General features: G+C 40.1%; 1 protein-coding gene across 1 annotated transcript; it reads right to left on the bottom strand.

Moving 5' to 3' along the window:
* Positions 1-22,644: 22,644 nt before the first annotated feature.
* On the bottom strand, positions 22,645-85,219 carry cspg4 (chondroitin sulfate proteoglycan 4). The gene is made up of 11 exons (XM_072386283.1): positions 85,081-85,219; positions 48,888-49,051; positions 44,465-47,998; positions 42,949-43,137; positions 42,513-42,788; positions 38,347-38,523; positions 32,288-32,486; positions 31,724-31,855; positions 30,495-30,655; positions 27,485-27,668; positions 22,645-26,737 (listed from the first exon to the last, which is right to left on the bottom strand). Exons 1-11 carry the CDS (start codon positions 85,154-85,156, stop codon positions 24,948-24,950), a joined length of 6,882 nt encoding a protein of 2,293 aa, XP_072242384.1. The 5' UTR covers positions 85,157-85,219; the 3' UTR covers positions 22,645-24,947.
* Between the last annotated feature and the right edge of the window lie 36,181 nt (positions 85,220-121,400).

The raw sequence follows: 121,400 nt of genomic DNA, 5'->3' as shown, positions 1-121,400 counted from the left end.
TTGTTAAGCTAATGAGGTGATGGCGCTAACCATAATGACATTGAGCTTCCTCTTCTGTCTAAACCCTGACAGCAGGTGTTATAACGATAGCAGTTTTCAATCTTTAAGGAAACGCCTCCTTTTTGTGATGACACTCTGTACAAAAATGCTAAAGGACTGTAGATTATCAGTGTCAGTGTGAACCTATGTTACAGACAACCAAAGAAAATCCAGATGTTTTTGTGTGAACCCAAGGTCTGATGATAATGTTTAAGGCAGCCCTTTCAGATTTTGGTATGCAACTGGAGCAACAGAGTGATGTCACCTTCTATATATGTGCCAGCAGAAGACGTCATGAAGTTTACTTAGATGCCCGACACTGACAGAGGACTGAAAATCTGCATTCGAAGCATAAATCACTCCACTAATTAGAGTGGTGAAAGCAGCATTAGAAGGAAATTTCAGACCAACTCAGTTTGTTCTCAACACACTTCTCTGATGCTCACCACATAGCGTTAGGGAAGCAGAATGGCAGTAAAATGACACCTTGGAAAAAGTTCCAAAACCTTGAAGTGATGCCAAAGTAGTGCTAACGGTGCACTTCTTTGCAGCAACCAAATTCGTGTGAGCGAGGAGTCAAACTTCTTTGAAGCTTTTTCCATCAGACAAAGCTGGCCCCTGGATGAGCTAACCACCTCTCTTTCAGGAGAGGGGAACAGTTGCTGAAACAGATCCAGCAATGGCGTAAAAAAGAAAGACAGAAAAAAAAAACAACTTCCGATGTCTGGAAGCAGAGCAGTCTTTTGGACATTACAGGGTAACATACGTGTAGTCATCGGTCTGGTTGTGCTTGGGTGTTATGTTTCCTAACTGTTATGCTCTTCAGCTTCTAAAGCAGGTCGATTAGCTCCTCTAAAGGGAGAAACTTGGAGGCCCACTGTGCGCCTGTAGGGGCACATGGTAAAAGCGTTATGGCCCAAACTGCCAGCAGATGTCTATAAAAAAATAGATGCTGAGTGAAGGAAGGTTTCAGCCTTCCGAGTCTGCATGGGGAAAGAAAAGAGCTCCTCTGGTCCCTTCAACAGCATACCTCAGAGGACACGATATGTTCAGTTTGCCCTAATGAAAAATCAGCCTGAGCTCCATAGCAGCACATGTTTTTAAGTCCCAGCAGCACCACAACTGTCTGCATCAACTGTCAGATGTGTATTACGCATATTACATTTCCAGTCATTTCTGTGTCAGCTTTCCTGCTGTGTGTGGTCTCTATGTATGTTGTCATTTTTGTTGGTGACCACAGTTGGACTGTCTGGCTTCTGAACTAACTACTGTGACGCGGACTTGACCTCCAGTTTGGTGGATTGTTGCTTTCTTCCACCTCGACCATCTGAAGCAACCAAAGGCAGATAGATGGTCAAATCAACACACACGGTGAGTCTGGTAATCCCTCCTCCTGCTCCCCCTTGGAGCCAGCGTCAAAATCCAACACTTAAGCATTTTTGTGCCTCCATATATTTAACTTGGACAAGTAATCATAGATCGAAGATATCCTTCCGAGGGAAGTCGTGTTTTTCCACATTCAGTTCTAAGATGAAACCCACAGGATCATTTCTATACATTAGTAGCGAGTCGACTGTAGGGGTGTGTGTGACCATGCATTGTTACTTGTCTAGGTTGTCTCAGTGTTAGCTCTTTGATTAACTGGCGATCTGCCCAGGATGTACCCTGCCTGTAAGCCAATGGCAGCTCCAACTGTGGACTTCACAGTTGGAAGCCTGAAACCTTTCAATAGACGTATTTCATACACGTCTATAAACACACACGTATGTCAACAAATAACGTGCCATGCGTTGTCCCAACTCGAGCGTGTCCATTTTTCTTCCTGACTCAAAGGCCTCAGAGAGTAAACTGTATACAGATGGAGTCAGTGAAGCTTGTGTTGTCTAAATGCAGCATATGTTTGACATATCAGTGAATAGTTTGATTTATGCATGACAGCCAGATATATGAAGGCAGAGGGGATCTGAAGTTGATGAAAACATGGCCAGTGTGAGAGTGTTTTCAAAATGTAGGGAAATTGTTTTTCAATCTGTCTGCTGCCTTGGTGGAAATTCTTGAATGAGTCATTTACTATCATATTAAAGTCTAAAAAGGTTATTTTGAGGGAAAAAAAAAGAATTTAAGGGTTACATATTATTTAGTATCAGAGTTCTGTAAACCTTAAGAAACACAGCTCTCTGGTGACTTTGGGTGTGAGCCGCCAAGCTGGGACAAGTTTAACGATAAGAAGTATCACTTTACACACATGTTTCGACACTGAGGAGATAGAAGAGTTTATAAGAACTGTTGTCCAACAAAGAATAATCAATTTGTAGTGAAAGGAGAACTAATGACAACTAAAAATCCCAGGCGCTAGCTAACCATTGCTAACACTGTTATCACAGTAAAGTTTGCCATGACATTTCAGAGAGTAGTAAATATAAAAGAGGTCACTTTCCATAGGAGTATTAAACAGAACACAAACAGGATCTATTGTCCAAGCATCAACTGGAAGGCTATAAGCGACATCACAGACTTAGCAAAGCAAAGCTATGTTTTATGGTACCTGCCACAGATATTGGAGTGGGAGAATGAGGGTTAATAAAGAGATAAACTAAAGATAATGTATTAAAAAACAAGACTTACAGAGAGCAGTTCACATCTCTGTTGGGCTGTATTTCACTGCTCTATCCAGTTTGTAGTGTCCCGGCAGCCCGATGCCGATGGACACACGCATTAGAGGTGAACCGCTATCAGTTTCTTTTTATATTGCGTTCTTCATCCTATCTGGAACATTTAGGCCCTTACAGTGGAATGTCCCTTTAAATCCAAAATCTAAAAATCTTATACATCAAGATCATTATAGCTTATTCATCATACAATTCTGTTGATGCTACAATTATATTTTACTGGTGTTTTTTGCTACTTTCAAAGGTCCCAGTGGGTAGTTAACGGTTGCAAGGACTTATGGAGTGGACTTAGTCTTGTTATTCTTAGGGATTAAACATTGTTTACTCCAATTGTGATGGACAGTTATACTTTCTAGTAGGTCTGTTTTACTCTCTATCTTTATCTCCTTGTATTTTATCTGTTTGTCTTCTACTTGTCTTTGTGTCTTATTATGGTTCTTCTCTCTACTCCTTCATCTATCTGTCTCTTTGATACCCACTGAACACTCTGATAAGAGGAAGGAGTGAGCCAGACTTCAATCTGGCTTATTCCAGATGCATTGGACTCATCAGAAAATGTTTATTCATATTGAACTGGGACTCTCTTTCTCCCAACAGCCACTGCAGAGTGGACCTGTAGTTATACAGCACATATAACATTTGTGCTGCTTGCTCTAGAATAAGGGAAAGTATTGTGGGTCATGGTAAAACCACTAGGTTTGGCTCCAATGTGCTGCATAGAACTCTTAAGAAAAGCAGCTTTGATTGGCTTTGTGTACTGAAAACTCCAGTTCACACACACTCCAACAATGTAGATTAAAATTGCCTGCAGGTCACATATTCATTAGCTCCCCTGCCACAAATGTTAAGACAAACATTTTCATCATAGGTTCAACACTTCTTGGTAAAACAGCCAATTTTCTGATCCAAAATCAGACTGGTCTCTAACTCACTTTGCCTGGCTAGGAGGAAGGACATTCCAGTGGGCTGGACCCAAAACACTTCCACATTTTTTCTGAAAAGTCCCAAATAAATGTTTTTTTGGCATGTGAGTGTGTGTTTCCCTTTCTGTTCTTCTGTCCTCTCTCAATCCTGAAAGGATAGGTTGTATTAGAAAAATCCACCTCACAATAGCGACGATCATTTTAAAATCTAACTCATCAGCTTGGTCTTCTGTGAACTGAGTGGCTTCTGACATGAACAACTCAAAAAAGAAAGAGAGACTCCAGAAGAACAAGTCTGAAGCAACTTCACAGACTAGAAACTGACTTTATTAACCATCTACCGAACACACAAGCTTGCGGCATAATTCAACTGCAATAATGGTCTGTTAATGTGCGTAACTATGACATCTGGAAACAGGGTGTGACACACTCCCCTGACTGGTTTATGTAATTAAAAAATGTGCATGTGGTAAGAATGCTTTCACAACTGTAAATGTTTGCCATCATCGATTTGCTGTGAACTGTCTGTTTTCCGCTTTAAATGAGCAATGAGCCTCAGGCCTGAATAGGTAATACATGCTTTATGGTGCATCTGGATATTTTCCCTGTTGTCACAAAGACTTGTTGTTCAAGGAGAGGAGAGATTGTGAAACCCAAAGATGTTTAGATAACGTATGAGTCAGACACGAGGTAGCTGTGGAAATTGCAAAGGTTGCTGGTAAAAGCAAGTCGCGGCTCCAGCTGAGATCAGACAAATAAAAGCACTGTAAACAAATCTTCCTGGACCACAAAGAGCTGCTGTTACATTTAGACCACGGTCTCTAATTCAAACAAAATATAGAGACTGGACTGCTGTGTCATCACATGGAAACTGCAGTGGTTGTTGTTCTAATCTGAGCACTTCTGTATCTTTATAAACCTGTCATCAGCACTCTACTTGGCTGTTTTAAATCCTGCTCTGAATGCTGATTGAACTTCCTGTTGAGGAATGTTTGAAATGATTTTAAGCTATGGCTATTAACAAGACTGGAGAGCTAAAATTGGTAAAAAAAACATTATTTAAAATAACAATATCAAATATCAGTATATGGTCTTTTGCAATCTATCAAATCTCATTTGATAGATTTCGAGGTTCCAAAATGCTTATTTTACATGTGAAAGTTATGTATCAAATATCCACTTTTACCTTTTATTCCTAATGTAGTTGTGTTTCTGTATTAGAGTTGCTTCTCCAAGTTTAATGAACAATGTAGCCAAAGGTTCAGATGCTTCATGGTTATTTCAAAATCTTTGAAATCCAAAGCACTACGCTGAATGCCTGGTGTTGCATCACATCTGACTATTAACATAACAACATTATCTTGAAGTCTACACATTATTATTATTTTTTTTTTAATTTAGTCTGGTGGTTGAGTTTTGAACATTCTATTTAAATAGCTATGACCTGGACTTGGACTGATACGTTTAACTTATTTCCACAGGAAAATGCAGGAAAAGAAAATATTTCAGATGTAGATCCTGGAACCTAAATGCTTTTGAACAACTGAGCATGTTTACATTCCACACACACAAAAAGAAAAAGAAATGCAAAAAATGGAAACAAATTATTATGTTGCTCATACCAGAACTCAACTTTAGAATGCATGTAAATGTGTTAGTCCAACCATGATTTTACAAAACTGAAGCTGTCAAAGCCAGACACCCAGATAATGCAGTTGGAGGTTGAACCATTCATGCATTTTTAGGATAATTTAGGCTCAAGTGGGCCTCGGGCTCGAACCAACAGCTATAGTCTCTGTGTGTTGGGCCTTCATAAACAGACACATCTACATTATATAGGGTTTTGTGCCTCTTGGGTGTGGTATCAGAAATAACAGGAGCAATCTAAGCTGTGAGCTGCTCTTGGTGGAGTTGGTGTTGGCTCTTTAGTCAGTCAGTCAGAAGTTGGCAAAGATCTGCTTTGTGCTGTTACCTTTTCATCTGTTTCTTTTGTCAGATGACTAAACATGTCAGAAATTGTGACTGAGAAATCAGCACATTAAGACTATCGGTCAACTTGTGGTTGCTTAAAGCATTCTCAGATCGCCACTCTGCTCTAATAAAATCCTGATTTTATAAGCGCAACATCATCTGGCAACATTATCACTCAAGCAACTTAAAGACAATGGCCGCATTTCCCAGATTCGCTAAGCGAGATTGAAAAGTTAATTCAAGATTGCAAGATTGAAAAGTTCATTCTTTTAATTTCTGTTGTTTTGTATCAATAATCATGTTTTTTTTATGCCCCTAAACAGCCACGATCAAAATGATTAGACAGTGATGGGTAATAAATAATCAAACTTGATTCTCTTGCATGATGAGCCATGTTTATCTCTATGTAGCCAAGCGTGGCCATGTTAAAATTTCCAAATACAGGTGTAGGTTTATGATTTTGTGGCACAGAAAGTGCAGTAATTTTTGACCATTTGATGTAACACTCTTATATTCTCCTTTGTGGATCATCATAGCTATTACATATTCTGGTGAGAGACTGCAGTTTTTACAGCTATCAACCAGTATTTTAAAATGATATTTTGAATGATTTTAAATCAAATCTGTTAACCAAAAAAGAGGCTGGAAATTGCCAGAAAATGCCAGAGTGGCCTGGCAGTTCAATAAGGATAATTATAATGGATAATGAGGGAATGATAGAGACAAAAAGCACTGTAAGACTGCTTTCTGTTAAAAGAGCAACAGACTAGAAATGCCTTGTCAAGATGTAAAATCTTAAGTGCAAAGGGTCGCTTACAAGTAAAATTCAGTGGTGGCAAACAAGCTAAATATAAACCACCCAAACATTAAATCTGGAACACATTAAACCATGGCAACTGCCATCAATAAAAAGCACAAAGCTTGAAAAGTTTGGAATTTTGTGCTGTGTCCGTATTCCTCAATACACAGAGAGAATGTTACTGAGCGAGTTAAGATCAGTGCTACTTATTAACATTAATAGTCTAACCACTCTGAGTTCTTTGTACTCCACAGTAATGATATCTTGGATGAGATGGGTTAACAACCCACGCTCTCATTTATCCACCGATCTCGTCAACTCAGCGGGAGGTGAAGGACTGGTGGAATGAGAGTAATGTTTTTCTTTCGCAGTGGATGATAAACTCAGCCCACATTTCTCGATGATGAAGTTTGAAACAGATATAACTTCATTGACTAATTATTAAAAATGGTCTTCACCTCCAAACAGACGAACGCTTCTAATTGGATGATGATTTATCTTTGCTTCCAGTTCTCTAATTGGAAAATCGTGTTGCTGAGAATGAATGAATGTTTGAACATGTTACTCTGTCGACTTTTCCCCTCTGGCTTTGCAGCCAGGCTGTTGAAGCTCCCACTGGAGACAACAACCATTTCCTTAGAACCCAGCCTACATTCCTGAGACGCTGTCCATATTCCTGTAAACAACATTCCTGCTTTGAGAGACAAAAGCCAAAAAAAAAGAGAGAAAAAAACCCAACAACATTATGTCACTGTTTCAAAGACCTCTTCTATGTATATATCTGTTTTTTTTTTTTACATGAGTGACACGAATTCTCATAATTCTCTCTATGGCGTTCACATGTATTGTTGAAATATGTTTGGTGAGTTTTATAACAAACACCAAGTCAGTCTGCTCACGACCTTTAGCACATGTTTGCATCCTTGAAACGTTTTGATTCAGCAAGACTAAAATCATAATTCTTTCAGTGGTCCTTGACCTCAAACAGACAACAAAATGACAACTTTCACTTTCTGCAATTAGTTTTGACTGTTGGTGGTATGATTGTTAGAAGAGGGTTCCTGGTTCAAATCCCGGCTGGGGCCAGGCATGTTCTTCCTGTGTATGCGTGGGTTCTCTCCAGCCACTCTGGCTTCCTCCCACCATCCAAAAACATGCATGTTGGGTTAATTGCCAACTCTAAATTGACACTTTAGGAGTCAACAGCTGGGATAAGCTCCAGCCCCCCGCAACACTAATATGGATTAAGCGGATATAGAAAATGAATGTCAATATCTATTTGTTATTTATGGTAACATTTGTTCCATTGCACTTGCTTTTATTAGCTGGTAATTTTTTTTATTGGCAAGTTGTAACCGCTTAACATAAGCAAGATCAGTGATATTAGCAGTGCAGTGTGAAATTGCTGGGACATAACAGCTTAATTGTAGAAAAACTATCACATTGTTGCAGCTTATGATTAGGTCTAAATCAATACGGTTATTGTTTTATAATAAAAACAATCTCTAGTCAGCTGATAAATAAGGAACAATGTATATATTCCAACAACCAGTGCCGTCAACCATAAGCTTTTGTGTGACATGAGATGGAGATGGATTTTTTGTCACTTAATTGACAACACTTTACTAAAACACTCTTGTCACCTCCTGGTGGAGTTTAAAGAAAAATATTACCTGGTTAGAATTTTAGAATCACGGTTTGGGCTAAGATATATTCTTTACATTATGCCCGTTACTTTATAGTGTATTAGTGTAGTGTGTTTTCCTGTATGAACATCTGCTCATTGGGAACTTTTTGGGGAGGACAGTCTCATACATCCATACTCTAGTTTTCACATATCGGTGGAAGCTTATCTGCACAAAAAAAGGTCCTCATTAACATGTCGCTGTGTATCTTTGGTAATTCACACATGTCAGACAAGAGGAGCTCAGCCCTGCATCAATGTGTGCTTACTCACATCAACCTTCAACAGTGTCATTGGTTAGAGTGGCATGTTCTGCAATGCCATCTTATTCTTGCACACACAGTGTTATGTAGCTTTATTACAACCTTTCTCCCTTTGCTGATGTATCAGTGTATCAGCAGCAGATACATAAAGATATGTTAAAGTTACACTACAGAATGTGAAAATGTTTTTGTCATTTGACACTTCGTACAGTTGTGGGATGTAACACCACTGTCATAAAAACAAATCTCTGTGTGAGACATCATATACAGTCATATACATGAGTTTGTTGTCATGTTGAAGAAGTCTCAAAGCTATTAAAAGCCCGCAACAAAGTCAAGTGACCTTAAATAGAACTGTTTCAAGCCTAGGAATTTACACAACAAAAGTAATTGTTCTTCAAAGTCAGAAGTTTTAGGGTTAACAAACGTTTCCAGTCGATCCAGTCAAACCTCAACTATTGGAACCTCCACTGAAGGAATACAGATGTTGCTTTTCTATCTAATCATAGAAAAACAGAATTTTGGAATTTCCAGTAGGAAATATGAACTGGAACAATCAATGGAGTTGTATTTTTTCATTTGGGAAAGTCCAACAGGGCTTGCCCACACAGAAAAAGCAATGGTAGCTTAATAAAGAGGTATTTAGCACTTTTATCAGCTTCTGTCTTATGAAATCTGTTGCTCATATGGTGCTGTTTGATCTCAAATGTGGACTATATTGCCTGTGGTGTTTGTGTGCACAAACTAAAGTGTCAACCGTACTGTTTATAAAGCTAGCCTGGTTGGTGAGTAAATCCTACTGACTTCCCAATCCATCTGATTATCTTCGTTGCAGATACTTGAGAAAGAACTCTCTCGGAAAAAACCTGCTCTGAAGTATTTCGCAATACAAGCGTCTGCTTGTGTGGGAGTTGATGACTGAAACTGTGTGTGTCCCTGCATTTCATTTTTTCATTTGTAAAAATTGCAAACGACCATCAACACGTGTTTGGTGCTAGTTATCGAGCATGCATGTGAGCCAGATGGAAAACGAGCCTTAACCTCAGGGAAAAAAGCCTTAACCTCAAAATGAGCCTTAACCTCAGGAAAAAAAGCAGTTGACAAATGTGAGTGGATGTGAACCACTCCACCCAGTGAATTCACACACAGGGGGAAAGGAAGAGGGGTCTGGAAGGAAATGAAGAACAAACACTGGAGAGTGGAAATTAGTCTAAGTTGATAGATAGCTCAAACAGTTCAGCTGTCACGTTCACAACAAAGTTTCTACTCTTCTGTACGAACATACTTCAAACTTACACAAGTGAATTTTCGACTTATCAATATCAAATTAATTTGAATAACAGAGGTCACTTTTGAAAAAGAATGTGTCTGTTAGAGCTTTAAGATTCACACTGGAAATCCAGTGTATTGATTGTTGCTCCTATGGTATGCACAGTATTTTCACAGCTCTTGCTTCAGGCAAAAACAACATTTAGAGAGCGGTTAGAGTGCTTAAAAAAGTTTGGGTGACTTAACAATTAACCAATGGAGTCCCACACCAGAATGTGTAATAGCTACAGTGGTCAGTGGTCTACAACAAAAATGTAGCAATTTAGCAGCACAGGCTCAAATATTGAAAAATGACTGCACTTTCTGGATGAACAAATCAATATAGGGCTAGATTTAACTTTCAAAGCTATAGACCTATTACATTTTGCTTGATGTAAAACAATCTCTTGTGGTTAGTTAAGGTGAGACTTAAAAAAAAAAGTTGGTAAGGTTTAAATATTAATTGAAATATGGTTCAGGCTACAAATAAAAATTAAAAAAATGTATATACATGGACTGGCGACCTGTCCAGGGTGTACCCCGCCTTTCGCCCGATGACTGCTGGGATAGGCTCCAGCCCACCCGCTACCCGACCGACGGATTGACGGTATAGAAAATGGATGGATGGATATATACATGGTTAAGCTCAAATATTCACAAATGAATGCTTACAGGTTTGCTTCACATCACCATACACAAAAAAACTGGCAGTGAAAAACATTACCGTTTGGAGCTCATTACTGTGAGCAATGCTCTTTCTCATTGTCTCTTTATTTTCGCAAAACTTTTGCGAGATCCTGCAAACAAAGTGTTCTGGACCAGACCGGTGTTTTGTTGACGAAAGAAGAAGAGCAATGGAGGACGACTTGGAAAGCTTCTTGAATTCAAGAGAGGTCCCAAAAGAGGACATAAGTCGAATGAAGAGAGACATTAATTTATCAATGCTGCAACGCAGACCCCGAGTCAGTGACAGGGTATAAGCTAGGGCTAATGTTTAAGCTAATGCTTGCGCTCATTACTTCCCTGCTATAACCAGTATGTATATATATTGCATGTACAGTCTATGATAGACTGTATATAAAAAGGCTTAATGTTCTAATCCTGAATACGACCTTGCAACATCTCATATGATCTTACAAGATCTCACAAAAGTCTGTCCTTTTTTTTTTTTCACCCATAATTTTTCCCCCCCGTGTCACCGAGGGGGCTCCATACAATAGATAAATTATATTGGGTTGTGCAAAAAGAATAGCTCCATGTGTGATAAAAAACAGAGACAAAAATCCAATTTAAACTAGTAACTTAAAATACTAAGAACACAAACAAGAAAACAGAATGAAACAAAACACAGAAAGACCAAGACCAGAAAAACAGATCCAGTCAAGAAATTCACAAATCCTGACAATAGTACTGATCATCTAGTTACAGTCCACTGTTCTGATGGGAAACTTTGGATCTTGGCCTTTATGTGGATGTTATGTTGACAAGTATCAGCAACAAGAGTATCATTGGAGATAAGGTAACCAGCGTCTCGGTAGTCAGGAATGGTCAGATCTTATTCTGATTCCGCTTAACGAGCGTGATTTATAATGGCGCTACTCTAAAAGCAAGCCCCAACTGATCTACTGTCGATGAACAGGTGTCAATCAAAATAGGACGTCACAGGATATCCTGGTCATGACCTAATATATGTATTTGGAGGGTGTATTTTATGTTTTCGCTGATGAGAGGTGCAGACCCATATCTTTGATAATTTTCATTTGTTATCGTAATATACGTCATGAATCTAGATGGATTTATTTTTGCGTTCAGAGTAGGAGCAAGGCAAAAGGAAATTGTGAATTTCAAAACAACACAACAAAATTCAGGACATCGTGCACGAAAAGAATAGCTGCGACAAGGTCGGCCATCCAAAACGCAGAGTTTGGAAAAACTGGCTCACATCAAGCTGCCCGCAAGAATAATCTGTCAAAGAAATGGACAAAGCTAATGTAAACACTGACTGTAAAAGTACACAGCCAAGCGTGACTAAAAGGTTTCATTTTCACCAGGCAGTGACTCACTGCTCCCTTGCAATACATATTGCTTGTTTCCAGCAACGTTTCCAGAGCATTTCAGTGTGATTGCCCATGCTGTTTTGATAAGATTATGGCTCAGACATCTAATGCTGGAATACAGTTCTTGAATTCCCCTTCAGTGAAAGCAACGATCGTCAAACAAAAAGTATGAAAAAACAAAGAAAGAAACAAATTAACTGAAAAAAAAAAACAAAAAAAACATGCTTGTTTGTCCATCACAGAGACAAATGAGACAAAATGCCCACGCTTGCTCACACTCACACCTAGAGTTAGTTTAGAATCACCAGTTAACCGAACATGCAGGCTTTTGGACTGTGGGAGAAAACCCAAAGATGAACAGGGAGCACATTATAACTCCACACAGGAGGGCCCCAGCTGACATTCAAACTTGGTTGCTTTGATAAATTTCTTTTCAGATTACAATAAAGAATCTCCATGCAGACCTCATTCAAACCCACTCATTCAAACTATAAACTGTTCAGCTGGTGAGCTCAGGCAATCAATACATGCAAAACTTGCATTCGTATAGATAGTTAAGTGAGTTAAAGTTGATTTGATGGGCCATTGCAAAGCCTGCAGCTTGCACCACTTTTGGTCGTCCATTGTTTGATACTGAAGACATCCGTTTTTCATCTTCAGTTTTTTTTCCTTTTCTTTTTCTTTGCTTACTATAGACGTGATATTTAAAAAAAAGAAAGAGAGAAAGTGTTGGTTTTCAATTGAATAAAGCTTCTAATCTTACTCCTTCTTAAATGTCCCCTGAGGCAGAATCTAGAGCATGATCAATCCACCCTCATGCTTAATGGTTGGAATGGTGCGCTTTTTTCCATCTCCAAACATGCCTTTGCTAAATGTAGTGAAAAGCTTTTATTATGTCTCATTGCTCCTTAGGACTTGCTTATAAAATGCCTGAGGCTAGTTTAAATATTAATCTGCAAACTTCTGACACTAGATTTTGCAGTGAGGATGTGAGAAAGATTTTCTTCTTCTTCTCTTTTTTTACCAAGCTTATGATGTTTGTTGACAAGCTTTTGCATGGCATATGCATTGGGCAATTATATTTTTTCTCTCTAAAGATGCAAAAAAAGAATAATCACACACTAATCTTGCTTAAAATGTCACAAGCTAAACTAAACTTTTACATGACACTCAGCTCATGGCTTTTTCAGCTCAGCGGAGTAGACAGGGTTTAATGAGGTGTCCTACTGCACTTCAAAGACTAAATTTAAAGTAGTTAAACAAAAAAATGATCAGATAGCATAATCAAAACAGTGAACAAACAAGATTGTGACATGAAATACAAGAGTGGACAGGCTGGCAATAGTTATCTGCCCAAATTACACCCTGTGCAAATTACAGAGCTTAAAAACACAGCAAAGACAGAAAGATAAGAAAAGGTTCCGCCCTCGTCTTTCAGCTTGCCAAAATATTTCCCCTCCAGTTTGCAGCCTGGGATTTCTTCATGTCCCCACACTCCCTCCTCTGACTACGGGCTCAAACATTCCCGCATGGTTGGAGACTAAACTGTGAACAGATATTACTAGCAACTAGACAGATCCCAGGGAATCCTCCATGCAAGCAATGAAAACATCCCCCCCACTTTGTCAACAAGTCACATTCCTGGTGTTTGTCACATCCAGAGAGCTATAAGTATTAATGTGCAGTCATTTCTCATGAAAGGGAAGTGGAGTTTGTTTGACCGCTCCTCAATGATGCAATTTTCCCAATTTCCTTTTTGCTGGAAAATATTTTCAGTATTCGTGCACACACTTGGGTTGCACATTTGTGGAGTTAGCACCGTTGTCTCACAGCAAGAAGCTTCCTTGTTTAAATCTCAGATGTGGCCTCTCTGTGTGAGATTGCTTGTTCTCTCCTGGCACACAAGCTTCCTAGACCAAAAACAGGAATGTTAGGTTAACTGGGGATTCTAAAATGACCATAAGAGTGGATTTGAGTGTGCATGGTTGTTTGGCCCGTTTTCCTCCGTGTTGGTCCTGTGATGGACTGGCGATCTGTCAAAAGTGTATATTAGCTCTTGCTCAATGAGGGCAAGAGTAAGCTTCGCCCCCCCCCCGAGACCCTAAAGAGGATACTGTGGGTAAGGAAAATTAATTATGTTGCACTTCCTCCCTTCAGTATTTTTTAGAGATAGTCAAATCAGTGCTTTAATTTGCCATTCTATGTCTCTCCATTTCCTTCTTCTGCTTTCTTTTTTTCTTAGTCAGTTCAAGGTGGATTTTTAGGATCCTGTGTTGAAAGGTCCATTTTCAGGTCACACTATCATATTATTACTATATTTACAGATGAATCAATAACAGCAAGCTGCCAGGATCCTGAAAAAGTGGAGTAATCTCAAACCATAACATTGCCGCAATTGTGCTTCAAGTCTGGTATGGAGGTCTTCACCTGAGAAAACGCAGTTATTTGGCCACTGTCACGGTGGCCAAATAACCATGTGCTTGACTTGTCTGTCTAGAACCCACCACTCCATCAGGCCTAGTTTTTGCCTATATATTCACTGACAAACTAAGGTTTTCTTTTCTTTTTGAAAAGCAAATCCTTTTTTTCCTGGCACACTTCCAATGTAGAATGATTTTTTCCCCTCACACTCTGTGAGACTGTGGGGACAAAATTAAGAAATTGGAGAATAACGCTTTTGCATGCAGTGACTAAAAAAAACGTTTTTATGTTTGGTACATTATATCATTGCAGGAGATAACTATATCAAGGCTCAAGGATAAAAGGGTGAAAAACTAAGTAAACTTAAACTCTACTGAGGTTGCAAAGAAAAAACTGTGAAGATCAAATGAGGTGATATGAAAAACTGTCTTCTGACAAACAGAAATCTAAAATTCTATTTGGAGGTCATAGACACAGAGCCTGGTTTGTGAACTCCTCAGGATATTCAGCGATGTGCAGGATTTCAATCTGCATGGAGTTCAGTTCAGCTCAATTCCAAAGGAACTATGAACTCTGTTGGCAAAGTACTGATCAATAGTTAGCTCACGTGTCTGTAAGCTGAAAAGCAAGATTTCTGTTACTGACTCTCTCTTTAGTCAGTAACTCTCTTAGTTTAGTTTCAAACTAAAAATAATAAAAAGAAGCTTGCTAAAGTATGAATGATATGTTTTGTCATAGTAATTCAAGTCATCGCTATTGATGTGATTCAAGAGATTAAGTTGCCTTAAAACAGCTAAGTTAATAACTCTGTAAATCACATTCTTTATTGTTTTTTCGAGAACCAAGGTATTGCTGATCTTTAAACTAGTTATTCTCTCCCAGAATTGCTGCCAACCAGCCAGCTAGCAAACCTAAGAAAATTCAAGCAAACTCAATTGATATGTTAGTAGAAAAATATTATTGGCGTCATTGTCAAGACAACTTTTTTCCAGGAGTGGATTTGCTTGAGCTGTTCAAAAACCGACAACATCTGTCACCAGAGGCCACATCCTTGGCAAGGGCCAAGGCCTTCATTGAACACAATGTCACTCTGTTCTTTGATAAGCTGGCATCAGTGATGGACAGGTATTTGATGCTTGATGTGAGAAATACATTTTTGTAGTCTAATTAGAAATGAGTTTGTCCTCTAAAATGTAACGTCTGTGCACTGTCTCACTGGGGGGGGAGTAGGGATTAGGCTCAACTTACCCCACTCCTATGCTCAATTTACCCCATACATGTGGTAGGTTGTGCCACGAGAAACCTTTTTTTGGACATGCTATATTATTGAAACAGTTTACACTCATTCTGTTTGTTTTAAGGGATGCACAACATCCTGAAATATTTGCAGATATATTAGTCAGCGACAAAACTATGATTGCCTTGATGTAGTGATCCTTAATATGAGAAATGGCTCATCTCACCATACATAAACATCTACTGTTTATGTGTACTTTGGAAGGAAATGTAGCTTGTGAAAAACAAAAAAAACAAGCAAACAATAAACCTATGCCTGTTATCTCACAATTGACAAATAGATCTTACAGCTGTGAGAATATACTTTAGGCACATTTTAAACACCCCATTACAAATCTATTCTGGGGGGGTATAGAGGCTAAATGTGAAACAAAGTGTATGTTTCACCGTGTTCCTGGGGTGGACTGCTGAACAACATTGGTAATGAAAAGCACTGGAGGCAGACAGCGCTGAGTGAATTTCCAGAAGGGCTCTCCCTTAAAATAACTTCCTCGTCAGGTCCTGCATACCACATCTGTGTGTGTGTGTGTCGGACTCCAGCCCATGTGGATCTGGCCACCGCCTCACCCTCCTTCATTCAGGGCCACCTCAGGACCACACGTCTTCTGGTCATGTTACAATTTGGTGCACTCATTCTCCAACATAAACGAAGAGAACTTGCTCAGCCTTAATCTCAAACCCACCTGAGAATAACAAGGCCTTAATGTTTGGCAAATTGTTCAAATGAAAGCAAGCCAGCTTGAAAAAGATCCTTACTGTGTGGAAAATGTTTGCTTTTTTTCAACGAGTCAAAAAAAACAACTTTTTACAACTTTTTCGTGCATGTGTGCATTAAAATGTTGCCTCTTGTTGCGTGTAGCAGCATTAAACTGTGCAGGGAGAGTTCCACCCTATTACACAACCCAGATCTGGAGGCTTGACCCCCTCCAGATTTTTAGGGAGGGGTGATGAGTCCACCCCAGTGATTTCCTGCCTGATCCAGGGTCTTGGGCTCTCTTCTTTGAGGACACAGAGATGGAAGAGGGGATAACGATGAAAGGTGAGGGGTGCTGAAGGAGGGTAAGAAGATGAGGTTAGGTTGGAGAGAGGGTGAAAAGAGGGTGGGAGGCAATATCAGAGCTTTGCTACGGTTGTTCTTGGCTTGTTCTTGCAGTCTATCCCACCCCACTGCAGGGTAATTCAGAAATATGCACACACACTCACGCGCACAAAACAAAACAGAGATTTCCATGACAATAGTGTTCCAGCCTGTGGGAGTAACAAAGCAAAGTGACCACAGTGCATTTCTTTCACATGGGGCAGGGTGGTAGTGTTGCTCAGTGCTGGATGTGAGGAATCCTCTGTTCCCCCCCAGGGCCACAAAACCAAATAAGCCTGGCAACGACCTCAGAGTCAAGTCAAGGCAATATGGAGGGGTTTCTCTACAAGTGGGGGTTCATCGGTAGTCTGGGGATGACTTAAACGAGATCAATAAAATTTTGTAAAATAGATAGCTGTAGCGGACTTGCTCTTGAATCTCTTGAGTATCATCTTGTTGCCAGATTATTTAGAAATTCTTCCTTTAACCCCCCTGAACTCCACTTTTTCTTGTTTGCTTTGTTGTTCCTGTCAGTAATGGCAACATTAAAATGAACTAACTCTGTCTGGTTAATGTGTATTTAACACTGAACTGGGAACCAAAGAATTCATGAGAACATGCTGTAGATAGACTCTCCTTTGAAGACTTCAAGCAAACTTCAAACTAATAGCCGCAAAACATGCTCCCTGATGCTAAGGCTGGATTATAAGAGCCTCCCTACAAAAAGTTAAATCTAATTACACAGTATAAGCTGCAGCCCACTGTGACTGGAATGTAGCGCTCATGGTACAGAAAGGGGCTTACAGTTTTTTTTAGATTTCACAGAAAATATTACAATGAGTCATAACAGTTTCATAAGTTTATCATGAGCGGTTTTCCATCCTTTCTGTCCATCCATCATCTTCTTCATTTTATGTTATTCAGTAGTCAACTAACATGAGATTTCCACTGACAGAAAAGATCTGACAGGTTGTGAAATCAGCTGAATGAAAGTTAAGACATGCAGTTGCTGCCATGCTGATATGAGCTTTAGATAATCATGAGGATGATTATAGATGGACGGATAGTTTACCTTTTTTGTTAGGACAGTCAAAAACAACACAGCAGCTTCAAAGACTGATATACGTCCAGCCACACTTCACTGACAACACTTCCTGGTTCCTGGTTAGATTTAAGCCTCAACACCACCTGGTTAGAGTTAGAAAATGATCATAGTAAGGACTAAAATAGATCCTTTTCTTAACAATGCCACATTCACCTTAATGGAATCCATTTCACTCGTTGCCTTGGTGACGTTTCAATGTAACAACACGTTTTGACCACACTTTCTCTCTTCCTCGCTGGGTTTAGGCAATAATATCCCTCGCATTAGGGTTAGAAATCAGACCTACTAAGTTCAAAATAGTAGTTTCCTAACCCTAACCAAAAATGTTGTTGCCTAATCTCAACCAGGAAATAAAAAAATGTTTGAGTAAAGTGTTCTGTTCTGAGTTCTGACATTGACTGAATGATCTCAGGAGGAAAATAGTCACTTGTCATATGAAAGTGTATCGTAGTGCTCGTAGCTGAGTCCACCTGCCTTCCTGCTTCCTATGAGGACTGTGTGGCTTATTAATGAAAACACGTAAGAATGACATCTGTTCTGATGTGGAAACATCATGTGAGTCTTTTTTTCCTCCTACAGCTCATAAGGGCAGTACTTTACAGGAAACCATCCTGTGTCATATTTAAGGATACAGCCAAATGACCTACATAACTGTTTTGATTGGGGGACTTGTTACCCTGGTTCTACGCCACGGTCATTGCTGGCCTCATCAGCATCAGAGGTTGTGTTATTTATTGAACCGGCGGTATAGTGCTACCCAAAGAAGTGGGTATACTCTTTGATTTCTGTCCCAGTTTTTCTTTGTATTTTTTAGTGGTGCATTAAGCAAGGGATAAACACCTAAAGATTACTAAAAAATCCTCAAAATGGGCCGGCAATGTGTGGACATCAGAAAGTAAAAATCTGTATAAAATGAGTGGTGCTACCAGCCAGAGAGGCGGAGATAAGGCACATTTGTGACACATTTCTGAATCTGATGCATATCAGAAGAAATTTAGAAGTTGGTGTTTTCCACTGGGACTCTGTAGACCCACTTATAACGTGCACTCCACCACTGCCTTGAACTCGATTTTAAATCATTTTCGCCTGCATAAACAAAAACGCATGGGGTTGATTTTGGGAAGAAGACAGTCTTCATAAGAATTCCTGTACAGCAATTAAGCATTAAACTTAAAGTGAAACTCCACCTTAAATCTGCTGCTATCCATGCACAGTTGTTCAACCTTCAAAAAGAGAGTATTGTATTATGGCACAGACAAAAAGCATAACACGGTAACATAAATGATGTAGGAAGTTTTGCTATCTAGTATAAACACAGTTTAGTGTCACACCACACACTGTACAGAGGGCAGCAGGCTGTTCACAGAGGAACAAAAAGCTTCCAGCTGCCTCTGTGTGTCCTCCAGACTGAAGGCCCTTTCTTCTCTCATGACCAACTGCTTCAACAGGGCTGTTTGACTCGCACCCCGGCCCCAGCCCCTGCACATTGCACTGCTCTCCTGACCCCAACATATGGCCCCGGGGACCCACCTCCAACCCTCTCAGATGGCTGCGTGTGAATGCGGACTGTCTGCTCATGTTTTCAGTGTGAATCTTTAAGGTTATGTTTCCTTAAAGTGCCCATGAAGAGCATAACACTTTTCCTGTGTCATTTAAAGGAACTTTAATTTGTTGGATGCTGAGTTACTTTCACAGGTCCAAAAAGACCTTTTCATCTTAAACTCTGGAATACTGACGAAAGCCAGGAAGAGACGGTGCATCACTTCCTTTCTTTGATATTTGGATGAGCTTCTGTTTGGATTCAGAATGAAATTTGAGGCCCTGCTCATCTCTCAACAGTCCCAAAAGAATATTTGTTAATTTTTTGTTGAGTACAACCTAGGAGGATTTCAAGATCTGCAGGGACTGATCCGCTCTCAGTACCCAGAGTTAAAACCATACATGGTAAAATAACTCATAGCCATTGAGATGCCCACTGATGGAATCCGCCCAGCTTAAATCTTAGATATGCTCCATCTGTGGTCCTTTTTCTTTTTATTTATATAACACTCATAACTGAAAAAGCTGAAAGATTCTACCTCACTGTTTGATTGACAAGAGATCCCCGACAAACGAAGTACAGCAACTCCAAAGCTTGATACCAACAACCTGCTACCAAAATGAGAGCAGACAGGACAGCCACATCAACCAGAGGGGAGTCGAAACAGTCAAGGGTTCAATCTGACAGCACTGATGCACCGCTCTGGCGTGCAGGTTTTATTTTCAGCTCGTGACTTTCTGCGCTGAAGTGAGAGATGTCAGGGGAAGGTGGGAACAGCATACAGGTTAGGAGGTTTGTCTCGGGTACCACTTGCTGTTTGCCGAAGGGTGTACGAGTGTGTAGATCATGTATCAGAGGGAAGTCCAGAGTAAACAGACATGTTACTTGTGCTGAAGCTGACTCAGAGCCAGTCTGTTAGAGGCAAAGCCAACATCAGCACAACCCGGCATAAACTCACATCGAAGGTTAACAAGCGGGCTAAAATCCTTAAAGTCAAAGAGGCTGGAAGTAATGCTGACTTAATTGCCAGAAGCTTTGGATATAAAGAAACAAAGGCCATCTAAGAGGGAACCCCCGCCCCCCTATTTGACCTATCTAGGAAATGTTGCCACGTTTTGATTGATAATGAAGCACATTGCGTTTTCTGGCAGGTTTTGTCGATTCCACAACTTGATTAAGCTGTGTTTGTGCCCTGAAACTGTGTAAACAACCAGAGCGAGCTCAAATCTGACGCCGCGGTTTGTCAAGGCGTCGACTGTCAGAGTTGAAGAGTTCAGCCGTTTATTGTCATGGCATCTCAAGAATGTTTTTTTCCTCTCTGCTTGAGAGTGTTTTCATTCCCGTAGGGTAAAGGAGGAATCACTCACACCAGATAACATCTGCCAATCAGCAGCTCGTTCTCTCGACGAACACGTCTCACTTCAAATCAGGAGTCTGAGAATGCTGTGGTTGCCCAGAAACATCTTGCTCTGATATGCATCAGCATCTGTGGGACTGGGACATGTTCGTTCAGCGTAGGCAGACGAAAGGATTTTCTCTTCAAACTCATGTATTGTTTGTCTTCCGGTTTGCATTTTTGGCTGCAGCACAAATGATCACCCAAACAAGAAATCCTCCCAGTGGATTGTAACTCAACAGGGCAACGCCATAGGCTGTTATTAGTCATTATTGTCATTAATGTTTGCATTATAGAGTGGTGAACACGTATGTGTCAAACAGAGGCTGAGAGGAAAGGTTAACAAGGATATTTATTACCAGCTGGTGACTTGGTTGACTGACGATTGCAGAGCAAGAGAGTTTGGTCTGAGACTGGGGGGAAAGATGATTCAGGCAAGCAGAGGGACGAAGATAGCCAGTCAGCAAGGGGACAGGCCTGGGGGAAGCTAAACTGCATCTTAGTCAGACGTGGTTTGTGGCAAGGGCCAGGTTGTGGATAGCTAAGAGCAGAGTACAGGCAGGGTCAGACAGAGCATAATGTGAACTTTCAGGAAAAGGCTGGAACGAGACTAACTGCATAACTGGGTCATGTGGTTGAGAAGCGCTGTATTTCAGGCTTGGGTGAGTGAACACCTGAAGCCACTCTTGTTATGGGAACAGATATTAATGTAGAGAAGGGGGGAGAGCTAGAAACTCCTGGCTAGGAGGGACAAGAGAATCATATGGGAACATGACCCCTAGATATTCCAGTACTTACTTTAATCAAAAACTGTATTGCAAAGGATCCCCTGTTTTACATATTTGTTTGATTCATATTTTTTTGTTTTGGTCAGGTCAAATAAAGAAACACATCTACATTGAAGCTTTTTCAAAATATATCCAGCACACACATTGTGATTGTATGAAAGCTGCTTGTCTCATTAGATTTCTATTTCATGTTAGCAATGCTCTCAAGTCTTATACATCGAGTCTTTCTCGTTTTTCACACACTGCCACTAATGTTTTTTTTTACACCAGATACTTTTCCACTTTTTACATTTCAGACATCAGCAAGTGACAAATCGTGTGACTTTTAAGACAGGTTCAGACAAACGAATGCTCAACTTTAATTTCCATTTCCAAAGAGTTTTGCTCAAAACAGGACAATCCACATTGTTGTGAGTTTTGAGTGAAACTGGATCTCAGACTCATGCTTAAGGAATGCTCCAAGTTCCGAGAAGACACTTTTTGAAAATAGATTTGTTTTGCTTCTTTTTAAACACACCAGAATCCGGCAAACTTGTTCTATCCATTTCAAAATACATTCAACTGGAGACTAGTCATCCACAGCACAGCACTGATCAGAGACAATGATCTAAGCAGACACATGTGGAGGAACAGCTGTGCCAAGCAGCTTATGAAACCTGCAGGATGAGCTGTTGAAGCACAGTGCGGGTGGACCGATGGCAAGCCAGAGACAGCAGAGAAAGACAAGAGAACAGAGAAAATGTAATAAGCTGAGAGAAACTCTGAAAGCAAAAGGCCATTCACTGGAAAGAATGACGTCTGGAGAGGCAGCCTTAAATGTCGACAAGTTCAAGGGCCGTTCCTGCTTCCTCAAGAGCTGTTTGCACTGTAATGTCCTCTGGTGGCCAAAAAGACTTATAACAGTTTCTCCATAAGAACTGGAACATAAACAGCACACCGTGTTTATCGTGGAACACATTTCCTTTAGAAAAAAAAAGTATTTTTTATTAGTCATTCTCTTGGCACAGATTAATGTAAAATGAATGATTTTTTAAAAAAATGTTTCACTGGTGAATTAAAACAGGCACAAACGTTTGTGGTGCATCCAAACAACTGGATTATATTATGACTCACTTCATGTATTTTATGAGGTAAAAAGAAAGACATTTGATAACAGATGCATAAGACACCCTCAGAGGAAACTCAGAAGGAATGTAATTTCATTCTAGTCTTTTCTTTTTTTCAAAATTTGTATTTCATGTAATGTTGAAAGGTATAGTCATAGCTGCAGAGATGAATATAACTCACATATTAAACGTGAAGACAAGTTTTGATGCATGAACGTTTTATTTCCATAAGTGCCCAAAACAAACTCAGAGACAAACTGCAGCTTTAAAGCAGCACTTGTTCCAGAAACCAATCATTTCCAGTTACCTTTTCAAGTTAAAGGCAACTGCAAAAGAAAAACAAACAAACACAAAACAACAACAACCACAACAAAATACATGTAAATCGAATATGAACTGATGAATAGGATTTGACAGTAGTAATAAATAATGAAAATGAGAAGCGGTGGTGACGAAACGCTGCAATGAAGCAGAAGCCTAAAAGTGAAAGCCACCTGCACACACACACAGACACACACATGTCCTAGCTGATCAGTTTAATGAAATGTTGTTGCATGGACTTTCATTGTAAAACATGGTATAAAGACATATTCATATATACTTTTCAAAATATTAATCAGGCTGTCAAATCTTCCTTGAAAACACATTATTTACACATATAGCAAGGAGGATGTGATATCCTGAGGGAGAAATCTTTTATTTCAGCTATCTGTAAGAGATAGTGTCACCGGAAATACACAGTCTCCTGAAACCCATAATTTCCTGAGCTCTGTGTTGTCTGCAAAAAGTTCAACCTATACCTACATAAGATTACAAAAATAGAAGATCAAAGAGGGTGATTACTGTGAAAAACATTGTATAGTCAATATCTAACCAGTGAAAAATAAGGCAACACCGGCATACAGTATCGAAAAAAAATGTACAGCAACAAGTCAAACACTTCTTAGAAAAGCTTTAGCTTCAGTCTCTTTTATATAGTGGACCAATAAAGTTTTCTGATTTTGTCATTGTGTACTTCATCTTAGTACTTTCAGCAATCTAAAATCAGATAACTTAACCATCAGAGGCAAGAGTGATTAAACAAAGCCATCGAAGAAGGATGATTGTAATTTACAGAAGCACTCTTCTTAGCTTTAATATGCTAAACAAGCTTAAAAATAATCTTTTTTTAAATCTAATGATTCATTAAACGACAGTCTGTATATTCAGCTTACATATGGAATGCTTCTAAAAAGAAAAATAGCTTTGAAAACTTATACTCTATTAGTATCACTTTAAATTGACACAGTCTAACCAGCAAAGCATTTCATTCATTATTCTTAGCCCTGCACCAGTAAGTTTTTATGAACTCTTAATTGCAGACTTGGGAAATGGAAACTTCAGTTTGAGATTACCTCACTTCAGTCTGTCAGCCAGTTAGAATGTGTTAAAGACCAACATTTCTGAACTAACGTCCTGCCTGTGGTCGACAGACTGTCAACTGTGTAGTTATGCGGTCAGTGCTGTGCCAGTTCAGTGGATATTTACAAGCACTTTGGAAGCATGCAGAAATATTAACATATGACAGATGATGCCGTGACTCCGAGCTAAACTCAGTCAAATCTGCGCAAGTTGTTAAATTAAGGATCTCATTTTCAACTCTGTGATTATTTATTTTTTATTCAGTTTTAAGACAGTTTTATTCAGTTGTGTTTCTTTACATACAGACCTCAAACTAGCTAACTCATTCAGTCTGAAATTTCTAACACTCATAGCTGTGTGTTAGTATGGGGCTACAGCTAGATGAGCATTAGCTCAACTTTGCTTAGCTTAGCTTAACTTAGCTAAGCATACATACTGAAAACAAGGGAAACAGTAGCCTGTAGTTTCATTTAAAAAGTTGAACAGTGATATATTGGTTGCAATAAGACGTACACACAGGCATGAAAGTGGTGTCCATCTTGCTATCTATCGCTCAATTAAAGAGTAAATGTTCTCTCGATGTTACTGAATTTAGCCCTGAGAAACGACATACGAAGGTACATCTAAAACATTAAAAATAAACAGAAACCAAAGAGGCACTCTGTCCTCATCTTATCAACTTTCCTGATGACCAAAAAACTGAAATAAACTATGACCGAGATTCTAAATTACCTATCCACTTGGGTGATTAATATTTCCCTAAAATAAAACACTGAATACAATAGAGCACTGCCAAAATACTTTGTTGCAAACACTTGGCATGTTTATGTCTTCATTTGTGCCCTTTCACAAAGAGGAATGATAAAATTGAAATAAATAGTCATGGCACGAGACTCCTAAGATAAGAAACAGCCTTTTCTTCGCCAATAAGTGTTCAGTGTTTCCTTGCCTGAGAGTTTGTCCACAGTTGTGCTGAGATAAGTACAAAAAGTGATTCATTTAGACTGCTGTGGCAAGAGGTCTTTAATACTGAGAGGAATCATTTGATGAGATTTTCAAACACTTGAGGAGCCACCTCCCACTGTGTCCTATCTCAAAGTGTTTCAAACCCAGTACTGATTCTTTTTCAAGGCCGGGTTTGTTGTCCGACAGTGCTGCAACAACTCAGGGTCTGTGTCTTTGGACTCCACATTGGACATGGGGATGTTATTGGCTGGGTCAGTTTTGCGAAAGGTTTCTGTGCCGGCCACCTCTCCATTTTTGGGCTTGGATGTTGCTGTCTGGACGTTATGTTTGCCAGTCTTGTTTTTACGGATCAAATAGTAGGCCAAGACGGCTGCCAGCAGTAAGAGGAGGAGGACCACCAAAATGGGGATGAGAATAGACCAGAAGCTGCTGCGACGGGTAACATGGGGTTTTCCGTGGGGGGTAGAGCCAGGTGGTGAAGTGGTGATGACATCCCCAACAGGCCAGTTTTTGACATCTGAGGGAATCCTTAACAGAGTGGCTGGGTAAGTTCCAGAAGAGTTGTATGGACCTGTCTGGAAGGAAAGCACACATTCTGCAGGAGGGACCCCGTGGGCTTTGAGCAGGAAGTGAGCTTCATCCTGAATAGCATCACCTTGTGATCCTGAGGCATTATCTAAGATTTCCATAGCTACACGACCCTCATCCAGGTCCTTCTGATTGAATGAGTCCACTTGCTGACCTGCACCATGCCCCCCATACCTCACAAAACGAGCCCCTCTCGGCTGCTGGATGATTGTGAACGTGGGGGAGGTTCTGGTCTTGTTACCCAGTGGAGTGGCATCCAGCAGTTTTCTGTCTAGTTGGAGAAGTGCTCCCTTGGGCAATAGAGGACCCTGGGCAATGTTGGCCAAAGGCTGCACAGTGATGTTGAGGACAGAGGAGACATTAGCAGCCCGGCTGCGGGCTGTGAATGAAACACTGTCTCGAGGTGAAGTGGACTTGACAAACCGGACACTGACTCTGCCTTCTTTGATCTGTTTCTGGGTAAAGGCAGATGTGGGCTGTCGGTCTACCATCACAGCTGCATACTTTGGAACACTTGTGATTTTGTAAAGGATCTCCTCCTCAGCAGGGCCTCCTGTAGTGGCCCTCAACATCTCTTCAGTAATCAGGGTCTCATCGTCGCCCTGCTTCACTTTGATCTCAGGGACTTTGTTGAGCAGCAGGGTGTGAGCTAGGACGCCAATGTGTAGCGTATATGGCTCTGTTTGGTGTTCTCCATCTGACAAGATGTATTCCATAAAGCTGTCTGCAAGACTGCCATCGCTGTTGAAGCCCACCTGTCCACGATTAACCATCTCTTGTGTGAACTCTGAGAGGGGATCCATTGTGAGTGAGTCAACCAGTTCACCATTGTTAGGTGCTTTGGTGACCTTAAAGCGCACCTCATCTGGTGGACTGTCTTCATCTTGAGTGTTAAGATGATTCTTGGTCAAGATGGTCATAGAGCCTTGGAGAACCTCCAGAAGCATATCTGTAGTGACTAGTTCAGGGGGCTCAGAACCTCGCCGTTTGATAGAGACATAGAAGACCTCCTCCAGGACCACAGATTCAGCAGGTGAGGCCAGACTATGACCCTCAGACTTTAGACGGGCCCTGAAAGAGAAGCTGTCATGGGTGGCCCCTGAGTCGTCATGAAGATATTCCACCTTTCCTTGAGACACATCTTCCTGCATGAAGGATGGTGCTTTACGGGGCAGGTCCTGACCGCCCAGGGTGATACGACCATGATCGGGGAAACGCTTAATCTCAAATTCCACATCAACATCACTTTGCTGTGCTTCCGGCAGACTCGCCAGAAGATTGGAGGCGTCAAGAATTGAACCGTCAATGGTTTTCCTCTGGCCCTGGACAATGTCCAGACCTGAGCAGAAACAATAAAAACAAACACAAATCTGAAATTTCATCCAATTCATTTTCAAAATATACTCAACATCCCACTGGACACTGCAGTTAGCTGTTGGCACATTTGCAGATATAGATGCAGCAGGAGGCTTGTTGTTGTATCGGCAACAGAAGCAGATCTGGTACTATTTGGATACAGTAAATAAAAATATTCTAATTAGGATAAGACAGAAAAGGATCAGTGGAGTTTTAAGCAGACTTTTTCCTTTTGTCAAGGTTAGCTTGTGTCTGCACAAAGAAACATCCTTCAAATGGATCTTCATTAACAGGTTGCATTAAATATTTGATATAGAACTGATTGAGGAGCGTGTCTAGTAAATAACACTGCGACAAAATTACATTATATAATCTGATTGAAATAACTATGATAATATTCATTATGTGTTTTGTACTCAAAATATTGATTTTTGGTTAAATATATGATCAAACTCTAAACAATATGTAATTTGTATGACTCCAACTTTAGATTTATGGCAAATTTTAAACAATACTGTGTATGAATAAAACATTTGGAGACCTCTTTTAAGGGTATTTTTCATCTCTGCATACTGACAGCAGCAGATGTGTTTATACAGTTGTGATGTTTGAGTTGAATTAGTGACAGTGGTTATTAGTGCTCATCTATAATAAAGGTCTTTTGGAAGGATCATGTAATTGACAATATTCTTCCAATATCGTCGTGTTGCTGTGTAATTTTGTCATTTACCTTTGTTCTTCCACAGCTGTGAGGAGATGTTGCTGTGAGCAGCAAAATAAGAGACGGTGATGGGCAGGAGGTGACGGACGTCCGTAGCCGGGTGGGATGACAGAATGAACTCCATGAAGTCCCTCACCACCCAGAAAGGCTCAGTAGGCATCTGGTGCTCATAGTAGACCACTCCTGATTCCAGCTGTGAGCACCAGGAGAGACAAGATTAGAAGATGGTGAGCCATTTACAATAAAAACAACATTCAATATGATAACTAACTGGCAATTTGCATTTCTTACCCTTTTAAAGTCACTTAAATGACTGATGAGAATATTTCAGAACACAGTCTGTCTCAGCAGATATATATACTGTACTTTGATTATTTAGTTTTTATTCCAACTGAATCTTGCAAAATGTGGTCAACAATGTGATAATATTTTGTCAAGAGACACGTAACATTTATAGTAAGTTTCTCCATCGGTCTCTTGATATTATTTTGACCTGAGTGACTGTATAGACAAATACTGGCCTTCTTTGATGGCAAGTTATGAGTGTCACAGTCATAAATAGCAGCTCAAGTGGCTTCAGCATTGGTCCTATGAACTGGGATGAGGCAACAGGGAGTTCTAAACTTAACTCTTCCTCCATGTTTTACACACACCAACTTTTGTGCGACATCAGGCTGTGAACAACCTTAATCTGTAATTAAAAAAAAAAAAGATTGTCTCGTTTTCATCGAACTCTAAACCCTGTCAAGTTAAAATCATTTTTCTTTTTTGAGTTTTGGGCTTGAAATTATTTTGGATATGTTCCCTTAGAAAAAAGCAAGCACAAACAGACACAGAGACATAAATGTACAGGACTGAACATGTGTGCACACTCAGACCCACACTACCGAGAAAGTCAAATCGTGTTTTCAGCTCAGCTTAGTGTTAGATTTTCTGTCACATTCTAAACAGAGCAGTTTGCTCATCCAAGCACAGTCAGATGTCAGGGATGGAAATGAACAGGCGGCCTTGAATCAGCTACAGCCTTGGCAGTTGCGTACCAAACTGTCAGCTACTGTATCCTGAAAAACAAATCCTTTAAAGGCTATGCTGATAATCAGTTTGTTTTCCCCTTGGAATCTGGACATTTGCTAATTTAATCAGTCATGGGAATGGGAGTACAAATGAATATCATCCTAAATGAAAGGTTATTGGTCTCAACCAGGATCTCTGTGACCTACCAAAGAAACTGTGGACCATGACTGTTAACATCTGGCCAGAAAATGGGGTTCCTGATATACCTACCTCAAAGTTTTAATGTCTAGTTGTCCTTCACAGTACAATTTGTTGGTAATATTTGTTGGTAATATTAATGTAATAAAGACCCCAGTCAACATTCTGGCTGAGCATCAACAGGTTTGTACCAACAGTTCTTATTTCATTCAAACTCTTATAGTTAAAACTTTGAGTTTGGAAGGAATTATTGTGTAGAATCCATGATGCAGCTCAACTTATATATGAGCAGAGTCATGCAGTGATTAAAAAACCCACAAAAAACACAATTGACTTGTAAACTTAGGTTGATTTAACCAACAATCAAAATGACAAAAATAAACGTAATCTGAAAATATTTGGAGCAATCTTTGAATGTTCAGTCAATTTCTTATTGAATCCAATAATAACGGCTTTCTCTAAAATCCATTTCGCTCTCTTCTCTTTACTTTTTAGACTTTTTAATTTGCTCCAAAAAAATCTGTGACTTCTTCCTAAATCAGTTGTTTGCACAGCAGCTTTGCCCTAGTCTTAGATACGTAGTTTTTTTTACCACTCAGTGGGGCTTCGCCAGGAGTAACTGAGTACAGTCACATGTCACATGCATGGCTTCCATCCAAGAACCACAATGTGATGTTTTAAATAGCAACCTCTGCTGGTATGGAAGAGGAACACACTCATAGCTTTGTGTATGAAAGACTACATCAAAGAACTTGGAAGGAGATGAAAATGTTGATCCCTCATGACTTATGGAATTATTTGTCAACGGGCAGGGTTTCAGTTGGATAAGCTGATAAGCTTTGAGTATCATTATCTATGATGTATATTATTTATATTCAGTTATATCTAATTATCAAGAATGTCCCCTTTAGCTCCTTGAAGTAATTATCAGAAAAAAATAAGCTGCAAGTTTAATCTATTATTTTTTTTGACAACATTGAAGAGCGTGGACATGCAAGGTTTTAACAAGTCCTTAAATCAAAATTTATATGAATAATAACACATATTATATAGGGGAAAATAAGTTGTTTCAATCAATACGATCTGCCCTCTCTATGGAAAGGGTTTATTTAATGCTTTGATAATAATAGCACTAGATTAAGGACAGCAAAAGTCAGCAGTATCTCATTCAGACTGATAGAAGAAAACAGTATACAAACCACGATATTAGGTGTAGGTCACTCGTTCCTTTGAACTTGTTTGAATAAAAATCACCATTGTTGGTGTGGGAAGGACAAATTTTCTACCACGTTAACAAACACTAAATTACACCTGGTTTAGTTCAAAATGAGTCAGCTTTCCTATTGCTTTGATGCCATTCAAAGTCTCTCTTTCGACTGAAGTCATTTCATGGAACAGCGAAGTTTGATCCTAAAGCAACAGTTCAGGTTAAAAGGATTAACACATCAGAAGGGCATTACACAGTATATTCTTATGTGGTGCCTTTTACAGATGCTATTGCTTAGTGGTACAAGCTCGCTATCAATTTAGATATTACTGTGCCAACAAAATGCAAAATAATTGAATTTTTTCAATACCCACCTAATGCAAGTAATTAAATTAAGGATTTTTTTTAAATAAGAATGAGTTAATAATTAGATAGTTTAGTTTCAATACGTTTAATGATTTTACTGTTGTAATAGTTCTGTTAAAGGTATTGCAGTTACCTTTATCTTCATTAAATATTAATGTAGGAGAATATTTTTGTGAAAATGAGCTAAATCTCTTTAAACAGAAATCCATTTAGCTTCAAGTCTGGAAGAAATACCTGTGATTGTGAGAACTGGGAAATCTCCTCGTACTGGTTCCTGTCATTTGCCAGGATCAGTCTTCCTAAGCGAGGTGGACGAACAAGTAAGAAGTTGATCTCATTCCCGTCCTCATTGGTTTCAGCCCCCAGATGGGCGCTTGTGATGGGCTGCCTGGTTCCTGTGAAAGAACACACACGAGCACTGTTTAAAGACACCAGGACATCTGAACAACTGGGTGACTTATAAAGATGAAAAAGTCAAAATCTCAAGAAATAAAATGCACTACTCTTGAATTAGGTACATTCAAGTATCAATGGCAGATTCAAGCTTAGAGTTTACACTCTCCCAATAAGTATAGACAATACAAAAGACATTAGTTAGTTTGCAAACCTCTGGACTCTACTTGTGCTGCTGTTACATCACAGTTACAAATGTTTCACATAAGTATGACAGACATCTTTTAAAGTGATTGTCTCAAAACAATCATGGAGACATTCAGGGAAATTCAGGGAATTGTCATTGTGCTGTAATTACCACTTACGGCCACAGGGGGCTGCTGTTTAGCACATATTACATAAACTCAAATCCAATCTCAACAACTTCAGTCTTAAAAGTACCTAAGATAAACAGAGTGCATTTTAGGTATAACTGAAATTCAAGTCAACATGTCAATTACCAGCTGTGATCTTTGTGCTAAAACGCATAACAGTGTAAAAACTGAACAGTGTAGATATCATCATCTTTATCTTTATAGCAGAGAAGCTGTACTGGATTGCACGAGTCTCTACAAAAATAATTTGTATTGCTGTTAATTACATTAAATTAATTAAATTTGTGTGAAAAAGGAAGGGCTTTTTATTTCTTTACTATTGATTCTCATGATTCATGGGTCATGTCACTTATGGTTCATGGAAGGACTAAATGTGTTTACTTGATGTGTTTTTTTCACCACTAGACATATGAAGAAAAATAGGCTTTGTTCATTAGCCATCTGCACAATAAACAGATAATAGCTGCACAAGATTGAAACGCGACAGGTGTGGAAAAAAGTGATGGCATTTCTATAAATGTTAGACATGATTTGCTACAATTCCAAGTGAGTGGCTCATAGCTTACACATAGAAAACTTCAGGCTCACCCACCACAGACAGCGCTCATTCATTCAAAGCATCACTTGCGTGTAACCACAAGTGACTGCACATTCGTCCCCTGATGACTCAAAATCCGAAGAATGTTGGCAACTTACCTGGAAACAGAATGAGTTCCTCCTGCTTTACCATGGTGATGGTGAGAGGCCTTGCTGTAATGACAAACTGGTAGAGAGGAGACGTGTGCTCTCCGTCGTTCACGGTGAAACTGAAACCACCCGACTCCTCACCTGGAAGAGGTTAGTTTGTTAGTGATCATCCTTTTGGTTGAATCCATAGCTCTCAGTTTCTTTTTTCCTCATTCCTAAACTTCAATATATAATCAAAATATTATTGATGCAATAATATTGGTGTAATAAGGAGCCTATACATTACTCTATACATTTGGAGCCGTGATGAAAAAAGAATACACTTACTTATCAATAAATCACAACATTGTCACAATATGTCTTTAGGGCAGTTTAGAAGGTATATCAATCAGTAACAGCAACCACTGACTACTTTATAAAGTATTGAAACTGCTTAGAGAAACTTGTGTTCAAGTGAGTTAAAGTCCAGGGTTGAAGATAACTGACTAATGAATGTTATACTAAAAATTGATGATGGATTATTTACTGTGACTGAACACTGAACTCCTGCCCTCTCATTTAAAGTTGCCTCACCCTTGTGAATGAAAATGACCTCCCCTTTGTTTATCTGCGCCTGTGTGAAATTTAGGATGCCCTTCTCTGGTTTCTCTTTCAGTGCGACCATCCCATTGATTGGAATTTCAACGTGGTAAACCAGCTCTTCTGTGGGTGTATCAGCATCCTCTGTGCTCAGCATGCTGGAGGTGATATCAGCCTCCTCGCCGGCAAGAACCTGCAAAATATCAAAGACAGGAGGAGACAGAGAAACACAGAGATGAGAAGACTCCACAGATTACCCAAGATATATATGTAGATATATATATTTGTATTTTGACAGACAGATAAAGCTGGATACATACAAAGCACTTAAGTAAAGAAATAAAGTACATAAACAAAAGGCAGCTCATCTTATAAACAACTACCTCTAAATTAACAATTTAAAAGGTTAATTATTCCTCCGCAGCAGTCTAACTGCTCCTGTTATCAGAAGATGGAGCACAGCAGTGCAGGCTGAATGACTCTCCTTGGGTGGAGGGCCTCTAATGGACTTCTAATGGTCGGCCCGCTGAAAGAAGCATTAATTGAAAGAAATGGGCCAGATCCTGAGAAAGACATTCTTAAATAGCTGAAATCAGTTGGGAGAGTAAGCTGAGGGTACCCTGCAGTATGAGGTAGATATCGATTTAGAGAGCCATTCACCCTCCAATACCTCTCCTTCTTCCTCCACACTCTGGATACAGTGTGAGTAGCTTCTGGCAGGAGGAAGAAGAGAGGAAATACCTCAGTCTAGGATTTCAGGGCTTCAAGTGCCACTCACTGAGATCCAATTATATTTAGAGGTGAATGTTCCATTTACAAAACATATTATCCATTACACACATAATTACTGTCATTATTATTTTGTTTTGTGGCCAGTTTCCCTACGATTGCCTTATTTACATCTGTCCCAAGCCCTACTTTGACTCTTAAAAGATTAATATGATTTTCTAGGTTGTGATTAAATGAATAACTATATTAACAAAGAGCTGTTGAGCAAGTCTAGAAGCAGTATGTCAAAACTTAAAGCATTCAGATCTAATGAGGACACCGCACCAGAGAAAAAAATAAATATCTCTACTATTCCCCTGAAAGATTTCTTTATGCAGATTAACGCCGACCACTTTTCTTAAGCCAGTATGTTTATTAATGATGCCTAAATTTCACAAAATGTAATTTCTTTTTTTGATTATTATAACTTTCCTATCAAAACCTTTTCCTTCATTAGCCCAGTTTTTCATGGGAATTTGAAAATACATCAGCATTAGCTTGTAAGTACTATTTATAGCCTAATTATCTACGATAGAGGTGTAAAATGACATATAATCCAGATATTTTATCACACTCACAATTTAGAGTAAATAAGATTAATGAATTATTTATAATGACATTATAAAGCAGCTGTCAGGCAAGTGACTGTGAGACAATGTTTAGCTCAAAGCTAAATGCTAACAAGCTCACAAATTAGCAATTTATTGTTTAGCATTTTCAGCAGGTCCATGTTTATCGTTTCCACCTTAGTTCAGTGTGTTAGCATATAGAAAGCAGAGGATGCTGGGATTGTCTTCAGTTCAGTCATTAAAAAAAGCTCTGAACTTGAAATAAAACTTAAGGGATTGCCTATTCTGAAGGGACCAGAATGCTTTTTACCATATTTTAAGACAATCTATTTGTTGATGAGATATCCTGCCAAACATTTCTGGGCATTAGTGAAAATAAATCAAGTAATTGTACTGTTATTTTAGTTTTTAATAAAATAGTAGACCAAAAGACCAATCATCATTTCTGCTGTATGCTCAAATGAAACACATTCACCCCTTCACAGTGACTTAAATTGGTTCTGTCTGGAGCTGCTGTGAAGCTGCAAAAAGTGTTGTCTTTTCAAGTCCTTTATGACATTTCTGTTATTTCAGCCTCTTCGTGACTTGTCCAATGTAACAAATGCACTGTGAAGTGTATAATTTAGTTGCCTTACAGTCCACTGCATAAAACATCCCGTTTGGTTTCACACTCCATCAAAGCTCCATCCCAGCGACACACAACGTCAACACTTCAAAGCAGTAATCCATCATTACAGACTCTGTGATTTTATTTTTACTGCAAGATTGTATCTTTGTTCCACTCTAATGGTAACTTTTATAACAGGGGACCAGTTCAAAGACAAGTAGGGTTTGGGAGGAAGTGAAATAAATAGTCCTGTTGTTGTTCACATGAAAAACCCTGAAGCTACACTGAGTATTTACAATGACTGCATGGTGGCAGAAAAAGGTAAATATGTAACGATAACCAGAGTTTGTCTAAATAGAGTTTCAGTACATAGAAAAACACAACATGCAATAAGATGGATTATTAGTATGACATATAGTATATTATTAACACACATGACCACTGGTTGTGCTGTGAAATCTCCAGGACAGCCACATAGCAATGTGGGTATGTCATTGTGAGTGTTGAGCACTTCTTGGCGCTGGAATACATGCAGGTTTGACCAGTCAGGATGAACTCTAACTTGGTAGTTTGCAGGTGAAAAGATGTCTAGACATCCACTTTTAAATTAAGCCACTTTTATTTAGGTGTCTATGCTACATTTTAGTTTCAACAGTCTCTAAATTAGTATACCTACACATCTACTTAAGCCTGTTTAACACTGAATATAGTTATTCAAATGCTTGCTGGGCTGTCTTGTGTGACAGGGTGTGGAGAGCAAGGGAGCAAAGCCTACTTAGATTCACAGATGGTGGGAGGCCTGAGCAAGTGTTTAAAAAAGTTGAGTTTGAATCTCCAAATGATGCTCCAGATGACAACCTCTCATGTGTCTGATTCCTCTATAACCTTTCTGGATGAGCAAGAATATGTGGAAGAATATTTTAGATTGAACTGACCACAGCATCCTATCAGCCTACATCAACAAACAAGGTGGCATTTTATCTGCCCTACTCTTAAAATCTGCAGAGATATCATGTGATATCAGGCTTTGGAGGATATCCGTCTCCTCAGGGCTGTTTTCTTCTAAGGCACAGCCTGACAGTTTATTCAGGGGCCACACCAACATCGGGGGAGTGGAGACTAACCCAAACAGTCTTAGTCAATTCTGGGCTCTGCTCAAAAGGCTGGAAGTGGGTCTTGTTTGCCTTCAAGCGGAACACCCACCATCCCCTGTGCACCCTGGACAAGACAGCCGCTCGATGCGCACCGCTTCTTTATCCTCTCCTTGCAGAAGCCTTCAGATAAGAGGGGTAGTCCTTCTGGTTACTCCACACATGGTGCAGTATGCAGAGGTGACTCAGCTGGTAATAGCACCACCCACATAGCCGGTATCTCAGCAGTAATTTGCAAAATAGTACAACAACTATTGCCACAGTACCCAACTATATTTTTCCCTACCAAACTAACAGAGCTAATGATGTTCCAAATCTAAGGACAAGCTCCTGGCAATATCCAACATCTTATGTTAAGAGTTGGTTTGCGTTAATAAGACATTAGCCAGGTTTCTAAAAAGCCTCGAGCTTTATATTTGAAGCCCGTTTCTTCAAGGAGAGAAGTCAAAACACTTAGTTTGCAAACATAGTTTATAATGTGTGTGTATGTGTGTGTGTGTGTTAAGGGGGTGGGGTAGCTTTTCCAAGGTTAATGCTAATCCGAGGAACCTCAGGCACAAGCAGCAAGTTCTGAGCGTGCAGATACACGAGAAACTTTCCTGTTGATCTAAAAGGAATTTTCAGAGAGCAGGGTTTTTTTCTTCTGGTTACATGTGCTCAGTAACTTAAACCACATCCGGATACATCATGTGTTCTCACTAAAAGGAATAACATATTTCTACTTGGATTTGGGAATTATGTAATGAAGAGTCATGTTCAACACATGCTGTCACTGTTGCAAATTGAAAAAACATTTCCTTTTAGAAGCTTAACATTTGATGACAGAGAGTATGACCACATCTGGGACTGACACAATGCCTCATACATTTCAGGTGAGGACCACTGACATGCAGTTTCTGTGGAATGATGCCCACCCCCAACCCTCCAGTCTTGTGATGACCATGTCTGCATCACTCATTATGATATGCTAAAACTCACACAATAAACAAAGTTTATTTAAAATGAAAGATGTCTCTACAGTGCAGTCCCCAGCTTCTCACACTAGATGGCCACATTAGCCCACTCTCCACCTTGGAGATGCTACACAAACTAGGGCAGGTATTCTGGAAAATGGCCTTGCAAATTGATGGTTTATATAACAATCAATGCATTTAGCATCTAAGAGGATAGATTGCAGATCCAATTTGATTGGACACAATGCCTGATATTTCATTTTGAGGCTCTAATGAAGTAGCTGCCATAGGCAAATGACTTAGTTTGCCAGTGACTCAACAAGACACCAACTGTTTGAGACTCTGAGGGTCTAAGACCGTGTCACAAACTGCTCAGGCATTCAAAATCTTGACTGAGTTGAGGACAAGAAGCATCAGTGGGTTTGGAACTCTATACCTGGGAGTGGGAGCTAAAGCTGGACAGACTACAGGAAAGAAATAGACAAGAAAGACAACAGTAGTGCTGTTCCATTCTGTCTGCAACCGTGTAACATGGTTTGTTTGTTGATGAGAAATAACACAAAAATATCATTCTTAATAAAGGAAATAAGTAGCATGCAAGATAAATAGATAGACAGATATATAGAATGATAGCAAAGACAAGGGAAAGCAGACATGAGTGCAAACTCTTTCAAGACCAGCTGTATCCTATACACTGGGCCAAACTAGTAAGCTTGAGCAGAGCCTGATCACAACCATGCAAGTCATCGTGTCTGATCATCTGCTACAGAGGTCACTACACACACGCACTTCCTGCTTTAAATCAATCCAAGCGCCGCTGGGCCAGCCCCGGCTGTGTGGGTTAGACATCCACATATTATTATGTTACATTCTGCAGGCGCTGCAGAGGAGTCACAGGGATAGGATGCCGCCCCTCACTCTGCCAGAAAGCCGCGGTCTCGTCGACCATCTTGGTTTTCCAAAAATACGGGTTGCCAGGGAGACGAGGAGCCGCAGGCAGAGCAGGGAGGGCTGAATGACACAGTTGGTTTCCAGTCCTGTGAGCTGATTACTGCTGGCTTTTCCAACTGCCTGACTTCTCTTACAGCACAGTCGACTTTTTGAGTCTTCAAAACTTCTCCTTCACGACTGACGCAAATCATTTTGAGAGTTTGCCAAATATGCGGCCACCACATTAGCATACATACAGTAAACAGTGGTAGAATATGAGGAACCCATGTAAATGTAAAGGAGTCCAATGCACCAGCACAATCCGCCATGACCTTTTTATGAACTTAAAGTAGAATTACTGCCTTTTTTCGACACAAACAAAAAGGGAAAACACAGAAGCTTTATAAGAGAGGAGCGTTTGGCAGAGCTGTTGTATTGGCCTGAATCAGACTTTACAGGCATTCCAAGTAAGTGGTCAGTGAGTATATATATCTTTAGGATGCAGGGAGAATTTTTTCAACCTGCCTGCTCGTGTCCAACCTGACATTTTAACAATTCTGGAACCACACTAAAAAGCACAAAGATACTATATAACTGAAATTCTGCCTGTTTGTAGCAGGGAATCCCTTCTCCTTCATAATCACGTGACATACGTGACTCAAATCTCACTCTAGTCTGTTCGAAACAAAACACTGAATCTCAGCTAAAGCATGAAGAACAAGAGGTCTGTTGACCTCCTTTGAACAGCTCAGGATCTCACCAGTTGTAATAAAACCATGAATTTGCTGTTCTTTCTTTTGTTGTACACATGTACAAACACATGTAACATTCTCACCCTACTGCAATTATAAAGCAGATAAATGCACAGTGGAAATCTGCAATAAACCGTTACGGGAAGGAAGGCATTTCTCCAGTTTCCTCTGTAAGACACTTTCCCCAGTGTTTTGAATCATTGCAAGAAAGTTTCTTTCTTGTGTACATATGATAGGTATGATAGTGTCATATACAGCAACATTTACAGTTCATTTAGCATTTACATTAACAGCTAATGCACTGTCAAAGAGAAACGCTTTACCTCCAGCCCAGTGTTGCGTGCCAGTTTTGGCGCCTCGTCGTTGACTGGTATGATGGTAACTGTGATGGTGACAGGAAGGCTGCGGCGCTCATACTCATAAGCTGAGGCACTGAGAGTAAAACTGTCCTCTGTGGTCTCGGTGCTGTCATGCATGTAGAAAATATTTCCCTGTTTTACCTGCAGGAGACAAAAAAACATCCAGTTGTCACTCAACTGTGTATTAAACCTCAGAGTTAGGATCCATCTTAAAACCAGGGGAAAAACAGGGGACACCTAAAATATCAAATATCAAACAAACTGACTGATAACAAAATGACTGTGTCTGCTGAGGTCATTTTCAGGTAAAAAGCTCTTAAATCAGAGCAATAAAACATTAAGATGACAGTTTCACAGTAGTTATACTGTAAAGTACAAATAGTGAGTGGAGGTGATGGGTTCTTGTTTGTGATTCTACTGCAGAATGAGAAATAGCGAATAAGACACAGCACACACTCCAGAATGAGACGTTGCTTCCATTGTAACAAGAAAGCAACAAAATTAGAGGAAATAGTTGTTTATCTCCAAAGTTTTCTCACTGTTATGCTCAAAGACTCGTATAAAAACACCCCAAACCTCACAGAAAGCTGTAACATGGGGAGGTTTTGATTTAATAAAGCTGGCACGGACTTCCTTGTTTTTTTGTCCGGTTAGGTTCAGCATGGCAATGCTAAAATGCCAAAGACCTCCTTCAGGATGGAGCAGCTCAGTAAAGCTTGGCTTGTCAAGGAAGTCTGTTTCTTAAACCCTCTTATAGAATAATGGTGGCTCCTCAGCTGTTGGGCAATAACAATTGGGTTTTACCACTTCAAGGAGTGGCTGCCTTTTTAATCATTTTCATAATCATTTTGGTAAATGTCTAGTTGTGAAAAAAAACCTTCAAGAACCCCAGATTTATAAAAGCAAGCACCAAAGCTCAGTTAATAATGTCACATCAAAGAGTGAATTCTTTTGAAAACCACATTGTTGAATGCTGTTTTCCAATTGAAGTGTGAAAATAACAGATAACAAAATGCTAAAAATAGCAAGAAAGGGTCAGAAACTTTTCACTCGCACTGCACTTTCCATATCCAATGCTTCAATAGAATATTTGTTTAATCAGTAGGATTTTCCCTGGTGTTAGGTTCTAAATATGGGGAAACATCTTAGTCGCATCAATCACTTTAATAGCCACTCTGATTATTACTCAGTCTGTGAAAAGTCAATCTAATGTAATTTGTGGCTCTGGAAGAACTTTGGAAAACGCATATTCATAGAAGCAAGCCTGTGTTGTAAACTGCAACAGGCGAGCATGTTCCACTCAGTAGGAAACAAATAGATGGTGCTGGTTGCATTAAAGTAAATGTAGGAGCCATTAATTTTGGAAACAGAACTTAAATGAACCTAAATCAGCCCACTATGACCTCTATTGTGAATTTTCAACATGAGTTTCGTTTGAAACCCTAACTTTATAGAATGCAGCACTAGTTTGCTGGTGAGGACCTGATATGCCTTGTAGTTCAACATTATGTATAAATATTATGTATTGCACTACATTTATCTTTAACTTTTCCATGTGGCTTATGTACAACTGCCTTGTGTGCCTTTAATAGCCCCCTGTGGACAAATAACGTTTTTTTTTTAATTGAATTGAATTTTATTGAATTTAATAGCTGTAGCACCAAAACCCAATTTACTCAAATGACTCAGCTGTGATCATTTAATTACTGAAAGCAGGTACTGAGAAGAGTGACCTGTTGAGTTTGCCAGACACAATTCATTGCTGCATTTTTTTACATCCCACTTTGTTGTTAAAAGCAGTCTATAAATCTGCTTTTTCACTGCCTGGAGTTATGAGAAGATAAATACTACTCACTAGTCTGCTTGTTAAATATTGTATGCCAAATTAGCCAAGAGACAGTTAGCCTAGCTTTGCATAAAGTCTAGTCTTGTGCATGAATTTACTCACAAACAAAATATCACCTTGTTGTGGGATATAGATTTGCAGGCGAGTTTACTTATAAGTTATTGATGTTTTGCACTGACTTGAGCCAGCTGGTTCCTCTTGCTTATAGATTTTATCTTAGGCTAAGTTTATATGTTAGACTAAGCTAACCATCATCATGTCTTAGGCATGACAGTAGATAAAGGTGAATGCCAAAATGATTTATTTAAACATAAAGATATCTAGAAAAATAGAAATCTACTATTGTAGATGCAGATGACATGATATAGCTTTTCAGAGTTTAGAGTGGCTCTCCAGCACAGTAACAAAGAGAAGCACCTCTTGTTTGGACAAAGCCTTGAGAAAAAACAGACGCATAAAAGGAATCAATCATCCTTTGTCAAGCAAACTAGATGGAAAACAGGACCTGTGACTGGGCTAAGCCAACTCAGTTGATTCTGCATACAAAGGAAAAACATCTCTGCTAAGAATCTTCTGTATTTCAACGGCCTGTAATTGTATTTGGATTTACAAATTTAAATACATATTTGTTTATTGTGATGCCTTTGGGCGCATTCACAACTCTTCTCTCAAATACGGGCAGTCAGAACTTTGTCTAGACAAGTGCCAGTAGGCAGCTGGGATGAAGGGACCCGCTTCACACTGCAGGAAGTGCCAAATAGATCCCATATGACTGGCATCCCTCTGGAGTAACAACCCCCATCATCATTACTGATCAGGGAAAGTCAGCCAGACAATCAGTCTGCTTTCTGGGACAATAAACAGTGGGTGGTTCTTGGACACGTGGCCAAGTCAGGGAAAGACTGAAATGTGTGTTGCTGTTGAATTCCAGACGCATGATTTATTTTACCTAAATGTTTTTTTATTTATGTCAAATGCCAGGCTCTGTGAGATAACTGCATTTCAGACATTTTTAATATGTAGTACAGAGGCTTACTAATTACATATTCGGTAATGTTGCAGTGTGGACTTTGGAGCTAACAGAGAGAGCTAAACCAGATTAAAGCAAAGGTGTATAAGAACAAAGTGTTTCATGTTGCTGCATGTGCTCATGGCTTTATTGTCTGACTCAGGTTCTATTCTTATTTGACACATCTGGGTTACATGGCACATGGAGGTACTTTACATTCCTGCAGTTGTTGTTCTGAATGAGTTTCTCAGTTTTTCTCACTACATGCTGTTTCACACAATCCATGCTACTGTAAGATTCCATAAACTCGCAAGACCACCCCAAATGATTACTTTATCGCAACAGTAATAAACGCATCAATAAGTCTGTTTTTCATTTCCTGGGGTCAGGAGTACTCAAGAGTGACAGGGTCCATAGTCGAGGCAAGCTGCACATAGCAGTGTGCAGAAAAGCTTTTCTCTACCATCTTTTTTTAATCTTTTTTATAGTGGAAGTCTCAGATATCTGTCTTCGTTTGTCTTTGTTAAGTGAGTTAAGCAGAAGCAAAGGGTGGGAGGTTTGTGTGCTCCCACACATTATTAGAGGAATACACGGGCCAGTTTATTTTGGCTTCAGACAGCCCAAAGGCATCGTCAGTTTTTCCGCCATGGCTCAGCAAAGCAGAGCTAGCAGACCAGGGCCAGATGTAGGACCTATAAGATATGTGACGAACTAGCTTCTCCAAACGATGTTGTCCTCTCACAATGCACAATGCACAAGTGTTTTTACAGCAGGAACTACTTTCCTGTAGTTGAAGTGTCTGCACCACATAGAGGGAGACTAGATAGCTGAGCCGCAGCATCTCATGGGATCTCCATCTAGTAAAGCACAACAAATCCAAAACAGTTCCATGGTGATGCCTTGCTGTGAACAGTCATAATGTAGCGTTAGGAGGAATATGGTATTCTCCAGGAGATATCAAGAAGGGATAAAGTCTTTGCTAAGACTGGGCTCTTTTGGGATCTTTTAGCTCTAGTCTAAATTCTAGTCTAACATTTTCAATGCAAATTTAATTGGGGCACAAATAAGTACACGTGCATTAGAAATAGTGCAAATCTTCATCAGGCATGAGGATATAGCCAGACACCTTTTGCCAATAATTACAATAACAATGGCAATTTGTTGTTATTGGCATACATTTGTGTAAAAGGTGACATGTCACTTTTTTTTAAAAAGTGAAAGAAAGTGAAAAGAAATTTAGGAATGAACTTAAATGTCTATCTATGTACACCATACCTCATCCCATGTGAAGTAAGCAAGTTCATCTCCATCCAGGTAGCGGATGTCGCCATGCTGTGGAGGCTCTTCCACAACAAAGTCGATGGCTGCTGAGGTGTAGAAGGGATGTGAGATGTTTATAACTTCTGCATTAATTGCTCTGCTCAGGCCCTCCTTCACGGAAAAGTTGAAGCTCTGGATGGGAATGAGCCGGGGCATAATGGTGACGATGATGCGCAGGTTCTCTACTGTGGTGAAACCATTACTTATGTCCACGGTGAAGGCATCATCGCCCTGTAAGAGATGGATGTTTAGACCAGTTACTGATATTCATTGATATGCCATTAGAGGTGGCGGTTGTGTTTCGCCTGTTCTTATTCGAAATTTTAATATGTACAGGCATGAGCTGCTGCATCTGATTTACTTAAGCAGAATGAATCAAACGACCATAAACCTGGTTGGATGTAGACAGGTAGAGAACACGCTCCTGATCAATGTCTTCCTGTGTGAAGGAGTGGATGTAGTTGAGGACAGGAGAGGCCGTGGTCTCTGATGTATTTGTCAGCATGACCACATGACCAAGCAGAGGAGGTTCTTTAATTGTAAACACCATTTCTGTGGGCAGAATATCAGCTTGCACCACCTAAAAGGCAAAGATAGATATAAATAATATTTTACATACTGTATTATAGGAAGCTTTTGCAAGAACCCTGTCCATAAACTGCACTTATTCTAAATCAAAAGTCTGTATGTAAGTAAAATGACAAAATATTTGCCATGAACTCATTTTACTAAGTTAAAACACAGTTTGGACAGAGACACATTCAGAGAAACAACTAAGCTGAGAAAAATAGCAGATAATTGTACAACTTTTCTAATACCAGCTTGTAAAACTGAAATTGACTTGCCTTGTCATTTTCTCTTTCAAAGTATACTACATTACTTTGTTCATTTCAACCCTGCAATGTTAAGTTAATTCCATTATATGTACTCAGTGACTTGGCTATACAATCTAACATTAAGTTGACATATATTGTTAGACAGCATGGTGGACAAAAACCTAATAATACATTTTTAACATTTGGTATCATTTAAAGCAATGCTGCAGATTTTCACACAGACAAATTTATGGCCATCCCACTTTGAGAAGCTCTATCCAGCTCTCTGGAGTCTGAGGCCTTGGTCTGTCTAGCAGCCCTGCTTGCATTTTTTCATTTTGGGAGAGTATGCTACTTTTCATATCATAGTAAGGACACACATCTGGAAACAGTCCTAAAGACCAAATAATCAATTTAGCTCTTGGACAGGCCTGTTTGATACATATTTCAGTATTATGTCCACTGAGCAGTCCAAATTGCAGATTTAGAAAGAAAAGAGAGAATATTTTCCTTTTTGAAATGTTCCTCATTATTTCAAGAGTCAAGACATATTTATATATACAGAGGGCGGGTTACAAATGGACCAACAATTTAAACCTCATTAATTGCTTTCAGGATGAAGTGCAAGCAGGCACATCTTAGAAATAACAGCAGGCCTCAGGAAGCTCCTGAGGGGATACTTAGTGCTCTGTTTTCCACACTTAATAGAGTGTAATTCAGTACATAAACCAAATTAGAAGTAGCGACTGTACAGTCATTTCAAGCCCTACTTTCATGTGGTAGATTAGAGACAGAGTTACAGAGCAATAAAGAAGGCTTGACGAGTCATGTGAAAGGTCCATATCACAAAGAAAATAAACTTGTGAAGGACAATGATATTTCTTTCTTATAATTACTGCCCAAATATATAAGTACAGTGATCAAATCTGTCTGGTTGACAAAAAAACAAAACAATTTTCTTCTGTGTGAGTTGAATGTCATAGAAGCAAATTAAGTTAAGTTTTGGTAGCTAAGATCATGAAAAAAACTCTCCAATCATTAAAAAAAAGGCATCCGTTTCTAAACATATTGTGATCACAGAGTGGAAATTACCTGGAGATGGTCCTGGTGGATTACAGTGGGTTCACCCTCATAGGAACGGATGGCCTTATTGGTTATCACCTGCGGCTCAGAAAGATAACCTTGCTTAAATATTTTTATCCTGAATGTGCCCTCATCAGAATGCGCTTTTGCTTGGACGGTGAAGCCGAAGGAGTCCTTGGACCTGAGACTCTCATAATTGTGTTCATATGACACAACGCCTTTTTTCAAGTCCTCCTGGGTAAACTCTAAAGCCTCAATCCCGCTCACAATGATCCTACCATCGCTGGGTGGTGCTGTAACCAGGAACTTAATCTCACTGTTGTCTCTGATGTCGATGTTGGAGTCAGCACTCAAAAGGTTTGTGTCGAGGGTCTTGGTGACTCCATGGTCAATGACGATGATTGTGTTGTTTACCACGCGCAAGTAAGGCTCACCTGCCTGGATCTGAAGCAGCGCAGTGGTCTTATGGAAGCCATCCGACACCTGAAGTGGGAAGCGTTCCCGATCTGCTCCATGGTGAATGAATAGGACTTTCTTGTCTCGCAGGTCAGCTTGTGTAAAACGGAAAAGAGGCTGCGATGGATTAGATGCTGAAACAATATTGCCTGAGAGGATTCCCTCTCGAGCATAGACAATTTGAGTGTCATTGAAGCCTGAGTCGTCATCCTTGAACTGAATGACATCAGTTGTGAGCAGGCGCTGACCGAAGCGGACCACATTGAAAACTTTATCCACAATCCTCACAGGAGCATGCTCATTCTTGGATTGGATCAATATTCTGAAAACACCTGTTGAAGTTACCCCAGTGTCTGAACCTTTATCAGTTGCTAAGAAATGGAACTCATCGCTGCTCGTCTTGGAGCCATCGTGCTTGTATATCAGCCTGCCAAGCAGTAGATCTTCATTACTAAAAACTCGAACTGCCCCCTCAAATCTAGGCATTCCAGATGGAGAATCCCTCATGAGTCGCCCATGCTTTGGCTCTTGTGTGACTTGATAGAAAAAATCTGTGGAACTTGGAGACTGCATCCAAAGGTAATTTTTGTTCAGGGTCTGCTCACCACCCTGCAAAACAACCACCCTCTCATTAATAACAGGCTGATTTCCACCGGCAAAGATGCTAATTGGGAAGGTGTACAAAGGAGAGTACTGGTCCTCAGCAAAAACTCTGAACTGGAACTGGTCCAAACCATCCACAGTTCTGTGGATTTTAAGCCTGTAACTCACGGCATTGTCCAAAATGTCTTTCTGGGTGAACGTGTCACCCTCAAACAACTCTTTGTCTGACAGTTGAAGACTACCAAGTGTTGGAGGCTTGACAAGGATGTATTTAAGAGTTTCTGGATCTGGATTTTTACCTTTAACTTCAGCCTGAAGCTTTGCGAGTCCGATTATTTGCTCTTCACCAGCCATCATCTCCAATTCTACCATATTTGAAACTTTCACTTGCGCAGGGACAATCTTGACTAAGAAAGTGTTGTTTAAAAGGGAAAACTGCCCTAGATGGGTGTCAAACTGAATCTGCTCCACCACAATACTTTCCTGGTTACTTGAGTCTGTGCTGAAGTATCTGAGACGCTCTTGATCCAGATCGGATTGGTGGAAAGCTGTAACTTGTTTGTATGTGCCATCACTCGACCCTATTTGTAGTTCTCCAAATAACAGAGGTTGTGTGATGTTATACATAATATCTCCATTACGGGGATGACCAATAATAGCCAGATTCTGAACACCTATGGATGCATTGCTTCCTTGAGACAAATTAAGGCCAGTGTTGGTGACAATGGTCATATGTGGACGTGTCACCGATAACCTGAAAGTAGTTGACTGACTCACTGCCTGTCCATCAGACACTTTCAGGGTAATTTCAGCGTCACCCCCTCTGTGCACAAAATAGATATGTCCATCTTTCAACTCCCTACAAGAGAACTTTGAGATGAGTCTTCCCTCAGCATTTTCCAAGTACCCGACATTCGTGGAAAGTGCTGAGGTTAGAGTTACGACTAATTCATCACAGCGGGAGTCAGAATCCATGATTTTGATAAGCGAAGGACTCAAACGAGTCCGACCATTTTCTGTGATGGTGATTTCTCCTCCACTAAGTTCTGGTATGTCATTGACGGGAAGGATTTCCACTGGCAGGATAACTTCATGGGGAGTTTTTAAACAATCTGGAAGGTTTTCATTACTGTTAGCAACTACCTCTAGCTGGATCTCATCTGCATGCCTTTCATTCCCATCATGCATGTACTTAATTTTCTTATTGACAACATCCAAAAGAGTGAACTTTCTTGTGCGTCTCGTGTTAATGTTCATATCCACCAGACCATACAAGGGCTCATCCTGAAGAGTAAAGATGATTTGAGACAGACGCATTCCTGCAGCACTAATGTCAAATGTCGGGCTTAAGTTGTTGATATCAAGAAAAGCTTCTCCACCTTCAGGTACAAACAAAGGGGTGACATCAAGAAATTTTGTTAAATTTTTGAAAATCTCAGGCATTCCTTCTGTTGGATTGCAAAGCAGCTCATCTAAATCAAAATTAACATATCGAAAGTGGACAGGTGGGGATGTTGTTGTTGTGTCTGCATCATAATAAGTAGAGTAGTCATAGTCCTCTCCTTCGCATTTAACGTGAACATCCTTGGTCACCAAAGCATCCTGAAGGCTTCTTTCCTTTTGGTTTACCTTTATTTCCCCCAAGCATCCAATGAAAGATTCAGATGTCATGTCATCCTCAAAACGATTCAAGGACCCGCTCTCACGAAAGACTTCTTTCATTTTCCTCTGGATGCCACCTAAATACAGGTTTCCAACCAAATCCAGTTTTTGGGAAGAGTCAAGAGGAAGGGATGATGACTGGCTGTCTACAGTAAGAACAAATGAACCCTCAGAGACCTGAATCTTAACTCTATGCCACTGGTCATCATCTAGCTGCACCTCCAAATTCTCAAGTACTTTCATACCACCCCCAAGGTCCAGTATACCCTTTAGATAACCTTTCACAACACCAATGGCAATGAAGTCTGATTCTCTGCCTGGGTGGAAAAGGAGCAAAGCATCTTCGATGGTGGTTTTCATTAAGAACTCCACTGTCCTTGGAGCACCAGCAGCCTCGCTCCATGTGGGGAAGGAAACAAAGGAATCGGGAGTGCTAAAACTAGTTGCCTCCCCATCCCCAATCTCAAACTCACTGCTGCAGGATTCCTTTGTGTCGTGGCACTGCTTAAATGTTGCATTGAGAATATCAAACTGATGGGATTCAAATGTTACGTCAGTCATGCAGCCACGGAAGGGAGGAATGGCATTGCTGAGGTAGGGAGCATCCAGGTTCCCTGTGCCCCCAAGCCAAATGCCCTGATCAATGTTTAGCTCTTCTCCATCTTCGCTCACAGGGATGTGTGTTGGGTAGAGATCGTCAATCATCATGGTAAGCTTGCCATCTTGCAAAGTCAGTGAGACTTTATGGAACAGAAGGTTATTCAGCTGTACTCCTTGAGATGAGGACAGTTTGATCTCACCAGCCCCCAGGTTCATTCGTGCCTACGGTGAAACAAAAATAGTTGAATTTGTGTCATTTTAGAACTTTAATATTTATGAGCAAGAAACTATCTCTTAAATGAATAAATATAACAAAAGACTCTCACCAATATGGAGCGCTAATTCCTTAACTCCTAAAATATTTGTACTTCAGCTTCACTTTTATCATAATGCATATTCAGGCTGTGTGTGCACAGTTGCAGAAGTTGAACCATGGATGTCCAAAGTATCTCTTTCCTATAATGTTTTCCCATAATGTTCACTGCTAACATCAGACTCTGAGTAAGGCAATATCTTTTTCGTAAAGCCTTCAGTCTGTTCAGTGTATCTCATATTACCAAAAGAAAATGAAGATGATTGAGAGAGAAATTATTTCCTTTTATAACACATGTGCTTCAAGCTTCAAGCTTACTTGAAAATGCAGCTTCAATGCTATTTTCTGTGGAAAATCTACACAAATCCAAGTTATAGCACAATTGATGTTGATTTGGCTGCTTTTAAAGGTTGCCCAGCAATTGTCTGAAGATGTTAGTTGGCATGATTTACAATATCTTTTTGAAGAAGGGTGTTTCTTCCATGCAGTAGAGTCCCAGAGACTCGTAAGATTAATTGGCCACAGAACTTCTTTATACAATTTACTTTAAATAGCTTTTCACTTAATTGGTTCAGTCTTTCAGTTTCAATTACTGCCTATGATTAAAAACAGTCCCATGGATTGGTATGGCAAACTCACATCTCTTAAAAACTCTGAAGGAGGCAAAGTCGTTATTATGATTGATACATTACACTGCCAAGGTAGAGCAGTGAGCTAGATGTTCTTTTGAAATTGAAAGGATATTTTCCAACACAACAAGCAGATGGATGTTTAAAGTCGGCATAGTAAAGCCCTCACCTGTATTTTCCCGTTTAGCAGTTCCAGGAACAAGTAGTCCTCCATTCCTGCAGCCAGGAGCAGAAGCCCACTCCGCCGACTCGTCTTGATTTGTAGTGACAGCTGGAAGGTGTGAACATCTTGGAAGACTTGCAAACTGCAGAAGCTGTCTCCAAAGTAGGATTCTGCAAAGAATAAATGTAGTTGAAAGCACAGCAAGACAAAAAGTAGGCATCATGATAACCCTGATATCAATGGCGTGTTACATCACTGGATAAATCGGTTAGATTTTGTAAATCGTAATGGGAAAAACACCTAATTCTGCCTTATACACATAAAATAGACACAAAAGACACCTGAACAACATGCCAAAGTATAAACTCATCCGACATCTGTTTAAAGTGTAAAGTTTGAGAAACCAGTCAAATGAGCATTTCTCCAGAGTTTGACATCTCTAGCATCTCCCTCATGCGATTTCTATATCATCAGGTGGCCCTCAGCTGCTCTTGGCTGAAGAAGCGCTTCTCTGATCTCAAAGGGATTCTGTGACTAAGACATCAGTCATTATCATTGGGGAGGTTTTCCAGGCATATAGAATGTGGGGATGCAGGATTCCCCAGGCTTGTCTCATTTTCAGTGATATGCTAATTCAGCCACCTGCCTCTGTCTTTCCTTGCTGAAGCACTTGATGGAAATGTAAACCAGGAAGGAAGTCAATTATTTCCCAGTACACATGCTCTTAAATTGAAATGGACATCTCCCAAGACCCAGTTTCCTCACCATGGGTTTTCCATGGCCCCAGCCAGAAGCTGTTGAAAGGGGGGTTTCCATTAGTCACCCACTTGCCCTCACGGGGGTGATAGTTCATCACAGAGAAACTCACACAACGAAGAGGCCAGTCCTCTGATCATGCAATGCTAATGCTTTGGGGTATTTGGAACAGTAAAGCAGTACTGTGTCAAAGTTAGAACATTCCTCTTGGATTATGAGGGCCAAAAGTTTCCTTCAGAATCAACAGCAGCACCCAGTAGCCTGGGAGGATGTCAGACTTAACGGCATAAAGCAAAATCTCACAGAACAAACTCTCAGACATGACTGTGGCAGAAAACAGAGGAGGAGAAAACAAGATGATGAAACATTCACATTCATCACTATAAATGGAAAAAGTATTTCCCTGAGACCCAAGCAAATATATGTGTGCGCCTTTAAAGGGCAGCCCGTGTCTGTGTTGCATCTACATTAATGCCATGCTGCCAGTCTCACAACACTAAAGGGCACATTTGTCCTTTGGTTTCTAATCCTGTAAATGAACCCCTTCATTCCGGATCTACAGCAAACACTGGGAATGTGAACAATGACAACTCCTTTGATGTCAGCAAGGACGAAAGCAAAGCTTTCATGATCACGCAAATGCTTTTGTGATTTTACTTAGAGGCATTTGCTTTTGGTTCCAAGGCTGCTCTGTCATGATCAACATCAGTCTCTACACAAGTAAAAGTCTCTCCACAAGGCTACAAATGCACAGACTTTTTCCTACATACTGATAAAGAGCGCCACTCCTCTGCAGTCATAGAGTCACAGTGCTTTTGATATCGTCACATGTTAAACTGTTTAATACATGTTGTGTGGGTGATAACGAAATCAAACATGCTATTCAAACCAAAAATGGAGCCGAATAAGAAATCATCATTCGGTTGACTTGACACTGCCTTCTAAATTGGACTGAGTTATGCACTTTGAGACTTTGCTACTGTTTTTTTTTGTGTTGATGAAAGTAAGTAACTCTACTATTCGGTGTTATTTTACTGGCAAGTTTACTTTGTGATTGTACTTACCCCTTATTTACTGATTGCTGTTACTTGCATGTGATACAGAAAGCTAACAAAACCTTTATAGATTTCATGCTGTGGCTTAATGGTAGCACGATATTGATAGTGCCTTTATTCATCGCTGCAGCACTTTGTTGCGAAAAGCAGCGTGTACGTCAGGTGTTTCAGTCAAGAGGGCGGCATTGAATTGGCACTCAGTCTGTTGGACCCACGTCATGGGGACAGTCTGAATTTGACTAAAATTCTCAGTTACACATTATTCATCCGCAATGTCACTTTTAAAGGGGCTCTTGCCATTCACCATTTCCGACTGCGCCAGAGGCAACTTCAGTGCTTCACTTTTCCGGTACTCTAAAAAGGCTCAGGTGTTCTAAATGAGAGAGAAGTGCTAATTGCAGAGCCTGCGGGCTTAAACTGAAAAATGAGGAGCAGGCTCTTACAGGACTATCACAATGAGCTCCATGGTTGTTAAACCCACGTTTTTTTTGGATTGTTCACCTAGCAATAAAAAAAGAATAGGAAATAAGAAAATCTTAAAAAATGAGAGTGATGCCACGACAACACTGCCAGCAGATTTTACGGTTCAAATCTAGTTTGCTGCTTTTGCCTTCAGGAAAAGAAACAGCTCATTTTCAAATAACACGCACAAAGGCTTCACTCTCTGCAGTATACCTGGACCTGGAATTTATTAGCTCTTCAGCTAATTTGTGCAAAGCACCGTGTAGAGTAGGTCTCGCCAAAGAAAAGCACATGTCCTTCTCTGTGATTCTTCTTTTGTGTTTTTGCATCCTTGTTTAAACATGTACTGTGTTCACACTCTCTATTATCTTTGCAAAGAGAGAGCCCTATGTAAAGAGTGAAATGAACTCTATTATAATGTGAGGATTTTTCTAATTGAACTGTGCGTTACAAACCTTCAGACTTCTATTGCAATGTACCACAAAGCTATATTCTCCATCTACCAGGGGTGCAGAGGGATGGGTGTAGATCGAAACAAGCTGAAGTGATTTCTCTGACAAGGCATGATTCTCTTGAAGGAGTTTGGATCTGTGAAGCTGCTTCTGCACTTAGTGTGTGGACTTTTAACATCCTAAAAGGACAGCCTCTGATCCCCTTTAGCTACCACACCCCTCCTCACACTACTTTATTGTGCATCACGCAGAATCTTGGTGTGAAGCCAATGCAGATGGCTATAATTTGATGACTGACTGCGCTTGTATTTATAATTTGCAGGGGAAACCGAGTCTTCCTCTCTTTCACGTCGACTGGATGAATTACCCTTTTGTCTTTCTTCCCCTTTCCTCCTCCTGCTTCTCATCTCTATCCTCCTTTGGTCTCCATCTTGCGACACATGTCCGGAAAAGCAGTGTGGAAAAGAGACTGAGAGCTGACCACAAGAAGAGGAAGACTGGCGACACTCAAGCGATTTTGTGCCGTCTGACTTGTTGTGCCGATGAGTCAAAATCTCTCCGGCAACATTTTAAGTGAACATGAAGACGTGCCGGACAGACAGATCTGAGCCTACAGGATGCTGATTCTTTCGTCTATGATGGTTATGGTAACCAAAGAAAATCTTTAAATCACATGCATGATATCCTGCAAGTGGTTTCTAATCTATACACTCTTGTCTTAAAGTATAATTTTTTTAAATCAGATTTTTAGCAATTTAATTTTGTTTTAGTATACATTTTCACTTTTCTTTGCAGAGAAAAGGGAAACCTTGTGTGTGTTTTTCCTCTATGAAAGTACCATGGTAACACTGCCTGAAATCTAAACACACCACCTACTTACGTAACTCATGGTTAAACCACAGTTCTCTTGACTATAAATAGAGGTTATGTTGGCAATTTCTTGCCTTTGCTGGGCTGTGCCTACCAGAACAGGGTATAGTAGTTTCAGGATATAATTATATGAGGGATAGGGTGTTGTTAACCATAGATAGAATTGGAGAGAAGTGCACTGTGATGGCATTTGCCACATGGCAACATGGTCATTAACACGATGAGCAATTCCATCACTCACAAGGGTCAATGGCACTTCTGGTTGCGATAAACGTTACTTTATCACAACCAATTAAGCCTACAGACAGCACCTATGGACAATCAGAGCATGGAATAATTAAAAAAAATCTGTATATCAAACTAATCTGTTTATCCAATTAGTCTACTGATTGCTGGAAAACTTAATTTACTGACTGATGGAATATATACTATCGAGCAAAAATGCAAAGTTTGAGATTCTCAATATATCTTTTTTTTTTTTGGTTGAATATCATTGCATATAAGATAATTTTGGAACTGCTTGTTCAACCAAATAAGCTATTTGATATCTTGACATTTAATATGCTAATCGTTAGTTGCAAGACAAATAACAACCAGACATTATTGTCATAAACTCAAATTAAGTCAACATATGGACTTTCAGGACTATGGACACCTCAGCACAGGCTGAGCTAGAAATGATGGATTTACGCTGTCCATCAAGCAGATCCAGTATATCCTTTATATGTGTATTGTGTCTACCTGGCTAGCTGTGTACTTCAGTTATATGTGTAATTTTTTGTGATTGATCTGAATCAGCCTTGTCGTCCAAGAGTCGACATGATATCTGAAGTATGTGGCCTACTGATAAGTTGCAACAAATGTGTTCAGCGAATGCGCCATCTTTGCCTTCCTTATGACGTCCACTCTTTGACCTCAAAAAGAAGGATGGAAACTGACCTCCTGAAGCACAAATCATACTTCTTTTTTGTCTTTCAGAGACAGAACTGTAGAAATCATGTACCTCGGTTTGGAGTGTCAAACATTCAGTAAGTTATATCTAGTTAAGTAATAACTGCTCACGACTCAAACTTGTTGCAATACGAATGACAATGTACCAATGATGTGAACTTTTCAACAAATTATATCCCCAAACTAATCACAGCCCACTAACTCCACTTAATCATGTTGACAACATGTTTATAGACCTGCGTCTGAATACGGCAGCCTGTCTGTACAAGAAAATACTGCCAACTCCGGCGCCGTTAAACAACAGTGAGCTCAGCCACAACTCTGCATGCCTTGACAGTGCTGCTTTATTAAGGACCCCTTCCTTCTCCACAGACTTTTCAGAAGTCACCAGGGACACACTTTTACAGGCTTTATGGAGCCATTTCTCAGACCCGGCTATGTCAGTGTGAAAGCAAGCTGCATATTTTAGCCCCTTTTTCTTTTTATATCCCCATCTACTTCTGCGTCTTTCTGAGACTCTCTAAAACTAGCTGGAGTGAAGAGGCACAATACTGAAAAAAAAACAAAAAAAAACACTCATGGAGAGGCAGCAGGAGGCTTCCACCAAAACTTTTCACACACGCAAAAAAATTCTGACCTTTCCCGTGAGCGGAGAATGGGAGTGTGTTTGTGATTTTAGCTTCGGAAAATGGACCTGTGAGAAAAGGGAGGGAAAGTATAGGAGAGAGGACGTGAAAGACACAGTGTTTTGTTTGGGTTTGTGCTGTTACTGTGAAGGGGGAGGGAGGGCCTGAAGAAAAGCTTTATTTCTGCATGGAAAGGATAACAAAAAAGTGTCACCTCTTCACTGCGGCAGACTTGTTTTGCTGAGGCAAAGGTCTGACAGATGTGTTCATATCTACAGCCACTTCTCCGCTCATCACTGGACAGAGATGACATTGGGAAGAAAAAAACCCAGAAGGATCAGAGGTTATACGGTAGCAGCTTACCGTCAAGTCACTGGAAAAAGAAGAAATTGTTTTGTTTTTGTACTTTCAAAAGTTGCCCGAAACTCTTCTTTATGGTCTTCACGCTCTCATGCCCAGCGGCCAGCGAAAACATTTCCATCAAAAATGTTGGCTGCGTTTCAGTTTCATGCAGCTTTGCAATGGTGTGTTTCAAGGCAAGAGCAGGTCAATAAGAAACGTTGGCTCAAGAGTCCTCAATGGGGTATACAATGGGACATTTTCAAATTTTAAAACCTGGCTTCGGTCTCAAGGAAAACATTTTTTTTCTTAATCTCAAATATTCCAGCGGGGCAAAAAGTCTGATTCTTTTATAGTATGTTGACTCACTGAGCTGAACTAAAGGACCTGTTGGTCATAATTACTTTGGACTAGTGAGCTCACTCACTCACTCACTCACTCAAGAACACTGTAAGACAAACACAGCTGTGAACAGAAGCATTGTAGTGACTTAGACCTCTGCTGTGGTTTATGACTGACTAATACAAAGCGTGTCTCTGTGCTATGGAAGCCATCAACCACCAAGGTCCCAGTTGGTGGGTCCTGTTCAAATAATCCCCCCGTGACATCAGAGGAGTGACCCACCCCTCATATTGTTTCAAACCATATACCAACTCACACCAAAAGGCCCTCTCTACATCCATTAAAATCCACACTAGCCTTTTCTTTCCCCCCCAAATACTGATGCACTGCCAGAAACATTCTAACAAGTGATTGTTTGTACACGTAGCTGTGACTTTTTCTGTTTTCCCTCAGCTTGAGCGGGGCTGTTTATAGACTTGAATGAAAGACCATTTTCACCACATTGATAATACATTTCAGTGTGAAAAGAAGGCAGCACATGGTGTCGAAGGGAGAGGGCAGGAAGGAAGACACTGGATCCACACAGCAATGAAAATCACATGAAGACTATCAAACTTCTGAATTTTACTGATGTGTCGCTCACCAGGCTGACTAGGAAGAGTGCCGTCTCTGCATACCTCGACACCTCAATTATCCTTTTAAACTTGACTGAAGGTCAATTAAGACTTTCCACTAACCGCAGGCAACTTGATGTAAAAGGACAAAAAAAGGTGAAAGAACCACCTGAGAGTATAGCCTGTAAAGCATGGAAGCTGAGACTGCTTTGCTTTGGCCGTACCGCTCACCATTAATGGTCCAAAGAGTAATAGCAGCAGGAAATTAGCATGCTGTTAAGTACAGCCACTTAAGTTTCTTATATTTACAATGTCAAAACAAAATAGGACTGCAGAGAGGTTCTGTGTCCTGCTTGTTATTATGGATAATTAAACAAATTTGTTTTAATGCTTGTTTTTCTAGGTGTGATCATCATACCTATGCTAAACCCAGGATTGAATTAATGGACATAATAACTTCCTCATTTTCCCAAGGTGTAGATTGCTTTTTTTCTTCTTTAATATATCCGTTAATTACTGTACCTGTAAATATGCCTCACGGTTCCGTTTCCAAAAGTGTTCCCAAAAATGTTCCCATAAATGTTCCCATAAATGTTGTCTTGCATTAAGTATTTATTTCAAATGCTCTTTAGTGCACAGCATAAAGCGCTGCAGTTTTGTGATAAATGTTCAAAAAGTTGGCGTTTAAAAGTGGACTGTCGCTATAGACGAAGTTCCGTCTGACTCAATGCTGTACTTTTCACTTTTCAACTTCGCAGTCAGTCCCAGTTGGTTGGGGTTAGGTACATGTAAATACATCCTTACAGTTTAGCATCGCATTGCATGTACGCTGCCCTAAGACCGGTGTGGCTATTTCATGTTCTGTCATGAGACGCTGTTGCATTTTCTTCTGCTATGTGATTAGGTTTTGCCTCCGAATATAGTATAAAAGTAAAAATCACCTTTTCACAATGATGAATGACAACTTTTCCCTGCTGCAGCAAGCCGCTCCTCCTCTTTCCTGAGATGTCACGGTGACACATCCCGCATTACCAACAGCAGACCATTCTGTTACGCTCTCATTGCTTTTCTTTCCGGGTGTTACAAGTCTGAATGTTTCACACAAATACACTTAAATTTAACAAGTTTTAGTTTCATTAGTGGTTATCATAAGAGTGACACTTTCTCATTCAGATGGATGTCTCTATGGGTACATGACACAGGTAAGTGACAGGTGATCAGTTGAACATTCCTCTCTTAATTTTACATCTTGGACAATCACACATCTTTAATGTGGCTCGTGTCCGTGTGTCTTGACTCAAGTACGTCTCTTGGAGCTTTATGCAAGGAAAGCAAACAGTGCTTCTTAGATTTTTGTCCTCGAACATGTTGTGGGATTCACTGTAATGTTCCCATATATGGCTGATAAACTGGAGCACATTTTCAGTGTGAGGCTTTGCTGGAAACAGACTTGACAGCACTGTTGTTTGGCATCATAGTTTCAACAGTCACATTTTTTGGAATAATTGCAAATGCATGTCTGTGTGTTTGCACTCATCCTTATTCAGTCTGGGTCTGCCATTGTCATTACCAGTCATTTCTAACATGATATCAATAGCTTCATTCACAGTTCGTTAAGAGTCCCCATATGACTGCAGTTATGAATGTGAGCACGTGCATTAGTCACTCCACCGCTAATTATCAGCATGACATTGGCTTTTCAGTGGGCTGGAACACACTCTGCTGAGTAGCAGTTCAGTGTCATAAATCACTCCACTTAAATGTCGGCACAGAGGAAGAGATTTAGGAGCAGGACCCTGAAAAATCTTGCTCGGCTGAGGTCCAGCGCAGGGGAGCACTTCAGAGATGGTGTTCAAGTTTGGTTTGGATGCTGTGATGGTTCCAAATATTCATCAGAAGGATCTTATAAATGAACCAGTTTCCTAGCATTGGTGATAGCATTTTCACAAATCTCTTGCAAAAGCCTGCTGTAGATGACTGTGCCAAAAAGCAGGCAGACAGACTAAGTCTACAGCTACAGCTACTATTACAGACTATGTCTGCCTTGCTAGGTAGCAAGCTAACTGGTGAGTCTGCAGATATATTGCAATTGTAGAAAAGGACGGCAGTTTTGAAAAATAGACATATCTTTGTTTATTACTATACCATTAATAAAATGACAATTTCATATTATCATCATTGTTCTCTATGACAGCTTTGTTTGCTATTTTACAAAAAAACCCCAAAACACAAGATATTTAACAAGGTTAGGAGATGTTAGACTATCCTATGCTGTATCACAAGGCAAACTACTTCCAATAGTCTAACACACCTCTCAGACAAAGTTGCATGTCTCATTTATCTCTCCATACTATGATATACTGACAACAAGGAGCTTTGCCACATCAAGTTTTAGCTTCATAGCTGCACACCACATTTTTCCATGACCAAGTCTGATAGTGTGGGCCTTCTGTCGACGAGGCCCCTGGTCTCACAGGACTCTCAGGAGGGAAACTGTGATACAGAAGCTTCAGTGAAGGGGCCTCTCAAAACCCATATCCGGCTTTAACCTGGGCCTGCAAAGCCAGTGTGTGTTTGAGATCAGAGCGTCACATTAGCCCCATAATGAGAACCAGCTGAAGGTACACACCACCAGACTGACCTTTTCCAGCTCAGACTGACCCCCCCACCAACTCCTCACTCCACCATCTCTCAGCCTAACCCCAGATAAATGCTTTATCCAGATGCCGTCTCTCGAACCCATTCCATCAAGCGGCGTTACTCTGAATGTTCCAGTGCCCACACCCAAAGGCAGGACAACACTACTCAAACAGAAACACCCCATGATCACTCGCACACTTATTAGTGGCTATGAACACACATTCTCCCTTCTTCGTTCACTGTCTCACAACCTGACAGTCATCTTCTGCCCGCTGGCTGAGTCAGCCCGCCATCTCACGCCATTCACACAACTGTTTTCCACCAGACTGCCGTTGAGGAGGCCCGCCCTGCTCCACCCAGCTTGTTCAGCCACTTTTCCTCCAGCTCTCGTTCGGGAAATGTTAGGGTTAGGAGCACTGCCCATCCCCTCCCCCAATTCCCGCTTTCCCATCCTTCAACAGCACTCTCAATTTACCTCTACCCGCCTCTTTTGCCCCAAAATAAGCAGCATTCAACAAGAAAAGCCCGGGAACGCTCACACCTTAAACTGCCCTCAAATGTTCCAACAGATCCAACTTGTACATTTATTAAATTTTTCCACAATTTTGCATGGCTGTGTCATTCAGTTACAGACTGGATAGTACTCGCTTTAGTGGAAACTGTCGGTAGAAGGTGCTAAGTGGGGAGGAACTCTCTGTGGGTTTGAACTAAAGTCTGTTGTACAACTCTTTTTATTTTTAATTTCTAAAAGGCACAAAGTGGCACAACTTTTTGAATGAAAGTAGATCCACAGAGGCCTGCTCAATGGTGATACATTCACACATTTGGAAGCTTACGTTTCTTTGCAGTGGAAATAACTAAGGATTACATAGGATCACAGTCTTTCCCAGATTTGTCCAGCTGCTCTATGGATCAAACGAGCACATTTCCAGCCCTGAGTCAGTCTCTGTCTTTTCAGTCCAAAAAAGAATTGTGCATCAAAAGCATCCCTGCCTACATAGGACATAAAAAGCTTAAACGCAGAATATACATGAAAGGTAAACACTTGTTTTGCAGGGCCGACATGCTGATGCCACATCTGTGGTAATGGTTTAAAGATGTGGTGGCAGATTTTGCTTCAGGGAGAAAACAGGCTCTGTGTCTCTGTCAAATCATTCCGCAACAGCGGCCTCTCTGTACACCGCAGTCAGCCTGAGAGGGCGTCGTGGCAACATATGTCCTTTCGTATAAGCCACTTTTTACTGTACATAACTAACACCACTATTACAACTGCACAGTGCACAGGTGCGTGGTTGCAACAGTAGAAGTTCAACGTGAGGCTGAGCCACCTTCCAAATTAGAGATAGAAATAAATGACTCTTATAGTCATCTGCTTTTCAGAACAAACACTTTCTTCTCTAGATACCCGTTCCAGGTAGGAAAAAACCAAACCAAACAGCAACACATGACACCATGCCAATTTGTAACCCTCACTGTGCCTGAAAGCAGCTGTAGAAAGTCTGTAGAAAGAAGGTGCTGCTAATGAAATACATGCGATTAACTGATTATCCGCAGGTGTGAGCATCTCTCTAAAAGTTTTTTTTTTTTTTAACAGTTTGCTGGTCTGGAGAATTCAGGTGTGTGCCAACCCAATACCGAGGAGGAAAGGCATCAGCAGAGATCTTAGAGAAGAAATTGTTGCTGCCCATCAGTCTCGGAAAGGTTATAAGGTTATTTTTCATAAAATGAGGGAGTCCATGATTTTACGAGACAAAAAGATCGTTCTCAAGTGGAAAAACATTCAAGACAGTTGAAAGACTTCACAGGAGCGGACTTCTTAGCAAGTTCACTCCTGGGTCAGACTGTGTAATGCTCAGAGAATGCGAAAAACCCCTCCCAAAAGACCTACATCTCAGACTCCACAGGCCTCAGTTAGCCTGTTCAATGTTAAAGTTTCTAACAATAAAATTAGAAAAAAAATGAAAAAGAATGGCTTGTTTCGAGGGTTTGCCGGAGAAGCCTCTTCTAAAAAGAACATGGCAGCACAGCTTAGGTTTGCAATCAGATGAAACTGACTGTTTACACTCAACTTCTTATCAAATGAATGGTGAGATGGTTTAATATAGCATGTTTCATTGTTCACCTGTGGTTGTATTTACCATATTTTGAGACCTGGTAAGCACCAGATTTTCTTTTTTTTTTAACATATCCTGATGTGCAATACCTTAAATTTAAAGAGAGGGTACAGCCTTTTTCTGGACTGGAACATCAAAAGAAGACAATGGATATTTGATTAACTGCAAGATGTTATTCGATAAAACAACCATGTCTGTAATTTTTGTAATGAGGACTGTCTCCTTGGTTTCATGTGTGAAAGTTCTAACGTGTGACAAAGATGAGTCAGAGCTGGCGCCACAGAACCACGAGCCGCAGCATAGCTCGCTGAACTTCAGAAATGCCTGAAGACAAAAGGCAGAGAGAAATTTAGGAAAATTTAGAGAGCCCGATTCTTCTGAGAGAGAGAATATGATGGAAAAAGACAGAGCGAACTGGAAAGCAAGCTTGTGGTGGCTGGGAAAAGAAATAACCCAGGAAATTCAGAAAGTGAGTAAAAAACAGCTACGTCTAAGAGCCTTTTTTTGCCGCTTGTTCTGCAAGTTGGCACAGAACCTCAGCAGATCGACAGAGGTCCTTTCACACACAATTTCCATTTAGATAATAACAAGAGCAGGCAGTTTAAATTGGCTGTTTTTCAAACAACTTTTGCATATATCCAACAAATGGAATTACAAGTAATGCTGCCCATTGCCTCTGATTGATTACATTGTTATATCTCTATTTAATTTGAGAAGAGTTGCTTCCTTTGTTTAATCCTCAACTGTGCATGGCTAATTGAGCTAAATGCTTGTCACTGTGTTTGAAATAGCCATATGTAGGGTGGACAGCTGAACAGAAATAAAAATATCTCCCATACTGCACCACCCACTGCAAGGATGTCAACGGATCAGGGCAGCATTTGCTGGGGGTTGACTGGCTCTTAGCTCCCGGACTGATCTATAATACGTGCTGTGAAAGTGAAACTATTGTAGTCAAAGACTTGTCTGGAATTTTAAAACTCTCCTGCTTGAATTGGCTGTTTAGAACATCAACAACTTTTAGAATATCGAGAGCTTTGATAAAAAGTCCAAGTCACAAGCACAAAACCACATAAGAGCTTTGACTTTAGCAGATAATTCTGGTGATATCCAGTCCAAAAATTTGAATTACATTGTACTTCTATAAAATGTTGAAATAAAAAGAATTTCTGGCTCTTAATTGCAGACCATCTTCATCATCAGTCTTTACAGCCAATCATTATTTCATCTTAATTAATTGCTCTGTCTATAAAACATCAGGAAATGGAGAAGAATGACCCACAAGATCAAATAGGGTATGACGCTTTTAGTGAAACTTAACTTGTGTATCATAACATGTAAAGTTAACTGGATTTCTTTTGGATTATGCAAACTTTATTCCTAAACTGATGTTTTTTCAGTAGAAGTTTTGTTTTGTTAGTACATAGCGCATGTCATGTAAGCAATTTGCTTTTGAAAATTTGAAGAAGCTTTTGTTAAAAATCCCATAATTTTGAAAAATATAGACTTTACCAGAAAAATGATCTGTTCTACCACCTTAATTTGCATTTATACAATTTAGTTTGAAAGAAAGAGTTAAAGTAATCACAACTAAAACAATCTATGTTGCTGACTTAGCATTAAATGAGCTATCTAGCATTGCTAGCTAACGTTTCACGTTGTGAAAAATGAAATCACGAGCTGCTTTAAATGGTCAAAACAAAATTACGAAAAAAATAAAAAAATAAAATAAAGGCAACATAATGTTTATTACCGTAAGCAACACCTTGGTGGTTAGTTTGAGCCTATTGTAAGCAAGCTAGATTGATACTGACAAAAAATGTGAAATTGATGGAGCGCATGGAGCACTGACAGGGATGCAGTGAGATTATCTCATTACGTCATCTGCCAAGTTACAAAAGTAACAACCCGATCCCTTCATTGTGATGAGCCCACTGCTACACTTCAACTATTTAAATTTTTGTCAGCTGAATTTTATTCTATTTATTTTGTTGGTGTAGGTTCTCAGTTATCCAGGTCATGGTAATCCTAAAAGTTTAAATAAGGACCACTGGACTTCTCCTTAGATCTCGTTGAGAGGTGAAACATCTTCATGATCCCAGACAAAGTAGCCCTTATTCAAGCTCTTACGATCTATTTTATTTTGTTATCTATCTATGACAAGAGCATATCTTTGATAATAATTCATACTGCAGCAATATCATTTCTCCTTGCGGATTAATAAAGTATTTTTTAATTGAACTGAACTTGAACGCAGTAGCCATTAAACATTCTTATGAGTCAGCTGGTCCATGTTTCAGAGCCTGTCCTTCAAACTAACCCAAAAGTGCTGCACCTTGAGCCTGTCATTTATCACCACATGGACAAATCTTTAGTCTTGCCACAACATAATTATGTGTGCTAATGGAGGTGCCACACACGGTTGAGTAATTTCATGGTATATGACGTGCCTGGGCACAGATGGCTCGCACAGATTTTTGTGCATAGAACACACATTGCTACACATATTTTTCTACATACAAAGCTGTCAGCTTCTGGGCTATATTTAGATTTATTGGCGCATTTGTGCATCTCACAAGGAACTAGATGGGTTTTCTTTTGCAGTTTGAGTGGCGAATATTGACAAGACTGTCAGACTTTAATGAATCCAAAGGGCTGAAGGAGCACAATGTTTGAAACACTGTATCAGTGAGAGTGAATGCAGGAGAGATCATAAACAGGACCATGAAAGCCACAAAGGCGAAGGGAAAGTGAGCAATGTGTTTTTTTTATACACTGCTGGAGGCAAAAGCTCCATTGAGACAGTCACTTTCCTTGTCTTGTCTTGGCTGAAGACAAAAAAAAAAACAAACCTGATGACTGAAATCAATACTTGACTTCATAAAAGCCTGTTTCTGGAAACAGAAAACAACATGACAGAAATATATATATATATATAGTTCCATTGCAAACTTTAACATATATAGATAAACGTAAAAGTCTGAAGGTTTATAGAAAAATAAATAAATAAATGCATCCAGAGAGCTGAAGATTCAAAGTATTGATTCCCAGAGATGGGTTTTACTTGTAAAGTTTGTGTTGTTTCTAAATGGTCAGTTTTCACAACTGTCAAAGTCCACTTTAAAACCCTCATACACATTTACAGCTCGCACAGTTTTAATGAGTGGGACTTTCATATGTCAAACTATAAAAGTGGTGGAGTGAGAAACCCCTCGGAAACTACAACGTGGAATCGTATGGCACGCTAGGGATTGTCCATTGCAAGACATAAAGGAGGTGAAATTTTAGTACAGAGGAGGAAATGTTAATCACCTGTTTAATGTGCTTGTTTTTTTTTATTCATGCACACGTAATTAAAAAGAGGATATTAGCATCCAGCACACTAATCACAATTTCTATGCCTTGTTTAAAATATGTAAATGAATTTCATTAGTTTACGTGCTTTAACACTACTCCCTGTGGGTAAGTGAAAATATGTCCCGATTGTACTACAGCAGATGACGGCTCCTCGTGGAGCAAAGGCTCTGTCCTTCACCCTCTTTCCTCTGTTTCCCTTCAAATGCTCTCTGAACATTCGCGCACAACATGGTGTCGTTTGGCAGATATCTGTTCCCCAACAGCATGTCTTACATGTTTAATAGTCGAATAAATCAGTCATACAGGCCCTGCTTGTGTACTGTGTCACGTTTAAATGATGAAAAGAAGACTATTCCGCTTTCCGCTTCATAGTAAAGGGTTTATTAGATCTTGAAAGTTGAGCGGCAGCCACGGATGTTTCCTGTGTCGACAGATGAGGCAATGAGGGTGCCAGTTGTTGGTTTTCTATGACATTTGAAAATGCCAACCTGATATGTGGCACGGCGCCTTTTTTTTAACACGTGATGTAAGCATCATGTAGGCGGTTTTGAACAAAATACACAGTAAAAAACATTCGTTATTGACTTCATATCAGCAACAATAAGCCTTTCACTATAGTTTTAGCGCATAGGCAATATTTCATAGGTGTTGAAAACACAGTTTACCCGATAAGTGATTACCATAAGTGATTATCTTTAAACATGGCACATTCCACTTGAGAAAAAGGCAAATTGTAATCTAGAATTTTTTTCTGCTTCTTTATTATGACAGCGGAATATTAAATTTAGTTTACAGGTAAAAATCAGAGCAGAATAACAAACTTTGTTCCAAATCATGGAGCCAAACTTTGAAAGTGTTGGAATGTCAAAAATCTTCTTTCTAAGGTCAGATTTTTGGGGCTTACGGGGCTTCAGGCAGCCTTACACTTGATCTTCTCTTGACCTGCTGCAGAAATCCCTGTCGCTCATCTGCATTTCAGATTGTTTCTCAGGAGTTGTGACTTGAATGCTGGCTGTTTAAACTTCCCAAACTTTTTCCAGAAAAGGGAATTATGCTTTATGATACAGCTGGCTCATTTGGGAGGGGGAAAATTCGAGGAAGATTAAACTTTCCCCATCTCTCTTTGCGCTCATTGCAGTAAAAAAAAAGAAGAAGACATTTTCAGCTGTAAAACACTGAACGTGGGACATGAGGCCTTCTACAGCACAAACCCAAACCATCTGCTGATGTCTTCACTGCTGCTTACCTGCTGAGTCAGCAAACCTCTCAGAACGTCAGTATGCCTGAGACCCGATGCGCCCCCTGCTAGTTGATATGAGGATTATGTTTTTGACTATGCAACAGATCTGGATGATCTGCCAAGCTGGCAGCAGGCTTCATGTCGCAGCTCTCTCAGAGCTTCAGTCTCTAGCGTCAGACAGAATAATAATAAAATCACCAGGTTACTTCATTGTTGAAACACATCTGTAACAACTTTTCTAACCTCTGAAGAATGGAGAAGCCTAATGTTTTCATATGAAATGTGATCCCTTTCCTTTCAACTAAAACAAAGCTTGACAAAACAAGCAGAACTGTGAGTAAGATGCCTTACTGCCGGCAGTGGGAGACACTGTCGCGTCTTAGACAAACAAAATCGGAAAAGGCCGATCTGTCCTTGTGTAATAGGCTGGATTACAGTGTTTAAACCCTTTCAATCACATGTGATGCTGCCTTGTTGGTTTGCCGTGTTTGACTTAGCAGATTAAAAGGAAAACAGCTTACAAAACTCTTAATTTACCATCCAAACTTCACAAGCTAACCCAGTTAAAAGCTATCTGAGAGTAATTAAAATTCCTCTGCATTTAAATACTTTCTAAAGTGTGCATGCGATCGGCCCTTTTGGGAGCTTCGTGCACTAATCTGAGCAACTGAGAAGTGTGCTCGTTCTGCTAATGGGTGATCACATTATTTCACAGCTCCCAATGCGATTATAGTCTTATTAGGGTCAGACATTCATAAAGACTCATTAGCACTTTTGCCTCATCATGTGTGGGTGATATCATTTTTTAAAATCTCATTTGTTGTACGCGGCTTAGATTGCGTTCTTATATTGCTGTGGCTCAATCTGTCTGAACCAATTTGGGCGACAGCAACGCTTGCAGGCAAAACTAACCCAGACCAAAGGCTAAAGGATAAAAAGCTCAACTGATCTGACCTAGCAGATGCCCACAAGGTTGACTTTTAAGTGACTCTGAAGGATCAAGAAATGAAATGAAATGGGAGATAATAGACAGACGGCTCTTGATTTAGGCAAAGACCTTACCAAAAATTGGACAAATGTTGGCTGCCCACCTGCAGAGATAATTTGCATTTGAGTTAATTGAATAATGTGCAAGTGCTCAGCAACAGCAGCTTAATTAATGGTGAATAAGGCATTGCTACAAATTGCTGGTTGTGTATGCGGCTGGCTGTCACAGACAAATGGGGCTCTGCTCTCTTCTGGTCGGATCAAACACGGTTTTGTAGAAGCTGCATCATATTTTCTTTCCTTCAGCTGAGTAACTTTTAAGGGTGTGGCGTTGGAACTGGAACAGACAAATGTCTGTGAGGTCTGTATTAATCTATTAATTCAGCACCATAGTCGTTGTGCTCTTATATGAATTCCACTCTCCAAAGAGGATGCTCAGGTAATTGAAACTCTTACAGCATATATCTTTTGAGAGAACATACGATACGGTACTTTGCAAAAATCCCGAGCAAGCACCTCGTTTCTCTATATTCAGCTTCCAAGGTGCCAGACTTTCATAGTCATCTATTTGTGAAGTGTGAATGCATTACAGGAAGACTGTTCCAGAAGGCAACGAAAGGAAATCGCAAGAAAGTTTTTTCAAAAAGGGGTCAGTCTGTGTCGTAGAATAAAGGTGGTCATAACAAATACTGACTCAAGCTGGTTAGAATTGTTCAAGCTCTGTTTTTACCTTACATTCTGTATTTCAACACTTAATCATATAGCTTTTGTTATACAGTAATAACCGCACATACTTTCAGATTTCCTTGCAATAGACAAAGAAATGAATAATTAATCCCAGCTCAAGACTTTTATACATCACTGTACATGCTTTCACTGTACATATAAAGACAGTCATCTTTGTTCTGTAGTTTTTCACGCAGAACATAAATGTGGATGAAAATAAAACAATGAGACCATATGTATTGGCAGCAATACAAGTAAGAAACAATCTGTCTTTATGCTTCTGATGGTTGTATGAATGAAAACATCTGCTTTCACAGATTCCTCCCAATGAGCCACAGACACGCTGAGCTCAATCCACTCAAAAACAGACACAAACACACAGCCTCCAGTACAGATAAAGGACCTCCTGATTTAATGAAAGCATATGCATGTGCTGGTTGCATGAATGTTACAGAGGGGGCTCGATGACTGCAGGGATGTCAGTTTGAATCCCCAAACGAGCTCAGGCTTAACTAATGCCATTTCCTCCCACCAAAAAGGCCCAATGAGGTGCCTTTGAGCAAGACACGCAAGCTGCAGTTTACAGCGGTGGATCCCCAGTGTGAATGTGCCCAATGACACAAATGTGAAGCAGAGTGTGGTTGAGTGCTGAAAAATTCCCACTCTTTGAAGCTCTCATCACCACCTTCACACCTGCCATGCAGAGAATATGTCAGCATTTGTGGTTCAGCCACGCAAAAGCTGTCGAGACCATAAATGTACACAAATCTTCAGAATCATCATCCTACTCAGCAGCTGAATGTAAAGCAACACCTAGAGACTGCACAGCTTCACACAGGCAGTGGTGAATAAACAATTCTTTGAGAAACTAAACTGCACGTTTATACAGAAGGATGATGTCAAAAGAGAGAAAGAAACACAAGCTTGTCTACACATCCGAGGTCGTTTTGCGCTTCTTATGACATGGAATGCGTTTGCTCCTCTTTGCTGCATTTGTCCTTTTTACTCTGCCAGACTGTGAGGTGGTTTTGGAACGAGCAGAAGGAGGCCCTCTTTTAAACATTTATAAGCTGCAGGGCGACTCCGTTGCAAAGAGGGAGAGGCTGTCCAACCCAGGCGGTGGAGGAAGCCACCCCCCCCCCAAAAAAAGCAAACCAAATAAATGGCATAAAAAGTTATTTTTCAGATGGCTACTGTAAATGGGGCCTTTGTGTCCTCAAAAATCTGCTCCAACCGACACTTGACTAAGTGCAGCAGGAAACAGGACAAATGGAAAGAAAGACTCAAAACAGAAAGTACGCAATGTACCCAGAGGGAGGAGGGGATTTTCTGGTGAGCAGAAAATGATATTTTGGGAAAAAGAACTCCTTCTGGAGGCTTCTGATGTGATGCGTCACCAGAAGGTCTTGGCATCGCATCAGGGTGTTGATCTAGAGCTATACTACACTTTCATTCATTCATTCGTCTTAAAGTATTGGTGAAATAAAGACAGATAATGCCTTATTTAGAGGCTGCATCGTCTTTGCCCCGTTCACTCTGTTATATGGATATACGCCAATTGCGAGTTATCTAAATAGCTTCCGAAGGATGCTGACTTTCACCAAACTGTTCTCGGTGAGTAGATAAACGTATTTCATGCCAGAAATAAGGTCTAGGTTTAAAAAGACCAGAGTTCCCCTTTAAATACTGTACTTCCATACATGTTTGCATGCATTTCAATAAATCATTGCACCTATTTCCTGTTTACCAGGCAATATATACAGAAACTGGGGGGGGACTAAAGACTTTTGGAGAGTACTCTACATGTGTAACTTCAAGTCTTTGTTGCTCTGAGCGCTTAATGGCGTTGTAGGTTTTAAGAGCTGTTAGCAATGTGCATTGAACACCTTTTGTACTGAAAATGAACAGTAAAATGTTGCTGCTGTTTTATAACAGCTGAACAGATGCCGACCCACGACATGGCACAAAACACACCTCCATCTGAAAGTGACTACAGCTGACTTTCTAATGCAGTTCACACAGAGGTCTCACATTGATTTCCTTACATTATCATGAGATCAACAACTTATCTTTGTTAAACCATTTACCGCCACTGTTTGACGCATCTCAAGTGTAAGCAGTGTAAGCATCCTCAAAACTATAATGGGCCTGAAACATGCATGTGACACAGCATATGCTGAAGCTCTTCAAAATGCATAACACTGGCCCTGTGAATCGAAAAGAAATGAGGTCTGGCCTTTAGTTATGAATATATTTACAGTTGTTTATTAGAATTTAAATCAGGCTGAGGAATTCAATTCCACAGACCAAATGAGGCAGCCCATATATTCCGGACTGCTAATGAATGCTGCGCTGAGACGCTCTAGCTCTCGATAATCCTGCCAAAGGCATCCTGTACCATCCAGCAGGCATTCAGATGTGTTACAGATGCACCATTTACCAAGAATACAGCTTGTGGAAATAAATTCATCCAGAACTGCAATGTGCAAAATGTGCAAACAAGGCTTTTTCACAAACGTCAGGCCCTCTAAGCCAGCAGTGCGCAACGCCATGGAAAGTCAATTTTGTGATGAGCGAGGTTCATGCTATGCGCTCAAACAGCACAAACAGCCAAATGAGGTGTTAGGATACATTTGATTTATACTTTATTGTTTTGCAAAGCCAAATGGGATCACAACAGAATTAATCCAATATTCATTTTAGTGCTTTGCAGCTGAATTGACTGTACTGACAGTCAAGTTTCAGTTGCTTCGATAGCAATGCAGACTTCTGTGGCAAAGGCAGAATAAAACATTTGGGTGGGTGGAATGTATCTGGATGAAACCACGAAACCACAGTTTGAAGTAAGATGAGTGAAGAGTAGTCAGAAAGCCAACAGACAAAAGACGAGTTAGCAGATAGAATTATAAAGTCTGCTTCTCTCAGGCTGCCTTCATGGAAAAAAGCTGCAATCAAAGCTGTCTTTGTTATCTGATCCAACTTTACTCATGTCTGCAGTGGTTGAAAATGTATTCAACCATTCCTGTTTTTTTTTCATGTATGTTGAGAGGATTCTTTCTCGGCTAAAGAAGAGGCACAGCACTCATACAATGTGTTTCATGTGATCCAGTAAAACCACACCATATGCTCTCTGTGACACTCTGGATCTCAAGAGGGTCAGAGTTTCCCATTATTTATCTGTATTCAACTCAACAGTTTAAGGCACCCCTTGCTTTTTTCTAAACAGTACATTTTTTGTGTTGCTCAAAACCCACAGCAAGGATGTATATTATTCCTCTAACACTGGACACCTGTTCACAGTTAAAGTCTCATTCATAAATCCAGAACCATAGCTTGTTGGTGCACATATCATCCAACTACCCCTCTTTCTTTACACACTCACACTATTTTGGGCCCACTTTGACTGTTTCCAAATGACCTCACTGTTGTGATTCAGGAGTCAGCAGGGGGTTCAAATGTATACCACCATCAATTGTTTATGGCCAAAGTCCAAAGAGGTCGGTTCTTGGCAAGGTAGACCTATTACCTCCTATGCATGACTCATAGATTTAACGCAAAGCATAACCCATCACATCACCGGAACTACATGCTTGGGACAAAAGTTACCAGATAATCAGGACACCACAGTGTTTCGGATGAGTAATGCATCCCTAATGATGAGTAATGCATCCCCAGCCGTAGGAAAACTACTCATCGGTGAGGCTGGTTAAAAGTAAAAAAAAAAAAGGGAGTATAAATATTGAACTCAGTGGAAAAAAAGATCCATCCATCCGTCTTCTGTACCCGTGTAATCCAATTCAGGGTCGCGGGGAGGCCTCGAGTCCATCCCAGCTGTTATTGGGGGAGAGGCAGGGTACACCCTGGACGAGTTGTCGGACAATTTAGCGTCACCAATGAACCTAACGTTTATGTTTTTGGACAGTGGGAGGAAGCTGGAGAACTGAGAGAACCCACGCATTCACAGGGACAACACGCAAACTCCCCACAGAAAGGCCCCAGCTGGGAATTGAATCTGGAACTCTCTGGCTGTGAGGCAACGGTGCGAACCACCACACCACTGTGCAGCCCGGAAAAAAGATCATGTGGCCTAATAAGTTCAGATTCACCCTGTTCCAGAGCGATGATGGATGCAATGGCAAGAACAACGGTGGATGAAGTGTTGCACCCATCATTGCCAGTTAATACTGTAGATATAAGATTCAAGTGAATGGAAACAGCATTTGTGTATGCACTTACATATGTTTAGCACAACTGGGGACCTGTCCAGGGTGTTCTCTGCCTCTTGCTCTCAAAGGGATATAGTAAATGGATCGATGAATGGATAATAGTTAACTCTAGCCCTAAAGTCAATCTTAAATACAACGAAAAGTCTAAACTTGATCTCCAAAGATGCAAAGTAGATGGAATAAATGCAGCTGTTTTGCATTTTGCTCCTACTCAATATCCCTACATCAGCTTCCAAACTGCCTCCACCCAGCCCATCCACAGGCACAGGAATGTTGACCTTCATGCCCAAACACAGATGTCAGGTAACGGCTGAACATTCCCTAACAATGATGTGTTATTTCGGATTTCAAGCGACTATATCTTGACTTGTTTTCATATTAGACTGTGAACTGGATTCTATCTTTCAACACATAACCATTGATGTCAAGCTATCTGAAGTCATGATATCTTATCTAGAGACAAGGGTTCCATGTTCTCCGGAGAGGGAGAGTTGGCAGCTCAGCAGCGCCTGTTCAAAACGTTAGTATGAAAGTTTCCCACTCAAGGAGGAAGAAAGGTTACAGCAAAGTCAACATGTGCTTAAATATTTGTGGGCTGAATGTAGAGGAGGTCATTTGAAGTTGACCCATTTCTGCTGACATTGATCAGGAAGTTCATTTTCATACCTAACCAGTGATACCTTTATGTTGGACTGATTTGGATGTAGTGCAATTTCAGTCATTCTCGGTAAACTAAATGCCAACATCAACACGGTTTCTGCCATTTACTTGTCATGTAAAAGGATGAGGAGGCACGACGCAGGATAAACTGCAGACTTCTGGGAGCATCAACAACCGTGTTCAGTAGCGTCTCACTGGTAACACAGTGGATATCATTTATTCCACTATCATTTGCCAGGAAAATATTTTTCCTCAAAAGTAGCTGTGTGTTTGATCGCAGCAGAATTTCACTGCGACAACAGCTGCTCAGCGAGTCAGCGTTCAGATTTTCAGCAAGAAAAAAAAATGCATGACAAATCACAGAAAGCAAATCTTCTGCAGAGATGGAGAAATGTCATGGTGCTATAGAAAATTTTCTTTCTAACAATGACTGATTGTATCAAACTCTTTTCTTTTTGTCCTGTCCAGTTCTCTGGACCAGGCAAGCCGATGTGGTGTCTGGTTTGATAATGCCTGCTTGCAAACTGAAGAACATTAATTTTGTTTATGGAAAATTTGTCGAAGCTGGAAAATTGTTTTTTAGATGAGATGAAATGTAATTATGGTTAGAAGTTTGGACCATGCATTTTCAGGGATTAGATTTTCAGTTTTAAAGTGCTGACCCATTTTTTTCACTGCCTGCTGAAAAATAGCAAAAGCCTGATGTGTGTGTGTGTATATATGCAACCGCCTTAAACATGCTTCCCCTTCTCAACTGTCTCAACTGACGGATACTGTACCCTAAACCCGATTAAAACAGTCTCTTCCCCTCATTACCTACATCTCCCATTTCAGACAGCACTTGAGCTAGTAAGTGCACTTGGTAAAGGATTATACTTTTCACCAACTACATCAACAAAGTTCCTTTAAGTTTACCAGGAGCGGCACAAAGAAACACCAGAAACTTTATCGTTAAACTAATAAATGCAGCCGTATAAGAGAATCATGCAGCCAGACAAAAAAGGGTCGCTTTTCCTGGCCTTCAGCAAACTGCCATCCACTCATTATTATTATCCTGATGTGCAGCAACATTTTTTCTCCCACCATAATTTAGCTATAAACCCACTGGAGGTTATGCATCATAGTGCATCATATTACCTGAATGATTCGCGTATATCGACGATTTGCTTTAAGAAATGAAAATGCAGCTGTCTTGTTGTGAAGGCATCTCTGTTATGTTTACACACACACACAGCAGTCTACGTGCCACTTCATCGGACTGTAAACAACAAAAGGATTGTGAGAACATAGCAATTAAGCTCATCAAATCTAAACTGAGCCAAACAATGTTCAAAGCATGTCCTCTGTGGTCCCTTCTACAATGTGGATCAATCCAGAAGAGAAGCTTGGGAATGTACTTTTGGGTGGAAAGAGATGGGATGCTCCGAGGTCACACGTGGTGACTTGCCCTTTTCTGTAACTTCACATTCCCCTAGGACATATTCTCATGGCCCGTGCTAACACAATGTGGTACATCAGATTGCATAGTTGGCCACAAAAATACTGGTTGTTCACGGTGCACAGTGATCCCTCCTATCATCTGTAGTTTTTTCGGTTTGGCTGATCATTTGTTGACTTCAGTGTGTTCAGCTGCTGCTGTCAGTTGCTCAAAGGTTCACATTCTTTTCTCTCAGTGTTTTGTCTCTGTATCCACATGAAGGAGAGTGACACTATTTACTTCATTTCTTTGCTTAATCAAGCATGTAATTGTTTTTGAGCTTGACCCCCCTCAACAATTCCATGAAATGTGAATCATGTCTGGAGATGCGAATGGGAGCTTGGTAGTGAAGCATGAGAGGCCTTTTCTTCACAGCAGAATGTATGAGAGAGACTGTGCAGATGGAGTTCTGATGATGGTACATGGGTGGGTGTGAGCTGTGTGTTCTAACAGGGTTGGTTGGATACCATACTGTGCAAGCACTTTGGCCAGTAAAAGCAATTACATGCTTTTGAAAAAAAATAATTTGTTGAACATACATGATGTAATGAGCTTTAAGTGTGCTAGTAGGTTTATGTTAATACCGTCAGAGAGAACTGGTATGTACTAGCTTGGATGATAGCAACATAAGGTGACCAGGCGTCCCCGATTTCCGGGGACAGTCTCCGTTTTCGGTGAAATGTCCCTGGACAAAGCTGTCCCCGAAAATGTCCCAGATTTTGATAGTGAATGGGGGGAAATGCATGCAGACGCAAAGTAACACCAGTTATTACGGTAGCCATTTAACACATCACCAGAGAAGACATCGTATGACATATAAACGCAGCAGCGTCAACAACAACAATCTAGAGGCGGCAAAAAGTAAAGAAAAGGAGACTAGCGGCTGCGATAAATGGTATGTTATGTATTGGTGTATTAACTCATTTATTTTTGACAGGGTTGGGGTTTTTTGGGGTTTTTTTTGGCAGATTTTTCACCTCTGCATTGAAAATGTCCCCGATTTCCATTTCAGAAATCTGGTATAACAACACAAACTTCCTACTTGATCTAAAAAAATATTGAATGCAGTGTTTTGCTTGAGAATATTTGTTCAAAGAGAGATTCCTGGTTTGAAACTTGACCTGTACAATATTTTCAACAGTCACTGTGTTTTTCAGCTTCCCTCCAAATTACAATTCCTTACTTTCCTCTAAAATAATGGCTAGTTTAGGCTAGTCTATGGTTTGACATTTAAAGTTAAAAAGTACACGGTGAGACGGTTACAGAAGTCTAAATGCTTACAGATTACACATTTTGATATTCATGGGTTGCTATTCTCATCATGTCACGTGAACGCTGCCTGATGGAAGACAACAGCCGAGGTATACGTTACATCAGACAATTTACAACCACGGTGTGTGAAACTACTACATTTTCGACAAATGTACTGTTTGTAATCCTCCAAAAAGCTAACTAAAGTGCATAGGCTCTAGAGATTATATTACATGTTAGCTTGAGCTCACTGTTTCATAACAAGAGGTTGAGGCGCCAAAAAACGTAACTAGCAATAAAGCACAGGTGAAAAACAAGAACAAGAACAAGATAGTTATTACAATTCATTATCTTAACACATATTTGACTATATCCCAAAGTAGGTCTTCGTCCATGTGGACTTCTGTCTTTCCCTCAGCAGAGCAAAGCTAAAGGACCAACAACAGCGCTAACACAGTTTAGAGCAGCCCACAGCTGAGATTGTTTCTCATATTTGTGAGACAGTCCCAAGTAGCTGCAAAACAGAATAACATGGAGATACCAACAGAAAGTGTACTGTGATCTGTGTTCAGTTCTTCAGAGGATGCTGGTAAAAAATCTCACCAGAGTTATGGTAAAGATTAAGATAGAGAGCTAAGTTAATGTGGACGCTTGGCAGGATTAGCTATAATTTTGCAGTTCATCATTAGTGGCTTTATCTACATTCATCTCATCCCGGGTTCAACTTGTGGTGCAATTGGCTGAAATATGTCAATTTTAGCATTTGGAGTTAAACAACTTTACCCTTTATTCTATGAAACCTTCTGATCCTTGTCACAACCACACAGTTTACTCATCTGGTTTAATCTAAAAACACATTTTGTCACAAAAAAGCTGTGTAATTTGAGTTACACAAATTTCACACTCAAGTCACTTTCTGCCCACTTTGAAACTATGTTGAACATTTCAGCATCTGGCTCACAAAACCTGCGTGAAAGATTCAAGAATGCACAAAGAGCTTAGCTGTGTGAATTGGCCAAATAGTGACGTGTGTTTAACCTCTGCTGTGCAGCTGGTTGCTGCCTTTTGAAACTGCGAACGGCCGAACAGTGAGTCAAACCAAACTTCATGGGACACATTATTTCCTCTAGTTATTTTAAGCCTTCAAAACCAGCCAGATGACGACATTTGCTATGGCCACCAAACAGTGGAATCTGTGTGAACCACAGTACATAAAGAACACACGCCCTTACACACAAACATGCACAGAGGCCGTCAGCGCACACAAAATCCCCACCCTGTTTCGCCTTTCCACCTCCCCTCCTTCGTCAACCTCATGTGAGGCATGGTCTTTTGTTGGTTCTCTAGCTATATTTATCTGATGCATGATACTCCAGAATGTCGTCAGACAGATGCTGGGGCCTGGTGCTACCCTAAGCCTCGTCAATTCTGCCTGAACCCAGACTGTAATGATGCTGTTTGGCCCCAAACAACTTGGAGTGCTTCCATGATCCCTTGGTGGTGCTGATGAAGATCTTCAACAGGACAGGAGCTGGCACTGATCCGTCTTCATGTCAGCAAGCTGTGAAAAGTGGCCCTCCTCACTGCAGCCTCACCCCCCCCCGTTGGCATACGGTGGGGATTATAGAGCAGGAGACTGGCGGCTTGCATTAAAAAGGGGTTATCATATTAATTTTAGATCACTAAAAATCTTTACAAGGAAAAAATTATTACTCGATGATCAGATCACATATTTAATGAAGTGATCTATCACATTTTTCCCAAAAAAATCTAAACTTTGTCAGAACTCTTTCAGTCAGCAAATGCACGATGTAGAAATATTTCTACCTGGAGGTTCACATATAATCAGCTTGTGCTCAGTCCTGTCGTCTTGGACCGCATGCCGACAACACTGAGTTGTTGAGAACTAATTAGAAGCACAGAAACAATTAGTATGGAGTCTTATGTCTCATGATTAACCACTGCAGCCTTGTGCTTATGAGTCATAGCCCCTCTGGACTGGAGGGACTCCCCACACTCGCAGCTGATTTCTCTTTATTTAAAATAGTGAGTCATGTGCAGCAACCACTGCTGTAAAAATAGCAGACCCCATCTCTAACGGGTTGTGTGAAACAAAAAGCAGAATAAACCTTCACCACTGTAATTCAACACATGCTTATTAAACATGGGGAAGAGTGTTGTCTTATTTTATTTGATGCTTCTGAACTGGTGCGTAAAGTGTAGAAACTTGCAAAGTTCCCAGACATGGGACATTAGCTGACAGAGCTTTATCATGTCTAATAACAAACCAGCCTTTCCGTGTGTTTCAACAACACTGAGAATTCCTCTAACTTGACTAATTGCAGCGCGCTAACATTCCTTTGCAACCGTTGTTTTGTCTATATTAGGCAAGAGAAGCAGGGGGACAATTTGATGAAGCCATCTTTGCCTTGCTCCTAAGTGACCAAGCAAGCTCCGAATGTTGGAGTGGAAACATGAAGTGTTTTTCCCAACGTATCTCAAATTAATCAGCCAAATGCTGGAAACAGTTCTCATGATTCTCTGCTTTCTCTTTGCCTTTGCTAGCCTTTTTCTTTTTTACCCTGTGGGCCACATTAGTCTGATACCACTGACCAGGACATGTGCTATGTGAGTTACACAGAATGCAGTGTTAAACAAAGCAAGCATTGTTAACAAATCAAATATAGACATTGATTTATATCATGTGATAATATTAAAACATCTGATTATATCATGATAACATTTACAATAGACTGAATTGTAAACTGAATGACTGAGTACATAAAAACCCACATCTGAGAGGAGACATATTGTTATTCATTTTCCATTTTAATTTATATTCTAGGGATAAGAGAAACAATGACAGCCAGAAAAGAATGTGTTCATCTTAAGTCAAATGATGAAACGGACTAGTCTCTAAAATAAAATAAAAAAAATGTGTGAAAGAGAAAGAGAGAGGAATCAAAAAAGAGAAGCCCATAGAGGCTGCTCATATCGAGACATCTGGTCATGCATAATTCCTGCTTATTGAAGACTTGGCAGCTCTGTGACGATGAGAATTTTCTCTGGAGTTTTCATTTTGTTGCTGCAATGGGGTGAGAGTGCGAGTCTCTCTCTGGGCCACAAGGCACTTGGATTCTAAATGTTCCACCTCAGCTCATGGCCCCACTGTGGCCCTACAGGTATCCCAATGCACATGCCACCGTCATTGAACGACATCCAGTTCTATTTTCTGTCATTGCTATATATTATCTGTAACACTATAAACCATGCTTACTAACCAACAGGAATCATTTTTCTGAAACATATCCTGCTGTCTGATGTTTCAAGAACTAATATCTTCAAAATCAACATGAATGTCTGTACTGTATGTGAATATTATTTACATTTAATACATGACATACATTCATACTATTGGATGGACTACCCCGACTGATGCCCGGACTACTACTGACCCCCCTCTAAGAGATCCTTTACCTTTAGAGTATTCACTTAAGGTTGAAAATGTTCATTGTCCATTTCCTATGGCCACTTTTAGGACCAAATACCTACAAAACCAATAAAATTTGCCTCTGGTACATTTGGCAATGTTGCCCACTCACTCACCAAAAATCACTGTTCCCCACACTGTGACACTGCCCCAATACAACTTATGCAATATAAAAGGAGGCCTTGGATCATCACAAGAATAAAAGCATTGGGTAACGGGGTTTTCTCAAAACACATAAAAAGTTTTGTTCAAGGTTCATTGAGCAATTCTTTCTACAAATGATGTGGCTGGTCCTCTCTGACTTAACTGATCTGCACATGACAACCACATGGGTCGGAAAACAACGAGGAAGACTAAATCCAAAGAAGACTCCAGAATAATCTCTATGAGATCTGGTGCAACCTACCTACAAGTTCCTTGAAAAATAAACTTTGTAACTATACTGCTAACAGCTGGTGTTAATGTTCAGGGATAAGCAGTCACTCAGAACTTTGACTTGATTTTTTTTTCTACCTTTTCTGTTTGCTCCACTTGGTATTGGTGTTTTTACAGTTGGCACTTTCATGTGTACATGAATGGATTCCCATGCCAAGGACACAGCCTAACAACTAATTAAAGTGAATAACAAAACACAGCTATAATGTTAAACCGTATATACCAAAAGTGTCAGTCGAGAACATGAGCAAATTGAAAAAACCCCAACAAACACTCAATTCTTTGATGTATTGTAAAGTTGTTCCAACTCCTCTCATAAAACAACACCAACGGGCTGCATATCATACTATAAAATCTTGCTATCTGGTTGGAGATGGCGTTTTTACAATTCTTTTACAAGCCTACACCCGCTGTACATGACTGTGTTAAATAGCAGGCAGTCTGATGATGCTGAACAAGTGGTGTTAACTCGCTTTGATGTGGTGCCTCCGCTGGCTCAGTTGCGTGGCAAGCTCGCAGGTAAGTCTGCAAAAATTTGACAAATGGTATAATCTTTGCTCGTTTTTACACCATTTTTGGTGTAAAATCCAAAAGGCTTTTCATACAACGGTTCTCAAAATATTTGGTGTTGTGATTGGTCTCCAGGCAAAGTTTTGCTCACTAGCATCTTACACTTTTGTGGCAACCTCTTATTTTACAGAGAGGTTACCATTAGGTCAAGCTAATATCAGAGTGCCTGCTACTGGATGACAAGGTTAACCACTTCCATCAGTCTGATGGGTCAGTCTTTACGGTCTGAAGGACTTACAGACACTAATTTTAGATTGTGTTACTGATGTTCAAAGTTTTCCTTACAGCCCTCGTGGTCAGTTGGCTATTGTTAAGGAAAATTGTGAAAGAATATCTCAGCAAAGCATTCGGTGACACACATATGACTCATTTGCAGAATTAGTAGATAAATAAACTTTTGTATTCAGTTACACTGCAGTCTTTCACCTCCCTGGCTATTCAAAATTGCTATTTTAATAAGATAACATCTAGGGGCTTCCATCCATCAGATTGGGTTGTTTGCCCATGAACTTAATGTTGACTGTTCTCCTCCTTCAGTCATGCAGCTTTAGCTCCATGCCGCTGCTGCTGTAGGTATGACTGTATCCTTAAAATTGCCTAAAATTGCACGGCTACAAGCTAATCACAACAATCTGAATTCCCAAATTGCCCCTTACAGCCTTTGAATCTGGGCGTAGACCGTCCGTTACTAAACTGCAGCAAAAAAAAACAAAAAAACCTTCCAAAAGCTTATCTGATTGATGTGAAAGGGGTTACGATAACATTAGAGGCCAGCATAAGATGGCCTTTGACCTTCCACCTTGGGACAGAATTTGGGCCTGTGTTTGTGTATAGAAACTCTTTTGTGTACACACCCATAGTTAAATTAGATCTGTGTGTGGGCTGTCTTCCTGCTCTAAGCAGATCATAGCCCTAAAATATAATCTGAGCAGCTTGTCACTGACAGCCAGCAACCTCAAAGAGACCAATGTGGGAAAAACTCATCTGCCAGGGGAGGATAGAGTCCTCTAGGCGAGGGACATGTCTTTTTTCTAGGTTCTTGCATCACAATAGAATAAACTGAGTGCCCCAGCTTTTGAAGTCTCTGAGTATGCATGATGCATTCTGAAAGAAAACAGCACTTCTCTCTCACTTTGGAAGAAGTGATCATCTCGCACATCTGCAAAGCCTGAGAAGGACGACCAGATAACTTTATTGCATGTGTCTGATAAAGCTGGCTTTATCAAAACCCATAGGCAAGGCTCATTTAACCAGTTCCCTTAATGTTTGAATTGGTAATTAGACTGTGGTGATTTAAGCACATAGATGATTAATGAATACACTTGATATAAGCCCAGTATAAACAGAAATAATCAAGGTTTTAAATTAACATGCTGTCTGGCCAAATTACCTGTTGCCTTAAGCTTTTCGGATTCCCGGGAGTCTGGGGCCCGGGGCAATTGCCCAGCTAGTAATCTAGCCTTGCTAAAAACTAAATTTTTAATTATTTCCCAAATGTTTGTTGTAAAAATCCTTTTCAGTTTACAGACCTAACATTTTGACTTCTGCCTGCCAAACTCAAACTTGGTTGTAGCTGACATCTGACCACAGCAGCTCACCTGAAAGAGAAGTGGAGGTCTTGCGTCTTGCTCATGTCAACTTTGACAGGACTTTTGCTGTTACAGGACTCCTTTAATAATTCCACTATGTGCCGACTGCCATGGCTGAGCAGATATGCTGCTCACTCTGTGGAGAAAGGCCATATAGATCTACCTGTACTGGCGAAATGAAGTTATAGAAAGAGGAAAGGATTGGAGCGAGGCAGGCTGTTTCTACAGCTGACTTTTTATTTGTGCAGTGATGTTTGCCTTGAGCCAGAATCCCCTAAAATAGTTAATAAACCATGACTTCAATGAAAGTTGCTCTCTGAAAGTGCTAGGAAGAAATGTCAGGCAAGCAGAGGTGAGAGACTTAAATTATAAGAAACATCATCAATATTGATTATATCCCATGCCAACGAATGTCAGGAGGGTCTCATTTTCATGAAGCCAGAAGCTTGTCAGAGAGCAGAATGTCTTTGATACAAATTTGACTTGAGTGCAGCCCTTATGTTTTTGGGCAAATTCCCTTGTCTTAAAGAAGACAGGAGTTAGGATAAAAATGTAAACATCTTCCTTCCTCTCGAACTCTTGCGTGCGTACTGCTGTGTTTTGAAACATCACAAACATTTTGTGAGAGTTTTGTGTGACTGCAAGTAACATCTGTCTTCCTACAAGTCTCACAAAACTGAAGTGTACAACAGAATGGGTTCTTCATTGACATGTGAAGGGATTTACGCAGAGCACAAGCAGACAAGAATCATTGCATCCTGCTCTACATTTAAAAACTTTCAGAGTTTGGATTTGCTCCAAACTCTGCATTTCTGTTCCATCCTAACATTATGCTATGTTTAAACTAAGGGGTGAGGGGAGGGTCACGAGCTGAGTCTGAGGGACCAGAACCAGCAGCAGAACCCTAATCTCATCAATTTCCCGTTGCAAATATTGGACTTATTAATCTTCTGTGCAGACACTTGTAGTCACACGATTCTCACTGCCAACTCTGAGAGAACATATGGAGGCCTTGTATGCTGACACTTCACAAAGCCAAGGCAAATTCCATATTTATTTTTTTCTGCTCGTTACCATAGAGACACTGCACCCAAGGGGAAATAGCAGGCCCATATACAGTCTCGGGATGCAAATCTCTTTTTTAAACTTCGCAATTGAGAATGCAAAGACATTCAGGAGCAAAGCATTTTTAAAACACTCACGAATGTGCTTAAAAATGATATTCTTTCATAGTTTAATGTGATTCAGTCAGTGTTCTTTAACTGTATTCTGGTATCTTTTTCATGTCATAAATATGCAACATGAAAAAGTGTCGGTAGTATTTTACACAGAGAGCTGTTGGTGCTTTGAAGCAAAGCCAAAGATGCTCTAAATTGATTTTCAAAAAGCTAACTAAGGCAACAAACAAAAGAAAATGCTGCAGGAGGGTTGTTAATGGGGCAAGAAGAAAGTCATTAAATGTTCACTCTTTGCAGGTGGGAGTGGCAGCAGACGTGGCCTCAGTGGGATTACAGTTTGTGTGTCCCTATCAATGCACTATGACAAAAACACGGGGAAAAAACCTCCATTACCATACCAACCAAAAAACATGTATGCACCGAGAGCAATTTATAGTTCGGAAATATCTGCCCTGCCAATTTTCCCAAACTTTGGTAAAGTGGTGGTTAAAGGGCAGCTCTAATTGCTGCTGAAGACGCACAGAGCTGCGGGGTGTTTTAAAGACTTGGAACAGGAAGATGTCATGTCCAATTTCAGATACAGCCATGATAAAGTGAGCATCCCTTGATGTGGAAAAAGTGCTCTCACAGGGCTCCTCAATACAGAGCCATACTGCCTCTCTGTTTCATTGCCAAAAAATATATCATTTTTAAATTGGGGAAATCATATTTACTGATAAGCAGAATCTAAAACAGTTAAAGAAGATTTATCATGCTTTGGTGTTGGATCACCAAGGTACTTAACAGGAAGATCTTTGAGCTTCAACTCACATCTTTCTAACAGGAATTCATACACATAAAGAATGGTATGTTTAATTCGATTTGTTCATGCTGCAACAAGTGTTGGCAGGCAGATGAAACACAATATATATCAAGACCATATAGAAAACTGGCTTCTCCACAGAAGAAAGCATAATGTTTTCCCTGTGCTATGTTTCATCCATTTCTGCCTCTGTGCCACAACAAGGAAAGGTGCAGGTAAGTGTCTTTAACTACTAAAGAAAGCCTTCACAGTGATTCCTCAAAGAAAGGTGCCTATAACATCAACGGCAAGGAGGCATCCAGACATCATGCGATGCATGTCCTGTGACATTTGAAGATGTAAGCTCTGGGAAGAAGCAAAAGTCTCTGAAAGCCTTTTAGATCATTTGCAGAAGAGTTCCCACAACAGCTTGTGGTGAGAATTTTGGGGCCTGAAAGAGGGGGGCTAAATCTAATCAGTGACTTGGTACATCTGGTCAGCATTATCATTTAGCTCTCTAGGGTCAGTGGGTGAGTAGTGTTCACACTGAGGCAGCAAAGACTGTGCCAGCAAATAATTAGATGAGGAAGAACTGTTCCCTTGTACACTTTTCACTTGTTTCATTTTGCCATCGTTTTGATTAGAGGAGCATTTGATCTCAGGACAATCACATCTACCGGATAATTTTGATCAGTCAGCTTTCCTTTAGCGACAACGCTGCAGACACTATGCATGAGGATTCCTCAAACTGTTGAGCGAACTGGGTCTGTAAACTGTCAACAAACGTGACCACACTCCGACAGCCGCTGTTGACTCTGTGCACTGCAGAGGTGTCACCGTCACGCCAGTCAGTGAGGCTTATCTATAAATGAGCAAACAGAGGGGCAGACAACTCTTTTCATGCTTGTGATGAACTGATCAGAGTGCAGAGGAACTGAATCCAGCTCCCCGGCTGAGCTTTGATTCTGTGCCACTGAAACAAAGCAACTCTCCTCCATTGAGATCAAAGCAACTTTTTCAATTTAGCTGCCAATGAGCTACTCCTGGAGAGGTTTCCCTGGACTTAATTGGAGTGGAATTTGTACTGACAGTTTTAATATCTGGAAGCAGAATTTGTTGGGGGGGGGGGGGGGGGGGGTCTGAACTGAACTGGTTAAAGCATATAATTTTCAGACTGAGTTATTTTTAAAGTATTTGCAGAACATAACATTTTGTGAAAATGTGCGTTTGACTGGAATATTTCTGAACTAAAGGAGCAAAAAGGAGTTGGCTTTTCTGCGTGGATGCACTTTGCTGAGGTGAAGAGAAACGACTTCTGTAGCAAGGAACAAGCTCGTGTGTGGTGCTCATTTTTGTGAGATGATCATATAACTACATATTTTATTGAGCTCCAGATGGGCTGTAGAATCAGGCAGAACTTTATAAGATTGACAGCAGAGAGCAGTTCACTTCGTGCAGCCATGTCTACTGTATGTTTCCATTGACATTAATCTATCCAGACGTTGGCCTACAAAAATTAAGAGACCGACAGTGATGGAGTGCTGAAATACAGCCTACAGAGATGGGAACTACGCACTGCAGGTCTTGTTTTCCAATTCAATAGTTTGTCTTTCAATTCTGTCTTGCCCTCACTGTCACATTCCGAAACCTGAGGCAGGCACCTTAAAATGTAGCTATGTCTTGTTATACAGTGTTTAATATGGCTATTAGCCTTGCAGGTGTTCCTTAGGCTTCAAGTTTGGGTTTTAGCCTTGTTTAATATTCCAACTAATCAAATACACTATCACCTCAGTTTTTCTATTGTATTTTAGCATTCAATGAGACAGTATTGTAAAAGCAAAGTGAGCAATTGTAAGCTAACGTTACTAACTCAGTGGCACATGTCTCCTAATATTTGTCCCTTCACTGTTCCTTTGTTGTCCTTGTGCATCTATATGTGTGATGTTCTCAGTGTGAAAACATTGGTGTATTATCTTGGCTGCTTTCTCTGACGCTATGTCACTGCAGAGCTATATTTTCTAAGGTGCGCTAAACTAACAGTAAAACAGCTGTAAATGCTACTACACTGCATGAATACATTTCCTCCCCCTGAAACCTACTTCTTGTTGCACGTTTCTACACTTTAGGTTACTTTTTAACCTACGACTTACACTTTAAGCTGTTTGATGACACACTTTCAATTGCACACGGACATAAATAATACATTTCCCACCAGGTCTGAGATACTGCATCATATCATATCTGGAAGGTAAATCTATAGCACTTTACTCAAACTCTATGGCCCCATTGTATGGGTCTTGGCCATCAAGCACAAACCGCCTCTCACACATTTACCTCACCCGCGCTCTCTCTCTCACTTTCATCCCTTCTCTCTGGGTGGATAAGGAGCAGCTCTGCCTGCCACTGTGCACTTCCCTTTGAAAGAGTCATTCATTGCTGCCTACAGAAGAACCTCAGCTCAGAGAGCTTCGGCTTTACTACCTCCTGCCTTTTGGCAACATGCTTTTAGTGCAAACATTCTCAAGGAAAATACACTCACACATTCAGCTGAGTACAGGCTGCAAGGCAAAAAAAAGAGAAAAAGAATTACATGAAACCAGCAGATGTTGTCTCAGTCCTTGGAGCAGGGTCAAACCATGGAACACCGTTTCCCCCAATGTATTGAGTTTCATCCCAGAAAAAGAAGGCTTCATAAGGCACAATGAATGACATGTGTACTGTGAATGTGAATAATAGATATGAAGGGAAAAGATCTTATGTGGACTTACTCTTTTCGTTTCTCTTTTTTTTTGTTTGCATATCTATTTTACCTCGTATCAAAGTTGACAACGGTTTAGTTTTAAATTTGAGGCATTAGCTCACCAGCCTGTCACGCTTTGATTTATGCAACGGGGAAGCCTCAGTCTGAGACAGTGACCTGATCTCCTCTCGTGCATCTCTGACTGAAGGGGAGCAGGAGTGTGGTGGTGGGGTAACAGGACACCGGCAGAATGATTTGCAGTGGCACTTACCTCCATGACCGGGGCTGGGGAGGCAGAGCAACAGGGTCAGGAAGGCACCGACGAGGACCGATCGCGGGACTCTCATGGTTTCTTTGCTGAAAGTTAAGTCCTCCACTCTCACGTTAAAGACACTCCATTCAGAATGGACTGAATGGGTTTCCAGTTTTGGACCTGCTACAGGATACTCCTCTGTGTGAAGGGGCAGGGTTGGGGAGGGACTATAAGAGAGACGCCCTCTTTTCCTTAACCAGTACACACACACACACACACACACACACACACACACACACACACATACAGAAACAATACAAACACATCTCTGTAAACTGGAAAATCATATGCTGCCTCTTCCTGCTGACCAAGCACTTACAGATTTCTCTGGTGCAATACCTGATGATTCACACTTATGTTTTAAAGAAAGAAAATGATATCTCTCTCTCTCTCTCTCTCTCTCTCTCTCTCTCTCTCTCACACACACACACACACACACACCCACGCACTACCCTACACATTGATATTTATATCAGTTACATGCTTGTGGTACCATAGATCAAACGATACCAGTGCCACACTGCATCTCTGCCCCTTCCTCAGTATCTCACTTGTGGACTTGTAAGTCTCCTTCATTTTGTCTCAGTCTGGAACTGGAGCGGCCCTTGGAGACCAGCAACTGCGACCTGCAAGGATAAACCTTTTACTTTTAATTAAAGAAAAATCAGGTTGCCCAACTCTCTTGCGGCTTTATCTCCCCGGTCTTTCCCTTGATCAGTGTCTGCTTCTTCAGCTTTTGGTTCAACAAACCTGCTCCTGACGCTAATTAAGCCTACGCTTAAGCATTCGAGTAGAGGTGGGTTGTGTTAAATCTGCATTCAGTCTCACTCCGCTATTGATAGGTAATGGGCAGTGGAAAAGTCTGACTGCTCGAGTGCTTCAAAGCTCTCAAAAGAAAGACTTATAAATTGTGGTGAATGGTGAACAAGTGAAAATGACAAATAGTTATGAACAGGTTCCAGAAATAGTGCATTTTTTCTCTCTCTGGATTTATTGTCAATATCAACATAATAGGATCAAATACAGTCTGGCACTTTTTTTGGCTTTTTATGTTGATAACTCTTGTCAGCATCATGTCCTATGATTCATTCACTCAGCCAGTCAGGTGGCATTAATTCATTAAAAAGAACAACAAAAAAACCAAAACAAACAAGAGAGGCAATGAAGATGAAGCAGACTTCCCTTCTCTTTCTCACAAAATAGTTAAGAGTGACTATGCCCGTAAGAAGAGCTGTAAAATAACACATGGCTCACGTAACAAAACACCATTTATTGCTGGCAACCTTTCCTGACATCACAGCCTCCCTGATTATTTCAGCATGACACAAGCTACAATTAAAAAGCTCCCTCTGAGCCTCAGCCAACGGTTTGTGCCGATGACATGCTCTCGCCTCCCTGGGGACGCAAAACTTTCCCTGGAGGGACGTCACCCACTGATTCGAGTGGGATCCTGCAGCATGTGGGGACACAGGCAAGGCTTATGCAAGCCACAACACCAGTGGCCCCTTTGGCATAAGCACGCCAGATGATGCAAGCAGCGGAGTGTGAACTCGCCTTCATCAGAGTGAACTGATGCTTTTTGTGAGATTTCTTTGGCTTAATAATGCAGTGGTATGCTTTGATTAGAGGTGTCCTGTGGAGGCTTGTAAACAAACAGGGTTTTGTTTACATTCAGCTTTTCACATCAAAATTCATCATATGTATCCTCGAGGCCTAAGAGACATGTTTAATGTGTTTCCAACCTCATAAAACATCTGCTCACTCTTTTTTTAATCTTTTGAAATCTGCGTTGTTTACATCAGCAAGCGCTCTTCTTTGTGTCTATTTTTAAGGCTTCATTGGTGTATTTTATGGTTTCATTTATATCCCTTTAACCCCCCCCCCCATGTTGTGCATGTGAATCTTCATGTTGGTGTTATACAAGATGAGAACTCACTCAAACAAACACTCATACATCTTCCAACAAAAGGTAGTAGTGCTTAAACACATCATGTGTAGATCTGACGCTGAATGAACTGATTTGATTGGCCACCAGGGGGCGGCAGAACAAACTGAAAGCGCAAAGACTAAGTTAGTATAACGGCACTGTTAGCAAATATGCACGAGGCAGACTTTGAGCATGACATGCCTCAGTTAGAGTTGTGTATTTGTCCACCAGGGTAATATGATCTTATATGCAACCTTGCAAACATGGGGTGCTTTTTCATTGGGTTTATGCTTTCTTGCATCCTTTTTTTCCCCGTGACCCAGATATCATTCCTGTCTATCAGGCTTAAGGATGTTCCAAGCTATTAAATGTACATTCAAGAGACAAGAGAGGAGATCTATGAAGGATCTCAGCGTGAGGAAACACAGATGCATGTCTTAGTGTGTGTATGACAGTGGGAAAAAAGGCTCTGCACTGGCTGAAAACAACTTTATAGACATTTAAGAGACGAGTTTTGTATGGATTTGTGTCCATCATCTAGATGCAAAGGTTGACTTTGCCCCTGAAAACAACTAATGCACAACATATGTGCATCATTTCTTTTAAGAAATAGATAAAAAAACAGCCTAATTTTTAGAAATAAATTGCTATGTTGAGAAAGTCAGTAAGCAGCTGTCACAGAATGCTGTTTCTACGTAAACAAATGATAATTTCCTGTTCAAAACAATTTCCAGTAGAGCTACAGGCGACGCAGCATATCACAGTCTTACCTTGAGTGTGACCTTACAGTATGTAGGATAATTAAACTGCAATGGGTTGTGACATTGTTAAATAGTCCTTTGTTTGTTTATGCATTTAGCAGACACTTTTATTCAAAGTGACTAATAGGTAGGCAGATAGGATAAGGGAGTCTTGCCTAAGGACCCCTACTGGAGGTAGTACCTTTAGTGCAAGGGATTTGAACCCAGGTCTCCCACACAAAAGGTGGAAAACATACCACAACACCATTCAGTCAGTTTGCGTTGACAGATTCTCAACTGAGTGAATGAAGCATCTTAGTGGCAGCCATGATGAGTGCTGTTTCACTTCTTTGAATACTCCATTAAGGTCCCTCATTCTTTTACATCTTATCAGCTTCAGAATTGGATACACTGGACCCTCCTCAGTGAAAGGTAGGAGGGTGATGACATCCCACAAATGGCCTCTAAATTCAAGGCTTCAGCAATCTATCTCAGAAGGATTGCAGCTTAGCAGGTTCACCTGATCCGAAATCAGTTTTTTTTCATACTACAGATGTTGTGGTTTACGTATCAGGACACAATTCCCCTGATCCTTACCCAGAGACCTGTGCTACGAAGCAGGATTAGTTGGTTCAGCTCTGGATTTTTATTTTTTTTAGCATCACAAAGCGGTTCACTTCTTGTTACCATAGCAACTTAAGATGGACAGGTTAGATTCTGAGATGTAAGATTGATAAAAAGAAAAAACAAACAAAAAAAACTGTGTGTACAGTAAGTCTCTGTTTGACTCTTAAAGTCAAGGAATGGCTACGTCGAAGTTCCTCATCAGAGAGATATGTCAGCAGGAGGAAAAACTTGGCCTAAAGTGGAGACGGATTACTCTAAAACTGCTTTTAAAGTTTAAAAAAAAAAACGTTATTTAAATCATGCCTTATTTTTGGGGCAGTGATACAGAATAGATTTAACTACACATTTACAAAGTTGGCATTTTTTTCGTCTTTTTGGCCTTCCTGCTTTTCCTTCATCAACTGTGCTGCTTTTCAGCCAGCTAGAAATACGTAGATGACTGATTATCTGATGCCAACTCCATGTTTTATATGAGTGTGCACAAATACAAAGTCGGAAAACCTGGGTTGGCTTACTGAGTTGATAACCAGTTTCGAAGTATTGCTTTGGGAGATTTAGATTGTTGGGGTTTGTTAAACCTTGCGGTCACTGAGTCTACCATGAACTCTTTTGCATACCAAAGTATTCCAGAGTCAAATGCGAGGCCATCTGTCTGAGTCCTACCGCAAAAAGCTGGTCTGAAATGCGAAATCGGTGGCCCAGTTCAAAGTTCAGACCTCAGCCTGATTGAAACGCTTCAGTGGGAAACACGATGGAAATCAAGCAGAGTTGTACAGACAAGTGGGCCAAAATTATACCAAAAGGATTTGAGTTTGATTTCATCATAAAGAAAACAATGACTTTGAGTTATTGCTGATAAAGGTGGTTCGACGAGCTACTGAATCACGGCGTGTACTTAGTTTTTGTTAAATACGGACACAGTGTAATATGTGACACGTTGTTGCTTATATGAGGTTGTATTGATGTCATGTAAAGACGTGGTAGGTACAAGATGATTTATACAGACATACACACAATGATAGAACTGAAAGAGGGTGTACTTTCTTTTACAAGACTGCATGTTCTTTGTTGAAGGGAAATGTCTTCACAGCTATATTGTTCAATATTATGTAACCTTAGAACTACTTACTGTTGCCATATATATAATTTCATACTACCTCACTGTTATATTTCACCAACTTTGCTAGCTGTCAACTCAGCAAGTTTTATCAGCTCTTCTCTCTCTCCCAGTTGATGTCGTCTTCACATGCAGCAGCAACTGGGACATTTTAGTAGAACATCACCTCTCAAGTCGTGTTGGGCAGAGCACGGAAGCTCAACTTTCACCGCACAGTCTCAAATATCACCTCCGTGTGTTGGTGCAGCCGTCTGGCCAGACCACCACTGCACTCTCATAACTCCAGACACGATTAGACCACGGAGAGTATGTCAGTGTCATTTGAAACCTCTCTTTTTCCACTCTCAGGATGGAAACTTGAGCTAAATGCCTGGTAATCACAGAGGTCTGTTTTCATAACTGTGATTTAGTGCTTTTAAAACACTGAGTAATAATAAAGTTGCCTCCAAACAAAGAACTTCAGTGCTACTGGCAGCAGTTAGAACTGTGTCATAATTGCATACTCTTAATTTTGACTGAGAGATATCACTTCTTCATTCCTTTTCAGCTAATATGCACCCACTCACTTTGGTCTCTCTGGTACATGAAACAGCTCACTTTTCTTTCCATTTGTTTAACTAATGTGGGTTTCACTCTTATTAATATTTAAGGGCTATTAACAGATGAACTACACAGGCAAATAATCCAAAGTGGGTGGGGGCTGAAAAGAGCATTAATTTGACTACTTTTTTTGCCACTTTGACCAAAACTGTGACGAACCTGAAATAACTTAATTTCCATTACAGGTCTCTTTGGGGCGTGTGTCTCGGTCTGGACAGAACGCTCCGAGTGGAAAAGATTTTAAGGAGGTTGGGCTGTGAGACAAAACAGCACTCTTTGAGGCCACCTTGAATATATATATATATACATATATGACCCAATTTCTTTGCACTACAAAGAAATAAAAAAAAAAAAACTGGTGAAGCAGACAATTTGAGTTTTGAACTGTCAAACAAGACATATTATTATTACTATTATTATTATTGAGTACATTTGAGTATAAAAATGAATGGGTTCAAGAAATGTTTGTATAAAAATCCCAACTAAATAACCTCAATTATTATTTTACTTTAAAAGCATTTGTTAATCTCTGAACCAGAATCTATATATGCAAAAAAAAAGAAAAAGACAAAAATAATTGAAAAAATTTTAAGTGCTTCGGTCCAGAAGCAACATCTGCAGCCCAGAGAGGAATTTGTTACATACAGAGTGAAGATAAGACAAGTGTTCCAGAGGGTGTCTATCTGTACATGGACTCACTGCTAGACTGCTTAAAAAAATATGTACTGAAGAAGATATGAATTTATGGAGAGGTTTATATGGATAAAACATGGAAAAATTTCAATTTAGACACATGCAAAAGTTGGCACATTGCTGCTCAAGTGTCGTTTTTTTAAATGTGAGAAGTTAAAGTTTAAAGGATATTTTTTCAGTCAAGGCTCTATTTGCACTGATATTTTGGTGTCAACTACTGATGGCCTCAAAAATCTTTGCAGCTATTCAGTAGTTGCTCATCAAGCCGCTTTGTATAGATTTTTTCATTTAGATGTTTGTTGAACAGGGGCAAACGCATAAAGCATTGCTTCATAACATCATATCAAGTAAATGCCATGCATACAGGTTTCTAGCCGAGGCTAATTTGCAACCCTTGTCCCTGGTTAGACTTCCAGAATAATAATTAAAAAAAATAATTAAAGCAGTATTGAATCAAAAATACTGTTTTTGACTGTTGTCAAAAAAACAAACAGTATGATCAGTTTTTACAATAAAATGTAAAAACATCAAAGCCAAGGAGCAGCACAAGCTGAAGATCCTGACCTCAATCTAATTACACTGCATGAACTGCTGCAGGCTGAGCATATTCAATTTTATTTGATATAGTTTATCCTCCAGTGACAGAAGGAGCTACAGTGTTTGTGCCATATTTGCCATTAGCACGAGTCTGGACAGCACAAAAAGTGAGGCCTCCTACGGTTTTCTCAACACATTATATGAATATATCTTGCCACTGCAATCCATATCATATATTGTAGTGATTCTGTAAATCACAGTCGTGGTGGAAGGTATGAGCTGAAAATAATCACTTCTCTACATCTTTATGTCTATAAACGATCAGTCTTGTACTTGTGAGGGTTTGCTTGCGTAACCGTGACAACAGCTGAGGACACCATCTTAAAACAGTCACTGCTGTTTGTCAGCTGAGAGGTGCAGCACTACAAACAAATTAGTAAGTCGTTCTAGAGTTTTAAAGTTTTCTCACAGCAACACGCAGTTTTTCTATAAAAGCTCAGACGACGTGAAAAAAATGATTTAATCCTGTTGCAAATTATTGCTGTTAAAACCATGGAGGAGGATATCTGGAATTGTGCTGTTATTTATTTAAAAAACGTGTTATGTTGAATGGGCTGCGTGGTCGTGTGGTGGTTAGCACCGTCGCTTCACAGCAAGAGGGTTCCAAATTGGATTCCCGGCTGGGGCCTTTGTGTGAGGAGTTTGCATGTTCTCCCTGTGTATGCGTGGGTTCTCTCCGGATACTTCGGTTTCCCCCCTCTGTCCAAAAACATGCATGTTAGGTTAACTGGTGACTTGACAAGTGAGTATTAGCGTGCATGGTTGTACCCAGGTTTAAGCGGCTATAGAAAATGGATGGATGGGTATGTTGAATTTCTTTGAACACTCTACACCTCGGTTTGGAGAATCAGAATTCCTATCTGTGAGCAAAAGCAAAACCTTCTTGGAATGCAACAACCAGAAGAGGACTTTTTTTTCCACATCTAAAACAATGAAGACTTCAGCCGTTTCATAGCAGTTCAAACAAATTGTATTGGAAATTTTTACACAGCTTCAATTGTGCATGAGACAGTTTTATGTACTGGGTCGTGTAACACGGTCCATGCAATGCAACGTGTAGCATTATGGAACGCACCACGGACTGTGTTGCTACATGGACTTTCTTTGGTTGAGAAAGTGTTTTGACAAAAGAAATAACTGTAGGATGCACAAGTGACAGGGTGTGAAAATCCACAATGTAGCTCTCACTAACTGTTGTTTTGAGGTCTGAGTTGTTTTGGGCGGAGAAAAATCCAGGGACGTTTCAGATTCTCCAAACCGAGAGCATGTTGACCGCTGCTTACCTCAGGTAAGAAACAAACCACTCGTGAGTACTTCACAGAAGAAAAAAACATACATATATAAATACTTTAGACCCATTTAAACAAGCACTTTTTTTCATTAAACTGTAAGTAGTACTTTTGCTTCTCACATTACAAAATGTGTCATCTCTGACTTTTGGCTTTCTGGAAGTCTGGTCAAGTACCAGAATTTTGACCAAAGGGGCCAAACATTTGCACACAATTGTATGTTTATATCAAGCTGTGTCAAAAATGTGTTTACAGTGTGATCAGATCCCCTAACACTGTCAGGGTGGTTTAGATTGAACTCAGATTTCGAGATGAAGACTGATGTTTATGTCAATCAAAGCAACTGAAGTTTCTGGAAGGGATTTTAACCAATAGAATGATTCAGGTTACAAAGTCTGCACCCACAGTGATTTTATGTGTTGATTAACAGCTGTCGATAAAATTGGTTCTCTCAGGGTTTTCATTTTCATCTTTCAAAGACTTCCCACTGACTAACAGCCAATATTTTCAGTCCATAAAAAAGCACAACAATTACAATTTTTCAAGCTTCTCTTTCCTGCTGCGAAAACCAGAACACCCTACTTATCGGAGCCACTTTCTATCCTGTTTCCCATTTTCTTAATAGTGAATTGGCCATGTTAACTTGATTTACTTTTGTCAACTAACGAATGCATGACAGAATATTTATTGATGTGGCTAGGACAATGTTAGTATTTTTTTTTTAGCTTAGCAATTGCTTGTTCAGAGATGCTTGCTTGAGGAGAGGGAAGGATTAAGCCTGCCAATCACATCATTCCTTGGCCTTTAAAGAGATATATCGTGATAATAAATGCGGCCTCAGCCCAAAATATGTTTTGGTATTTGCTGCAAACGTCACTTCTGGGTCTTAATCTCTATTAGCAATTGACGCAGGTTTCTCTGGCGAAACACTCCCTGCATCCGGCTTGTTTATCTCTTCCCTGACAGCTTTGTGCCTTTGAATCTCCATCTCTTAAATGGCAATGCTCCGTGGTGCATTGCCAGTTAAGAGACCTCAGGTAATAAATAGTACTTATGGAGAAATTAACATACAAATGAAACAAAACAAATCAAAGATGCAAACGAAATGTCGGAGAACTAAAGGAGAAATACCTAATTAGTCTCACATTCTGTCATTCCATCACTGCATCATTAGGCTCGTTCATTTCATGCAAGCACATTAAAAAGCTCATCTTAACTTATATCTTGACTGGTTTTATACTGTGATCTGTGGCATGGCAGCTGATCATGTAAAACTGGATTTAAAGCTAACAGATCATTACTGTTACAGAGTTGTTTCCTAACAATCAACTACTGCCAGTGCTAGCGCATGCAGGGACCTAAATTCAGATTTCCATGATATGAAGAGGAATGCCGGTTGCTCAGCTGCTTGCTTTTGCCTGCTGAATGGAAGTGAGGAGGGGGAGGGTGTCAAACTTTGTTTCAGTACACTGAGTCCCCCTGCTGTGAATAGGGGGGACTCGAATATATAATAAACCAACATAGACCCTGAAATAGACACGGCATAGAAAAGTGTAGTCCAGCGACATAACACTTTAAACCCCCTTAAAGTAAAAAAGAAAAAAACAATCTTCCATCGCTTCACCTGAAATCAAGTAGTGCACTGCAGCATATTTCCAGGCTGTAAGTGTTTATGTATACCACACCTCACATAATACGCAAAGAGTTTAGATTAGGTTACAAATTCAGCCTCTTAATGCTTTTGTGTTACGGGGCTGAGTTGTGAGGAGTTCCAGTTTGCTAGACTGGATAAATGCGTTAGTAAAGACAAACTGTCGCGTTAGAGAAGTCATGGAAAGTGTCATCCGTGATTGGTTTATAAAAGCCGATTTTTCACATGATAATATGATTAAGGTAAGGATTAGAAGCAACCAAGACTAGTAAAATAAGTGAACGGGTTGGAAAGAACAAGGAAAATAATATACTGAGAAGACATAGCAGTTAAATTTGTCAAAAACCATTAATAATGGATCATGTGAGTAGGGTTGGAGGGTATATCAGATATTTTGTCACATTTCGATTGAGCAAACCTGTTTCCACTGTTTTATGCAAAGCTGACATATACCAGCTATAACTGTGTATGAGAGTTCCATATTCTTATTAACATATATAAAGCCCAATTATAAGAGTAAAGACGGTTGTAAAAATGATCTGAAAGGCACAAAATGATCAACAAATGTTCGGAATTAAAGAAATGCAGAAATAATTTTGATTTGAAAAAAAAAAAAGATCACCTTGACCATCTGCTCAAAAATGTTATTACAGGATTAAATATCGATATGGACAGGAGTTTCTTTTTTACCTTCCAGTGGTCTCAGTTGGCCATTATCAGTGTGAGCACAGCACAGAAGTCCATATTTGGAAGTGAAGAGCCTGTTCGTGCCATAAATTAACTGTTGGCATGTAAGAAACATCATTTCCAGGTGCAGTGTAGAGAAATATAGTTTTCGTATAAAGGATATTTGTATTAACAATTATTACTCATATGTTTAATCAACAAACATACTTGGTTGGGGTTTGGAAAAGGTAGTGATTTGGGTCAATGACACCTGCTGAGATTGTACCTACACTTATAAAACAGACTGCCTGAGGTCCCCCATGTAATCTAGTTTGCTTTCTGTGTATAACCGATACAAACAGATGATAACTACCCTTCTGATCCACTGGCAGGTGTAGTTTGATGCACAATTATGGGAATGATAACTGAAATTACTATTTAACTTGCTATTAACTTTGAAGTGGGTAACTGACAGCTCCTTAGTAGTTGGATTTTTTTCAGATTTGTATATTAAAAGTCCTGGAATCTGGAATGCATCTTTCCAGATGTTGTTTTTCACTTTACACGCATGTATTAAGTTTAGCGTCATATTAGAGTTGTGCTTTATTAGTTCCCAAATTGTTAACATACAGCACTTATATCACATAATGTGATGGATGTGTAAAGTCTTAATCTCCACCAGCTGGTAGTGAGATGTTTGTTTCTGTAGAGTTCAGTTCAAAGCCTCTAACTTACCAAAGAAAACACAGACTCAGGACAAGTCAAGTAAAAAGCAATATTGATGGCGCTTGATTGCGCACTCTGGAAACTGAATACCTGGAAGTTCTCACCGTGGTTCACACCAAAGTTGCTGTTTTTGTTGCATTGTGCATATTTGATCCAGTTAGGCCTTATTTTTGCTGTGCTTTATAAAAGCAAAGATCCTGCTGTCATCTTTCAGATTACTCTAAACTTGACGTTGATTGGTTTAGTGACAGGTGTTGTCAGCATGCTGGTGGGAGGCCAGTCACTGTCAGAGTAAATGGAGACAAATAAAAAAGCAGTGCAATACTCTAGGCTAGTTTGAACTTGATAAATGAACGTCATTATAATTCAAAACCGATACCATAGCTGACAGCTGAGTAGGCGACAATACCATCCTGCGGGCCTCGGAAATATTGTTTTAGGAGAGACTACTAATGATAGCTGGGGCGAGAGAATATGAAATAAACCTGGTTTCCTCACCCCATATGCCCTCATGGCTCATTTTCCCTTTTTCTAGTTTTGGTGAAAAGACTCCTGTAACTTCCATGAGTTGTTCAAACATTTCACACTTTGATAAGTGCTAAAACTGAAACAAAGAGGTGTGAAAGTACCCTTAAAGAAACATGTCAGCATTTTCAAACCTTTCCACCTTACTGGGTCTACACTATTAGTCAGCACAACTCATAAGAGCCTGACCTGGATGACTGAGAATCTTCATCAACAGTCAGAACCACTGTCACCAATAAGCTCAGATGACAAGCTCAGATGTAACTGAGGATAAAGACATAAATAAGCCACCTTGCTCAACCATTTTGTTAACTCCTGAAGGTTCTCCAATAAGAATATTTGCCAGCTGAGCTGACCATGTTTTTGACTAGGCTCAGAGGTGGAGGCAGGATGAATAAATTAAACGTTCTTTACTCTCAAAATTTCACAGAATTTAGATAGTGTAGATAGTCTGGAAATCCCAAAGGAAGAAACAGGTAGCAGGGAACACGTCTAGGCAAGGCATGGTGAACAGCAAACGTATAGGAACAAAATTGAAGATGATGTGACAAGGAACATAGACAAACTAGCAGTATATATATACTGAGGTAATGACTAAAGCAACAGAGGTGTGCAACAATTAGCAAATGAGATGTTTTATGAAACGAGTATGGGAATCCCAAAGGAATAAAGCTCTTCCAAAACAAAATGGGAATCCAAACTGAAGGCAGCAGCGGAGCTTTGCAAAAACAACAGGAAACCAAATAACAGGAAACCAAAGCAAAAGCTTAGGAAACCAGGAGAACTAACATAAAAAGCCATGGATCATGATGTATGAGGCTGTGGACCAAAATCTCTTTAGCATACGTGTCCACTGGAGAGGTTGCAGCTAACCACATGGAGTGGTTTGTGAGTTTTTTAGGCTGGAAGATACCAACAATACAGCTCACCATATTAGTGAATGGATGCTTATTTAATGCTGGGTTTCCAGAAAGTCATTTCCAGCCTTTGAACATGAATATGAATTGACTTTATGGCAGATCATTTCTGTTTTTCAGTCACATGACAATCTGAGCTTGTCAGTGTCACATTAAAGCATTTTTACTTTGATCCAAAGAACTGCTCTCCACCGAACTATGTTAGCCATTTTGTGGATGCCATTCGATTCCAAAGATCTTTCTTTCTGATTGCTGAGCTAGACCAAAGACTTAAGGAAAAAAAGGGCGATGCTTTCTAATAGCAGTGGAATTTTTCCCTCCAGAGATTTTTATTACATTTCGGTCTGTGAGGCTGACAGAGGACGCCATGTGGAGACGAAGTTCGAAAACCTGCTGTGAGCTTAAAAAAATGTTTGAAAGAGTAACGGACGAATACAAAAAGACTGTCAGCCGCAAAAGGAACACTCTAATGCAAAGCTTAGCACAGTGGGACAAGGTGATTATTGAAAAAGCTCAATTTCAGCTGTAATTTTAAATATGGTTAGTAGTGGCAGAGATCCAAAGTACCTTATATTTCTACTTGGTGTTGCTCAGCCCAGCGTAGAATTAGAAAAAAAAAGAAATCTATGAGTTGATTCAACATCATCATAAGCTGCAGGAAGTTGTGGCTTCCCTTTTACTTGAGGTGGTAAAGTTTGTGTGTGTGTGTGTGTGCTGAATGCAAATAAACACAGCTCTGTGAGATGACAAACAGCTGCTTCAACACCAGGGATAGTGAAGCAGAGCTGTGAGGTCAAGAGACCACTTAACACTGCCCTCTGGTGGAGGATCAAATGAGTTTAGGTGACCACTCATCAGCCCTCTTTACCTGCACACACTTCAGTGTGTAATTACAGACTGTAATTACAGACCCCCATGTACAAGGGGGCATGGAGCTTTGCAGTAAAACAGTCTGATGAATGCATGACTCATCAACTCTCTGTTCCATGGGAAAGTTCTCATAACAAATGCTTCCGATTCACAGAGCAAGTACTTTTTGTGTTGTTCAGTAATGTCCAATACTCATGGAAGAAATCACCACAGTGTAAACAAACACTATGATCGACAAACACGCATTTCCGGCATGGCCAGAAATCGGGGACAGTCTCTGAGTCCGTGGGAAGAAAACAGTGCAGGATGTTTAAAAGAACTAATCCATGCTTGTTAAAGTAATTCCTTTAGTCATCAGTCAGGGGTTTTTAATCAAATAGAAAATGTATAGATGAAAAGAATAAAATTGTTTTATGAGGGCAGCTAGTTGCTGTTTTGAATTTTACATTTCCAACTCATGTTGATTTCTGTATTTTTCTAATCTTATGTTTTCATTAATACAATCTCACCACAGCTCTTCATTTCAGCGACATTTGAAAGTGAATTATATTCTCTTGGGAGCAATCAAAGTGTAAAAGACTTCAAATTTTCTTTAAGAGCCGCCTTTCTTGCTTTGTGCTGTGTAACGTCATGTGGCAGTCCATTCACCTCACAACAATCCAACCTTCCAGAGTGCTAGAGAAGGTTCTGGTAAGTACAATTATGCACTGTAGAGCATGAATGGTTTCTAAATCACTGCTGTAAAATGAGGAAGATGGCCTCCTATGGGCTCCTGTTGGACCCTGATGACTTGAGTGATATCAGCACTGTAGTCTGAAAGGCAGTTTTGCTCACAAACAAGGTCCCCTGTGCAAAGACCTCTATCAACATACAAATGCAATGGCACAATACAGACACTCTATATGGAGATGTGTATTTGTGTGTAGGCTTCCTGCACAATCAACACCCACCCATGTGTTCTGCCAGACTTGTAACTCAGCTCGATGAATACACCAATGCTGAGACATTTTTTTTATGTTAGTGAGTTACAGTGTTTTTTTCCCAGAGCAGACCTTGGCTGTCTTTCTCTCAATCGTTGCATCTCTGTCTCATTTCTTTCTCTGCCCCTGTCACTTCCTCTCACCTCCCTCCCCATGTCTCCTCCTCTCTTTCTCTTCTGTGCAAGAGGGACATTGTAAAACACTGGCCTGAGTCCCAAACCCTCAGGGGGCTCAGGGGCTCAGGGTTGACTGATCGCCGGATTTCAGCACAGGTTCCCAGAATGGGGATTGTTCAAGGCGCTTTTCCTTCCCACTGAGACCCCTGTGGATTAAGGATTCCTGGCTTCTGTTGCAATAATAAGGCCTCACACACTGCCAAAAAAAACCCCAAAAACGGCATTAAAGCTCTGCACTGCTTCAACTGTACATACCATGCATTGTCACATTTTGTCCATCATAATTTTTCCCTTTTAGTTTTGTCTTCTTCTCTCTTGAATCTCTAAATGATGCTTTCTAAAGGAGGTTTTCACAATGTTACGCTCGTATAGTACATAAACAGAATAGAGCTTCCACAAAATCTGATATCTGTAATGATATAACTCGTAAATAAGGACTATTTCTTCATAAAAAAGAAGTTACTAATGAAAAGTGAAACTCCTTAAACTTCTCAACCACCTTTACAGTCTGCATCTGTTTGTTTGTCGCCTACACACTGACACCAACGCACATAAACACACTGATGCCTAGATACATAACATATGTAGATTCTGACAGCAGTTTTGCAGCAGTTAAAATCCTCTGGAATGAAATGCATATGTTCCACACGTTGCCCTTCACACACACACTTTATTACTCACTCAGCACTCAGCTGAGTGCCAATAGGTCGAATGAGAGAAGCAAGAGTGAGCCAAACACAATAAAACGGAAACAAATCCTCAAGCTCATAAAGACGGTGGTGGGGAGGGGGGTAAATGTGAGGACAGAGGTGGGAATTTATGATAAGAATTAAAAGGTAATGACTTTTGCCATTGTAAAGGCAGAACATGTACTGTACAGGGTGTCTGAAGATTCACGTCAGCAATGTTTGCAGTGCAAACATGGTGCTAATAAAGTGACACTGGTGATAGGTATAAAAAAACAAATAGAGCGTATGCTTCAGAAGGCTTTGACTGACAGCTCATCTTGCAGAGATGCACGTCACCGCTAATAGCTGTAGCTTTAGATAAACAATATTTTGTATGCAGTGGTATTAAGGGATAACAACCACACGATCAAGCATGTACAGTGTCTGACATTTTCAGGTAAGCTGACGAGGTAATTACCCGTCTACCTGGCAGACTGAAATAAGAAAATGCTTTTCTGCTCAGCTGTTGCTTGTTTGCTGCGGGAGGTTAAGGTAGAGGGGTCCTCTTAAGGGAGGGGAAGGTTACATCAGTGCTGTAAAAAAAAAATCTGCGTCTACACATACACAAGCATGTGAGAAAAACTTTTTAAAGTTTCTTGTTTAAACAGATTTCTCACACACCGATATACTCCATAAAACAAACTGAGGATGGAATAGCACTTTGACAATCCAAAGACAATACGAAATGATTAGTTGAAACCACCTAAGTCTAAGACTTGTTGATTTCATCTGTATTTAAATGTACAATGATCTTCCACAGACAACAAAGTGTTAGAATGTCTCTGCAGCTCCATTTTCTCCTATGTGCCATGTTGGTGTCACTGCAGAAGTGAGCCTTCCTGCTAACTCCCATTCTCCTGACCACAAGGTTCACCCCTAGCAAACAGTTAGATTATGTCCTTTATTTTTGTCTTTTTTCACTATGAAGTAGTTTAGGTTCATCCAAAAACGCACGAGTTTTTGCTAGTTGCTGTAGTAACTCAGTTTCAAGCAACAATCAAGTCAGCAGCACATGCTAGCTTCAAGTCTACAAGCAATTACCCAGTTGAAATGCTGTTTTTGTTTGAGTAATGCACGCATCCGCTCTCTCGAGACCTCTACTTGCTGTAGTTTCATGGGAAGGGCATAGCCAAACTTGCATATCAATAATCAGAAGATGTAGTCATACCCAAGCCATCCGTTTCTCATTTGTCATTTTTTGTTAGCCTCCAGTTAAAACACTTGGTTAATCTGGCTCGGGTATGACTATGCCTTCTAAACATGAATATACAAATATGCTCCACCCACCCTTTTTCGCTATGCCAAGTTGAGGTCACTGGAGAATAAATGTGTGCATTTCTCAAACAAAAGATCAAACATAATAAGGTTTAGAGTGTCAAAAAACTGCTGGAGTGGGACTTTACTTTGGTAAATTAAAAGTAGCACAGTCAAGTTATGCTTCTTTTTTTAAATTTCCAGTATTGCCTTCTGCTTCATATGTCAGATGTTTATGGAAGCAGTTGTTTACTCTGTTCACACATCTGTGTACTAGCATGTTGATATCAATAGCAGGCATGCGGCGTGATAGGTGCACAGGATGCTCAACTCCAGCCTTGCTACAGTACAAATAGAAAATGGCTCACCAGCTTCCTTTCACCAGTATGCATTACCTAAAAGTAAATAAAGCTACTATAAGGTACTTTAGAGTTTTGTCACGTCTGCCGTGTGTCTGTTAGTGTTGACAGTTACTGTGACATGTAAATGTGTATTGACAGAAATGATGTGATTAGTTGTATGCAGAGAATATTTCTGTCTCCACTGGCAGCAGTATTATAATTGGCTGTATTTGTTCAGACGATAGGTACCATCACGTTAAACAACTCCTACTTTTTTTTTTAAGTGTGTGGAACATTTTGAATGCAATTTATGTAACTGACAGAGAAGATCGGTTTGCAGAAGATAAAACAAGCATTTTAATTGGAGTCTAGCGGAAAGTGACAAACAAGGAAACTACACGTGGGAAACGACAGGGCAACCGACAGTGAGACTGGGAACGAGAGTCTGTCAGCTGCCTCCACAGAGTGGGCTCCTTATGTGATGCTGATTGGCTTAGGTACAGTGGTAGCAATCATTGCTAATGGAATACCGACAACTCTGCCACTGGGCTGCAGGTCCAGATGGCTCTCTGTAGTGTGTTTGATGCTACAGCTTTCTCCATGCAAATTACTGGCAGAGACTGACCACCATTAGCTCCTTATGGTAGACAGATTCAATTAATGCCATTGCATGAATGGAATCTGACTTCTGACTCGCAGTCTGACTTGATGCTTTTCCCAACTTCCACAAACAGCCCTTGCCCCCTCATCATCATGCTGTCTTTACAGCCCTGCAGTTAAGCGGGACAAAGTGATCTGTGATTTGGACACAGTTGTGAACAGTCAAATAAAGCCTTCCGGCGCAACCAGTTAATACAAAGAAGTGCATTTCAATGTGTGGGAGAACTGAGCACGAGTTCAACAGCACTAATGATGTGACCAGCTGCAAAACTCTTCTTCAGACTCTGTGGAACTGACACACTGCCATTTAATGAAACCCTCCAAGGCTTCTGACAATTGAATTGTCCATGCTAATGCCTTCAGAATGGATTGATCTGACTGACTTCCATCAACATGAATGGCAAATTCTAATGCAAGCTAGTTCAGATGTAATGAGATGCCACTTCCATTGCACAGTAACAAGAATTATAGAAGCCTACTTTCCTCATCTTCCCAGGGTGCTAGAATAGTATAACCATTGGACTTGTACTCTACTCTTTCTTTCAGATCAGTAAAAGACAAAAACATTTTCCCCCAGAGAACAGGCAGAAAGAATGTATTTTGTCATTTTTACGCGAATTGAGATTTATGAGGCTCTCCACGCACAGCTGTACACATATAAAACATCAACAGTCCTTCAAAGGTCTACCGTCAGCGTGTCTGTCCACAGGCAATGAACTACTGCAGAGAACTTGTTTTACTTTCCTGTGACTGCAAAGAAGTCCCACATTTTTCCTTAAGTACCACTGAACTGACTAGTCTTTAACCTTCGAAGGCAGATGGAGATAAATAATGGAGATGAATAATGTGTTTGTCTGTGCATTTGTATGTTCCTCAAACACACATATTAAAGTTCTTCTTCTTTTTAGACTCTGACACCCATCAGTGGCTATCTTGAAGCTGCTGATTAAAGCATGCAAAGAAAGACAGATTCTCTGCTCTGCTCTGCTTTGGGTTGTGTTATGCTTTCTTTGAATACCATGGCTGGGATATTCTAAAGAGGACACTGGGTCTTAAAACCTCTCAATTCTAAGATTTTACGTGTCAACAAAATAAAGAAAATAAATCTTGTCTTCACTGGCTCCTAAAATGAGGTAAATACAACCTCAGATCAAGGACACATGACACATGACAGGACCCAAGGGGAAGGCCTTACAGGAGGTGACGAAAACAAAAGGCACCAAGGAAGGAACAACAAAGCACTGAACTGAAAACCGACTCGAGACAAAACTCAGTACATGGCTACAGAAATACAGTGCGTTGTATGCGCCGAAACCTACAACCTGAGTCTGTCCATACTGAGGATTTTCAGTCTTCGTGTTGGACACAAGGATGGATATGGATATGAGTTATCCATCCACATTTCAAAAAGATTAATTTGACTTTGAATGCGATGGATATCATTTTGACTGTTTTACTTGACGAAAAGAAAAACGTGCGATGACTTTCAACATTGCTGGCATTTACACAGACACACACAGACATCGCTTTCATTTCTTTTGCCTCCACCTCTCCTGTGCCCATAACACTTAGGGTCCTCAAACAGTGCCTCCAGGGGTAATGCATCAGTAGCTTATTATTCATGAAAAGGGTAAAAGAGAAGAAAAATCTTTCACAGGTGGCAGTCAGCTTTGGATTAGTACCGGTCCCGCAATGAGACCATTTGGACTCTTTGAATGAGACTCTTTAGGGTCTAAGCGTCTACATTTCGACCGTGTATGAAAAGTGAAAGCAGAAATTCACAGAGTGGTTTGGGACAATTATGTAAGGTGGTCAGTAAGACTCAAACGATTCCCCTCTGGAGTTGTAGACACTGAAGAGTGACACAAAAGGACTGAGGGAATAAGAGGATATAAGCGGGAAGGTAATGCTCTCAGATAAAGCGTCTCAGTGAGAGAAAACTCTGAACAGAAAATTGCTCCAAAATCCAGCCTCCTTTATGTGAAACAGTGTGGTCGGTATAACAGATGTTTCAGTTCACATCTCTGTGGATGTTTCAGAGAGGAGAGAAGACAGTGGACAAAGTTCCAAGTGGAGGAGTTCATTAGGTAACACTTAAAGAACTTTCATCGACCTTTTCAGATTTCTTGTGACTGAAATTTTGGAGCTCTGCAGGTAGAGGAGTGTTACACAAAGCACATGCTGAACTCATGAACAACAGACAACCATGTAGCAGCGTGGGTCATTTGGAACTCATTTGCAATCATGCCGTCACGAGTTCGAGTGCCCGACCTGTTGGAGATGGTTCAACAGCTCGGCTTTGTGAACCTCTTTTTCTGTCAGCTACTCTAAGCTGCAGCTCTCACTAAAATTTGGATTGTTTTCATCTCCACAGCCCTGTGTGTCATTCAGATTTCTTCTCAAATGGTGTTTTTTAGTATTTTGGAAAGGTTGAACAATGTTTGTATAATAGAATCCATACACAGCGTAAGCTCAGTGCACCCTGTAAGGCTGGATGGCATTTCACAATCTACATGCAAAAACATATCATTTCAACAGTGTTTAACTGTTATTTTGACATTTTCCAATTTTTGGAAAATATGTGAAACACTGCCTAATGGTACAGACGAGCCACACAGAGGTGAACAGAGGCTGTAAAACCGTGAGGAAAGTTATGGCCATTACAGTTGTCCCATTGAACTGTCACAGATCCAATAAAGACTAAACCTATGTGAGGAGCTCTATCTATTTCACAGGCAGGCCACAAATTATTCAGGATAAACCAAGTTAATTTCCACCCATGAACGCTGGAGCATTTTTGTAGAATGCGCAGGGATGACGTCTCAAATGTATCCACAGTTCTCGTTCTCACTCTTAAAAACAACAACAACAAGACACCTACGTTAAGTGTGCAGGTGACAGGACATCACACAAAAACTAAGTTGTGGGAATCAGAGTGTTTTGTTTGCAGCATGTTGAGATTGGCAGATGAGGCTCCCTGATGACTGCTTTTGTATCGATATTAACACCACACACATGTGGATGAATCAACACTATCATTAAACAAAGATGACACAGCGTAGACGTCAGCCGATTAGACTGCGGAGCATTTAACTCAGTATTTGCTCACTGGTGAGCTTGCTGATCCTCCAAATTAACAAGGGGTAAAAGAGAACACTCATAACAGCTTTGCATTGATTTGCAGTGACTTTAAGGGGACATTAGCCCCAATCATGCTCGTAACACACCCCTCACAGCATAACAGATCCAGTGGACCCCTTCTATGGGGGTTAATCATTCATGCCTGCCACGGTCCCCTGTTGTAAACCACTCATACACTCAACCACTTGTCATAAAACATGGATTTCTCATGTGACCATATTCCGTTTTTTATATTTGTAGAACAGTGTTCGTGGCTTTTAAACCACTTACCTCTCAAATGGGAATGCATATTTAGCCTTGCTTCTATTTGTCCTTACATAGTGCACTAATGCTCAGTTAAACAGTCATTAAAAATTCTCTGATGACCATCACCTTTTCCAACAGATCTCGATACAGTTGTCACTTTAGTCACTGTTCCTAGTACTGAAACAAAAGTCAGTTGAGCCGAATTCATTGATTTTATTTATTTTTTTTGCCCTACCTGTGTTATACTAGTTGCACCCATTATAACTTGGACTAATCTAGGCTTTCCTCTTTGCTGGCCTCCTAAATTGTCAGTCCTCCTTACTACTGTTTGAGCTGGAATGAGTTTGGAATCCTACAATCAGTCAAATCCAGTTATAACTGTAAGAACCTCAAGGAGCAAGTTACCATTTTAAATAACTACAAACGATGAATGAATTCCCATTTTGAGATTTATTTATGGTAAATCAGAATTATGGCAATTTAACAGCTCACTGCACCTGGGATTCAATTATTATTACTTTGAATTACTTTGAATTATTAAGTGTGGATTGGTCAGGACCTGCGGTCACTTTTTAGAAAAGCTTAAAACAGCAGTCTGGATATTATTATTTTACAGTTAGTAAGTCTGATTTCTTTATTAAACATACATATTTTTCTTGCAAAATGTTTTGCCAAATGTTTTTTCCACCATCTTACCTGAATTCAAAGTCAGTATTTGCAGTTGTGATCACTGTGTTGTTGGAGTTGTAGTTCTGCTCCTTTCTGCCGCTACCTGTAGACTTATTGGACAATATTAGACAATATTAGAGTTACTGTCTTAACATCACAATGCTTATTCTTCCTTTTATAGCTTACGTCTGAACTGTCTGGGAAAGTAGGTCTTTGATTTATGCAGCTTTCTACATGGGGTCTGTACCAGGTTCAAAATGACTTGCAAATGTTTATTTTTCTTAAGGATTTTTGGCACTAATGGCCTTTATCAAAAAAAAAATGCTTGACAGGGAATGGAGGGGAAAGAGAATGACATGCAGGAAAAGGCCTTGAGCTGGGACTCAAACCCAGGCCACCTGCATCGAGGAGCTTCAGCATGGGCGCACCCACTCAACTAGTTGAGCTACATGGGACTCCAACTGGGTTATCTTCAGCTTGACTGGCTTAACTAACCCTGATAATCAGTAGTGTTAAGTGGCCTAACAATATCGGTCGGTAAGTCAGCCATGTTCCAACACTCCATGTAGAAAGGGCAGTACTGTTGTCAGATAACTAACAAAGTTGCTGCAGTCGAAGCAGGATGAAAAGCTGGCAAAAGTGCCAACTATATGAATGCATAAGCAAGCTCATTAATTTTACGGCCATATCATTAAATAATTAGCAGATCTGATGATTTATGATTGTGTATTATTTTAAGTCAATTTGCCACAGGTGTACATTATTTTTTGAGTTTGAGATAAAGTCTTACTTTGCCTAATGCATCTCTGGCTGTTTTTAAAAAAAAAATACTGTTGGAACTACAATAAATTACAAACATGCAACAATTAAAACCAGATTATTTTTCTGACTTCCAAGCTCTAAAGTAATCAGAAATAGTTTTGCATTGATCAATATGATGAGTTAGCCATGACTCAGCGGATAGAGTGGTGCCCTCCAGCTTGAAGGTAAGCTATTCGATTCCCAGCCCACTGACAGGTCAAAGGGTTTTTGGGCAGGATAATGAAGACCACACTGCCTCAGTATATGTTTGTGTGTCTGCAAATGGGGGAATAGAAAACCCTTTGTAAAGCGCTTTGTAGAAACTAAACAATGCTTAGAGATGTTATGTATATGTGCAGAACATTTACCATATAAATATAAAATTGCTGCTATAATCTGATGAAATGTGGGGGGTGTGATACCGCACGCTCAAAGCCTACACACTAGTCCGTATGAGAAAGCAGCTAAAATCTTTTAGGATTCAATCATTTTACATTAGTCCCAAGTGTTTACAAGTAAAAATGAACCAATGTTAGAGTAATCAGAATATTTTGGGATGTATATAAATGTCCTTTATTGAGATATCACAAAAGAAATCTTCTCAGAGGAACTAAGAACGATGGTTTAATTCTGGTTTAATTAAAAAAAAAAATCAGGAGACTGATGGTCCACACACTAATTCTTAATGAATTAACTAAGATAATTGATTGTTGGAGGTTAGAACTGTCGCCTCACAAAAAGGTTCCTGATTCAACTTTCAGCTGGGGCCTTTCTCTGTAGCATTTGCATGTTCTCTCCGTGCACTTTGGCTTCCTCACATCATCCAAAAACATGCATGTTAGAATAATTGGTGATTCTGAATTGATTGTCAGTGTACATGGTTGTTCATCATATTTGTCTCTGTGTTAGCTCTGGTATGGACTGGTGACTTATCTAGTGTGTACCCTCACGCTCCAAAGCAGCCGGGATAGACTCCAGTCTTCCCATGACTGAATTAGATAAATAGGATATGAGTTGTGTTTCCTTTTTGTCACTTGCAGAAGCGATCATTTTAGGATGCTGTTATGAGCCATATTGATGTGTGAAAATAAATTACCTGTATGTCCGTTTCAGTTGGGTGACTTGTTTGTCCAATAAAGAGCCTGATGTTAATTCGGCTTTATGTTTGTCTTGTTATGACTCTCGCCAAAAGGCTGTTAAGTTTCTCCCTTCTATGCTTGAAATAGATTTGGAAGTGGTCACTGAACAGGTGCAGCTCCTGGACCAGCCTAAAATTTCCAAACTGCTGTCTTAGCCTGGGGCTATTTTGAACCCACATCCCGCTCCTCCCTCCTCATCAGTAACAGGGATGCCTGGGCTTTTCTCTCACAGCTTCACAGACACACCTGGCAGTCCCCAGATGGAAGAATTAGCAACTACCTTGACATCTTCTCAGTATTTGAATGAGATTTGCACATGGATATTTTTTTCCCCAGGTCCATCATCGGACCAAAAAATCCCCATTCAAGTAACTTTAAGACAACATCTGTGCAGTAAATCCATCTAAACTTCCAAGTACGATGATCTCCCACAGAGAAAGTTAGAAGCAGCAGAATGTCTTTAATGTCTTTGGTTTTGTCTTTTTGTAAGCATGTTTGTTCATCACATGCATCACAGCATATGAAAATATGCTCTCATTCTTATTAGTTCCTATAACATTACTCCACATTGTCTCTTCACATATTTGGTGGCTTCTGGAGATGTCTTCTGTGAGCCTCTAAAGCATGACAATAAAATAAATAGTGCTCAAACAGAGGTTTGTTTTTACATCCCATAATTGAAGGTGGAGACAAAGGGAAAAAAATAGCCAAACTCTCTTGTGAGACTTTAACCTCTCTCAGACCTTTTGAAAGGTTTATGTTCAACTGCAGATGGCATTTCATTGTCATTTAACTCGTCCATTTTCTATACACACTTCATCTAATTCGGGGTCGCTGGTAGGGTGCTGGAGCCTGTCTCAGCTGCCACTGACTGAGAGGCAGGGTACAATCTGGACACGTCTCCAGTTCATCACAGGGAGAAACGAGACAAACGACCGTGCACGCTGACACTCCCTCGGGTCAATTAAGAATCGCCGGTTAACCCAACATGCATGTTTTTGCACAGTGGGAGGAAGACAGAGCAGGCAGAGACAAACCAAACATGGAAACTCCCCAGTGAAAAGCCACAGTGGAGCTATGAGCCAGTAAACCCTCTTGCTGTGAGGTGACAGTGCTAACCACCACAACACCTCGCAGCCCTGAATTAATTCAGTTGAATTTGATCTTAATGTTTTGCAAATTTGCATACAATATTGGAAAAGAAGACATTATGGGGGTACATCTGCAAAGGATCTAGTGGATGAAAGTGTAATCAACAAGACAATTAGCACTGCACCTGAGGTGAACCAATGATGAAACGCATTTCTCTGAAAAGGTCATGTTTCGGCAGGCAGTGACATTCACATTTAGCAGCATTCTGTTTGAAGAGATGCCAGAGCCATTGAAGCCTAATGAAATTACTCTGCAGCTGATCTGCTATGACATGCAAATAAGTATGTAAATGGGAAAATTTGGGGCTTCGCATCACTTCGAGTCGGCTGAATTAAATATCTGCTCCCGAAGCATAATGAGTGGTTCTTCTGACACAGATCTGGGATTTTCTCTGAGGAAGTTCTACTGTGAGAGCTGCTGCTTATTTTTTTTTCAAAGTGGAATATAGTACATTGAGTGGATGATTGTGTTCAGGTTTGTTCAATACTCAGTGGGAGGTGTTAAAATGAATTTAACTGACTGTAAGGTTTCTCATTAATGCTGCTTTTATTTTGAGTTGTCTCAGTTTTTTTTTTTTTGGGGGGGGGGGGGCATGATATAACATCATGTACTGAAACACAGAAAAAGCTTGATCATAAAGCAGATTTGGGCTGACTTGGACGATTTGTTTTCTTCCTTTAAAGACACAAAAAGACCTTTAGAGAAAATGCCCCTTAAAAAGTGAAGCAAGACACCACCGGTTCTTCACAGTTGGCATTTTGTTGCAAGTCTGCCGGTAATCACTGAGAGCTTCTACTTTTCTTTCACGCCTTAAAAAGGCAGACAGACAGAGTGAAAAAGAAAACTGGAGCTTCCATTCTCTTAGTTTCGAGAAGAAAAGTTTGTCTGAGTCAAAGCCGATTTCCGGTCAGAACAACTGCAGTGGCAACAAAAGCATGCGGCAGCTCTACAGAACAGAGGGTAACTACGTAAGACGTGTTCCATGATGGTACATCACTGTGATGAGAAGTCAACATGCGTATATGTAAATTGTGCAAACGCTGACTAATAAGGATTTGAGTGTGTGAGTGATGAATCTATAAAGATAATAATAATAATAATAATAATAAAGATATTTCTGCAAGAATCAATAACATTCCTGCTTTCAAAGCTCCTTATCAAGTCTTTACTGAGGACTTTTACTTTTCTCTCCTCCAGAGAAAATTTATTCTTATTCCTTGTCATAAAAATCATTATAAATTCACCATTCGTCACAAGATGAGAAATTCTCACCAACAGCTTTTAAAGATGAGACCACTTCAAAAAACAATTCCGCTTCCAGTGTATCACCACTGTCAAATTGTCTTAGTTTTTACCATCATCGTTAGTCATTGTGATACATAGTGGTTCATGCACATATCATCACACACATAGCTCTCTCAACCCTTACTGCAACTGCTAAAAAAGAATACCCTCATTCTTTGCGTGAGATCAATAAAAACAAGTCACTGAGTGTTGACGTAAAACCCATTTTCCATAGAAGCAATATGGCTCAAATATATTTAATACATTTTAAATGAAGTATCTTTATTCCTCACTGTTACTTTTTAATCTAAAGACGTATCATCCCGTAGGGGGAGTGTGAAACAATTATCAAAGAACTGAATAGCATCGAGAACACACACACACACACACACACTCACACAAACCGCAAGATTAGTTTTGAATGCACGAGGTCTCACCAGAATGTATACAATATCCCCATATTAAGAGTTCATGTAGATGTGAAAACCAGCAGGAGTGCCTTACACACAGTGCGTCTGACAGAATGAGACTCAATTGACCATAATGTGAAAGTGATCGCATGTAATCCCATTTTACATGCAGAGTTTCAATGTGAGATTAAAGTGTAGAAGGCTGCTTCGTTTCATGGATCTTATGAGCCGTCTCTGTGCATTTACAGCCTTTCTCACAGGAATAATGGAAACTGTTGTCAGATTATTTGAACCCTGTTGGGGCAATAGAAGCTATGAATGGTCTTTAGTTTTGCTTAAGTGATAAAACTTTGAGTTCACCTTAAAAAAAACAACCTGGACTTTTGTAGTTTTGCTTGATGGTGTACAACTTTGTGGTGCTCAGGGTTGAATATATGTTGGGTCAGTTTCATGGCATTCTGCTGTCTCACCTCAGAACGCACGAGTCGTGTTTATCTATAGCACGGTTTCTAAATGAAGGCTCAAAGAAGTCACGATGGGAGATTCTGTAGGTGTGGGGACAAAGGATTTAATGGTAGAGTGTGCTAATTGTCCGTCTGAACTGATATATTCTAATATACTGAGGGCAGGCTAGGTAAGATAAGACCTTTAGATTGATAACTTGGTAATGCTGTGAAATTAGACGACAAGAACACCAAAATGAAAATGGAAAAAAAAGAAAGCTTCAAACCTGTACAGGTAAGAAGTTCATGTAGAATCATGAATCCAGATTAACCCTGTACCTGGATCAGGTACTGTACCCATCATGCCTACTGCCTGCTGTAGGGGGCAGCGTAATGATCTGGAGTAGCTTTGGTTGGTCAGGTGTAGGTTCACCCACAATTTGTGGCCAAACATTTGTTAGACATTGTGGGCTCTTGGTTCCCCATGTTATCTTTACTTTAGTTATCATCATTGCTTTGGTCAGTTTAGTCTTTGTCTGTTTGAGTTCTGGCCTTTTGTTTGAGCTTATTCTTTGCCTCACACAGGGTTCCTGGTTTGAATCTCGACTGGGGCCTTTTTAATGTGGAGTTTGCATATTCTCCCCATGTATGCATAGGTTCTCTCAGGGTACTCCAGCTTCCTCCCACTACCAAAAAACATGCATGTCAGGTTAATTGGTGACTCTAAAATTGACCCTCTCCAGTCCATCAGTCATTTGCCAGCTCTTTGTATCTACCCTATGGTTTTCCAGTCTTACTGCTTCTTTACGTGTTTGTTTTTGTTTGTTTGGGTTTCCTGTACCTTTAGTTTTGTTTGATGAAGTTTTTTTGATTCACTTTTCGTCAACCTCCAGTCAGCCTGTCTTCACTTGAAGACTTCACCATGTCTTTGACCATCTATTACAACAAAATGAGGTAAATTGTTCATTTCCATCAGTAGAATTGATCTATTTTTCCAATGACATAGACATATTCCAAGATGACAATGTCAAACAGTGAAAGAGCAGTGAAAGAGCAGTTCAGGGAGCATGAGACATCATTATCACACATGGATTGGCCAACACAGACTCCAGACTTTAAACCTATTGAAAATCTTTGTGATGTGCTGGAGAAGACTTAAAACAGCTGTCTAATTTTTTTTCTACTAATATTTGTCAAAATGACCGGATTGGTTCAAAAATATTTGGACCGGTGAGGAACCATTATTGGAGCACATTAGGTTGTAAATATATATATAAGAAACAAACACTCTTTTTAAAACAATAACTGCAAAAATTGATATCCATCCATCCATCTTCTATACCTGCTTAATCTGTTGGTTGGGTCGTGGGGGGCCTGGAGCCTATCCCAGCGGTCATCGGTCGAGAGGCGGGGTACACCCTGGACAGGTCGCCAGTCCATCACAGGGCCTCACAGAGACAAACGAGACAAACAACCACACACGCTCACACTCACTCCTAAGGACAATTTAGAGTTGTCAATTAATTAATTAGGCATGTTTTTGGAAGGTGGGAGGAAGCTGGATGACCCGGAGAGAACCCTGGGGAGAATGTGCAAACTCCACATTAAAAAGGCCCCAGCTGGGAGTTGAACCTGGAACCTTCTTGCTGTGAGGCGGTGGACACACCACTGTGCAGCTCGTGCAAACTAATATGAAGCAAAAAAAGAAAAAATAGCTAAGGTATTAATAATGTTGTTGATGAATATATCCAATTTATCATAACATAGTTTTAAATTCATAGCTGCTCCAGTGTCATCGAAGCAGCGGCTGAAGTTTTATTTAAGGTTTACACTTGTATTTCCTGAGCGTGGTGCTGCCTCAACAAATTGGTTGCATAGCAAACAATTTGTCCAATGTAAATGTATTTGCTCACTGTGTCACTCTGCTTTATCCCATCATCCAAAAGGTATAGTTTAAATTTAAAGTGACTATGCTTTTGCTTTCGGGTCCCTAAGCTTTGAGGCAGTTTGCCAAAGGCAATAAACTTGCAAAAACATTGATTTAGTTTGAATTACCTTGTAAATCTATTTATATAGTTTAATGTCATGTTGTCTTCTCTGTTGCTTAATCAATTTCTAAGAATTGATCTATTTAGATGTTGTGTTTTGCATTTGTGTGCCCTCTTGTCGTCATTTGTTAAGCATTTCCTATTTGAAATCAAATGCTTTCTGCTTTTGTTTGTCTTTGCTCCTCTGAGTACCCTTTTCTTTCGTCTATCAAAACAGTTTCTAAAGTCCATTTTAGTAGTAGTAGTAGTATTGTTATTATTATTATTATCATTCTCTGTCAAAAGAGAGGTGGGATTCAAATCTTAATGCAGTGAGGAGGTTTGTGTGTCCCTGGAATTCTGGGAGTTATGTTGTTAGGTGCATAAGCCCTGGGTGGGATCTCCCGGGGCAAAACAATCCCACATGAGAAACAAAACTACAGTATGCTAAATGACAGATCTTAACGTATCAGCCAACACAGGGTTGCGGCACCTCGACAGGAGGACTGGCTTCGTCCTGGAGTCAGTCCAGGGAAGTTCACTGGTAATTTGCTGAGGGTTAAAACATGATGCTCAACCGGAATGTCAGACCAACATGGACCTGCCATCTTGTGTGCCCAAATCCTCAGGGGTAGGCAATGGGGTTGGGTGTCTTGCAAGAAAAAAGGCAGGTAAAGAGGGGTACCTAAGGTGTTCAAGCTCGGATGGAGGGAAGGAACAGGGGTGGCACAGGATGTGGAGAAGTACCAACTTGATAACACCTCTACACATGGCATAGGTTTGGAAGTAAAATACTGCACTCTTCTCTATCCTGGAATTGCTCAGGGAGCAATGTGTTAAACAGACTTGTTGAATTATTCACCATACTGTGAATAAGTACACTTGGCCTCTATGCTAGGCATGGACTGGTCATGACTCCATGTGTGAGCATAAAGTGGTTCAGTGGATATTTGTTATTTTCTTACAATCAGGTGTGCCACCCTGCTGAAACCCCCCTGGCTATCCCAAACATACAGTAAGGGTTAACTGGAAGTGGCTGGCAGTGGCTTCAATTCTTGATGGCAAAGACAACTTCTGGAGCTATGCTGATGAATCGGTAACCGAAGCACCTGTCGATGGACACTAAAAATGAGGGAGAGTGTCAAGCTGAAGATGTTTCTTTAAAACAACTAAAGGAGCCTTGTGTGTGTTCAGGCAGAAACATAATTTGTGCTGGATCCTTATCTTCAACCTCTGTCTTCTTCGCTAAATGAGCATGCTTTCTAATTGCCTACTCTTGATCATTTGTCTATTTCATTCCTTATAGTTTTCTTCCCAACCTCCCCAGCTTTATTATGCATTAACCAATCGCTCTCTGTGCTGTTTTCGTTCAAATGTAGAGAATGTATCTATCTAAATTCCAAGCTCTGCCGGGGGCTTGTGAAACCAGGGATAGACTGTGTTATGCTCGTACCAGCTGAGTATTTACGTTTATCATTTAGTAAGACATGCCTTACGGGAGTGAGGCATGTTAGCTCAGGCTGTGTAATGTCCTGCACCTTGCTTCCTGGCAATCAGGTGCATGCTACTTTGACATGTCACACCACCGTGTTACTTGATGGGCTCATACCACAGGACACTGTCAGAAGTCTTTTAAGTCCACGTGTAGACAGGTCAGAGCTGTTTAAGCAGAAAGAGAATGGATACAATTTCAAGAGGTTGGTTTGAATGACCAGTTAATTGATAAGCATGTGGTTGTAGGAGTTTTGATCAGAAAGTGAAGAGTTTTTAATGCAATGACTGGCTTTATTTGGGCAATTAACAAGAGATGATTGAACCAGGCATCAAAGTAAGATACGTCCTTGTAAGAATTAGTTAATGCTAATCTATTTCAGAAAGTGGCAGAATGAGGACTGATCAATGTATGAGCTACCTGGCTCAGCTTTTAATTGTCACTATGGATGGAAGCCAAGTCAGTAAACCAAAAAGCCAAGCAGTAAAATACTGCAAGAAAGTAGACAGCAGGAGATGTGCCTACTCTCTCAGGAAGAACACAAACACCATGGTCAGAATTTTGGAAAGAGCCGGCGAAAACAGAGTAGACATGGAGGCAGAGGAAACCAATTAGGACAGTGATGGGCACTTAAATCAGGCTGTTATTCAATACTGTGCAGTCTGTGTGGGAGTATTACAATTCCCTGCAGCTTGATGGAGTATTTCTTGTCTCTAGCCGACAACAGCTTAAATGAAGGATAATACAGATTCTTAGCTTTGTGTGTTGCTCTCAAGCTCCAAAGAAAGTCTTTATTAGCAAACGCTTCCTGCACCCTCTTACAACTAGACAGAAAACAAAGCACAACCTTCCTTCTGTGCTTTGAAATGACACCTTCTCTGTATATCCCCTCTGTGAAACACTTTTTTTTTTTTTTTGAAGATTAGCTTGACAATGAAACACTATGTGAATTGTGAACTGCTGTCATTTGTCTCTGTGCATCCCTGAAATGCAACAGTTGTGGCCATTTGTTAGAATTTGAACCTGGATTCAACCTGGATTTTTGTAATTTACCTCTGTTTATTAGATTTTTCAAATACAGTTTCTTATGTTCATTTAGACTTGATGTTTTAACTCTTCCTGCAAATCTATCAGAAAGGTGTCCTTAGAGATGTATTTCTACTCGTTGAGTCTGTTCTTTGGCCAATTATTTTTACATCAACTATAGCTGCTCTGCTTTTTAAGATTTGTTGAAGGATCTTAGTTTTTACACCTTTATTTTTTTAATAATCACCATCAGATCTGTGAATTGGGTGTTGCCTGTATAACATATCAGTACCTTTCTCTTATGAGCACTGATCTTGAGGAGAGCCTGAGGGCCCAATTAGTTGGGTGATGTACAAATGGACTCTATTTTCATTAATTTCTTTCTTTTGGCTGCGTCAAGACAGCAGAATGGAAGTCTTGGACAGTAAGCCTCTTCTTAGATAAAGTTTGTGAAAAAAGGCGCCGTTCTCTCTCAACGTTATTGCTTTGTCTTAATTCCATCATGCCTATAGAATACAGCCTTTATGTTACGTTAAGTTGTTTAATCCCACACACACTTAGCAAGCAAACTAAGATAACCACGTATTGCTGACTGACATTAAGATTAGAATAAATCCATAGCTGCTCACTCCTGAGGTGTTTATCTATTTTATCTATTGGTGGCAAACCGTCAAATTTCTCCAGGACTTATCCATCTAAACTGAAGCACATCACAGAAATTATGCTATTTTTCAGAACTGATGTAATATTTCCTCACCTCCTCACTAAGCTTCCCCTTAAACTGGATAGACTGTCCCGGGGAGCCCCGCCTCACACTTTGAAAACCACTAATCTCGATGTTGCATGCAGGAGCTGTATGTTAGAGCGCAAATATCTGGTTTACTTTGAGACATTGTGCAGATTTTATCCTGCGAGCTCCTTAGTGCAAAGTTTACACAATTTTGGATTTGGCTGAGGAGTGAACAGAGTAGAAATCTTTGTCCAACTGTGGCGACCAGAATTTCCTGAATTCGTCACACAAATTCAGGAAATTCTTCCAGAAAGTTAACATTACATTTCCATCATGTCCTGCTTCCTTTGCCTGGGCTCCATCTCTCTCACGAAGCACAGTATTTTATAATTTGTTTTTTTGTTTTGATGAGGCTGCGGGCAGAATAGCCCTCTGGGTCCTGTCATGGTTGGATCATTTCGTCACGGGTTCGGCAATGGCGGACCCTAGCGCAGGACTATGGAGAGAAGAGCGCAGCTAACAGATGGTCTCGAAGCATTTATTCATCCAAAACACAGAGAACAGTGGGAAAATAAACTGGAAATTCACAGAGGAAACACAGGGAGCTTGAGACATGAAATGATCCAACAAAGGCACAACTGTGAACCAGGAGTCGATATACAGAGGAAAGTAATGACAAAATATGTGGCAGGTGAGGTAGACAGCAAAACAACCCAGGTGGAACAAGGTGAGGGTGTAAAACTCAACAGAATAGACATGGGAGAAACACTACAAAAACAGGAAGTAATTAAAGACCAACAAGGAAAACCCAGAACATACAACAGATTCAAAACACAAAAACACACGGCTCATGACAATCAGGTTAGGGTGTTTAATCTTGTCCGATCCAGCAACTATACAGATAAGAATAGAGTTTTTTTCCTGACAGGAGGCACCTTTAGTGTAATAGTTACTGAGAAAAGACAAATTAAATGCCGTATATCACTGGCCACTCTGCAAAGCTCCGAGCTAATTGAATAAACTTTGTGATATGTTGCAGCTTTAATTACCCTGAACACAGACTTGTGTTTTTTTCTGTTGATTACCACAATACATCCTCTCAACTATATAAATCTAATCCAAATTCAAACTGATATCAGCTTTGTTATTTACTACCGTTTTAGCTGATACCCTTAATTAAACCTGTCCAATGCTCAGTCTTTGTTCATGCTGATGCATTAATCTCCTCATGCAAGCACTCACACACACTTGTACATCTGCCTTTTTCAGCATCCTCACGAGTCCTTAGTCCCCTCACTGTAATGTTTGCCTTCATCTAACCATATTATTTCTTTATAGTTTCTGATTTACTCAGACCTTTTATTCATTTGAGAGATGAGTAATCGAACAATCAGCTGCATTTTAGTTTGTTTACAGCACATCTAGGTTAGGTGTAAGAATTATTCTTTTGTTCAAGAAAATTGCAGATGGTAAAAAAACACAGTGGAAGGCCAGTTAGAGGCAGAATCCAAATAACATGCTGATAAACAGGAAGAGAGGGGAGTTGGAGATGGAACATCATCAACAGAATGAAAAGAGAGAGGTTTCCTAAGAGGGTGATGATATGAATGAAAATAGGAATGTGTTTCACTTGGAGAAAGAGAACATAAAGAAAGAAAGAAAAGTATTCAAGAGAAAACTAATGGAAAAGCAGAGGAGGTCAGGTTTGTTGAAAAGGAGGCCTTTAACATTTGAAAAGTGAAAGATGCCCATGAGGAGGATGGTTTTCCCCCATGAAAACACAGGCATCGAAAAGATGAGGCTGTGCCGATGCAGGAGGTGAACATGGAGTAGGAGAAACAAAGCTTCAGCTATCTGAGCACAGTGACTGAAGAGGGAGGCCTTTGAAGAAAATGAAACAGTAATTGAAAACGATGTGTGATTCAAAATAGAAAAGAAAAAGGAAAAGATTACCCCACACTTTTACACTGTTAACTGCAGTGCAGCCTCAAATATTTTTTCAAAGATATTAATATTGCAGCTGTGAAGATTAGGTGTTTGAATATTTTCCCTTGTTCAAAGTCCCACTCTAGCACATAATAATACCCTAAAATCTCATCTGAACTTCTTAAAATTGTACATTTCAAGGTTTTTCACCATAGAGAAACCTTTGATTGCCTTATAACGGTTTGGGATATGACTTTCCTGGTTCCCTTTATCTCTGCCTGCCAGTAGATGACACTGCCTGCCCTCTTTACTCTAACTCAGTTTACTCTACGCTCTGTTTAGCACCTCTAATTTAGCCGTAAATGTTCAAACCAGGGACCGATTCTTAAGACGAGGAAGCTAAATGATACAAGGCTGCAAGTATCAGAATGGTACTGTATTAACTTTCTGTCACCGTCTCCACTAATAGGAATGCACTACTCGGGCAGCCCCGTCCTGCTGCTCCACTGGCTGGTGGCTCTCAGCCTCACTTCACTTTGCTTTAGCTCTCTTCTCCACCTAGTTTGTGAATGCTTCTCCTTCTTGTGGACAGCAAAGGAAGAATCTCATTGTACAGGAACGTGTTTCTGACATGTACTGTATATATGACAGTAAACGCTTGAATCTTGCGCCAGCTTCTCATTTCATCAGTACCTTACAGCATATGCAAAAAGCCCAACAAAGTGAGTCAGGATGGTTTTTTCATATCTAAGGTGAAATATATGGACTTTAATCTCACCTTTCAGAGACTGTTGACAGTGCTCTGCGGATTCAAAGCAGAAATCCACAGAAATAGCACTTGAGGCTGATTTTGCTTATGTAACACATATCTCAATATATCTTATTATCTTCTTGTAAGCCATATCTCAGTGACATGTGAACAAGGCTGAAAACTTGATTTTTTAGTTGAGATAGACTTTATTATTTTGTTTGTGTCAAATATAAATCAAGCTCTTATACCATTTAAGATGAGAGCTTTGTGTTTTTGTCCCTTACAAAAAAAAACGGGTCTTGAAAATGAAACTGGGTAAACAAATCAGTCCCTAGAAGTTGAGTAAAAGTGAACAAACAGAGAGAAACACACAGAGCTGATGGAATTACTGTGTTAAAAACAATTAGTGTTAAAAACACAAATCTGAAGATGGAAGGCAACATGTCTGATCGATAACTGCGCAGAAGGGCATTTTTAAGAGAACAAATCTGTGATGAAACTTGGCCAGAATCAGTTTTTATGCTTAAGTAACTTGTATTTGCAGATCTACCCTCACGACCCTGTTACATTGATCCGCTGGCAGAGCCAAATCAGGAAAAAGCAGGAGCTTGCAGCTATATTTCAAAAAGACATTTTCATTTGTATTGATTCAAACCCAGACTTTGTCAAGAGCTCTCTGTATCCTGCATTCTCAGTTATGTCCTCAATAGACCCATATTTGGGCGCTGGGTGCTTTACTGGATCCATACTGAACACATCTCAGTGATCAGCAATTGGAAAAACCACATAAACCGTTGCAAGAATGTTATCTAACCTGCCACAAGGTGTGCAGTATTAGCTCTGTTGGTAGAGGCTCCCTCACAGACAAACACATGCGCACAAATCATCAGCTTTGATTTCCACAATCCAAGTCAGTAAATAGCTTGTCAATAGCAGAAAAAGTAGCATCTGCCAGCCAAAGCATGAACAAATTAAGCATACAGAGATAGTTTGGCTAAATACACACTTCACAGCCACAATTTTTATGAGAAGCTTAACAGAAATGTGAGGAGGAACAAAATTATCACTCAGAAATTAACACACTTCTGGGCAAAATTTGTAGTTTTAAATCAAAGCCTACGGAAATTCACCCAAAGGCATGATTCACTATGCAAAGGATCAGACGAAACTGGTTTAACATTACATTTTACTAAGTTTAAAAAAAAATACAAAAATATGTGAAGATTATATTGTATAAATCTTCAACTAAAGCAGCAATTTTAAGCTTTGTGTGCAAGCTCCTTTTGTCAACTAAACAAAGCATAACTGGTATCTACAGCAATTAAAACAAAAAGAATAAGAAAGCACTGACAGCGTCAGGTATGTTGCTGCTATTGCTAACAAACAGGAGAGATGACCCTATTCAAATGCACTGTGACTCCGTTTTAAGGAGAATTTCTCTGTGTCTTGTGTTTTCATAGTTGGCCTTTGTTGCAACTGAAAATCATACACTGTTTACGAGAAGATCGATGTCAGGTTGCCATAGTGTTAGGATGGTACTACAGTAGGTTTTATGATTTCAGCCACTTGTGACTGTAACATTGTTCCACAGACAGATCAGATGGGGTAATCCCATTGGTAAAGTCATCATTATTTCTATTTTAATAGACATTATTGTCATTGTCAAGGTTACAGCTTCAGCTATTCTTGCTGACATTTTATGTTTGCGGGGTGTAGATGATGCATATCACCCCTTCACTGCACACAGTTATTGGATTCCCCGGCTATATTTATGTCTTTAATCCCCCTCGACAAAAGCCACCAGCGGGAACGCACACACACATAAAACTCGCCATATCTGATACTAGCAACTGAGTCCAAAGAGTATCTGCATCATTTCACCCTCAGATATATGGAGCATTACAGCTGGAGGTGCAGAAGATAAATAGCTGGATGGGTTTGCTTTGACTTTCTAGAA

This window comes from Leuresthes tenuis, unplaced genomic scaffold (genome assembly GCF_036924035.1).
Source record: "Leuresthes tenuis unplaced genomic scaffold, fLeuTen1.0.hap1 SCAF_5, whole genome shotgun sequence".
NCBI lineage: Eukaryota > Metazoa > Chordata > Actinopteri > Atheriniformes > Atherinopsidae > Leuresthes > Leuresthes tenuis.
Note: the sequence above shows the minus strand (reverse complement) of the source record. Positions and strands in the feature narration are given on the sequence as shown.

What these genes read in the sequence shown, in the direction of transcription:
- cspg4 (XM_072386283.1), bottom strand. Translation starts at nt 85,156, where the DNA reads ATGAGAGTCCCGCGATCGGTCCTCGTCGGTGCCTTCCTGACCCTGTTG. An exon ending in CACGCAACACTGGGCTGGAG is followed by an intron (nt 32,487 to 38,346) that starts GTAAAGCGTTTC and finishes GATATTTTGCAG; the next exon opens with GTTCTTGCCGGCGAGGAGGC. An exon ending in GGTCATTTTCATTCACAAGG is followed by an intron (nt 31,856 to 32,287) that starts GTGAGGCAACTT and finishes AACCTCTTCCAG; the next exon opens with GTGAGGAGTCGGGTGGTTTC.